Source organism: Perca flavescens, chromosome 17 (genome assembly GCF_004354835.1).
Source record: "Perca flavescens isolate YP-PL-M2 chromosome 17, PFLA_1.0, whole genome shotgun sequence".
NCBI lineage: Eukaryota > Metazoa > Chordata > Actinopteri > Perciformes > Percidae > Perca > Perca flavescens.
Genome location: NC_041347.1, coordinates 11,912,884 through 12,057,062, shown reverse-complemented (window position 1 = coordinate 12,057,062; position 144,179 = coordinate 11,912,884). Strand labels below are relative to the sequence as shown.

At 42.3% G+C, this 144,179-nt stretch overlaps 3 protein-coding genes across 6 annotated transcripts; 2 read left to right on the top strand and 1 right to left on the bottom strand.

Moving 5' to 3' along the window:
- Window positions 1–37,029: 37,029 nt before the first annotated feature.
- On the bottom strand, window positions 37,030–136,549 carry LOC114572406 (signal-induced proliferation-associated 1-like protein 2). Of its 4 annotated transcripts, XM_028604019.1 has the most exons (22): window positions 136,512–136,549; window positions 131,099–131,324; window positions 92,751–94,536; window positions 88,751–88,884; window positions 87,337–87,525; window positions 82,549–82,723; window positions 82,222–82,325; window positions 80,633–80,790; window positions 79,390–79,966; window positions 69,454–69,728; window positions 62,824–63,078; window positions 58,322–58,468; window positions 56,779–56,882; window positions 56,598–56,686; window positions 55,259–55,632; window positions 52,592–52,870; window positions 48,959–49,097; window positions 45,335–45,554; window positions 43,786–43,917; window positions 41,316–41,433; window positions 39,695–39,773; window positions 37,030–39,254 (listed from the first exon to the last, which is right to left on the bottom strand). In XM_028604019.1, the coding sequence occupies exons 3-22, from the start codon at window positions 94,264–94,266 to the stop codon at window positions 39,108–39,110; spliced, it is 5,211 nt and encodes a 1,736-aa protein (XP_028459820.1). In that variant the 5' UTR covers window positions 94,267–94,536; window positions 131,099–131,324; window positions 136,512–136,549; the 3' UTR covers window positions 37,030–39,107. The 4 variants fall into 4 exon arrangements, with proteins under 4 accessions (XP_028459820.1, XP_028459822.1, XP_028459821.1 ...); XM_028604021.1 differs by lacking the exons at window positions 52,592–52,870; window positions 136,512–136,549 and having other exon boundaries at window positions 131,099–131,411; XM_028604020.1 differs by lacking the exons at window positions 43,786–43,917; window positions 136,512–136,549 and having other exon boundaries at window positions 37,031–39,254; window positions 131,099–131,411.
- map10 (microtubule associated protein 10) lies at window positions 131,832–134,687 on the top strand. Its single transcript, XM_028604023.1, has one exon. The coding sequence runs from the start codon at window positions 132,027–132,029 to the stop codon at window positions 134,559–134,561; it is 2,535 nt and encodes an 844-aa protein (XP_028459824.1). The 5' UTR covers window positions 131,832–132,026; the 3' UTR covers window positions 134,562–134,687.
- ntpcr (nucleoside-triphosphatase, cancer-related) lies at window positions 136,189–139,968 on the top strand. The gene is made up of 5 exons (XM_028604024.1): window positions 136,189–136,324; window positions 137,159–137,321; window positions 137,422–137,524; window positions 138,067–138,276; window positions 138,851–139,968. The coding sequence occupies exons 1-5, from the start codon at window positions 136,291–136,293 to the stop codon at window positions 138,926–138,928; spliced, it is 588 nt and encodes a 195-aa protein (XP_028459825.1). The 5' UTR covers window positions 136,189–136,290; the 3' UTR covers window positions 138,929–139,968.
- Window positions 139,969–144,179: the final 4,211 nt, after the last annotated feature.

Here is a 144,179-nt window from a genome sequence, read left to right as displayed (position 1 = left end):
CAAAGGCATCATGGGAGATTCCCTTGTCGGTAGCACGGAGTTAGCGGCAGAAATGACCAAAAACGTGATGAATTATGGACATCATGTGGATAAATCTTGGATGTAACAGTTTGGATTTAATGCTCAACAACCCCGAAAAAAGGCACAAGTTCCAGACTGGATAGAAAATCACCTGTAAAGGCTAGAAAGACAGCAAAGACACCAAAGACACCCCCGTGACGGCTAATTCATTAGCTTTTAGCTGCAGCAATCAGTAAGTCTCTACGTTTAACTGTTATTAAATTATCTAAATATGAATCAGAGGTGCAGTTTGGGATCATGGACGATCCATTTGGGTCGGACTTGCGTTTATTTTTGTCAGTGTTTTAACCGCTTGGGGTAAGTTAGCCTACTACTAATGTTTAGCGTCATCTCAGCCTCGAAAGCAAACAAACATACTGTGCTGTTCTTTCTCTACTACTGCAGCATCTATTCAACAAATTAATAACTTTATAATGATATGACAAAATGTACTGTATACATACCTTTTTGCTGTTGATGCTTTAAACGCACACCTGATGTCAGCCTTCTCCGCACAGCATGTGCTCTCCGTGCAGCGCACAGTAACACGTGTCGAAAATAAACAACACGAGGAATCAGTGATAGTTTTTATTTTGCCTCTAGAGGCCGCTATTGTAATGCATGATGCCAGCAGAGCCTTCTCAGCTCTCGTGTACTGTGTAATGAATGACAGCGCGCGCTTCTCAGCCGCTCCAGCAACGGACGCATCCAGGAAAAACTATCGGTATGGATTTTTGCCGATAACGATAGTTCCACAATTTGGAGCAGTAGGATTGCTGGAACCATTCACCTGCATTTTCTGGGCTGCTGCCGCTGGGGCCGTCAGACAGCGTTACAGCACACGCGGAGATGAGAAGGGTATGGACTTATCTAACTCTTGGGGTTACGGTTTTGCATTATAAGAAAGGGCAGCCAGTCAAGTCACTTTGAATAGATTATGTAAACGTAGAATATGGACAGCGTTAATGTTTGGCGTCTAGACTAAGACGTCGTCGTTACCCTCAAGGAAACATCATGCTCAGAACAGCAGGGAGTAGGGAGCAACGACACTAACTTCCCCCCCTAAGGGAAAGGTAGACTCAGAGCCTACAGGTGGGTGCCAGGGTGGAGCTGTGGCTTTTTAAATGCTATTTAAACAGCGTGGCGGTGGCAGTCATGACAGCATAGATTTCCGGTGAGTGGTATGGTAGAAGGCGTACAGCAAGAGAGTGAGCAGAGCACTGACGGCATAAGTACGCCACCATAGTGAAAAGGGTGCTATGGCTATATTGCAGTGAGAGGAGTATGCCATGTGAGTGTAGAGCTGAGTCGAGTTGGGCTGCCTGAACTGTCTCGCAGTTTAAAGGTCCCATGACATGGTGCTCTTTGGATGCTTTTATATAGACCTCAGTGGTCCCCTAATACTGTATCTGAAGTCTCTTTCCCATAATTCAGCCTTGGTGCAGAATTACAGCCACTAGAGCCAGTCCCACAATGAACTTTCCTTAGTATGTGCCATTTCTGTGTCTGTAGCTATTGAGGAGGAGAGAGGGGGAGCAAGGTGGAGGTTGGGGGTGTGGGCTTGACCAACTGCCACTTTGCTCGTTTGAAAGCCATGATGTCTCTTTCTCATGGGCGGGCCAAATTCTCTGGGCGGGCAAAGCAGAGAAAGGGGAGGTAACCTTGCTCCTTGCTTCCAGATTGGCCCATCTGAGCTTTCATTTTCTCAAAGGCAGAGCAGGATACCCAGGGCTCGGTTTACACCTATCACCATTTCAAGCCACTGGGGGACCATAGACAGGCTGGGGGAACTCATATTAATGTTAAAAAAGCTCATAAAGTGAATTTGTCATGCCATGGGACCTTTTAAAGAGAATGATTTTGTAGGATGATGTAGGAGACATCTTGTGTTGAGTAGTTCAACTTTTCAAAAGAACAATATTTGCATATTCATAAGATTCTAGATTTATTAATGAGTGGATGTAAAAAGAAATTACAAGGTATAAAAATGTTTATGTTAAAACCACATCAGATACACATTATTATTCCAAACAGAGTATTTTTATGTCTTCAAACATGTCTGCAGGGGATTATTAAAATATTCTCTAGAAAAATGGATAAACGATTAAAGCACTCCAGCTGACGTTGACTTGAGCTGGTGAGGTAACCTCCTTTAGAGATAGAGAGTGAGAGTGTGTGTGTGTGTGTGTGTGTGTGTGTGTGTGTGTGTGTGTGTGTGTGTGTGTGTGTGTGTGTGCACGCGCTCATATCAGGGAAAACTATTATCAAAAAGCCCTTTGAGAAACATATGGTGCTCCAATTTTGCTACAGATACCTCCTGCTCTTGTTCCGTATGGTGATTTGCCTCAGGGTTTAACAGTGGCAAAACTATTGTCCTGTGAAATCGCTGAAGGCGTCTGATTTAGAGGTGATTAGAGGTGCCCAAGGAAAGGGGGATTGCATGGTGTTCTACCCTGTGGACATACCGGTTTCATAGGGGGGGGAAGCCTCGGGGGAGGATTAGGAGCCACATTTCATTCAGTTTGAGATAAAAGCAACTGTGACCAAGACAGGAAATGTTGTCGCCCTAAAGCATCCTGAGGACCAAAATCTAAAACACAAAAGGCTGTTTTTAATGATTTATTGTATTAAATTAAAAAGCCACTGATCACTGACATATTATTCTTAATGTTACTGTAGCTCCCGGTTGGACAGTCTCTGGGGCACAGAAGGTTCATGAGCTCATAGAATGATATACAATGGACCACTTCACTAAAGGCCAAACCATAAAGAAGCACTCGTGTGTGGATGATGACAGAAAAGAGAGAAGAGGAGGGGAGCTGAAAGCATCCCTTTGCGACACACTTGTAGCCCTGGAGTCCTCCTGCTGCTGAATTTTCAAATGAGACAGCACTTTGACAAAATTGTACAATTAGACAGACCGACCTACATACACAAACCATTATTATCCAAGGAAACGCACTTTTCGGAATAAGGGCGGGTTTTAATCAATCTTGTAAAGCATATGAGCTCTGGTCCCTGATACACTGATTGCATCTAAGAGCTATGAATGACAGAAGTGAATGACAGTGGAAAAACATTTTGTCGACATGTCCATGTGAGCCCCACATGCGATACTGATTCTGAGCCCTGAGGCCCATACAAATTTGACCATCAGCTCCATACAGTGCGTCTGTTCCGTCTATAAGGACTAGTATGTGTGGTGCAACCCATCTTAAGTTAGTGGTGCGTAAATCTCCATTTAGGAATCACTTACAGTATGTTATAACAAGGTCAAATTTGAAATGATGAGTAACTGGTGCAACCGTCTCTATTACTACTGGTCTATTACTGTACTGCATGTGGACTAATAATTGAGCCAAGGTGGTGCAGGTAGGGCCTTTTGGGACAAATATGGCCCACAAGTGCATCATTAATTCCCCCTAATCCCACCTCATGACAATTTTGCAACAAATTGGGCACCATTTGTTGCCAACATGTCAGGGGGTGGTGGTTGTCCGTTGTCAGCGCATTACCAACCAATTCAGGGTCATACATGGACATACAATATTGTCTGAGACAGCAATGCTCAGAAAACTCGGCCGATTACTGATGAAAAGGCACTTCTAGCTGATCATGTTTTTTGTTCTTTGCGATTCGGTACATAGTTTCTGCATAGCAACCTGATTCATTAGAGCTCCGATAGCTGTGGCTCATACACCACCACTGACAGCAAGCATTATCAGAGAGAAAGTGATTGGATTTAGATCAGTTTTGACACACAGACAGCAGTCTGGTAATCTCCATGTGTCGGCTGCATCAAAAGGAGACTGTCCAAGGTTATTCTCACAGAGTTCCACTTGACATGGGCTAAAGGCTGCGGTTTACCAGAGGTGCTCGCCGCAATGACATAACATGTTATGAACGTGAGATAAAAAAAGGATTTGTCAAACTGAAGTGTCACTGTTGTCCCCCAAGGATTAATGTCACACAAGGTCTCGCACAGTTAACAAAACCTATTATACCACATTCGCCACAGACACACAAACAACTCTAACAGATGTCTTGATGTATGAAACTAGACAGGTCAGACACATTTGGCTGATAATCGGCCGTCGGAAAGTCTGGCGAGGTCAGTGACTCGAGTCTGTTCGGTGTGTTCCGTGCCGTCGTCCATCTGAGGGGCCGTCGGCCTTCATTTTGGCCGATTTGACATGTATAAATCGGCGGGGCGGGCACTGCCGGCGGTCGGACTCAAATGACCCATCTGATTGGTAGAATGCTAACCCGGAAACGGGGAGCGGAATGAGCATGACTAGAGTCTCTCAAAATCTGACGAAAATCTTTAAAACTGACCTTTGTCGATCTAAAATGAAGACAGATTCAGCAAATGCAAGGCCTATTTCTCGCTCATAAGGTTTTCAGAAACACGTTTCGGTGAACTATTTTAGTACAATATGAGATCGTATTCTGAACAAGCCGCCATGACAGTCTGGCCTTAAATTTCCGGAGAAACCAGACCCACGTGACGCGTTCGTCCAATCAGCTGCCGGTTTTCATTTTTGATCGACAATACAGATTAGCGCCGCCTGCTGTTATGGAGACCTATTGCGTCTCGTCGCTTTGGTGTGTTCCGAGGCACTTTTTTGACCAACTCGGGGAGAATGATCAGTCCAACTGCCTTTTCTGCCGAGGGTCGGCCGTCTGGTCGGTGTGTCTCGACCTTTAATGTGGTGAATATGAAAAGTATTACGAAAAGATCAATAGAGCTCTTCCCAGTAAAATTAGATTTTTTTTTGCTGTGGATCAATGATGAAAGACAAAACCCAGAGTAGAGATTAATCAATAAAGCCATTTTACAAACCTTTGTACAGTGATACTTTCGATAATCTAAAACAATAAAATGTCTCAAATAGAAGTAATGGACTACATGATTTCATTGCGGCAGCACAAATCATAATAAAGAATTGCATTCAAAGGGAACTGAAGAAACTGGAGCTCATGACATACTCTTTATATGAAGTTAATGAATTAACTTAAGTTCGGGAGCAGGGCCACGCCTCAACCACACCTCTAATCACTGACCAGCCTTTATATTCCCAGCCAACCCACTCAGTGAGGTTTTTCTCCGCATTCATTACCCACCCACCATCTCCCTTCCATACCTCAACCTTCCCCTTACCTGATTTCCTTCATCCCTGCTTCCCTCATCCTTCATCCCTTCCTACTCAACCCGGGCATACCTCTGTCATTTCTCATTCTAGGTACCGTCTGGGGGGGGGTCTAAAATCTGCTCGGGTGAAAGTGCCTGAGACGGAACCCCCACACTGAGTCTCACTCCACCCGGTCTCCAGTTCATCCTCCCGGACCAACCTACCAGACGACATCTCTTCTTCAATCTCACCAACCATCCAAATCCACTTCTATGATCTCAACATTCTATAACCAAGCATTCATTAAAACTTTAGACATACTGTATTTTTGTGGCGTGGTCCTTGCTAGTGAATCTGTAATCTAAAAAAAAAAAAAAAAATCGGACAGCTGTTGCTGATTCAGAACGCTGCTGCTCAAGTCCTCACTAAGACCAAGAAAGTGGATCACATCAATCCAGTTCTGAAGTCTCTTTACTGGCTTCCAGTTCAACTGCTCTTTAATGTTTAATTTCTTACACAGCCCTATAACTTTTATTCTCGTATTTTATCTATTTTTTTAATCGTTTTTATGTAAAGCACTTTGAATTGCCCGGTTGCTGAAATGTGCAATACAAATAAAGCTGCCATACCTTGCCTATATTTAAACTGAACTGTTACGCTTTTTCTTTTGAAATATAAGCCTTGCGTTGAGTCTACACTGCAGTTAAATGATAACTAATGTCCATGCTACAAAAAAAAAAAAAGAATCAAGACCTATAAATACATACAATAAAAGACAAACATTACACACATTTTTAAACAGTAGTGACCATCCTAGAGATGGTTATTTAGTTGCTACACAAATGGCTTTGTCTCGTCAAGGTCTTCTGATAGAGCCTGGGTACACTGAACCAGCAGAACAAACCATGAGTTAGTTGGGAGCACTGGGTTCACTGTCCAAAGAGTAGAGCAGACAGTGCTGGGGCATCACACCAGAAGGGGTCACTCTGCCACCATCACTGTGCTGTCAATGCCCTCTTTGTGTGGCCCATTATGACAACCGACACTGAATAAGCTTAAAGTCACACTGATTCACATAAATAAAGAATAGATTTGGCGTGACTTTGACATTGTTTTCGTTTTAGTCTTCTCGACATGGTTTCTACCAAACTGTTAAGCCGCAGTATTTGAATGAGTTTTGATTAAAATGACAGCTGAAGATTTAAAAATTCTAAACATCTGTCCAGATGCTTAACCAAGATATACAGTACAGATCTCTGCTAGCACAGGTGTCAGCGGCAAAACTGGAACACCATGTGTTTTTTTCAAGGATTTGTGATAATAGTTTTCCATATCTGCTCTTCCTCTGATCGCTCTGACTTACACAGACACACACACACACACACAAAAGCACTCACTCACTGATATTCCAATCATTTTTCTTCCGATTGCACTGCACTTGGCTGCACCTGCTCCGTCGTCCTCTCTCCTTTTTCCTACCTGGGGGAAGGTGAGAGAGACAATGCTCGAGCAGAGAAGAGTGCTCTGATTTGTATTAATTTGTGGCCGATCTCTGGGGAGAGAGCAAGAGAGAGAGAGAGAACAACCGTGTGCCTCCTCACCCCAATCCTCCACCCCCCTACCCCCACAACTCCACCATCACAACCACTGCATCTATACAGAAACAGGAACCATCCAATCAATCCAACTCTCCCCAAAGGCTTGTCCAATCAGCCCAAGACCTGACACAGAAATTAATCACTTCACCATCTCTGACAATTGATGGCAACAAGCCGTGCCTGGCCCTTCCAAAGGAAGTGCATGTGGAGAGGCTCATGCATGAGTGCAACACGTCCTCTTCACCCCTCAACCACACACTTCCCCACTGTACACACACATCATCTACACAGATGTGGACCTTTTTAATTGAATTGCTAATTACAGTTTATTACGACCTGGGTTATATTTTCATTGCTTTGACCATCGTTCCTCTTCTTTGATAACTTGAGTCACGATTGAGTCAACAGCACTACAGTCTACAGTCATGCTTGACAGGGTAAAAAATAAAAAAAAAAGAGTAATCAAACCAACAGTTTACCAGAGGCCCGTTTCAGAAAGCAAGTTTAGTGAAAACACTGAGTTTAACACTGAGATAAGGAAAACTCTGGGTTTTCGGTTTCAGATAGGGAGGTTAAAGTACTCATATTATGCTTTTTGGCTTTTCCCTTTCCTTTATTGTGTTATATATCTTTTTTGTGCACGTTATGGGTTTACAAAGTGAAAAAGCCCAAAGTCCACCCCAAAGGGACTTACCATCTCCAACAGAAAACACTGTTCACCAACTGCTCCAAACAGCTCTGTTGTAGTCCAGCCTTTACTTCTGTGACGAACCTGCGTCACTTTGTAACACACGTTATAATGCTCGCCTAGCTGCTAGCGTGGCACGCCCTCATACTCTGCAACTGATTAGCTAGCAGTACTTACTGCGCATGTGTGACTCCCAACAAAGATGGAACAGAAGTGAGATGCCTCACTCTGTAGGTAAAACAGAGAGCTCAACACACAGGGTGAAAAGATGAGCTGCAGCAGTGTGCAGTACAACAAATATATGGTGTTTTCTGAAAATTAAACCACATAACGATTCTGGTACAACCTCTAAATACAATTATGAACCTGAAAATGAGCATAATATGAGCACTTTAAATCAAACCTGAGAAAGAGGGGTAACTCCAGCCCGTTTCAGAAAGAGACCTCAGAGTCGGTTACTATGGTAACTGAGCCTGTGAACCTAACCTGGTCGGGAGCAGGTTTTCAATAAACCTCGAGTTTCTCTCAGTCTCCTCCCTCTGACACAGCACTCTTTCATTTTCTCATTCATTCATTCAGTCTGTATCAGGCGCATTTTAGCGCAGTGTCGTCATCTGCATGGTTTAATAACTGTGTTAGGCAGACTATAAAGGTTTTTTCTAAAACATGGCATGTCCTTTTGTCGACGATCCCGTTGATGAAGAAGCTGTATTACTTCGCAGGGAGTTAAACATATGTCAGGAGATGATATTGAGGCCCCAGCTAGATTCATTTTCAATTCCAGATAACTTCCTATTTGAGCGGTATAGTTTTTCTTCCCAGTCTATTAGTTATGTACACAACCTTATCCGTCCTCATATCACTAACGTCACCCATCGTGGACATGCTCTTACATCCCAGCACATTATTTGTTTTTGCAAACAGCAGTTTTCTTTACAACAATGGTGATGCGGAGCATATTAGTAAAGCCACTGTATGCACAGCTGTCAGAAAAGTGTGCCTCGCTCTGAAACATTTTTTAAATGTTTTTGTAGTGTTCCCTGGACACAAACCGGTGAAAGCCATTAAAAAAGGAGTCCCACAGGATTGCAGGTGAATGATGTAAAACTCTTTGAAATAAATTATTATAAATTATAATTCTGTTAAAGATGGTGCTGCAGCCTCAGAATGGAATTAGTAGGCCTAGGACGTTTTCACTTGCAGGATTGCACCTAAATGAGATTAGAGGTTTAATACTATTCCAACAGTTTTCACCAGTAATAATATACTTGTGATTAAATATGACATAAATACACTATATTGGAACTTACCCATTGACTCAAGCAGCATTTTTCTCCCAAAGCCAATTCTTGCTCTTTTACAGCAGCGGCCGTGTTGCTTTTTTTTAACGAAATATATGTTTAACCTCGCTGTATGTGCGCATGCGTATTTCCAGTTCCAGAGGGGTAAAGTAGGCCAACAGATTTTTTTGTGGTTCTTGCCATGGTGAATCGTAGTATCACGGCTTCATTCATGCTGCTTTTTTATGGTGGTGGTCAGTGCTGGGCGGTATACCGGTTAATACCGTATACCGGCATTCATTTCCCGTATGACATGAATTTTTCACATACCGTAATACCGCTACAGGCCGAAATAATCTGCAAGTGAATTAAGAACGGGAGCCCTGTTAACTGCGTAACCTCTCACTCACGGTAATAACTTTATAACACAATTAATAACCCACAACTAACTCTTTAACAGGATAAAACACCATAGCACACAACAATTTGTGACTTAAAAAATTTCTAACACCAATAATTTTACATTTACAAATTTACACCGCCGGACGGCATGTTGGGTAACATTATAGCTGCTAGCTAGCCAGGTAGCATAACAGTCTGTTAAGCTGGGAGAGGCTCCGGTCGCTACTGCACATTCAAGAACAGAAAAGAAAGTTAGAGGATGAAGCAGGGACGTCGTTAGGCCTATTTTAGGGGGGCTGAAGCTACCCCAAAATGTTCCTAAGCCCCCCTAAATAATAAGAACAACAATAACAATTCGATTCATCCTCATTCATATTTAGACGCAACAAATGATATATATAGCCTATATAGCTAAAAGAAAATAGCCAAAAAGTCGCAAGTTAGACAGAACTACAGAGAGTCGTTGTGCTACCAAGATGATGCAGCGCACCGTCTTGTTGCATTGGTGTGAACTGGCAGCTTTCAGAGCGTTGCGAGTAACTGGAGAATTCATCTCGTCTCGTCACTACTCTTTGGTCTGAACTCGCCATGCACCCTCCCCCCCACACATACACACACTGATACACACATTAATGGTGAAAGGAAGATTGATTACACCTAGTGTGATACAGAGTGAAATTTTAAGTTGTTTTTAATGACCTGCTTACCTTTTGCTACGTTTTCTTGAGGTAAAGGAAAGGGGATATTTTGGTTTGCTATGGAAAACTATAGTCTAGCTAGAGTGAACGAGCGAAATACAAGAAATGGCTAACTTAGCAAGCTAATAACTCTTTGTTCATTGCCAATAATATAGCCTATTTCTGTAGTAGGCATATTCTAAAACTAGATCAATTCCCATAGAATGCTGTTGTCACTGAAAACTAAATGTCATAGTTTATTTTATTTATTTATTTAAGGACAATGCACATTTAATGAACATGTACAGCAGTACACGTAAAAGTGCCAGATTGTAGCCCAAAGGCTAATTTCCATCTGTAGTCCCATTTGGCAGATATAAATTACAATAACAGGACATAAGATAAACACTATTAACATTTGCTATATAAAACAGGACGAAAGAGAAAAAAAATAGGGTCCCTGTTAATGCTATTGTACCGGTGTATCCTTCAATTCACTGAGCAGATGAGATGGATATTGGAAGATATTTCAGCAGAGAGAAAGAGAAGCAGGAGATTGGCAGGGCAGATGATTCTGAGGGAGCCGGTATGATTGAGGTCAGTAGTGGTTTATAGGTTTAAAGATTGTTTTGTTTTCTTCTAACAATAAGCATTTGATGGCAGGTCTAGGTACTATGCATAGCCTAAACTAAATTATTTCATTATATTTATTATATAAACTAGCTATATTCTAACCAATTTAATTTTATGCATTCATTGGATGTAATAAATTAAATAAATATGTAGAGGTTGCATAAATGTAGGCTAGGCTAAAGATGAGCACATGCAGACAGATACACATGTGAAAATAAAATGAAAGCAATCCTACATACAGTACATACAGTATATACAGTAATCATTACTCCAAATATTTTATTCCTTCCGCCATCAGGTTATTGTATTTAGACAGTAGCCACTTTAAATAGGATCCGTATTAATTTCTTACATGATAAAGTATGCAGTGATGCCTATTTGTTTCTTTCTTTTTCTTTTTTCTTGTACTGCTATTTGTCATATTTGTTTAACTTACCAACTTATTAGCTGTCTGGTCTGTTTTTGGACATTTTGGATGTTGATTCACGTGACCAATCTGCATTTCGAAGTCATGAAATTAGCATCAGGGTTTTGTTTTATCTTAAAGGATAAGACAGAAGGAACAGAGTAGAAATGGAAAAAGAGGATATGTCTGTCACTTTTTACTTGTTAACATATTGGTTTCTTTACTGGTTGTTGACATAAGTGTAGCTCTAATACAGTAACGAAAGATGTGACGCAAGTTACAAATACCCTGGGGGATAAGCCCCCCCCGTCTTTCAATCCTAGTGACGTCACTGGGATGAAGAAAGACCAGAGATACACCAGAGCTACGTGTGCTCAAGAGAGGAGCCGTCTGTTGTTCCAAAGTTTTTTTGTTTCTAAAAAAATCAGACATAATTTAGCCATTGTTGTTGTTCAATCGCCCACTTACCTGTGGTCAAGGTAGTGTTTATAACTATCTTACAACTATTTTGTTTTGAAAGGGAAACAATGTTAAAGTTGTATGTATGTGTCGATTTAAGTTTATTTTACTACTTTGCAGTTTGCGCAGTAAAAATTGTTTAGATTCTGTAACTGCATTCTCCTTCATATGAAGGTATTTTATAACGTTGTGGAGCCAAGCAAACCCTATCAAAGCGTTTTAGTAAACATGATGACATTGAAAAGTTTCTTTTTATATTCTGACAGCACTGAATACTGACAGTAGAATATGCCATTATAAACCTATATAAAAAGGCCCAGTCAAGCAAAAGAAAGAAAATACCGTGATTTACCGTGAAACTAGAGGTGTTGAAATTAATCAAATAATCGATGCATCGAATCGTGGACATGGACGATGCTGCATCGATAATCGGCCGGCTCATAATCGATTATTTCTGTTTACAATTTAATGTAGGCCTAACAACATTTCTGTTTACATATTCTGGTATGTTTTGCAAATTCAAGAAGTGCCCTGTGCTCAGTGCTGTAGTTTTATGTACCCAATTTATTTAGTATTAGAGCACTGCAGAATGTTTGGTTTTTGAAGCTTGAAAAGCTATGAATTAAATATCCTACATGGCTTCAATAGAAAAATGTATTTAACGCATTGTGATGCATCGTGATGCATCGAGATATCGAATCAAACTGAATTGCTGACATGATAATCGTAATCGAATCGAAAGATCAGTGAAGATTCACACCTCTACGTGAAACTGCCAGAATCTTAAAAAATACAGCGATACAAATTTGTGTTCATACCGCCCAGCACTAGTGGTGGTGGACAGGCTTAACTCTGAGTCAACCTACTCTGAGTTGATTGAACCAACTCAAATCAGCTGTTCTGGAACCAAAAACTCAAAGTTTCCCATCTCAGGGTAAATCAACTCAGAGATCAGGGTTAGACTCAGAGTTTGTTAAACCTCCTTTCTGAAACGGACCCCAGATTATCTAAATCAAATTATTTGAAGATTAAATCATAAGCAAGAACACCCCAAGTGTCAGTAAAAGTTCCTCATTGCACAGAAAAATTGTGTGTGCACAACTACAGCAAGTACAGTAGATAAAGGTTAACGTAAACGGTATACAACGGACATATTGGCCATTAATTAGGGAATGCCTAAATAGCATTTAAGACAAAGTACAGCTGAGGCTGATGGGAAGCAGATTGATAAGAGATAAACAGTCAGATTTTCTTTTAGACCACTAAAGTGGAGTTGCCATTTTACCTCCATAAATGCAGATCTTCAAAGAGACTTTGATCACAGTGTGGTCTTTCCAACCAGGAGACAGGATAAAGGGTAGTGTTACTAACCCAACACACACACCACACACACACACACACACACACACACACACACACACACACACACACACACACACACACACACACACACACACACACACACACACACACACACACACACACACACACACACACACACACACACAATGACCATTCCATACATTATTGCAATGCCATGTGTTGCCCTGCTAAGGAGCAAAAGGTAATTGTGCTTGGGAACAGCTTAAAGGGTAATTGCGCGTGGTGTGCAGGGTGTTCGCAGACAGCCCAGCAGGCACCAGAGGGGGTTTAAGGGGTTTGGAGAGGGGCTGACTGATCAGAGCTTTGAGGCCGCTTCAAATCTCCTCTTCATCACCGAACCACCCCGCTGGCATTTGACAGTGTGTGAATCTGGACGTTGACCTGCTCCAAATCTTCCTGATGCTCTTTGGTGCTCTTTGGTGCTCTTTGGTGCCTTCTGCGACATCTCTCCACTCATTAATCTAACAGTCGTCTATCTCCCGTAACGGCGCTATCAGCTCAGCGCTGCCACAGAGGAGGTGTGAGGCTGTTTGCTCTTAACATAACTTGGTTAGTAAGGGCAGCGGGCTCAATGACATTAGCTTTGGACTCAGATGAAAGCTTGATGAGACGCTGCAGCTAAATCTGTCCCTGTGAGGGATTAGGCTTCTGACAGGAGGACTCAGTTACACCTTCTCAGCATCTACGTGGAGATGGATCCGGGTGAAGGTGTCCTTATCCATAATCCAGTGGCATGCTGTTGCTGGTGTTTTTCAACCTACATGCATAAGTCTACGACCTGCATTCATTTTAGTCTGACTGTGAAATGCATTTGCTCCTACTGACTGACAAGTCTGATCATACCTGCCGTCTTTGTGTGGGTGGACAGCAGTTATTTTTAGCCTGTCTGTCTGCTATATGTCCTCTTCAACCTTTTGAGAAAATCTCTTGGCTTTAGGAAATGTGCATTTCCAAACCTCTTTACAGAAAGATCAAGTGAGGATCCTTTTGAGGGAAGCTATTTATCAATTGTTTGTCTCTTGAAAAAATGGAGATAAATTACAAGTAAGAAAACCTAACCTAGTCACTGCTAACATAGAAAAATAACCACACACACCATTTTATAATGTCATACAAAACATATTAATGACAGAATTACAATGACAGATGGCTTTAAAAACAAAAAGGGAGGGGTTGGCTTTCGTTGATGCCCAAGTGCTGAAACAATTAGGATGTACAATCTATTGTGTTGGTTCTGTCTGTTGGTAGAACATATACTGCGTTGTAAACGGCACTATTTTATCTGCCAGCTCTGTGAAGAATCAGTTCATTGATATCTAACAAAAGAAGGGCATTTTGAATGTCATAGAAAAAAAAAAAGACTAATTATAGACAACAAACATTTTACATTTGGTGTTTCAACCACTTGGTGACCAGTGGGGGAAAGAGGACAATACAGAGGACAAAGTAAGAAACTGTTTGATTGACAAGTGATCTCTAGAAGGCACAAAGCAGAAAAATTGTCAATATTCAACTGCCAATGTCAAGTAGCTAGAAAATTGTTCTGAAGCCATTTAACACTTATCAAGAGCAACCAATTTACTACAAACTAACACAATGATGATAAATATTAATGTTACGTTACATTATATTTGTTTTGCAGACACTTTGGTCCACAGCAATTTTCAATAAGTGCATTTTGATAGGAACAAGAGCTAGATGTCATCAAAATTTGGAAGTGCATTGCTCTCAAACGGATAACTAAAAGCCTGCTAAGAGTGCCTCAGTACAAGTGCTTTTATTATTATAGAATATGCAGTCCAGACTAAAGCCTAAAAAGGTTTAAAAATAGTTTTGTTGAAATGCACCATCTTGTTTATTAGGCCTGTAGCGATGCGTCGACGTAAAAATTACGTCGACGTCAAATGTTTGCGCCGCCGCTTCGGCACAGCTCGCCACACACACGTGGGAGACCAAAACATTGCAGAATGGAGAACGAAACCGCAACCTCCTCACATAATTCCCAACAATGCCCTGCAAAAAGCCCAAATAAAATAAAAAGTCCTAAAAAACAGCTCGCCCTAAATCATCGAAGGTATGGGAATACTTCAAATTTAGTCCCAAACGTAAAAGGTGTCGTTATTTGCGCTCTTTGCCAAATGGAGTTGGCATACCACACCCGCACAACAGCAATGTGGGAGCATCTGAAACGGAGGCACCCCATTTTCACTCGTGAAGGAGACAATAACGTAATAACGTTGGCTAAATTAATTTCATGTTTGCGTAGTGTGTTGTGTTGCTTGAGCTCTGCGCACTTCGGTGGTGCTAGCTAACTATCTTAGCTCTCCGTGAAGTTTGTTTGTGCTAGGCTGGTGCTAGGTTAGTAGCTAACGTTAACTAGCTACTGGCGCCTAGACAGCTGTGTTAAGCTAACGTTAGTTATCATCATGAGTTATCATCTAATGTTGGCTTGAATCGTAGCTAGCTTACGGCTGCAGAACACAGCTATCTATAGTAGCTAACGTTAGCTACTAACCTAGCACGAACAAACTGCACAGAGAGCTAAGATGCGTTGGTTAGCCTTGCACCACCAAAGTGCACAGCTGCTAGATCTAGCTAACGGTAGCAAACAGATTGCAGTAGCTTTGTACAGGAGAGATTTATGTTGGGACTGTAAAATTGAAAACATGAATTTTATATTATATTTTATATAACACTCTCAGGAATGTCTATACTGCACGGTATTTTTTTGCACTACAACTTAGTAATCTTTTAGAGTTATGAGAGAGTTATGTTTGTACTGTAAAAGAGTAAACAGGCTGGCCTTTCATTTTGTATAACAGTAAAATAATTGTATTTATTTAATTTTGTGTAAAGCAGAAGATTTTTTGCTGTGCAAAACTGTTTAATAAAGTATATTAAGAGTTTTTTTGGTATTTATTTGATAAATTATGATTTTTATTAATCGAGCAACAGAAAAATAAACATTTGATTAATCGTCCAATTAGTCGTTAGATTAGTCTAAAATAATCGCCCGATTAATTGTTTAATAAATAATCGTTTACCCCCAGCCCTATTGTTTATGATAAAGAGGTTACATTTTTTTAGATCAATTGTCTCTTAAGAATGTGTCAAGGGCTTACGGTTCCTATGAGTTTTCAAGGAAATGTGTAAAATTCTTTTCAGCTGCTTTTTCGCAAGCGAAGGGGAGTGTGGAGCCTAGTAGAACTGAAATATCCTCTCCCTTGATAACTCAAACTTTCTCAACTGCCTCAGAAAAAGTCTTCAGTGAAATGAAAATGGAAATTAAACCTGCTCCACATCCATGCCCACAACAACCACTGGTAAAAATAAATATCACAGATTCATGTCCCCCAGGTATTGATCCTGATAGCACTATACAAGTGGATGAATCTGAAAATGTTTTCTGCAGGATAACATGTAGCACTAGTATTATTCCAGTAACATGTAGTACTAGTACTATTCCAGTAACATGTAGTACTAGTACTATTCCAATTATAATCAACAACAGACCATACAAAGTGGTGAAGCCCCTAAGTAATAAGAAGTTGACTGCAAACATAGTAAATTTAGCATCCAGTTCACGCCAGCCACAGCCTGTCCCAAAAGAAAATGAGACGGTGTCTGTTCCTCGACTAAGATCAGTTAAATCAAAGGTAACCAAGAGAGGGGCAATACTTAACAACCAAATTGGAATTAAAACTACCACTGCAATGATAGAAAAGGATAGGAAAATTAGATGTGGATTACTAAATATCAGATCTCTGTCTTCTAAAACAGTACTAATAAATGAATTGATATCTGATAATCAAATTGATCTATTCTGTCTTACTGAAACCTGGCTGGGCCACGAAGAATATATTAGTCTAAATGAAGCGACTCCTCCCAGTCATATTAATACTCAAATTCCTAGAGGCTCAGGCCGAGGAGGGGGAGTTGCAGCCATATTTGATTCAAGCCTGTTAATTAATCCTAAACCTAAACTAAATTATAACTCTTTTGAAAGCCTTGTTCTTAATCTTCAACATCCAACACGGAAATCAGTACAGCCAATTATATTTGTTGTTGTCTACCGAGCTCCAGGTCCGTATTCTGAATTTTTATCTGAATTCTCAGAGTTTTTATCATGTGTAGTCCTTAAATCAGACAAAGTACTTATTATAGGTGATTTTAATATTCATGTGGACGTTGACAGCAATAGCCTTACTACTGCTTTCAACTCACTACTAGATTCTATTGGCTTCAGTCAGAGTGTGCATGAGGCCACGCACTGTTTTAACCACACCCTCGACCTCGTGCTGGCATATGGTATCAAAATTGAAGATGTATAAGTATTCCCGCAAAATCCTTTATTATCAGACCACTTCTTAATTACTTTCGAATTCTTAATACCCGATTATACGAAATTAGATAAAAGCTACTATACTAGATGCCTATCTGACAGTGCTATAGCTACATTTAAGGAAGACATTCCAACAGCACTAAACTCATTACCTTGTTTTAATACAACAGAGGACCTTTATGTAAACTTTAGTCCCTCTCAAATCGACAATTGTGTAGATGGTATTACGGCCTGCCTACGGACTACTTTAGACTCTGTTGCTCCACTCAAAAAGAAGAAGATGAAGCAAAGGAAACTAGCACCTTGGTATAACTCCCAAACTCGTAAATTAAAGCAAAACTTGCGAAAACTTGAAAGCAAATGGCGCTCCACCAAAATGAAAGAGTCTCGTTTGGACTGGCAAGACAGTCTGAAAACCTATAGGACCGCCCTCAGACATGCCAGATCAGACTATTACTCATCATTAATAGAAGAAAACAAGAACAACCCAAGGTTTCTTTTCACTATAGCCAGGCTGACAGATAGTCACAGCTCTACTGAGCCATCTATTCCTCTAGCTCTGAGTAATGATGACTTCATGAGCTTCTTTAATGATAAAATTATAACAATTAGAGATAAAATTCATCACCTTTTGACCTCAACTTCTAATGGTTCACCTTTCAACGCAGGACTGCTAGGAAGAACGACTAGACCTGACATATACTTAGACTGTTTTTATCCTATAGACCTTCAACAACTAATGGTAAAGGTATCTTCAGCAAAGCCATCTACCTGTGTCTTAGACCCCATCCCAACGAGGCTACACAAAGAAGCATTACCCGTGGTTAACACCTCTCTACTAGATATGATCAATATGTCTCTATTAACAGGTCCTGTACCGCAGTCATTTAAAGTAGCTGTGATAAAACCTCTTCTGAAAAAACCCACCCTCGATCCTGAGATCTTAGCAAACTATAGACCTATATCTAACCTTCCCTTTCTCTCTAAGATCCTTGAGAAAGTAGTTGCTAATCAGTTATGTGATTTTCTCCATAGCAACAGCTTATTTGAAGACTTTCAATCAGGATTTAGAAAGAATCATAGCACAGAGACGGCACTGGTGAAAATTACTAACGACGTTCTAACTGCTGTAGACAAAGGACTTGTCTCCATACTTGTTTTATTAGATCTTAGTGCTGCTTTTGACACTATTGACCATACAATCCTGTTACAGAGATTAGAACACTTAGTTGGAATTAAAGGAATTGCACTAAGCTGGTTTAAGTCTTATTTCTCTGATTGATCTCAATTTGTTAACGTTAATGATAAATCCTCTAAGTACGCGAAAGTTAAACATGGCGTTCCACAAGGCTCAGTGCTTGGCCCAATTTTATTCTCCTTATATATGCTTCCTCTTGGTAATATCATTAGGAAACACTCAATTAACTATCACTGCTATGCGGACAACACCCAATTATACTTATCAATCAAACCAGACGAAACAAGTCAGTTAGCTAAACTTCAAGCATGTATTAAAGATATAAAATCCTGGATGACCTATAATTTTCTGATGTTAAACTGTAACAAAACTGAAGTTATTGTGCTGGGCCCTAAACAGCTCCGAACTTCATTATCTAAAGATATAGCTACTCTGGATGGTGTTGTCCTGGCCTCCAGCACTACTGTCAGAAATCTAGGAGTTATTTTTGATCAGGATATATCCTTTAACGCCCATCTAAAACAATCATCGAGAACAGCCTTTTTTCATCTTCGTAACATTGCCAAAATTAGGAATATCCTGTCTCAAAACGATGCTGAAAAACTAGTCCATGCATTCGTTACTTCCAGGCTGGACTATTGTAATTCTCTACTGTCAGGTTGCTCAAATAAGTCCCTTAAGACTTTCCAGCTGATCCAGAATGCTGCAGCACATGTTCTGACGAGAACTAAGAAAAGAGATCATATTTCTCCTGTTTTAGCTACTGTGCATTGGCTTCCTGTGAAATTCAGGATTGACTTTAAAGTCCTTCTCCTGACCTACAAAGCCCTAAATGGTCAAGCACCATCCTATCTAGAACAGCTCTTAGTACCTTATTGTCCCACTAGAGCACTGCGCTCCCAGAATGCAGAGTTACTTGTGGTTCCTAGAGTCTCCAAAAGTAGAATGGGAGCAAGAGCCTTCAGCTACCAGGCTCCTTTCCTGTGGAACCAGCTCCCAGTCTGGGTTAGGGGGGCAGACACCATCACCTCATTTAAGAATAAACTGAAAACTCTCCTCTTTGATAAAGCTTATAGTTAAGAAGTGAGGAGTTGCAGCGTCCGCCTAACCCGGCCTACCGAGGTTTCTTCCTAAAAGGGAGTTTTTCCTTGCCACTGTCACAATAGCCACTGCTAATGCTTGCTCTTGAAGGAATTACTGTAATTGTTGGGGCTTTGTAAATTATAGAGTGTGGTCAAGACCTACTCTATCTGTAAAGTGTCTCGAGATAACTGTTATGATTTGATACTAAAAATAAAATTGAATTGAATTAAAATGTCCTAACATTTGGCTCTAATCACAGCAGTGAGCATAGTTTGGCCAGTTGAAAACCTCAAACAGTCCTTTCCACTGTCGCCCAAAACCCTGTCACCTGCGAATGCTCAATATTTCATGTGATTGATTACACTTGTTATGTGTCGTGTACAGTACTGGAACACATTTGTCAGGTGCTAATTGTTTGGTGGGACCTTAGAACCAAACCCAGACCTCAGACACGGCATGGTGGATTACTGCTGACCCAACAGGCCACAGTCGCCACATTCCCTCCATCCCTCTGTCTTTCTGAACACAGCACAGTCTACTCTCTTACTCATCCAGCCAAGGGACACATCAGTCCAACACATCAGTCCAGAAACAATGGGACACATGGGCAAAAGAGAGATACGCATTTTCAGTATAAAAACTGTGGGACCTTTAATGCTTTCTCAGCCATTGTCCTTCAGATGAGATTTTTCACAATACTCTTCCTCCACATGGTGATTACATTTTAGACAGTTGCACATTCAATAAAGAAACTGAAATGTACCTATGTGTAGATATAGTCTACATAGCAGCAGCTGTGTGAAGTTACCTAGAAAACCAGAAAAGACAAAAAGCTGATAGGTAATCCGATAATTAGGGGCTGCCAAAAACACACATCCCGTTACGTAACCACTGGGTCAGTGCACATTTAACTTCAGGGCTTGTTTGGGAAGGGTCAACGGGTCACAAACAAGCCCTGAAGGTAAATGTGCTTTTTGGTGTCATTGCCCACAAAAAGCATCCGCACACTTATGTTGAGCATCTCAGTCTTCTGGTGGGAAAAGGCACTGTTTGAAATATACACAGGGCGACAAGAGTGTTAGGACTGTTGATACAGTTCATCAGTCTGTAAAGTGTGTAGATGTGTAGGTGAGCTGTCCAGCAACCTTTAATGTTGGAGCAGATGACAGCTGGCCTGGTGTGTAACAACTGTGTAAAAACACAGATGTAGCCACACAACTGCTACAAGTGCTGATGGTGTTTTTTGCCCCCAACTGCTCCTTCCAGGTAGTGCTGCGACCGCTGCTTTCAAGGCACCTAACCCTAACCTTAACCCTAACCCTAACCAGTGCCTCCCAACGGTGCCTTCCAGGCAGCGCTGCCTGGAAGGCTCCGTTGGGGGGCAAAAAACACCGATAAACGTGCTGCAGCAGCTGGATGTCATTTTTTAAAGCACTTCAGGATCCATTAAGACACATTTAAGACACTTATTAGAATTAGAATGAATAACTAATATAGTCAAGACAATTTTATTTAGCAATGCCAAAATCAGAAAGACTTTTGCTATCTGTACAGCATGCAACACTAGGGTTGGGTACCGAAATCTGTACTTTTTTGGGTACCGACCGAATTACGTTGGTAGCCTACTACAGAGGACCGATCACGTTAAATCCAACGGTGCCAAATTTCGTTATCTCAGAGCGCATAACGCAAGCTTCTCTGTCCTCTCTGCATATTGACAGAGAACGGGGCTCCGAGTCTCCGACACACACACACACACACACACACACACAATACTAAAATGCCACAACATAACTCACATGCCTGAGTTTAACCACCACTGCCAACTATTAGTTTTTGCGGAACATAGGCTACTTTAGCAAATCAGCGTTAAAAAAATAACTGTGGCAGCTACGCCACTGGACTCACCGGGCTGCAGGCGACGCGTCTCGGGGTGGAATCTCCTGAGGCTGCGTTGTTCTTCTCGGCATTGATTTCTCGAAGGCCAGCTGCTCCAGCAGCGCTTTACGTGCATGAGGCATGGACCGACGGTGGTCAGTAAAAACATTCCTTAATAGTGAGAGAGAATGTTTTCTTACTTCCAAGACCATCACGGCTGAAGTTGTGGTCAACTGACACAGTGACAGTCATACCGCCCGGTCCGCGAAACGATGACAGCGGCGGTGCTACCAACACCATCATAATTTGATTTCATCCCGTCCTCTACCCTCAACTTGTCTTTCTTCTGATTCCAACCTGGCCGTATCTTCATTTTAGTCGGTTAAATTTCATTTTACATTAAGCCACTTTCTTATATCCACGATTATCACCAGCCATATACATTAGGCTACTATTTGCTAATGCTAACTCCCAACATGCCTTGTGCGCTGTGCGTTACGCTTAACCCTTGACCTCGCGGGTCATATCTATTCTCGCATTCATGTGCGAGATTTGATGGTTGACTGTCTTCCTCCTAAATTAGCCTGCTAATTCCTCTATTAAACGATGCCCCATAACAGGTTTTATCTGTATAATATGAAATGTTATGTTATGTTATATATTCTTTTATTAGAACTTTTTGTCAGATGCATTGCACCCCAATTTACCCCCCACCCCAGTGAAATGCTGCTCTGGTCTAGAACAAACCAGCTATGTGGAAAACAGTGTGCATGAATAAAAAAGTACCTTATGACCTTTGTTTCCTTCTCCCGGGAGAATAAACTCCAAGTTGTCAGCACGCACACATACATCCACCTCCACATACAGCTCCAGAGATGTCCATTTGTTCATGGTTAGTGACCCCATTGTGCTGATTCACCTGGTCCCTATTGGACTAAATATGATGTGACATTAAGATGAGTGCACTATATGCCTACCGGTGGGTCTCTTACGCCATTTATGTCAACGAAGTGAAAACACAACAGACAAAACCAGAGACAAAAGGTTCCAAAAACAGAAAATTTGTGGTTGAATCATTGATTGTGACCATTTTAATCATTCTTATACCTGTATTTTATGACCTCCTTAATGAATTAATGAAACACATGCAGGGATGAAATTCTTTAATGAGTAGTAGTAGTAAAACGTTTTTTTCATCAGGGGCCATTGGCAAAATGTCTGCCATCTAGGAATGCACCATCAATGACGGAGCAAGAATGCTACCTTGAGTGCATTTTTACAATTCTCCAAACAAATCTTTCCGTTCTCTCCAGTATTCTTTTCCCGCTATTTTGTCTTTCTTTGCAGGTTCAAGAACACACAACACCTGGGGGTCATTGTGTTTGTGCAGACATCAGCTAATTTCTGCTTCGCCACGGGCGGAGTGAGACGCCAGGGGAGAGAAAGACAAAGAGAGAAAGAAGTAGCCAGACAGACAGAGAGAGAGAGCAAAGTCATCCACCTAAAACTGTAAACTGGCTCAGAGTATGAATGCTTCCTTCTATCCTGTGTCCTTGAGTGGATGTCCCGCTCCCTCCCTCCTCTGCTGTCTCTGTCAGGTTCTTTGTAGATTTCAGGCTGTAGAGGAAAAGTGCCTGTGATGCCACATCATAACATGACACTGGTGAACATTAACTTCTCTTTCCAACTGTCTTCACAAGTTACCGTCTCTCTTCCAGCCTAATTCAGCTGGAAGCATCTAAAGTCATTTTAAAATAGTTAGCAATGGGTGGACCCTTTTATTGGCCTCCTGCTTGCTACATCTGAACTCATTAGATCACGTTAACTACAGTATGATGTAAACTCATGTCTTCACACACATGCGAGGGAGAATCCCAGAAGTATCTCTCAGTGGATCTTTAAAATGAAAACCCTGCCAAATTTTATTGTTATGTAAAGGAATAAGTTTGGGAAATACATGTATTCGCTTTCTTACTGAGAGTTAGATGAGAAGATCGATAACACTGTTGAAGAGAGGTATAAATCTTCTCATCTAACTCTAGGCAAGAAAACGAATATTTTCCAAAATGTTGAACTATTCCTTTTAGCAAATTTAGTTTAGTTTAGTTTATGACATCCCCTTTTCGTATAAAATTACCTCTGAGCTCTGATGTCTTTCATCATAGCAATACCCACCTAAAGAATATTTACTTTCCCTCTAACTTTAATCTGCTTTATCTTATCATAGTGAACTGTAGTGATAAGTACAATAAAGCAATGACCACACTGCTCTCAGATTCCTCCACTTGATCTGAGAGGTTTGATGGAGAGAGAGAGAGAGAGAGAGAGAGAGAGAGAGAGAGAGAGAGAGCTTCCCAGTTGAAATCAGATCAGTTACACAGTAACACAGGCTAATTCTCTTACCTTCACCATGCTTAAAATGTAACAAAGCCCCCATGAGAAACTTTCTAGCAAATAGATAGCAAGATATAATGTTAATCAGTCAACCAAAATTAAATCAGGATTATCCGGGCAAAGCTGTATAGCTTACAGAGTGATATTTTACCAAAGTATTTGGAAAAATGCCCAAATATGAGCCATTACGTCTACACCCACTGCTCAGAAGTGAAGTTAAGCCCGCAGAAGAATTTGCTAATAGGTCTGTGTGGAAGGGCTCAGACTCAGTGAAAACCAGCTGGCAAAGACCAAGAAGTCAAGACAACTCATGTAACCATGACCACATTTAATCAGCAGCAGGCTCTTACACAAAGACAATAAGCAGTTCATTAGAGTGAATGCTGAGCCGGTGGTTTGCAAAGGAAAACAGTCACACACCCAGGCAACAGAAAGGCAACAACAAGAGACTTCTGTTTGTTGGTACAGTGCTCTTGGTTTTACATTTAAGACAGACAGACAGACAGACAGATAGATAGATAGATAGATAGATAGATAGATAGATAAATTCCTACCAATAATAACAACAACAAAATATATGTTGAAAATTGTAATTTTTAAGCTTGAATTCTAAATGGTTGCACCAAAGTGTTTGATCCTCATTGCTGTCAACCTTTCACCTTCCCATCGCTACTTTGGAAAAAATGAAAAAAGCCTGAGGAGCTCTGGAGGCGGTGCTGCAGCTTGTAGGAATTTATGCTATGTATGTGTGTGCCAGGCTGTATTGATTTGTGTGGTGTTGTTGGCCAGACATGCATTTCCCTGAATGGACAGAAGACAAAGAAATCAGACAGAACGGCCACTCATACTGTACAGCCTGGCTACCGGGCATGTTTTCACGCCTCCGTCGCCGTGGAAACCCAGCATCGGCTGAGCCTCCAGGGTGACAACAAACCCCATGTCGGTAGAGGGAGTTTGTTTGCACCCTGGCAGCAGGTAGAAAAGAAGAAAAAAAAAAGACCTTTTCTTTCTGACTAAAAACTCCCATTGCAGTAATTCTGCAGCTGACAGCTCTTTCTCTCACATGGAGGCAGTGTGAAAGTCCAACTAAAACAAGCACGAACAGCCTGGATCAGAAGATTATTTGCTTCTCTGTGTGTTTGCTTTCAATGAGAGATGCCATTCACACCTTTCAATTGCTATTCATTTCTGCTATCGCTCACATCTCCTCTACACAATGTGCTGCCTTTGTGTGCTGAATTAGACCTATTGTGTGTGCGAACCTTCAGCCGCCCGTATCGTGATCTTTCATCGCTTTGCTTTTATGCACACAGAGAAATTCATTTCAGCTCTTTTATTACAGCACAAGCCCACATTACCATTACCTGCCTTTTTTATACAGCCAAATAGAATAAATGAGCATTTGGTAGCACCATAAATGTAACCACAATGCTGACACGTGGACAAATGTGAGCTTTAGATTAGAAACACTCCTGTTTTGCAGCTAGCAAACATCACTGATGTTTTAGCTCCCAGACAAATAACTTACATTATAACAATATTGAATGTATCTCTTTCCACCTGTGCTGGATGCCAACATTAAGCCTAAACCACATTTTTCATTGTGAATTTGTATTTTGGTGGTGAAGCCACTTGGGAGCTTGTTTCTGTGAGTTGCCCGTGCAGGGCAGACGCCCAGGTCTGCTGCAGCGCCAGATGGTGGTTCATAAGATCCTGTGTGTTGTATGTTTGGTGTGACGCGTAGGAGGAGCAGGGCGGATGTTTGTTCCCATCAACAGCCAGACTTTAAGTCTGGCTTCATCCCTTAATAATTCTTCCATGCCTCAGAGTGCCTGAGTGCCTGGCAAGCAAAGTGATACTAGAGTGTGATGGGAAGATACGTCGCCTTTTGTTTTGTTCTTGCGTTAAGTAGCGCTCTTGCTTATTTAAAGAGGAATAATGATTATTTTAGCACTTCTGATGTTTAAAGGGGCACTATACAGTTTTGGCAATTTGCTCGCAGGTTTCTCTAATAGAGCTCCCCCTACAGCTTCGGAAAAGATATTTGGCAACACTGTTGTAAAAACTCGTTGGCGATTCTCCCCCCTTCCCATCATCTCCCTCTGGTCATGTGCATTTGTTTTCATAGAACGCACAGAACCATGTCCACTGAGGTAGACAGCTAGTAAGCCCGTAACAGACAGCGATCATAATAAAAACCTTTACAGACAATAGCAAACATCCTGAGGTCACAATAACAAGGAATACAAAGATTAAACAGAGTTTATCCCAAAGATACTTACAAGTGCAACAGCAAGAACGCCAGATCAGCATCGCATCGGATTCGCAGGCTTCTGTTTGTCTCAGTTCTCGCCATTCTGAAAACGCAGTTCCGATGTTTACTCATGTCTGACTCCTCGCTCGGTCAGTCTGCCGTTTCCTCTTTCTCTGTTCCTCCGACAATGCTTTCCTAGCTTTCTGCTTCTTTTTTGCCGGCTCAGCCATGACTATAGTGTGAAAAACTCCATCGCTATCTTGTTCTTATAGCTAGCCGGTTCCTGAATAGGCGTATGTGTGCAGTGCCATGAAGCAATTCGTTACATCGCGAGACCTGATATCACACAAAACTTCCTGACGCTGAGGCCGGCCGGAAGTTGCAAGGTTTTTTTTTTCGCTGCCAGGCACTAGGGGGAAGCGAGACGACCACCATTCAAACCGAAAAAAAGTCATATAACCATTCCAATTAAGCTAAAGAAAAACTGCGTGTATAGTTCCCCTTTAAATTGCTACAGTATATGCAAGGGGTGGGGGAAAACAGCAAAACACCTCATATAATGAGCACCACCACAGGCTACAGCTTTAAAAATAACTTGTGCAATCTCACCTTACCACAATTAAAAACTGAGCAGTTAAAGCTACAGTAGTATTTGAATGTAGATCTTCTGTATTGTGCTGGTAATTGTTCTGGTGTTTATGTTATTGAGCAAAGCTGCAAGCCGCAGAGCTGAATAAATGACCTAATCTCTCACGGTTATATACCATATCATCAACCTGTCATGTTCAAATCATGGTGCATTTTGCTTTTGTTGACTTGACCGCGGTCGATTCCTCCATTTGCCTTTCATCAACACCCCAAAACACTGACTGTTTATTCATCCATCAGTGGATTAGTGTCGAGCAATAACAACAGATAGTTTTATACATTCATACCTTACCCAGTACCCAGTACAACCACAGTCTGATCTGCTGGCCACTGAGCAGCTCCACTGGAGCGTTTGGGGTTAAGGGCCTTGCTCAAGGGCACCTCAGTGGTGGTAATGAGGGAGGGACAAGCGCTGGCAACCTCCCGGTCACAGGCTCGCTTCTTTGACCTCTATGCCACCACTGACCAACAACCAGCAGCAACACTGGAGTAGTTTGGTGGACAGTGGAGAACATTTGAGGTTTTAAAGAAACAACGAGTGATGGTTTTAACTACAAACAAATACTGCACTCTGGTCTATTGAGGCTATATGTGATGTTTAACATCGCTGAAATATTTTCCTCAATCAAACTCCAACTTCTTCTTGGAATTACACCACAAAACTAATTGGACCCAGAAATGCAAAGTAAAGAATATCAGCAACTGCAAAGACGAAGAGAAAGAACGTGATCCTCATACAGATATATCAGATGCAAAGGAAAAGAGGGTTTAATAGATTTAACGCAGGTGAAATAAGATACCTTATTAAACAGCTTGACATATGTATCTTATAATATTAACCTCGCAATTTTGAACAACTTTAAAGTCTTTAAAGAAGATATTAAATATTAAAAGAGTGGATATGGAAAGCATGACTGCAAATCCTCCCAAAGTGAAAATGTTTACAGAAATCTTGGAATAAATTGAGGTGACAGAATGTTCCTGGAAGTTAAATCTTAGCATAACCAGAACTATCTTTATAGGGCCATGGAGCACACTAACTATAAATATATATAGAAACTGGCATAAAATAACAATAATTATAGCCACTACATCAGAAAATGTTTCTCATTTATTCTCTGAACGGGGTAAAACTACCGATAAGGTGCACGTCTGGGCTATTTGCTCATTGCCTGTGTTTGCTGTGGCTTTACAATACACCAGATGAGACTGACAAGAGGACGGTTGATGGCAAACAGTATGATGAGTTGTGCGTGCACACACACATGCACGCATGCATGCACACACACACACACACACACACAGACATTTCTGGCTGTCAGCCCAGGTGAATCAACTCAAACATTCAGCAAAACATACCAAACATGAAAACTCAGAAGTAATCTAAACTTTTAGGAAACATATGCAACAACAGTTTGGCCTAGATTAGGATGAACATAAACTAGAGTAGTATTAGTCAATTTTGGCTTGTTGCCACCTGGCCTGTTCTATTTCAGCATGTGGCCCGCCGTGACATTAACAACATGCATTGTGGGTGGTGGGATAGAAACCTGACCTCGCTCCTCGCAGATGTTGTGGTTTGAGCTCCTTCAGCTGCTCGCAGACACACAGGCTGCCACAAGACTTGCACTTGCAGTTAATGTCTCCTCTCACCAGCCCATTTACATTGTCACATGGAGTGCAGAAAGAGGTTGATGATTAGAGACTGCATGAGAAAAGGGCACAATTACAGTAACCGCGTGCTGGGGTAAAGCAGGTGCCACTGAAAATCTGAGTGTGTGTCTGTTCTTGGCTGGAAACCGCATACCATTCAGCTGCAGACTATCCAGGCTGGATAGCTTTTCACAGAGGACTGGAAGGGAGGCAGATTGGTACCTGGCTTTGATAAAAAGGAGCAAATTAGGAGAAATAGAGGAACAAAAAGGTTTGTCTCCATCCTCAACCCTTCTCTATGCCATTCTCCTCTAAACCTTGCATCATGTCATCTCAGAGGCTTTAAATCTTTGTATAAAAGGTTTGTCCTACAATCACAATACACCAAAGACTGTTTGATTTTATAGTCTACTTTAAAAGTTTGTTTCTGCACCTACTGAAAAAATAACCCATTGGTCACCAGCCAATCCAGCTGGAAAGTTGGTTATATAGTCTGGATAGCACCAGGGATACACAAATACAACAGAAACACTCTCCAAATGTTCTCCCAAGTTTACACATTCCATGTAAAAATATGGCCTGCAGTGAGGCAGTCTTCTAAGAGCCTGCAGCCACGAGATAAATGCTAACTGCAGCATGCTAACATCATCACAGCAACAATGTTATCATGCAGCGTTTTTTTGCATGGTATAATGTTTACCATGTTCACCAAAATTGTTTGGCATGTTAGCATGCTAGCATTTACTAATTAGCACTAAACACAGCTGAGGCTGATGGGAATGCTATTAGTTTTGGTCAGAAACCAAAGTATTTTAAATGACCATAAAGGTAATCAGAAAAGCGGAGTAATCATTTGTAGTTTTTAACAACATACAAAACATACAATTTGCAACATGAACATAGTGTATGTTTAGTTTTTGTCTTATAACTTTTATTTTCTATGGTTTATGATGTTATGTGTATTTATTATTGCATTGCCACATTTTCAAGAGAGTTGTAAGGACCTCAGGAAGAATAGCTCCTGCAATGCAGAAGCTAATGAGAATCCTAAATAAGCAAACAAACAAAATTTCTATGAAGCAAATTGATCTGCAGGGAGGAAGACAATTTAGTGAAAACAAAGAGAAGCATACTACAGTACAGCACAGCGAGAAGCTGGGTGGAGGCAGTGGGTGGCATGTTAAATGGAGGAATAGTAACATTGATGGAGAGGCGAGAATCTCTTGTACCTCTGGAACCCGGCAGACAGAAAGCTGACTTGCTCGTCTTTGACGTATAGATCTCCAGAGCATTGCACTTTTGTTATTGCACACATAAATTACACAGGCAGCATGGTGAGCACTTGTCAAAGTGTTATGTCGCTCCTGGGAACAAAGACAAATAAGTAAGTATAAGTAAATAACGCACAACAGCACGTCTGAGGATTGGAGCAGTGTGAGTTTATTTTCATGTGATTAAAAGTCGTCCATCTTGAGATCGCTATTTATGCGAATGCATTTAACCTCATTGTGTTGTACATTATTGATTGCACAGGCAATCGATACAAAATAATGGTTGGAAGTCAGGGGTCAACCTTAACATGATATCCACAGATGTGTATGTTGAGCTGAAGAATTCTTCACTCATGTCTCAATCTTTTTGCGCATGCTATAGGCTGTACAGTACATTAAATCAAAAATGAAATACATTTTTGTCTCATTATTTCATTCATAATTTGTATGTCGTAAATAGATTGGTTATTAAGGTATTTAAAGCTGCTTTACACATTATTAATTGGGTAAATGTACAAATGAGAGCAGTTAAGCAGAAGATACCAAAGTGATCAAGATTAAGATTGTGATCGTGCGCTGTTTAAGCGAATGGGAGTCATATGAAAAAGTCTATGACCACATCATGTTATTTTAATGGCAACTTCAGTTGAGTAATCTAAGTCAAACGGAGCCGTCATAACAATGAGGTGTAATGGTGGAGCTTGGTTCCCACATCATAAACACTGAGCTGTCACTGGGAGAGGAAGAAGTGAACATTAATTTGTACTTATTGAACCGGTTAATGAACTATTCAGCAAAATAGCAGTAGTCAGTGTTTGCTTCATTGCTCCTGGTGAACATAAAGTCCTGCTATCAAGCAGACTAATTAAAATCACAAATCAAAATCTTCTGGTTTTTACGTTTTATTAGGGCTCATAGATTAGCGTTCATTACTTTTGTTGATAAACTGAATAAAGACATAAATGTCACCATCTGGCAGGAGAAGCAGGAGACACTAATCCCTGATTCACATCTCTGTGTGAGAGAGAGTGTGAGACAGAAATCTCTCAGGTGTGGCCCATAAAATAAGGTCTGATATAAATACTGATGCATGAACATTTCAGATGCTGTAAACACTGGTACAAAGTTCATTTTTAGCTATGCTAGCACCTTGGCTCTGGGGGATAGCAATTTTGCTTGGTCAATCCGAAAAGTTTTCAACAATCATTAGATGGATTAACGTTAAAGTTTGTACAGGCATTCCATTGGTCTTGGGAGGATGAAACCTAATGACTTTGGTGATCCCCTGACTTTTCCTTTAGTACTACCAGGTCAAAGTTTTCCATTTTCCAGTATATTAACATCTAGATGAATTGGCATAAATTGTGGTACAGACATTCATGGTCCCTTCAGGATGAATTATAATAACTTCCTCTGACATTTCATTTAGCACCATCATCAGGTCAAACTTTAAATTTGTAACTTTGTTTCAAGATTATTTTCCATATGATAGTCCCATCAGCCTCAACTGTAGGATACTTTGTGTTAAAGTGTTAATTAGCAAATATAAAAATGCTAACATGCTAAAGTAAGATAGTGAACATGGTAAACATTGTGTCCACCCCACTTATATCAATAAGGGTGCACAAAATATTAGGAACACCTGTCAGTTTAACACAATACAATTCGACAACACCGCCACCTGCCTTCTGATTCTTCTTTGAAAAGGTTATGAATGCAATGACCAAATTATAATGTATATTGTACAGTATCTGACCATACTATGTATTTGACTGTACTATTTTACTTTTTATGCTCCACATATCTGGAACAAACTCCCAGAAAACTGCAGGTCCGCTGCAACTCTGTTCTTTTAAATCCAGGCTGAAGACATATCTTTTTAATGTTGCCTTTCTTTAAATAACCTATTTTTAACTGCTCTTTCTTTAAAATTCTTATACTGCACTGTACATTTTATTCTTGTCTTTTAATGATCTTAAATTGTTGTTAATTGTTTTAATGCTTTGAAATTGTTTTTAATTGTTTTCTAACTGTTTTCTAACTGTTTTTAATGTTTCATGTTTCATGTAAAGCACTTTGAATTGCCTTGTTGCTGAAATGTGCCATACAAATAAAGCTGCCTTGCCTTACTATTTTAACTGTACGTTTTATGTCATGTATTATATGTATTATGTCAAATGTCCTTTATTTTGTGGACCCTAGGAAGATTAGCGGTTGCCAAGGCGTCAGCTAATGGGGATCTAGTTAATAAACAAAAAACTACAGCCTCATAAAGGATTTTACAGCTGAATGAACACTTCTCAATAACTTTCATAAAGATAGGCTTTTGGCAGCACTGTTGCATTAGATTGCATTAGTTTTAGCAAGGTGTACTTAATGAATTGGCAGATGAGTGTATACTAGAATTTTAGCATTGCCATTGTGAGCATAACTGTACTCAGCAGTCTTATGTCTAAGTACAGCCTCACAGAGCTGCTATAGCATGGCTGCAGACGCTTACATTTTGTTAGGTCATACACAATTACCAGTCGAATGACGAACGCCGTGCAACCAGTAACCAGTAACATAGCTCAAGCACAGCGTGGTGTAGAAATAGCCCCGAAGGCTAGCGTTATAAGCTAATCACCGGTTTGCGCTAGCTTGTTTCAAGCTACAGACACATTCGATTAGCATGAAAACAGATCCCAGAGAACGGTCGACTCGGTACACATATATTATTAACCCCTAGGTTCATTTTGTGCCGGAATTGTCCTTTAATGTGGAAAAGAGTTTTCCATATTTACTGTAAGGAAGTGACCTCCTGATTTGACCTGATGATTTTATTACATTTTCACATCTGTTCCACAGTTCAAAAAAGGGAACATCTGCTCTTTTGGATATATAACAACTCTGACAATAAGATGGAAAAACTGGGTGTGCATTGAGGTATGGGACAGCCAGGAAGACTGAATAGCATCGACTGAATTGTCTTGTGACCCGGACCCAAAACTGTGCTCACGTTTCAAAAGCTTGTGCATATTTTTCTGAAGGGAGTGAGCTTCAGTAAAATACAAATTACTCCAAACGATGAAAATGAGATGCCCCAAATGGCAGAAAAGCAGGTATTTAACAATACATGCCTTCAGATAACGATAGGTCTGCTCTTCCGACTTGCACATGGAGACACCGTTCACTGTATTTTACAGTTTGACGCCAGGTTGAAGGTAATTCCTGAGCTCACTGTGCCAACGAGACAGGCTCAAACACATTTTACGTTTGACCTTCTGTATCTCCTCTCTCACACAGAGGATCGATTGCCTCTCCAGTTAAGCTTTTATGGCTGATGATGGGTCATTGGGGGTTGTTTTGTTATTCGGTACTATACGCCCCCACTTTCACACCTACCATCCAGCCTCCAGACATCAATATTCCCATGACTTTTTGAAACAACCCCTCTACTCAGCCACACAGGCCAGGCCAGACCAATGCAACTTTGCATAATCAATATCTTTAATTAAAAAGGGGGGAATTCAGCGTAGTGATCTGGCTCTGAACGCCTCCTAACCACCACCCACTCACCCAAAGTGTCTTGAATGCCTCCTCACAGCCGTGGCTGTTTGCACTTGAAGCAGCCCATCGATAGCGGAGCTGGGTGTCGCTCCGAAGCTGGAAAGGACAAGAGACAAGGACATCTTGGCAAATGAAGATAATTCAGCAGCCCCGTCTTATCTATTTGCTCCTGTCTTCTTTATCTAATATGGCAACGAAACAACACACAGAGAATGCAAGACAGCTTTCCTTTTATTCCCACACCTACAACAACACAAGAGGCTGGCTTGTCTCCGCTGCATGTGTAAGATTTAAAGCTTTCCAGCCAGCAATGACCTTTCTGGAAAATGTTTTTTTTTTTTTTTTTTTTTTTTTTTTTGTCTTACCCTTTCTGATTTCTATTGAGGCCAGGCAGGCAGGCAGGCAGGCAAGTGGCTTATAAAATGTCACCCTTGACTAGATTCAGCAAAGAGGGTGGTCACCTGTGACTTGACTGACAGATAGTGACAGCCCATGGGGACCCGTGAGGCAGATGGGTGGGAGAGAGGGAGAGAGAGAGAGAGAGAGAGAGAGAGAGAGAGAGAGATGACTGTCTGCTGGTTTTAAGGATCTTCCCTTTTCTCCTTTTTCTTTTCTTTTGTGTTGTGTGCGAGATGCAGCTCCCCAGTGAACGAGAGGGAATTTCAAAGTGCCTGCAGAGGAAAGATGAGCTGCACAGATAAGCAGACCAGGTGAGAGAGAGCTAATCCTGCCGTTACGCCTCGCAGGCACACAACACAATTGAGATTTTGCAACCGTCTGATAAAACCAAAGGCAAGCCTGTTGAATTTTCCTCAATGCTTAATACCTGAGTAGTCTTTAATGATTCATACATCCAACTTTCTCGTATATATTATGGTCAATCAATATATCGAACCAAGGATTACACACAACAGCCATTCTGAATAATGCATGCATCTGGTATTTATGAATAATTCCCAGCAATCCTAGCAGAGTAGATTAATCCAACAGAAACACAAATCTAATCCATTGTCTCAGGGATGATAGCTGATACTGATATTTAATATTTTGCAAGCAGTAACTACAGGCTGGCCCTACACACTCAGTCGATAGAGTCCCCCCCTCCCTCTGTGCTGTGCCAGCTGTGCTTTGGGCACACTGAACCCTATTCTGGGTAAGGTGATCCTGACTTGGGTGGTGCTCACAGCAGGGGAGCATCTGCTGTGGGACTGTGGAAGCAGGACAACTGTGTCCCAGTCACATGCTATTATTTGTGATGAGGACCAAATCTGTGCAGGATTTGTAGATGGATGACCGTCGCTGCTGAGCCGCGAAGAAAGCCTAACGTTCGTTCCTTTAACTGCTGACACAGTCAAATATTAAGAAATCAATATGGTTTGTAAGCTCTTCCATCTGGTTAGAGTAGATTTTCAACCGATTGGATTAGGTCTAACTTTATTGCCTGTCAGCATATTTTTGCAAGGCTGATAAAATCCCAACATGTCATTGTAGTATTTGATTGGTCCCATACATCTTTTCGCTGCAGCTTGGCTTTCATTTTCACTGCTGCCGAACCGGGCCTCTGTCCACGGATCTTTCTCCAGATTTCCCCGATGCCAAAGTTATTTGGTACCTCTCTTTAGTCACTGGTCAAGTTCCTGATTGGACCCTCAAAAACACACCCTGGAATCCTCCTCTATCTGAAACAGGCAAACACTATTGCCTTGTGCCAGTGTGAGCTCCCATCTGCTGTCCTGGCAATGCACTCATACATGTAGATTAACTACCTCATCTCACTGCACACTGCTCCTGGCCAAACCCAGAGCTCATCCACACACAAATGACCATCCAGGCAATTTTTTTTTCTGGCCTGATGGAGAGGTCAGAACAGGCTGCCTGGTAATATAACCTCAAGGTTCATTCACAAAGTGGTCAGACTTGGATGAAGGTTTTGTTGTATTTGCTTCGTAATCTCACACACGCTTTGCTAACACAGAGGCGGTGCAAAAACATTCAAAACAACTGGCATCAAAGGTGAGCCAAATGGTGGGGAAAAATGAAAAGAATCCAAAAAAAGACACGGCCAAACCAGCTCTACCCACAGTTCAATGCACCTGCATGCCTATGGGCCCCGAGAGGAAATGATAGATTGGACCACACTCCAGCAGCTGGGCTGGAGGTTTATGCAGGAAGTAGCAAACAAATTTAATTGTTGTTCTCTCCGCACCCAAAAAGGCTTATGATTAATTATTCAGCGAGTCCTTTGCCGTCCCTGCGGTGAAAGGAACATCTGTCATTTATTTAAAGCACACTAACTCACAGGGAATCAAGTCACAAACACATTATGGTTTCATGTTTCTATTCGAAAGACTTAGCACACCTGCTGTTTACAAAATAGAGGATGAAAAAGTCTCATGGAAAAGGTCGTCTTCTTCCGTCTTCTTCCTCGGGAGCTCAGCAAATGTACTGTCCAAAATGAGCTCTTTGCCTTTTGTCCAACCCTGGAGAACAGATATCAGTTGGCTGATGAGGACATACACTCAGCTCCATCTACATATCCTTATCATTCCTACCCCTATATGCACAAACTTAAGAGCTCTCCTCTGAAATCTTTTTTTAGTTAGTCTTTCCAACACATCTAAGACCCCTTAGATGTGGATGTATTACATTTCTAATGCTTTCAATGGAGTCCAAATTTTTGGACCTTTCTGTCAAAATATCTCCAACTTTTACAGTTCTATGAATATTTAATTCTTTGTTTTTCTGTCCTGCTGTTGATGCACTGGCAAATATGGTTTTCAAACTTCACTTGAAAGGTAGATGAAGGAATTAGTTGAAATGTGCAGAGCAGACCATGTAAGGGTAGATTGACATATCAAGCCGCTACTACATTCCATACTTCGGAACGCTTTTTAGTGCAAGATTTCTAGCCTGACAAGCCAGACCCACATCAAGATGTTGGGTCTGGGAATTCACCATTGGCGGGGCTCAATCCGAGGGGCGGGATAAACGGTTGTCTTTCAAATTCCCTCTGCATGCAACAGGATAGAGCTACAACCAGGCAGAGCAATGACGAAGGAAGCGAAGCTAGTTGATAGATTCAACTTTTGCCGGTCGGCAAAACTCTGAACACATCTTCCTTTGTTTAAGAATGATTTCTGTGCCGTTCTTTCTTTTCGCAAAGAAAATCTTAACTCCATGACTTCCAGAAGACCGCTGTTCTCAGCAGCAGCCATAAGCCCCGCCCACCGACTCTATACACGATGTGATTGGCCTGACCAGAATTTGGTTTTTCCAGCTCGCAAGTCAACAGAGAGTGCCTAGACCCCCCTGGCTGCAAATTACATTTGCTGCCGCTAGGGTGAGTCTAGATTTCTAGGTTACAAGATTTCCTCTTTGAGTCTCCCTTGAACTGTGTTACTTGCCGAGCTGGGGTGTTGGGATAGTAATTTTGGAGGATACCCAGTTTATTTCACTAATTAAAATAAATTTGTTTTTGTACAAGGACTGTTAGTCTTTTGAGGAGATGGGATAAAGTTATAGCGGCAAATAACTCTACTAATGTACATGGGCATGTAAGTATGGTGTTAAATGAATAGTGTGACATGGAAAATGTGCATTCTTACAGAGCGATGAGAGGTTTGATACCACGTCTGCATGAAAAGTATCAAACTAAACGATAAGCTTAGTGTAGTGTAAAGACTGGAAACGGGGAAACAGTCTGGCTTCGTACAAAGGTAACAGCACCTTTAAAGCTCACCAATTATATCTCATTTGTTTAATTTGTATAAAAGAAAATACAATTACTTTGAACAGAGTCAGGCTAGCAGTTTCCCTCTAGTTCCAGTCTTTATGCTAAGCTAAGCTAAAATAAGCTCCAGGTGAGGGTTATCAATCCTTTTATTTACTGGCAAGAAAACAGAAACTTATCTTCCATATTTCCAAAAATGTTTAACTATTTCTTTAATGCAATATAACTGTAATATTTCTGCATTAAAAGGTCTAAAATTTACAATACCTATGATATATACGGGATTTTGTTTAGTTACATTATCCCAAATGTTTCCAGCACTGTTCACACCCAGAGAAATCCATTTTTATCGATGACACAGAGCGTGTCGTTTGGTTAATTTCATTAGAATGACATGAATAGACGTAGCTAAACGTAACGTGAATAAAACTTTAATACATTGACTTGTCCGTGAACAGATACATATTTGTCGACAATGCTGGTTGTTTTAAAAACGAAGACAACAACTCCCATGATCCAACGCAACTTTACGACGTCATCAAAAGTCTGCGTTTCATTTCAGAGACCCTTGGCGGCAGACAATTACATATTGTACTTTTAATTTCAACAGGAATCAACAGGAATCTATCCTTTAATTTACCATACAGGATCAGATAAGCCTTCATAACTATTTCAAGTCACTGCTTTTGGTTAAGAATGCTAGAAATAGAAACATATTAAAAACACAAAAAATCACTTATTTTTACAACTACATTTATTAAAAAAACAAAAATAGAACAAAAACAAACAAAAAAAAGCAACCAGCGTCCCACCAGGGATGAGACAGTTTACGGAGAGAGCCATTTTTTTAAAAGCATACAAACCAGCAAATTGTAATCTAGCAGCATCCAAATGTTGGAATCTCCAAAATCATCATTTATATATTTAAATATATAGTTTTTTTTGCCCTGGCAAGCTACACACTTTACAACATACACAGAGCTTTATTTCTCCTTAGTGCAGAAAAACACCCAGAAAAAAACAAATACCCTTAATAAAATAAACAACTTTAGGTTAAATAAGCTTAAATAATAGTGTTAAATACAAGACACTTCTGTGGCAGATATGTACAGAAATAAACACATTTGGCATTGTAAGTGTGGTTCACTGGCGCTTACTCTAATGCTCTAGAAACCACTGCATAAGAACACATTTTGCTGTGATGAACTCTACACACAAACACACACACACACACGCACACTCACACACACACACGCACACACACACACACACACACATCAGTGAGCCACAGACAAGGCATGTGTTTATAAAAGAGAATTAAAAGCAAAGAGAAATCCATTTACAACCAAGAGTTTTAGGCACAGTCTCTTCCTGTTTTATAAATACATGTCAAGTACAACTGCTTCTCGACAGGAACCCTTCACGTTTGTGCTAACTTCTTTTTTTTTTATTAATTAATTTATTTTTTTAACAGTTTCGTAACTACCACTTCATTATTGCTAGGACATCGTGAACAGTGAATGGAAACTACTGACAAACATGTGTGTAGGGAAAGCACCTTTAAAACATCAAAATTACTGCCATGTGACCCTACATTACAACACGGAGGAAAAGAAAAAGTGGAATTCATTGAAAGAAAATGGCCCGAAACACCAAAACCATGAAACTTTTGGGACTTTGGGAAACAGAAATCCGGAAAGAAAGGGTAAGAAAGTTGAGCTACATTCATTCCCACCCCCGCTGTATGTTTTCAAGACCGCCACATGTGGATTCCTCTTGGTGCAAGCAGACAGTAAGTACCACTTCATTATGTCCAGTACATTCCTCCCCTCTTTACTTTCCTGTGTCCGTGAAGGCCGGCACAGAAACAGCTGTGTGACAGTGTGCGCAGTACGATACAGTACAGCTGACTATACAGTACAGTAGACTGACGTGACATACGTAGGTAGATTATATGTTGACTACAGTAAATGAGCTTTACATTCCACTACTGTAAGAAGATCCCAGGGACTAGGGCGGGGCCCTGGGGTTGCCTTTCTCAATTCCTCTCCAGCACAGGAGATGAGGAGCTTTCCCAAGAGTCTTTTTTGCCAGGATAAAGAAACTGGTAATGTCAGAAACAGCCCTGCACTTCAGACGGAGGAGGATCCCAAAAATAAGGTCCAGATCAGGATTTCAAGTCTCTCCACACAGGGCTGCACGACAGTCTCCTAAGAATGGGGCTTTTTAAAGAGTCTTGATTACTCTGGGGGCTGGTAATGGTTTGTTCTATAGTTTGTTTGCCTGTGGATCATCTGGGAGTCTTAAGTACGAGTTGAGTGGGTGCCCAGGAGGAGCGAAGGCCATCTCCCACTGCCTTTCCGCGGGTCTCTCTCTCTCGCTCTCTCTCTCAGGGTTTCTTGTCAATGCTGTGAAAGAACCACTCTGTGAACTTCCTGAGCTGAGCCGCCGCAGTCTGGCTCTCCTCCTGCAGTCGCATGTTGTCCTGTCTCAGGTGCTGCACCTCCTCCTGCAACATCGCCTTATCCTCTTTCTCCTGAACACACAAACGCACATACACACACAATCAACACCGGGACATGAGGCAAAATTAAATGGATACAAAAGAGGTTGATAAAAGCCCCGCTATTACACGAACATCCGTCCGTCGTCGGCGCTGGGTAAATTGGGAGGCATTAACATGGCAAAGCAGCCTTTTCTCTGTTCCGATTAAAGTGCACTTCCTCTCTCCATTTTAAGAACATTAGTTGAGGTGGGGAAATGTTGGGCTGGGACACAATGAGGGAAGGAAGCAGGATATTGAATTAAGTGGACGAGCTTGTATTACACAGGGCACCCATTACTCAATGTCTATTCTCCTGAGCGGCGTGACACACACAAACGCACACACACACGCTGTTTGCTGACGTGCCAAAAGGAGAGCAAAAAAGGTGACGAAATCACAAATCGGGAAATTCGTTTGATATGTGAACTCACCTTTCTGAGGTCATGCTGCAGCTGCCTGAGGATCACCTCCAACTGGTTGACTTTGCCAGTTAGTGTGGAGGGGGGGCCGCTATAGGAGGGGGGGACACAAGATGGGATGTTAAGACTCAAGAAATCCTCATTTATCACATAATATAAAACACAATGACTGCTTCCACTATGATACTGAAGTTAATAATGGACAGCTATCTAAGCCCCGCCCCCTTTAGTTACTGTTGCTATGCGTGTCATGCTTTCTATTCTCACATTGGCTGAAAAGATGACTGTTGCCAGCTGATTTCTATCAGCTTTAGCTAGCTAGCTTTAGCTAATGCTAATATCTAGCCTTTGGACTTTTGTACAGTGTGATACAATAAAAATGTTACTTGTTCTAACAATCCTTGAATAGTTTAAATGCAGTGTTTCCTCTATGTTGATTTGACCGTGGTGGCCACCCACGGCAACATTTCTGCCCCCCACAGTATCAGAAATAGGGCTGCATTGTTAGAGTGCATGTTGGAGAATAGCGCGGACAAACAAGGATAACTAGCCAGTTGAGATGGTGTGTGTACGTCCTTGAGAACTGTAAGTCGTATAACTTATGTTGTCAGTTCATTAAAGCCTGGTTGCAAATTTAAATTAAGACCTGCCCCCACTGCTAAAAAAAAAAAAAAATCCTAAAGGAAACACTGAGATGCTTACTCTTGGAACATATTTGGACAAGCAACTCAGTGGTTACATTTGTGCTTTAATGTATTTTTAAAACAGGATGCTTCACTTTTAGTAGAGTAAAGAAGTTGAGGATGAGAAATAAGCGGAGGAGTAGTATGGCATGGCAGACGCGCGGGAAGTCACAAGAAATGAAGTGATTAATGCTCTAAATTTTCAATAAATCATTTTAATTCTTTTGGTGTTATTGGAATAAATAACACTTCAAAAGAATCTTTTTTTAGAAAAAATCTCAACAGAAATCTCACACTAAACTGAAAAAGGCTGTTGCTGCAATTTTGTTAATTTTAACACTTAAAAAAACACTTATTAGATGAGGAGCCTACGATCAAAATAATGAAGTTACTCTGTGTCTATGTCTGACCTGGACTTGCACATGCTCACGTTAAAAAGCACTACGGTCACGCGCAAAGTGTCCCAGTTTTAGCTCCGGGAAATCTGGTCACCCTAGGCAAGCGTAACACTATCTAATGCTGATTTGGGTGAACCTTATTACCTGTCACCCCACATAATAATATACAGAAGATAGCTAACGGCTTGCCTCTTGCCGTTGTAAATAACGATCACTAACTGTTGACGGCAGTAAAGTAGCCGGGCGTGCAGTTCATGCTAGCACATTCCTTACACTTCGTGCTTGAGCTTTTCATTCTGGAGAGGTTATAAAAAAAGACACCACCCTCCAGACTCTTGAGATACTGAGTACTGCTCTTATCAGAGGTACACGCACACCACTTCAAGTGGAAAAATCCAAAGCGCAACAGTTCTGCTGTGCTTAGTTATGCTTGCTAAGCTAGGATTGGACAATCACCGTTCAGGGGCGGGTTTTTAGCAAACAGTCAATTATTTACTTGCTACTGGAACGTTGGTGCTTGTGTGTTTATTTGTGTTTGTTGGTAAAGCCTACTCTGCTTCCAGTGCTGCTCCCTCTGCCTCCACCACCCGTCTGGTCAGCTCTCTTGAGATCTGTAGAGCCTCCGCCCGCTGCATGTCCGTCATGGTGCAGAAAGACGCCACGCGCTGGTCTGGAGACAGAACAGGTGACGTAACAGGTCATAATCTGCCCTTGATATCAAAAACAGGAAATGTTTCCAGCAACTCATTTCATGGTAACTAAACATGCAACTAAAATAGAGCAGAACAACACACTTGCATGCATGCATTCTTAACAGGACGGGGCGATTCATTCATGCTTTGTATGAATGAATGAATGGTTCTGGTTTAAGCCACCAAAGGCAGTCCTCCCATTCTGAGGGATCTATAGCCAGACAAGAAGAAACAAGGTGGTGAGCAGAGCATTTCTAGACGATCACAGATAAAGTAAGTCCCCTGGGTGTTGCTCTGGCACCCTCGCCCCTCTAAGCTTACTCTGACAGCTGTTTGGCTCATCATGGGCTGGATCCCAAAGAGCTGTAAGGCACCAGTCATGCTTGTTTTACCATATCAGGCCCTTAAGCTTACTCAAAGCCCCACGGAAAACCCAAACTTGGCATGTTATGCCTGGGGACTGCTCAGTTTTTAAGCGTAATGCACTTTTCTATAGAAATCACTCTCTCTCTCAAGCCCTTGGTCTGAGACTAAAGATAGGAGGATCTGCATATTCATAAAAAAGATTAAGGAAACCCTTCCATTAATTTTGAAAGCTAATCCACTCCAAGACAAAAGCTGATTGAGCCTGGAGTGGCAGATGCATATGAATGAACATTTTCCTCATATGCGATGGCTGCATCAGAAAGATTAAAGAATTCTAGGAAAGCAGTGACGGGCGCAGAAAAACAGCTTGTCATTTTTGCGTGACCTGCCGTCCAGATTTACTGGACAAACGGCTGAAAATCAAACAAAACCAGATTACACTGAAGAGAACACATTCTTTTCGGCAATCTATGGGAGTTAAACATATTGTGCTGTACGTATTTGTGAGGGAATATAAAAAAAATAAATAAAAAAAAATCCATTAGTTGACAAAAAGAGTGTTGCACCAAAAGCCTTTTGTTGTCATTTATAATTCCATTTGCTTCAGCTTTGAAAAGTTAGGAGGGCACAGTGTTTTTGTGGATGCTGCAAGCCAATCCAAACTGAATATGAGCAGTCTCTTAGGATTCACATGATCAAGGACTGAGTGCTATAAATGCTTTTACCTCTTTCTGCCCTGGCTCTAAACGGAGCTGGTTAAACATATATGGCACAATGGCAGCCTGGAGCCACTTTCTGCTCGGCAACAAGCTTCCAGTTTACACGCTTTTCCGGGCCAGCCAGGCTGTCGTGACAACTGCCTTCTTGCTGCCAGTCAGACTCTGCATCATCTCCAATGATTCCACTATCGTTAAAGGATAAGCTGCGGGCAATGCAGCAGGAAATGCATCAAAGAACCTCCACAGATGATTCATTAATTATGACAAAATGAATGGTTACATGCTACGTTGCCCGCTCGCTGGTCTCAGGGTCGGATAGAGTTCAAGTGGAAAAGGCATGTTAGTGTTTCCGTGATAGATGGGAAATACACTGGCATGATAGCGGTCGCAAACGTACTTAAAGCAGGAAAGAAAAATGAACAGAAGTGATGATGTGGACCATGAAGTGGCTGAGATGTGTCAATGCTAATTCACTGAGAATAGAGTGTGACTGAGTGTAAAGACAGATTTCAGTTTTGACAGGAACATATCACTTATGTTGTTTGGAAAGTCAACACACTGTAAGCCCTCTTAAGTTTATCTGAGCACTCGATTCCTAAAATTAATTGTTCCAGAGTCCACAAAAAAAAAACCACAAATACTGTAAAACAGCCATTCAGACGGTTGGAACAATGAAAATGTCCATTTTCAAGGAGATAATCTGTTGCCTTGAGCTAGATGTCTGTCATTGTCATTTATAGAAGAAAAAAAAACCAACATCTTCCAGAACATTCAGATTTAAAAAGGCCAAGAGAGGAGCTGAAATTACCCCATACTATCAACCCAAGACCTTAATAGTAAACGGCATCGTTTACTCTCCCCGAGTGGCCACTTGCTGGCTTTAGGGTGTGAAAATTGGCACCATGTCTGCGCTGAAAAATGATAGCTCTTCCTTTCCCCAAGTTACATTGCTTGATGGAAATCACAATGGGGCTCAGAGCAGAGGCGCAAAAAGGATTCCCACAAGTCACCTCCTACAGCACCTTAAGAGACACTAAAAGAAACACAAAGCGCACACAAACCTGCGCACACAAACCTGCGCACACAAACCTGCACATGCAAGTGAGCAAGCACTTGCAGACACACGCAGACACACGCAGACACACGCAGACACACGCACATGCACACGCACATGCACACGCACACGCACGCCAGGAGGAGGGGCAGGTTACACAAGGTGCCAGCAGCTTCAGCTAGGCTGGTTACCTTCAAAGGCTCGTGCTGCGTCAACCAGGTGAGACCAGTCCAGGCCTGTGGCAGCGTCTGGGAGGGGCATGAGGCCCGGGTCGCTGAACTTGGACCTGTCCGCCAAGGAACCGTCAGAGAACCAAAACTCATCTGCAGAGACAGGCAGGCACTCTGATCAGTGTCTAGGCCTGGCCTGAGTTTAGGGCTAATCCCTGAGTCGCCCATCAGTTTGCATCAGAGCACACAAGAGGGGTTGGGAGGGGAATGGAGCAGCATAGAGGGGGGAGGCAAGGGGTTTACTCAAACTAGTCGTTGCTGCTAAAAGGGATGGTCTTTACCTTACTCCAGCCCTGCACATCGAAACCACTTAGCTTAAGTCTATGTTGAGTAAAGTACTATCCTACACCTGAGTCCACTTCTAATCTGGATGCACCGAAATAACAAATCCTCCAAAACGTCGCAAACAATTTAACTTTCAAAAGAAAGGTTTGTATTTATGTGACAGCACGATAGGCTCACATTCAATCACCGTCTCTGCATAGCACACGCAAGGCGCTGACTGAGGGGCAATAAATGACTTGTCTAAGTGAATGTTTCAATCAATATCTCCTTTCACTCCCCTCTGTCTCTCCCACCCTCCCTCCCCGTCAGCCCTGAAAGACGGGCAATGCAATAAACAAGCTACCCATTCTGCAGAGAGGCATTTAGAAAAGCATGAGTGGAAAAGCAGAGAAGAGATGGAGAGAGTTTGAGGTGATGCGGACACTCTTATCAATTTGCCCAGCGTCTCGGTGCTTGAGTGAGTCACTGTTTACCAAATTGGGCTGTTTCAGTAAGGGAAAGAGAGAGCCAGTGTTCCGAACTACTCTTCAGAACAATAAGGAATCCATCAGCTTGACAGCCAGAAGAGGCCAAAGAGAGAAACATCTTTCCAAAAGCCATTTTCTATCTAACGACGGCAGCCATGCGACAGGGGGGGGATAGAGAGGGGAGGCAGGCAGGGACTTATGAGTGAATGAAACGTAATGTATGACAGACATTGTGAGACTCCTGATGGAAAAAAATAAGCATGTTCATGTCAGAAATCTCAAAGACCTGCAGCGGCGCAGGCAGGACACATCACACCTCTGATCACTAATACATATTCAGTAGATGCTGGGATAACAGTAGAGATGGGAATACTAGCCAGCAGTGACAGGTGTCTGCTTAATGCAGACGAAGCGACAGGCCCCTTGCAAGCTGCACGCCGCCTCGCCCAGTTCCAATTAGTTGGCTATATTGATGAGTGTTTCTGGAGTATGTACCAGTTGTTCTAATGATATTGGTAGGACACAAGTGGCCCTTCAAACAAGTATCAACATCTTGGCTTATCTCTGGTGCCAGAGAAGAGGAATGATACTCCGAGAGCAACATGCAGAGAAGTTCTAAATGTCTCTAAGAGGTATTTTAATAAGAGCAGTGCAGAGTTGTTTGTTTTAAAGCGGCTTCTTGGTGAAATCAGGTATTGTACACATTTCTAGGCATTTCTTTTGCAGTTGGCAAAGAGAGTCTCACTGTCTTTACTTACTCCGTAGGTTGGATGCTCCCTGGTTGTGAATCATGCGAGGAGGCAGTGTGCTGTGGTAAGGTGGGGTGGTGCTGAATAGGATGTCATTGGGCATCGTTTGGTCCAGCATGGAGCTGTGCGAGCTGGCGTAGGATGAACCCTTGCGGTTACTACACACACTCTCGTCCGATAGCGTCCGGTAAAGGGTGCGTCTGGGTGACAAACTGCCCACTGCTGACACCTGAGAGAGGGAGAAGGAGAACAAATTGTCAACAAATAGGTCACAACAATGCAAAACAATGGAGCTGAATGACCTCCAAACCCCCAGTGATGTATGCATCCTTCCCGGTGCTTTGCCTTTCCTCGGCACAGCAGGTTTACATGAGCGGGCAGCTGGGTGGGTAAGGAGGGAACATGAGGGAGCATTGTCAGGAATCAATTACAGTCTTTGCTCTCAGGAAAATGCAGATGGATTGAGCACAGCTGGAAAGTGTCTAGCAGAGTAGGAACAACAGGGGACAGGGCTTGTGGAGGTGGTGACAGGGGTCACGGCGCTGAGACAGCCAATAGGCACTGAGCTTAATGTGAGAAACTACAGAAGGCAGAGATAGCACAGAGTGATAAGTGCCACAATGCAAAGTGAAAAAGAAAAATAGAGCGGAAGTAAGCTAATGCTATTAGCTAAAGTTACTGTGTTGACATGGCATCAGTAAGTTGCACACGAAAGCACGGCAGGATAACGGCACCTTCTACATCTTCCCATAATGCAGTCGGACACTTCTGAGCCTGTCGGTGGCAAAAACAAGCCACTTAGATGGAAATTGATGGTGCGCATTTCCCCCATTGGGTTACATTGCAGCCTGGTTAGTGGCTGCCGGACTCGACTCACTCAATACTGGATTACTTTCAGAAGATTTTTGTTCACTTAAAAACACAAATGCATGAGATAATAGGGTTGGAAAACACCAACATTCCCCTTTAAACTAAACTCCTTGATGAACTATTATCCAGAGATGGTCAATACAGATAAATAAAGCACAGTGGAATTTGTGAAAAAACGTAGAACCCATGTTCTATTGTTTGCTTGTTTGCAAACCAAAGACCAAATGAACACAGCTCACTGAAGCAATGGCTATAATGTACTTATGTACAGTGTTTGCTGCTTTGTGTTTACTCTCCAGAATAGGACTCCTATTAACAAAAGGTCACACTGTTCAAGAGGCAACACAGGGTCAGGATGAACAATCACAAAAGCTGTGACTTTGAAAAGCAGCATCATCCTGAGGGGACAAATTACACAGAATACCACTGCAGGGATAATCAAGTTTCATGACTGTGGTCAGAATTTTGACAGAGGATCTCCTGTTTAAACACACAAAACCACAAAGGCCAACTCAATCCACCATTGTCCCTTTTAGGTTACATAAATATTGCAGGAGTGAAATCAAAAGTAGCCACAAATGGTATGCGGAGCAGTTGGCCAGATGGGTAAATGTCTGCCTTTGGCTTCCCAGCTGAAGCCAACACCAGACTAGGATCCCCACAAGCCAACACCCAGCCATCTCCATTTCAAAGACGGATCCCCCACATATCCCACCTTGACAATTTCACAAACATCTAGTACGTCTTTAAAGCGGATATATGCACCGGAATTCAAAGCAGCATACATACATACTGCCTCCAAAGAACATCTTAGAGGCTTTGACTTAACAAGGTTGTCTCTTATTGCAAGTTTTCACACCCAACTTCACAAGATTAGACCCCATAAGGTTCTCGCTCAACAAAACAACTTTAAACAGGATTTTCTGCACTTTCATATAAAGCAGAAATAGCACAGATTTAGAGCTCCAATAAATGGAGTCACGACAAATGAAACCATTTGCAGTAGGGCTTTATGTTTTTTTAGAAGCCATCTATTTGTTAGATCTACAGCATCAAACCGGGCTCTCTAAACACATCTTGGCATTGGTTAACTGAAACCGCTGTGCACATTATACAGAAAATATTGTGTTAATCAAACCCTCAAGATTGACTATTTCAGTGTGTCTAAATTTACCGCATCTGGCAACAGCCCTCACCCAGATTTGGGCTGTAACGGGAATTATTTTGCACAACAGCAATGCTCTTATCAGTGGAGGCAGCAATGACACATCCACCCAGATTCTTCCTGATTTCCCTGACTTTTTTTCCCCCTCACCGCTCGCATCAAACAAAAAACGGCACTGAAACCCTTTGACGTGCCACTTGGGAGGATGTGTTGGACAACCACCTATTCAGATGCCTTTTTCTTTCCCACAGGAGGTTTAAAAGAGGAACGTTGTGGGAGAACAACTTGCGAACGGCCTTTCCTTTACGTCAGCCACACAATAGCCTGCCTGTCTGTGGAAGGGCGTCTCAGCGGACACCGCGGCTGGCAAGAAAAATCTCTCTGCATCTGCTCACCAACACAAACACTGGCATCGGGTGACTACCGGAAGTGACACACAAACCTTTAGGTGGTTAAACAAGTCAGACAGTATTACGTTTAAAATAAATCAACAAGGTTTCCAACATTGTCATGACTGTATTTTGATTCCTTTACGGGCCAGCAGATGATATTGAAAACATGCAGTCCCAGAGAAGCTGCTCCCAGAGAAGAACAGTTTGTTTTTATTGGGATCAGATGTGTATATGGTTGGAGTGTTTGGCTCTGTGCCCTACTTCATGTATCCCTCTCCCAGACTGCCTTTCCACACATTGTATTAGAACACTGAATCAGACCAGAGAGTGAGATTACAACAAGGATTGCACTGCTCATTGAATCAAACAAACAGCAGTGTGTACCTTTGTACTGGTTATGGTTTTCTTTCTCTGTGGGAAACCAAATAGAATCCAATTAAGGGAAATTACAGTGCCGGCCTGATGCACCTGCTTTTATTTTAGGCACCGACGCTGCCTGGTTCTCTTGTAAGCATTACATTCTATATACTGTAAGTCCAGTGCACAACAGCAAGACAAACTGATCAGTGCAATAAGCTGTTCTGTGTGAGGGACAAGACCTGCCTGTGCCAAATGACATGCCTGCTTTCTGTGGGGATGAAGTGCACTTATATTAGGACTGAGCGGCATCCAAAAATAACCCATTTGTATGTCTCCAGGGTCTCTTCCTGGTAGATAATGGATGGGGGATGGGAGACTGAAGATGCAATTAATAGAGTCTGCAGGACAGAGGAACATCGATGCACTCTCTGCAACTCCCTGCCTTTAATCCATGACATCCCAACCGCAAACCCAGGCCCTGTTATAAATTAAATTATCCAAACACTCAGTTCCAGTCAATGGGGACTGAAAGGGTCTTGTGTCAGGAGAGACAAGGCCCCATCAGCTGTGGTGCTCAGCAGCAGGACCAGCTGATGGGCAGCAGATGTTTATCTTGTTCTACTTGGTTCCCAGCTAGAGGTGGTCGGCTCTGGTTCTGGCCTTGCAGGTACTACGTCTCTTAGTCAGCATGATAAAATAGCCTTTGTGTTTGGAGTTGATCCTAACAATGTCATGTCATCATGCTATTATTACCATTACTTCACAGTTTCAACAGGTTTGATTTGTTGACACCCCAATTATTGTGTAATTTAGAGGCAATTAGTCAATCAGCCGCGATGACCTCACCTTACGACTCCGGTCTTCTCCTGGAGGGCTGTTGGGCAGCATCATTTTAAGGTATTCTTCTTTCGAAAGTCTCCGCAGTGATTTTTCATCGCGCTCAGAGGCCTGGAGCTGGCAGGCGGCCTCCTGTGCGTACAGCTGCCTGTAGACCATACAGAGGAAACAGAAGAACAGAGCTCATCAGAAGGGTCATAAAAGCCATATTGTGCAAGGGAGGCTTTGGGCCATCACAGCTGGGGTCCAGCTATTTGGAAAAGAATGTCAGTATTACACAAAGGGTTCAGGTGGATTGGTCTTAGCATGCCAACATCAGGTGCCTCCATGCTAATCAGGTTGGGGTAACATGGTTAGAGAGGGGAGTCAGGAAGGGAATTTATTACCAATCCCACCCTTTCCCATCTCACTCTGCCAAACCCATGATTAAAGAAGAATGCAGCAAAGCACTGTAAGAGGTAGAAAGGAAGGGGGGGGGAAGGTTTTGGATAGAAAAAACATCCACAGACAAGTGCAAACCACGGACTCTACAGGAGTGTTCAGACAAATAACCGAGGACATGAGAGCTGTTAGACAGATTTGGGAAAGGACCTACAAGAGGTGACAGGTTTTGTTTTGGTGGCTGTGTTTGTCAGTGGGGTGCTTGTCATTTTAATGATTTTTAGGGTGCTGAGTGTTTAAAGGGGGAGGGGGGGGATACAGCATAGGGAGGGTGTGACTGACCTGGCTGGTTAAGTTATATGGCTGTGAGACCTCTGCTTTAAGTGAGCAGCCTGTGAGCATGACACACTGAGTGCTGTTGGCAGGATGTTAGATGGCCGTGAGGGGATATGCTACACGGCGAGACGATGGGCAGCCTGGCTGCGATGGTTACCTAGAGACACCATTACTGAGAGTTGCCCTGTTTTAAGCTTTTGGCACCATGGCAACCAAGCCCTAAATACATAGACTGGTATTGCAAATGCCCATGTGTGATTGCCAGATGCATTCTGACTGATTCACAAGATCTCTGGTTACTCTATTCTGAAGGCGGCATCCAGGAAAAAGAAGTGCAATTAATTGAGCTCAGTATACTGGTGGTTTGGTGCTAAAACTGTAGGGAACAACCCCCTTCTTTTCCCCCTCTGTATTCTACTTAGCTCCAATTTGTTCTTACATGATTGATCCATGATTACGGGAAGATTGGAACGATGCTAAAGCCCCGACCTTTGCAATTAAGGATTATTCTACTGTGCGGGAGAGTCTGTTAAATGCCTACAATGTGTAATAAATGTTTCCTTGCACAGCAGGTCCTCAGTATGGGCGTGAAAAAAAGGAAATTGTTACCTACTGTTATAAATACAAAGTTGTAATGCCTAAAATTTGAAGAAGAAAAAGACAAAAAACACTGTCATGCTGCCAATAGCTGTTACCAGCCTCCACGCCAACAGAAAGCCTAAAAATCAAAAGGGGCGCACGCAACCACAACATCCCTGGTTTGGGTGCAGAGTGGGTTTCTTGTTGCATGTCACCCCCCCCTCTACCACTGTAGCGACTGAGAAAAACAGGAGGAAGTATTGTGGACAGTACACAGCAGTAGGATTCTGGAGGAGATACAGCAGAAATGTCACAGCCACTGATGCACAGCTGGTTGTCCTCCACTCTCAGCATGTGCCACATGGCAAGACTAGCACTTTAGACCTGCCATGAGACACGAGTGGGGCGGTGGTCTGGGACAAAGGGTGGGGGCTGGGGAGGTGTGTGTGGGGGAGCAGGCTGGGCCACAGGGGGTTGACTTCTGACTAACTGTGTACCTTGAACGCTCAGACAGCATTGAGAGAAGGAACGCTAACAAGCTCTCCGCTCCTCTGGAACAAGAAGCAGAAGCAAGAGAGAAACAGCCCGGGGTTAGGAGCATTGATACACATCCTGCATTACATACAGCGTTAGAGCAAATGAGAAAACTTTTTTAGGAAGGGGGGGGAACTTCATTAGGTTAGAACAATATCTGTGAGTAATATTAGGCCATTCGTCATGAGGTGCTGTTATGTAAGATGAAATAAAACTGTAGGATTATATAAACAAACAATGGGGACAGTAATTGAATTACAGAGCTTTTTCATAAGACGGCAGGAGACGACTTCACTGCATGCAATCAATCACATAGTCCTTAAGTGGCAAATTTCACAGCCTAAATGAAATTACTTGGGAACGAGAGCAGGGGGTTTCTTCCAGGGCAAATCTCACATTCTGTCCTCCAAAATATGCCCACAACACACAACACACACACACACACATAGCTGTGTTTCAATTTCACCATCAATGGCTTTCTGTTCTCTACAGCAAACCATTTAATCATCAGACAGATACAGTCAGTCATCACTGCTCATATAAAGTCTGAGGGGAGTATACATGCTCAACCTGGCTGAGCGGCTGCATACATTCCTCTTCCTTTGCGATATTTCTAGAGACTATTCTGTGGCGGGCGTGTCCTTGGGCTGCATGTGTGACAGCAGACTGTTGTTGTGTGTGGATCGTTGCTTGGCTCCCAGCAGAGATGCTGATCTGGTAGAAGCTCAGCCTGGCAGTCCACGGAGACGCAGCTTCACGGGAACAATCAATAACCACAAGTGACATGTGCCAAGTGTATTATGTCCGCGGCTTCATTGAGCTTATTTATTTTGTGGCTGTCGGCTTCAATCAAGGACAGTTTATGCACACTGGATGGACTCATAGGGAGGGGGGTATTTGTATTGGAATGGCTCTGGCTCTAGTGCAACAGTAAACAGCTCTCTACAGTGAGAGAAACAGTGCTGACGAGGCCAGTTAGTGTGATTAAAAAGGGTGTCATCTAGCTTTGCATGATAGCCGGTGTTGAACTCAAAAGGAACACGCCGACTTATTGGAAATTTCAGTCGATACATACCCTTCTCATCTCCGTGCGTGCTGTAACGCTGTCTGACGGCTCCAGCATTAGCTTAGCCCAGGACAGACCCTGCAGGTAACTGGTTCCAACTAGCCTACTGCTCCAAATTGTGACAAGAGTGACAAAATAACACCAACATGTTCCTATTTACATGTTGTGATTTGTAGAGTCACAGCATGTACAAAAAAACAACGTAACATGAGACACAGCCATCTTCTAGCAGTAAACAAACCGGGAACTATATTCTCAGACAGGCTTGCTGCGTGCATATCACTCTGCCCAAATACTATATTCTTCCGCCTGAGAATATAGTTCCCGGTTTGTTTACAGTTATGTTGTGTGTACAGTTATGTTGTTTTTTGTACACGCTGTGACTATATATATATATATATAAAAATCACAACATGTAAATAGGAACATGTTGGCGTTATTTTGTCACTTATTCGGAGCAGTAGGATTGCTGGAACCATTCACCTGCATGATCTGTGCTGGCCTGATGCCGCCGGAGCCGTCAGACAGCATTACAGCACGCATGGAGATGAGAAGGATATGTATCGACTTGTCTAACTCTGGGGGTTACGGTGAATAAGCTAAATTCCCAACAAGTTTGCATGTTCCTTTAATGTGAACTTGCACCAAACTGTACTAATTTTGTTTTGTTTTTTTTGGTATGTGAGCGCATTTGGTGATGCTCTTAAATCGCTCTTGCGTTCTCTCTCTCTCTCACACACACTCACCCACACTCTGAAATGTTGGGAGGTCCCTCAGTGCTGTGGGCATCATCATCATCATCAGTCGTCTTCATTCCCACTGGAAGTTTGCTATCGGACTGTGGGCGTGTAAGTCCACAAGCCTCTGAGCTGGGCTCCGGCCCCAGCTCTGGCCCCGGCTCTGGCCCCGGCTCTGGCCCTGGCCCTGAGCTGCTGGTCTGGGGGATGGTGTACACCTTGGAGGAGTCAGCGGATATACAGTATCTGGCACCACGGGCCAGGGGACTGCCAGAGTGGTGTGAGCCACTGACCAAACAGCAAAAAAAATAAAGAATAATGTAACTCAAAAGTGACCAAAATGAATGAATTTAAAATCAGAGAAAACAAACATAAAAGCATAAACAAACAACAATGAAAAAATGAGAAAGGCAACTAGCTCAGATGTTAAGAAACAACCAGGATGATTTTCATCTTAAACAGAGTACTGAAAGCTCTGCTGCTGGCTCAGACAGGAAGACGTCATCTCTTCCACATGGAGTAGAGTCAAGCTGGTTCACCTCTGACCTACATTGGAAGATGACTCCCATCCCGTTCATCATGTGCATATTCCTGCTGAACTTTGTCCTTTCAATATTCAGTCAAATATCAACTGACAAACCGGATTAAAAGGGCCAGTGCATTCAAATCAGAAAGAACCATGTTGGCCGAGTCCTGCAGCAGCGCAGGGTTCGAATCCAACCTGCTGCCCTTTGCTGCGTGTCATCCCCCATCTCTCTTTCCCCCTTTCATGTCTATCCACTGTCACTTCATAATGAAGGGAAAAGCCACAAAAGTGATTCTTTAAAAAATAAGTTATTGCCCCACTGACAAGCCAGTTTTATTTGTAGAGGTTTTGAGATATTTACCTCGGTGACTTCAGCGGATTTCTGATTCTCAAAATTTAAAAAAAAAAATGACTGCAAAGTACCTGCATGGTTAGATATCACTAGGTAAGTGGGATGTTTTTTTCTTATTTTGTGATTTGGGTGAACCCTTGAACTTATGATCCAATGGCCAAAGGAATACTTTATTTGTAGAGGAAAAAAGGAAATATTCCAAACTTTATTTTAGCTAGAGTTACTAAAACAGTTATTATCTGTTGGTTTCTGGCTTATTTCATATACAGTACATCACAATAGATCCCAGAATCCATTTGATTCAAACATGGCTATGCACCAATTCTTTGTTTATGATTATTGTTTCAGCTTTGTTATACTACATCCTCATTCAAGTAACGGCAGATTTATTGAGGATGAATGAATCACATTTGACAGTGGTGAGAAAATGAGCCATGCCCATGCATCACACAAAGCACTTAGCTCCTTTTTAAATTGCATTGCTTGCATTGCATCCTTTGCAATGTTAAGAAGTCCCCCAGAATAGCACATCTACTGTAGTTTCCCATTTTTCCTCATCATTTAAATGAGGCTGGACAGTTTGTGTTTTATGTCACCTGCCTGGTTAGGATTCCTCTGTTAGCCGCTCAACTGGACTCAGATCTAGATAAAATGGAAAAAAGGTCTAACGTCTTGTTCTTTGTTGGAAAACTTTCAGCAAACACAAAACATTCCTCTAAAATACCTCTGAGACATTACAGTTTGCCTAAGCTGGAGGCGCTACACACTCCGTTTCCATATTCATGACCATCTGGGCCACACCCTGCAAAATGTGCTCCTGCTGCTTCACTGTTTGTTCAAATGACACACGGGTGTCAAAGACCATTACATAAAAGGTGGGAAGCATCAAGTTGTCAAGGTGATGGCATGGGCTCTTTACTCATTTCTGAATGGTGTCCTGGAGTGGACAGCTCTGATGCCTCCCAAACAGGTCAATGATCTCAACAGATTGTGCTAACATAATCCTGTATGGCATAAACAAAAAGATACCCATTCTATTTCACAGAGACAGACTGTGAGTGGCTGCAGGGCCAACCCTCTCTGACACCCCTCCTCTTTCCCAGATGGGCCCCAGTCTGGTGAGGAGGACTTGGATGACGGAGTGATGAAACCCCCTGTGTTGCTCTGGCCTGACAGCAGCCCCACCCACCGACTTCAGCACAGCTGGATGAGTCAGGCTGAGGGTCAGGAGTGAGGGAGCACGGTTGGGTGAAAAGGTCAGCTAACAGCCAGCAACCATCCTTTTGTGCATGTGTTGTTGTCTGTGTGTGGGTTCAATAGAACAGATAATGGGCTAAATAGATTGCCGGCGGTTGTATATGTGAATGTACATCCACATGTTTGAACGCATTGGATTGTTCTCCAAGTCATGTACCATGAAAAGGGTGTCATTTTTCTCAGAGGGCAATAAATGACCCAACACGCTAGAATTAAGCCACAACATAATGAAGTAATTGCCCATAGAGAAGAAAGAACATCACATTCTAACGTTAGCAGGAGCATACAGTGTGGTGACAAAAGGAAAAAAACAACATAAAGTATCCTAGTAAAGTGTTGGGCCTTCAGAACAGCATCAATGCTCCGTGGCTTAGAATCAACAACTCACCAATCTCTGTCTTGACCGACCCAAAGCACACTTTTAGCTGACAAACTAAATAAAAAAATACAAGCAGCTAAAACAATTGGAAACTGCACATCTAGAACGGTCTTTTAGGGGTAACACGATAAATAAAGCACACATCCTGTCTCTGCACTGTACCTTGAATGGGATGAGATTTCGCTCAGGTCCCCGATGCTTCCTTCCGTCACATGACTAGACATAATGGCAGAGGCGTAGCCCTGTGGCAGGTACAGTTTCCCATGATCCTCTTCTGACGCCCCATCCTCATGGTGCTCCGACACCCAGTGGTGTCCCTGCTCCCCCACCCTGCCCTGCAGCAACATCCGGGCACCAGGGGCCACGCAGGGATTAGTGTCGATGCCGCTGTCTGTTGACGCCCCTTTGATGTAAGTGAGGCCCAGCATCTCCGGGTCCATCAAGTCTCCAGAGCCGAAGTGCTTATCGTCACTGTTGCTGGAGGCATTGCTTGAGAGAGTGTTGCTACTCGAGTGGCTAGAGTTTTTATCGCCCGTCTGGTAGAAAAAAAAAAAGAGAGAGAGAGGATTAAAGGAGACAGAAATACGGTAAATCAGAAGAGGTCAAACAGCAGCTGCAAATAATTCTTACGGTTGCTTTAACATGCTTGGCGCACCAGAGGGGGATGGGTTTACCCATCAGGCTACATCAAATGTTCATGTGTCCCTGACTGAGGCGACTGCTTGTTTTCTTGAGGCCCGTGTTAATGTCGGGCTAGTTGACAGTAACATGAAGGAAATCAAACACAATATGCTGAATGTCTCATACTTTGTTTGTGACCTCTTATATTCTTGCGTGAGAGAGCCACATAATATAGTCCCTAAATCACTTTAAAAGGGGAGTATATTACTCTCAACAACTATTTTACTCAGCTCTGATCAGAAAGCCAAAGTTGTACATCATCAAGCTAAAAAGAAAATCTAAAAAGGTCAGGTCAACAGTAATAGTACAGTAATGCTTAATTACAGAATATAAACTAATACTTCTAAGCATCCAGAATCAAAGGAGAAAGAAAAGATGGAGGGAGATAGAGTGAATCGGCCAAAAAAAAAAGATAAGGAATATAGAGAAAGGAGAAAATGAGAGGCTTAAGCACTTAATATATTCAACCTTCTAGGAAAATGTGTCCTAGAAAAGTGTGAGACAGGTGATGAGATGAGACTTCCGTTAGCATACTGATGAAGGGAAAGTGATAAGTGCAAAGAGTGGCCAGAGGGGACGACATAATGTTGAATAACCCAATTGAGCTGCTTGTTGCTGCAAAGCAAATAAACAAGGGCAATCTGACCTCACCCCGATCCAAACACTAATACGGGGCAAACCAGGTCTGACAGTGCAGATTTGGACAGATTTCTACTACAAAAACAGCACACATATTGCAGAGGGTTCATTAAACACTTTCATTAAATGGTCATGTGGGCAGCCTCTGCCAAACTGAAATCAAAGTAGGTCAGACATTTACCCTGGACAGCTTGTTGGGCGAGTCTTTGCCTCCTTCTCTTTGCTTCAGAGGGTTCAGGATCTTGGTGGAGGGGATGTGCCATTTGGCCTCTGTGGGGCCGAGAAGAAAAAAAGCTAAGTGTGGAGACGTACAAGGTGTGAATAGACAGCATATATCACTGTTAAAAGTACATCGGACTCACCTGCAGATCTTGTCCTCTCCAGGGTGGGCTCCCGTTCCCTGTGGATCTCTCCGTCACCCCCCTGGATGTCACCTGCCCGCTCATGGAGGATAGGGGAGGGACACCTGGAGAAAGAAAGAGGGAAATTGGCTGTAAATTATTTTCTGTCTACAGAGTGAACTCTGTATTTTAGTCAGAGAAAGGCTTCAATAGTTTACCACCAATGTACAGCAATTAGCCCGAGATCATTTAAGGTCGAATCACTTATCGCTTATAATAGAATAAAGGAGCTGCCAGACATTGCTGACAAGAGACCTCCTTTTATTCGACTGGGCATGCCAATGTCTTGGCTCTTGACAAAGGGGAAAGAGCAGCACATTTTTCAAAGCAGGTCTTAATTAAACCTTAAAGAGCCAATGAAGGTTACAACAGATGAACAGAAGCTACAGTGTCTCGTGATCTTTAGCACAGACTCTAACTGGAGATGAAACCAGCTAGTCAACATGTCTGCCACTCTGCATCCTGACAGCTCTGACAGGACAAAGTGATCCCTGAGAGTTCAGTGCACTTTGAGGCCTCTGACAGAAAGGCAGCAGTGTGCAGCTAAGCCTCTTGTCATGGTCTGTAACCACTTACAGACAGACATCGGTCTCTGATGGATTCTACTCATGTACAAGACTCAACCTGACAGACGTCACGTCTGTACAGTCTGAAGCCCTGCATACTATATGATCAAAAGCAGGACAAAGAACTGAATATTGAAAAGAGATCTAATATTGGACTGTAAAGGGGGAAAAAAAACACATGAACAGGAAAACTTTGATGACAGAAAGAAATTGTCACTTTTTTTCTCTTCTTCCATGTTGACAGAAGCTAAAAATGTCCATGTCGGCTTAAGCCTCTTCCTCCTGCTCTCGTTTTTGATTGTTAGTTTTTTTTTTTTTATCAACAGATGTCTTTTCGATGGCTTTCTCCAAAATTACAGTGTAGTTTGCTAAAGTGGCACTTCAGTTGAAGAACTGAAGGACAAGAAAGAATTCTTTATAATAACCTTCTATCATATCTTAAGTGCTCATCCTTTTTAAGTCTTCTGAACAGGAGGAGGAAAAGGTTACTGTAAAAAAATACTTTTTATGGCTATAAAGCTGAATTGCCTATTTTACAAAGTGACCATTTATGTTTGAGATTTGGGATGGTTGAATGGAGACTATAATAATGCATGTTAAAAGTAAATTAAATCTAGTACATGAAACTAATCATCCTCCATCATCTTCCCTAACTTTAAGCTCTGGATGTGGTATTACACTGTGACAGGCATCATTTTATTGTTTTGTTAGACCAATACCTGCTAAAAAAGAAAAAAAAAGAGGGATGACTGGCCAAAAGTGCATTGACGTTTTGGTCATTTCATGTGGAAAAATTGCTGTCATTTTACAAAATTGGAAGTTCTCAGAAATAGTGCTGGGACTGATTGTAGCTGCACTCATTACTGCAAAACCGCATATTCCTGGAGGGACTACTACTAGGCTATTTTAACAGAAGTAACACTGCTGTGGTCCCGTACCCATCGTATCCAGGCTGCTGGGACCATGTGCAACTGCCACAAGGTCCTGGATCACTGGAGGAGGACTGGTTACTGGGGGAGCTGCGGTAGTGCTGGTCTCCCTTGTTACACGAGGTGACCTGGGGGTTCTCCATATCCTGCATCGTCCTGCAGAAACAGATGGACAAAAGATACACAAGTTTAAAAACCCATAGATGGTCAAAACGTGGGCTGTGCATCACATTATTATGTATAAATCGATTTTGGACTGCAACTACTTACTTAATTGTTTATAAAATGTCAGAAAATAGTGAGAAAAGAAAACATCAAAATTCCCCAGAGCCCAGGGTGACATCTTGAAACAGTCCAAAACCAGAGGATATTCAATTTACAATGATATAAAACAAAGAAAAGCAGTGAATTCTTTTTAAATGAGGGAATATGTAAATTACTTAAAAGATGAGTTAATTGTTAAAACTGTTGACGTGCCAATATTGTGTCAATGTTGGCCAGGTCATGTTTGTAAATGAGAAGTTGTTCTCAAACAGTTTACCTGGATAAATAAAGGTTTAAAAAATAAAATAAAAAATAAAGTACTTGCTATATTACACATTTTAGCACTACTATTGTGTACAGATTATTATTTGAAACAATTCTATACTCAATGTCTGAATTAGACTCTAGAAGCTGACATTTCATAAGTGGAAAAACGTCTTTTCTTTTTCTTTGCTGTCCAGTGTTAATGACTTTATTATTGGGTTGGGTGTCACTCCAGTGAATCACACCGTAAATAATCTCTAAGGACGCGTGAGAGCTGTCAGTGAGGGAGAAGGCGTCTTGTTCTCCAAAGAGAAACAGAAACAGAAACAGAGATTAGTTATGGCAATACGCCTCGGTGAGGAATCCAGATGGTGCAGCCCGGTGTGTATGTAGAGTAAAAAAAGACAGAGGTAGCCTCTGAATGTAAGAGGATGCTTGAGATTTCTGCTTTGAAACACAAACTCGACTCTGCTCTTAAACTATCTTTTCACACATGACCTGTTAAAAGGAGGTTTAGTCATTTACTTGTCTCAGCTCAACCTATCCAAAGTGGTTTTTGTACTGTCTCGCAATAAGCCCTGACTTAATATCTTTCGCCTGGTCAGGAAAATCTTGCGGACTATGGTCTAGAGTAAAAAAATAAACATTGCACTCGAGTTATGTCTGCTGCCTTCCTTTTAACCAACACACCAAAGTAGGTTAAATAACCGGAAGAAAATAAGACTGCAATAACATAGGCAGGATGGCTATCACATTAAGTCTCCAGCCAGGTCTTGCTGCAAACTCTTTCATCTCTGTGTCCTTCTTCTTCTTTTTTAAGATTATTTTTTGGGCATTTTTGGGCCTTCATTGACAGGACAGCTGAAGAAATGAAAGGGGACGGGGGGGGAACAACATGCAGCAAAGGGCCGCAGGTCGGAGTCGAACCCGGGCCCGCTGCGTCGAGGAGCAAACCTCCACTGGAGCTATCCAGGCGCCCTGTGTCCTTCTTCTGTGTCCTTCTTATGTATTTGTTTGTATAATGAGTTTAGGATTGGTCTAAGTGAAGTGGATGTCCCAGATGACAAGATGTGTGTGGTTTCTCCCTTTTTTTTAAATTTACAAGAATAAAAGGAGCATTTAAAGATCAGAGAATAATACAAATATAAAACTTTAAAAGGAAATAAAAATCCATTAGAACCTCATAATTCAAAAATCACAATGAACAAAACGTACATTTAGAAGGTGACAAATTCTTTCCCTTTCCGCTTTGTCATCGGGTTTCCTTTGTCTAGACCTCCATGGGAAACTGACTAAACTGTCAGTAACTCAGTCGCGGCTCACATCATTGAACACTTTGGCCCGAACGCTACATTTCCTCCCTGGCTGAAGTGTTAGTCTCCTCAGCCGGGTCTAGCCATTTTAATGTGAAACAGCAGCAGCTGCTTTTTGTTCTCCTTGTCTTCCTCTCTTGACATAATGTAAAGTTCTGGGAGGGGGAATATTGAACTTTTTTTCTCTTTCTGCACAGCAATAACATTCGAGGCTACAGAGATTAGGGATCGGTCCCAGTTGGCTGCGTCGTAGGTGTCATATTTTACAGTGCCAAGTCTGGATTCAGATACATGTGTGGATGGGACGTTGATTTATCTAAGCTATCAAGATTCATTTTTAGAGTTTATCCCGGTCAGATAAACTCCAGTGCCCTTTCATCGACAACACCTGTCATGTTACAAACATGTTCATTTCAATTTAAAACGGGATGTTATTTAACACCAATAATAATGTAAAAGTTGATATTATTTTTACGATAATGTTTTGATACAATTGAATCTGAGTCTTTAAACTGTATCCATTATTTATCTATATATTTATAACCATATCACTTTGAGCTAACTATTTATATCTTTTCAAAATTACTTATAAATAGCTAACGTTTTATGGTTCGGACTTCTCTGCTTGCTTGCTAAACAATCACAACACATAGTAGTCAGTATGTGTTTAAATATATATATATATATATATATATATATATATATATATATATATATATATATATATATATATATATATATATATATATATATCTATCTCTCTCTCTCATTGTTGAGCTACTCTACAGTTTTTACACGTATCCTCTGGCAACTGCAGACTGCTGGTTGCTGAAAACCCCCAAATTATCAATTATTCTATATGTTGATTTATTTTTCTGGAATATGCGACTGCATTATATTCCCGTCCTGTCTTCCTCCCTCCTTCCTCCTCCCTCCCTTCCTCCCTCTTCACTCTATGACTCCTTCATCTGCCTTCTCTACTCCCACTCCCTCTTGGGTGCTACATATCGTGGTCCTGGGAAGAGCACTCTCTTTGTTTCTACAGTAATTGGATGAGATGAGCTGAGCTGTGTCAGTGTCCCCATCACCTCCTCCTCAGCAGGGTGCAGGAAGAGGGAGGGAGCGGGGTACGGAGAGAGAGAAAGTAGCGAGGGAGAATGGAGTGCTCCCGCTACTAGGGACTCTGATTAGGCAGAGAAGACGGCCATTATCCCAGTATAGTCAGAACAGGCAACCCCAGAAGGGGGGGGTCGGTGTGACACGCTGGAAAGGTTATCATGACTGTAGGGGTTTCATTAGAATGAACAAATCACTGATTTACATGGCTCAATGGAGATGGCCAAAAGAGACAACGTCTAGGACAGGAACAAAGTCAGAGTGTTGCCTTGTCATCTAAATGGAGATGAAAGCGAAGCCGTGAATTCATTGGACTAAAATGCTCCGTTTATATGAATGCAAATAACGGAACACAACAGCCCCTCAAAGTGATACTGCCGCTCTTCTCGAAATGAGTTCAAAGATTTCATCTCAAAGGATTGGATCTTTTGAGCGGCATGATGTTTGATCGCAATCTTTGCTCTGCCTACCTTTCTGAAAAACCTTGAATAGAAAGCTTAACTTCCAAAAGTGTATTAAAAGCATCGTTTTGTTTCATTGTTTAATCATTTTTTGCATTCACTTACTTTTTTGCACCACTGTCAATAATGCGGCTGTGACTTGATCTTTTACTTTATTATTTTAATTGTTAGTTTGTATCTGCGTAAGGCTTACTGCTGCTTTAATTTTAGTCTTATTGTGCATATTGTAAGGTGGTAAAGGTGTCAAAACCTTTTTTGGACATCACATTCATAATAATTGAACACATACTAACCCAAATGTAGTGTGGTCTTTTACAGGCGGATAAAGGAAATGTTGTTTACAGGGATACTTAGCCTATTTTAAACCAGCTCTGTCTCATCATTGTGTGTGCAGTATGTTTAGATGAAGGGTGTGTGGCTTGTCTCCGTGGAGCTAGTGTATGGAAGAGCGGATTTCGGCAGACCTCTGTGCCGCGTGTCGCATCGTCTGCGGGGAGCTTCATGCACTAGCGCCACGGACAGAAACCAAACACTGTTCATCTAAACACACTGCCATGACACACAGCTGGATTTAAATCAGCAACATATCTCTTTAAGCTCTTGCAGTGTTTCTTTATTATGTGAGGATTACTGCGCCCGACAGAGCAGTAACCGAACCGGACCCCGACAGGCATTAAGATATTTATGTCCAAGCCCGACTCGAGCCTGACCCAGTTAAAATAAAAATTTTTTTCTCATAAACGTTTGTTTGTGTGGAAAGCACGCTTTTATTAAGCAACTGTAGGAAGGCATTTGGAAATGTCAGCAGATGAGCACATCAGCGCACACGGGGCAACAAGCGTTAACACAGGCGCGCAGTTGGCTACCTACATAATAAGCAGTTTTAAATTTAAAATGTTCAATGCCTTATCGCGCTGATGTGACCGAGCCCGACCCGAACATAATTTCTAAATATCTGTCCAAACCCGGCCCGGCCTGTTGGGTACCGTCGGGCTCGGGTCGGGTATCCATCCTCTAGTGTGGATTAATAGGAGGCAATGGACAAAACTTATGTCATTATGTAAATTCTTAGTCTTTTGAAGTCTAGCGTTACCTGGACCCATCTGGTAACTTCCTATCGAAGGAGGTGCTTCGTGGGATAGCTGCCTGGTGCTGCTGGAGGATCTGCTGACACTGCAGGCGATCAGGGCCCTGCGTGGGTGAGCCCCGGGATAGCGGTGGTGCAGCAGCTGTGGGCACCCGATGCCAGGTGGTGTTTCTCCTGAAGGGTGTCTTGTACTCGCAGGGTGTACCCTCGCTGTCGACTTTGTACTCCACCATGGGTATGCGATAAAGCTCGGAACAGCCCCTGAGAGGGAAGGAGGATGTGGAAGGAAACAGAGAAGAAGGTCAAGGTCAGCAATGATGACGCAGGGATGAAAAGGAGACATTAACATCCCAGTTGCATTGCAGGTTGCATTCCTTCCAATTAGTCACTACTAGTGACTTCTTTGACATTCACATCACAACGTCATTTTTCCATTAATAATATCAAATATTGATCATTGCAGCTTTAATCTGATGACAATCTTACAACTGCCTGAGAAGCTCCAGTAATTACAATGGAGAACACAGTTGATTAATCATGGAACAAAGAATTAATTTAATGTAATAAATCACATTATTTCACTATATTACTTCAGCATTGTGCATATAGCTACAATTACAATTCATTCTTGAGGACGTAATGAATCATAAAAATAAGAGTTTAATAGCTCAATTTACATTCAATATAAGTCATTAAATCCACATTACTATGTTATGTAAAAACTTTATACTTTACACTACATGTTTTATCATGTTTGCCCATGAAAATGAGAATTTCATAAAATTATTTTAATGCAACATTTTCAGTTGTTACCATACTTTACTGTACAAGACAACTGACCCTGGTGTCCTCTGTAAAAACTTCATCCATTACCATGACTACACCAAAAAAGAAATAATTAGCCAGAGGCAGACATCTAAACATAGTGTGTCCATGTGCAGGCATGTGTGTGCCAACAAACAACACACCGATACATCAGGCACATAGAAAACAGTGGAAAACACTTTGCCTATTTTAATAGAGCCGAAAATCTCAGCTTGCCACTTAATCAGATTTAGGTCTCCCCTGAGCAGCACTACACAGGAGGCTTTTCCCTCCCTCACTCTCCATCCCATTACTGCTAACAACACTGAGGATCTCTGGGATGGACAAGGCCTGTGATGCCATTTCATGCAACATTAATCGTTGGTGCTGGGCAGAGGCTTGGTGTGTATGTTTGGAAGGACGAGGGGTTTACAGGATGGTGGGTCCGGGTTAAACAGCCTGGATGCTCTGCTAGCTCTCCAAAAGCATCTCAAGCATGAACCTGATGATTACACTGCCCTCCCCCTCTAATGTCCATTTTCCAGAATCCACTGGGGGATGGAAAGCTGTGTATACTTTGCTGTGGTCATACATGTACACACAGTGGAGCTTGAGGAGGGTGCGCTGGCTGATTGCAAAGTCTGCGGTGGAGGGGGCAATAACCCCTCTCATCAAACTGGGCCATGGGTGGCTAGGCTGTTTACATCTGCCTCCCACTGGAGCAGTGGGTCTTCTAAAGACCTAACTAGAAGAGCATCCCTCGCTTCCTTCTCGTCTACCATGTTTCTCACATCTGGTCAATGTCACCGGCTAGCTGGCCTCATTCACGATGAAAGACTGTCCATGGTGTGATGCTCCACATCCTCCATACTTTACATTATTTATTTACTATATATATATATATATATATATATCAAACCAGTGATGCATATATATATATATATATATATATATATATATATATATATATATATATATATATATATATATATATATATATATATATATATATATATATATAGCATGCATCACTGGTTTGATATATGGAACAGTGAGAGTAATGAGTGGCATTACAGCGTCAGAAGATCAGAGATGTCCATAAACGAACAAGGAATTTATCTTGTTGGGCGAAGTACTGTATGTGTATGAGGAGAATGGTGATATAACCGATTTAATCATTATCCCATGTAAAACCTGAGGTCTGTCAATAATGTTTTGTGTTATGTCAGAAAAACATACTAACTAGTGTTAAATCTTGACTGTTGTTAAATTTTAAAACATTTGTTTTTTTAACAGGGCTGCAAACGCATTCATTACTTTGATTCACTGCGTGCGTGTGCGTGTGTGTGTGTGTGTGTGTGTGTTCCAGCCAGGTTGCCACACATCATTACTCTCTGAATAGGCTAAACCTAGCTAACAGCTTGTCAACAAGAAAGGTCTCAGCCATTGTCCCTTGCTCTGCTTTTTGCACCAGAATGAGCAAGCACTGACGAGGTGAATTTCTCTTATGACGCTAATAGTCTCCCTCAGAGCCCCTGCAAGCTTAGCTGCAAATGGAAATAATCATATTGGTCTGATGTATGTAGAATGTGCTTCTTGTTGGTAATTTATAGGGAGAAATCGGACTCCCTGTGTATAAATCATGATGAAAGAGCACGAAGCAGGAAACGGATGTTTGGTCAATAGTTAAACCTGAGCTGTAGGCTGGTGGTGGAGGAGACACATCCAGCCGGCGATAAGGGGCGAAGGAAACCAGGAACTAATATACTACTGCCTGCTTCCTCTTGATTCCCACCTAGAACTGCTGCTGCAGGGGTTATACTGTACATTATACCACAATAGCCTACATGAGCTTGTAGGAGAAGATCTACAACTTAAAACCAACATCCAGTCCGCTAAAAATACAGCTACTGTATGTCTGACTTGTTGGAGGAAATCATTTGACAACACAATTGCCACAACTTGACGTGACATTACTAAAATAACATCATTGCTCATTGAAAATAAAATAAATAAAAGTCTGTGGCCAGTTGGAGGTTAACAATACGCTCCTTCAGTCACTGGCTCTTAACAAATTACAATAGACCAGTATGATAACAGGACCTTAGACCTCAGAGAGCGGTCACTCTAATGACATGGCCAGCGACTGAGCAACGAGCTAATCCATTCCCACAGTCAAGAGTCCACGTCACAGCAAAAAGCCACAGAGGTTGTGCCCTCCACAGGACCTTTGCAGAACAGTGTCAGGACTCAGGAGGTTCATTAAATAAGGTGCACGGAAAAATGTATAGGACTGCAAAAAAAGAGAGGGAAAAGGCCCTTTTCAATGATTTCTTTGCAAAGTGATCTAAAGGAAAGAACGCCTCCTGTGAAGAATGTGAGGGGATTAAGCCGAGCAATTTGTAATGCAGGTTCTCTGAGTTTTGGTTTAGCAGTGGTCACTTTCACAGGGTGTCAGCATGGGAAGTGAGAAAGCCGGCTTAACTTCAGTCCAGATGGAAATCCTTGATGACAAGTCCGATGACACTTCAAAGGAAAGGTCACAAGTGGCCATCTGAATGTCACAGGCAATACTTATTATCAGCAGGGGGCTTATGCAGGTTGAATCCACTTCAAATCGGGTTACCTGCCGTTTTTAAAACATAAATCTTTGCAATGAAAACCTAAAAATGTAAAATATGTTCTAATAAAATACATAAAGGCTAAAACTATGAAAATAGTAATTTCTTTTGGTTCGGTTAGTGTTTGTGTGTCTTGTAGTAATCATCCCTTTTAGTCCACATTGTACTGATCCTTGTTTACTCTTCCATCTCTGATGACCATATACCAAAACATACAATCACTGCCATGTTCTGTACATTGCATTTCTGTTTCAAAGAGCTAATCTTTCTCATCTTTTTCTCATTAGTTTGATCCAAGGCTAACATGTTGAACTTGTTTGAAGCTTTTCAAAGTGATGATGGAAAGCCTCTGGTACTGCACTGTGCCAAACCCACATCCTTCCTCCAGTGTAAATAAATACAGTCCTATAGGTACGACTAATATTAGAGCCATAATCCATAGGCTTCAAGCAAAGCCGGGTAAACCTGTTTAGGCCATAAACAGCTTTAGGAGATTTGCCGCAAAACAGTCCTACAAAGTTGCCTTAATGTTCATTTTTTTTTAATAAAATATAATGTTAGCAACCAGATGATACCATCAATCCTCATTGAATCTGGAGGAATCACAAAATAAAGAAGACTAAATGACATTCTGACAGTTTTAAAACAGTACAGAGAAAACACAGATCTTCGAGGCCCAACATGGGCTTATGAAAACATTTTTCCTTGTCATGGTAGCAGTGTGGAGCCAGGGTATATTGTCTGGAGGTCATGAGACTCTTGTCCATTGTTGTTAGACTAACCCCCATATCTCTGGCCACAGGGGACTAACTGACTGGGCCCCCTGCTGAATTCCTTTCCTTTGAGATAATGGTTGAGAAACTGGAGTACTTATTGTTGACTGCAACACTTTAGCAACTCAAAGACGCAGCAGCGAAAAGAGTTGAGAGCCCTCGAGATTCTTCACTTGACCTCTCACCTCTTGATGTCTTGGGAGAAAATTCACAGGACCCGAGACGGAGCCTTTTGGGTCTCATGGGACGATGATGAGAAACTGGGTTTCAGTTAGAGAAGGAAATCTCCCAGTAGAGCTCAACAGCTCTGACCAGTTTAGTCTCCTACTGTCAGATGCATCTGCTAGCAACGCCATATATTAGTCAAGCCCACTGAATTATGCTCATACCACCCAATATGGACTGCAGCATGATATAAACGCCAGAGGTGGGTAGTAACGAGTTACATTTACTAAGTTACATTTACTTGAGTAAGTTTTTGAAAAAAATTCTAGGAATAGTTTTAAATCACTATACTTTTTACTTTTACTTGAGTCATATTATTCTGAAGTAACAGTACTTTTACTTGAGTACAATTTTTGGCTGCTCTACCCACCTCTGTATAACGCATACTTTTGGGCACAATGCTATAAAGCATGTGTAGTTTTTTAAAACCATATTTTATTGGCTGTCTAAAAGCTTTCCTTACAGAATCCTCTATCCTGTGTGTAACCCACATCTCCACAGACACGCGTTTGTCGACACAGAATCAGTTTTGGAAGATGTTTGTTTTGTCTGCTTTTGGCTTCCCTGAACTGCGATTACGATTGTATCATCATGTATCATCACAGCTCATGGTAAGAGGATTAGATGTCTTTTCTGCCGGAGAGGCTGCTGTGTTGGATTCACGGACGAGGCATGTTCGCCCACCATCTGGGGGCTGCAAATATGTTACTACTCTGTTGCCAGACCAGAACAAACCAGAACACGTACCTACTATGTAGTCTTTGACATAATGACACACATAATCGCATTTATTTATTTGTCGCCTGGTTTGACGAGGGGGTGGAGAATTCCAGACTGGACGTGCTGCGATGGTGGCTCAGTTCACAACGATTAAACACACAGATCACTTTGGTCTTGTCAATGGAACCATTTGGCAACTTTTTAAAAGTAAACTTTCCATTCACAATCTTATTGGCATCCATTTTGGCGTCTCGCGCTCGCCATCCACTCAAAACGTAACGTTAGCCTACTACTCTTCGGCCGGCTCGCAAACCCAAACAAGTGTGTGCAGCGTGCCTGTTGTTTCCAGGCTAGCTGGATCCGGTGTGGTGTTGTAGTTTTTCTAACATTACTAGCTGTTGCAACCGCATGCGAAAAAAAGTTTGCTAGGCCAAAAAGAACGGTAATCTCGCGCTAAAAAAAATTGACGCCGTTAAATTGGGTTTGCGTTAACGCCGTTAATAACGCATTTAACTGACAGCACTACTTTTTTAATTAACAAAATTACTCAACCCGATTAATAAATTATCAAAATAGTTGGTGACTAATTTAATATTTGACAGCTAATCGATGAATTGATTAATCTTTGCAGCTCTAGTCCACAGGTTTTTAATTTTAATGATTAGCAAACAATATTAGCATTACCTCGAACATCATAAACAGAAAATGGTATTAAGTGGAGGTATTCTCTCTGCACTCTGTCACATCATTTTGCTGTGGTTATCTGTGACAAAGTGGAAAAAACATTCGTTGGTACACGAATCTGTCAGCCTGAAGCACAACCAAAACAAAGATGTTGAAAATGTGAGTGAGAAAGAGACAAAACAAAACAAGCAGAACGAGCATTTTACACAGACCATGTGTCCCTAAAAAGCCAAACACTCCCACCCTAATTGCTGAATAGAAGATAAGGTGAGGTTAGGGAAGAAGAAAAAAAAAAAAAAAAAAAAGCAATCTGCAAATGTGAGCTGTCAGACAATGGCAGCGACAGTTGAGCCATTAATCAAAATGCTCCTCTCATTATCATTAGGGAGAAACGCTGACTGTCCGTGTCTGCGTGACTCTACAGCCCTGCTGGAGCTTTCTCTTGAAACATAGCCACATCAATACAAAGACAGTCCCCTCTCCAGAGAAATCAGCGGAGAGCAACATCAACCCTTGTGCAACAAAAACAGTATGTAAGCATTTCTTTATGCTAATCATCTCAAACATGAGAGAAAATGTCAAGTTAATTTACCGCAGCTGCATGGAAAAATGAGAAAAAGAAACTACTCTTCTGTTATGCCTCATACATTTTTTAGGAGCACCTGCTTCTCCATTTCACTAACCACAGGGGCCAAAATGTAAAGACATTAGGAAGTCTGCATGTGTTTTGTAAGCATCCTTTGTCTGTAGTGTTGTTAGAAAGTGTTAGTTTTCAAGTAAAACATAAGAAAACAAAGGTGTGGAGTTACCTTCGGGGAGCGCCGTCTTCATGGGGCTGGATTATAACCACTTTGACGCTGACGGATGTGCGCAGCAGGTCAATCATTTGCTCGTGGGTGAGAGTAGCGACAGCCACCTTGCAGATCTCCACCAGTCGGCTGCCCTGCCTCAACCCTGCCTTCCAGGCGAAGCCAAAGGGCTCCACGTCGGCCACGATGCCCTCAAAGTTGACGTGGAAACCGAGCTGGCCGAGGCTGTTCCGGCGCAAAGTCATCTCTGATGTCTCGCAACCTCTTGTGGTGATCTGCAACCAGAATCAAAATCGATGTACTCATCATCTACAATAAAAGTATATTGATTTTGTCTTTTTTGCACTGATCCAAAAACATGAAAGGCACCAGAAACACTTTAGTAGAAAATGAAGTGTTTCGTGAAATGGATGCAATCGCTAGGAGAAAACAAAACAATCATGAGATGGACAGAGAAAGACTGGAAGTTGAGTGATTTCAATATCCGTGTATAGGAGCTTTCTAAGCTAATACAGTATATTCCAACAACAATTTCCATCTCTTCTAGTAGATGTGTGTGCGTGTGTAGGGGGGTTTTATTACACAAGAAACACACATATGCACACACAGGAAAAATACTATTAGAGTAGAGCAACATCCTGTCCTTAGGCCAAAGTGCACAAGCATGTTTGTTTGGAAAATTCAAAGAACCTCTCAAAATGGAAGTTAATAAGAGGGTACATGACGAGCTAACTGGCTTAGAGGTGCATAGAGGCAGCTAAAACACACATTTACTGCACACACAAATACACACCAGTTTCTATGTACACCGACTACAGTGGCACTGTGGGTGTTGTGTGGGAAATTAGGATCAACACTTCCCCTGAAACACAGACCTGTCCATATAACTAAGTCCATTAACCAGAGCTTATTTCTATAAAAGGACAACATTTACTCATCAACACATACAGTGGGGGAAATAAGTATTTGACCCCTTGCTGATTTTGCAGGTTTGCCCACTTACAAAGAATGCAAAAATCTACAATTTTAATCATATGTACATTCTAACAGTGAAAGACAGAATCCCAAAGAAAATTCCAGAAAATCACATCATATGAATTTATTAAAATTGATAACCATCTGATGAGGAAAAACAAGTATTTGACCCCCTGGACAAACAGCAAGTATTCTGGCTCCTACAAGCCAGTTAGTCTTTCTTTAAGACACAGCCCCAATCCGAACCAATTATATACATCAAATACACCTGCCTCACCTCGTTACCTGTATAAAAGACACCTGTGAACACCCAAACAACCAGCATCCAACATCACTACCATGGGCAAGACCAAAGAGCTTTCTACGGACATCAGGGACAAGATTGTTATCTGCACAAGGCTGGGATGGGCTACAAGAGAATCGGAAAGCAACTTGGAGAGAAAAGATCAACTGTCGGTGCAGTTATCAGGAAATGGAAGAAGCACCACACCATCGCCAACCTCCCTCGGTCTGGGCCTCCACACAAGATCTTGCCTCGTGGGGTGTCCCTGATCATGCGAACGGTGAGGAATCATCCCAAAACCACAAGGGGGGAACTGATGAATCAACTGAAGGCAGCTGGGACCACAGTTATAAAAGAAACGGTTGGTAACACACTACGCCGTCATGGATTGAAATCCTGCAGCGCACGCAAGGTCCCCCTGCTCAAGAAGAAACATGTACAGGCCCGCATGAAGTTCGCCATTCACCACCTGGACGACTCAGAAGAGGCCTGGAAGAAGGTGATGTGGTCAGATGAGACCAAAATAGAACTTTTTGGCCTCAACTCAACTCGTCGTGTTTGGAGGGCAAAGAACACCGAGTACAACCCAAAGAACACCATCCCCACCGTCAAGCATGGTGGTGGCAACATCATGCTTTGGGGTGTGCTTTTCAGCCAAGGGGACGGGACAACTCCATCGTATTGAGGGGAGGATGGACGGGGCCATGTATCGTGGAATTCTGGACCGACATCTCCTTCCCTCAGTGAGAGAGCTGAAGATGGGTCGAGGATGGGTGTTTCAGCACGACAACGACCCTAAGCACACCGCCAAAGCAACAAAAGAGTGGCTGAAGAAGAAGCACATCAAGGTTCTGGAGTGGCCTAGCCAGTCTCCAGACCTGAATCGATTGAAAATCTTTGGAGGGAGCTTAAAATTCGAGTTGCCAGGCGACAACCTCGAACCTGAATGATTTGGAGGCTGTCTGCAGGGAGGAGTGGGCCAACATCCCTGCCGAAATGTGCACAAACCTTGTCACCAACTATAAAAACCGTTTGACATCTGTGCTGGCCAATAATGGCTTTTCTACAAAATATTAACATGGTGTTTGTCCAGGGGGTCAAATACTTGTTTTTCCTCATCAGATGGTTATCAATTTTAATAAATTCATATGATGTGATTTTCTGGAATTTTCTTTGGGATTCTGTCTTTCACTGTTAGAATGTACATATGATTAAAATTGTAGATTTTTGCATTCTTTGTAAGTGGGCAAACCTGCAAAATCAGCAAGGGGTCAAATACTTATTTCCCCCACTGTAATCTGCATCCACTGGCAGCTGATGAACACAACATGATCTCTTCACCCTTTTTTTCTCACAATTCTGCAGACTGCAGCCAGGGACTGGAGACTTCCTCAATGGATACTTGGCGGACAGTTGCTGCTTGTCAAATTGCACGCTTGGAGGAAACTTAAACTTGGTTCTTGTCCAATCATGTACTTACATGCAAATGAAGTTTGTCACTTTGCTCAGCAGCGGCTTGGTCTAAGCCTCGGCTTTATGCAATTTAGGTTCAACTGAAGTTCAGGCAACCCTCTTGGTTCAGCAGCAATATTTCAGTAAAACACACCAACACTAGACTGAACAGAGATGAAAACTTGCAACTGCAGCCTATCTATATTCACCTCGATGACATGAAGTGACTGAGCTTATATATGCAGTGTGGGTAAACAGTGGGATTGGGCAAGTTTTCTTGTGACATACTGGCTTTAATCACCCATCAGATTAGTCATGGTTCAGCTGTGGTTGACTGCCTCCATTTGCCTCCGAGTGGCAGCTGGCTTCAGGGACACATTAACTCCGACTATAGCCTGTCAACACTTCACCAGATTCTCACACTGGCAGAAATCCTACCCCGCTGTGTGAGAGGGGACCTAAGACAACCATGATGGATCTCATATAGTGAGACACAACCCTAAAACTATTTACTTAGAAAAGGAAAAATTCTGTTGGTGAAATTAGTGAAAGTCACAGTCTCCGTTTTGCAATAAATACATGTTTATAGATTCAGTTTACAAAGAGAGACAAAACTGTTGTAGCAGTTTGGTGAGATGAGCCACAATCTAAACAATCACTCAGCATTCAAGTAATGTTAGAAAATGGCCTGTGCATGAAGAAGACATTGGTCAGGGTATTAGGGACCTGTCCTTTGTCAGAAATTCATTAGGCCTAAATAATAGCTTTCTAAATGCCTTCATCAACACTCTTTATTCAGTCCATCCAGAAAATGAATGGGCCCAGGTTCTCCTTCAAATGGCCCACATCTATAATGGCTGAATGTAGCAGGGCACTCATTATCTCAAAGGAGGGATTTGTGGCCTGTAAAGGTATTTGCGCGTGCGTGCGTGCATTTGTGTGTTACATTAAACTACAACACTATCCCAAAGAAGCAAACTTTATCAGCATCAAATCTGTTGTCAAGTAGCGTTGACATTGGTCCTCAAGTGAGAGGTCAGTGACAGTCAGAAGTAGCTTTGACACTGATGACACCGTCTGTAGTGGCATGTTTCACAGACATGACAAAACACTGTCATCCCACTGAGCTTCAAAGTACTGAAGCGCAGATTGGTAATAAAGTGACAGCCATCTCCTCCTGGGCTGAATATTTGTGAATCAATTTCTAAATCTAGGACGGTGGCTTCTAGTGTGATACGGCACCACTTTGCTTAATGGGCAAGAGTAGCCAGAGCAAGACATTCATGTCAGCAGTTACTAATAGAGCCTCAAAATGGTGCTGATTAGTACTGATTAATAAATTAGTTGATTGACAAAAAATGTATCAACAACAAACATGGCAATCCATTCATAATTTTAGTGGTTGATTAAGCAGAAATGCTAAATAGGAGTACATTGAATGTTTTGGGATTTTGCCCATGATGTAAAGATGGGCAACAACATTTTGGACATTTTATAGCATAAACAATCAAAACAATTAAACAATAATGAAAAAATAATTTTTGCAGTCTCTAAACTGATAGATTATACTGTAAAGCCCTTGTGGTATAGTACTCGTAGAACCCGTATGTAACCCGTATGGACATGTACCTAAAGACAAGATGCGTTTTGCTTTTCAACCGCAGGCAGTACTCTTAAAAGGACAATTCCAGCGCAAAATGAACCTAGGGGTTAATAATAATGTGTACCGAGTCAACCGTTCTCTGGGATTTGTTTTCATGCTAATCGGATTTGACCAGTTTTAGTGCATACCGCTAATTACCTTATAACGCTAGTCGTCGGGGCACGGGTAAAGTAAAAAGAAACTGCTATTTCTATACCACTAACAAGATAGCACAAACGATAGTTTATAAAGACAGTACCGTTCATATATACCTGCAGGTGCCATCTTAGGAAAACAGTCATGACCAGTCGAACGACAACATAGCTCAAGCACGGCATTCGTCTGGTCATGTCTGTTTTCCCAAGATGGCGCCTGCCTGTATATGTGAACGGTACGGCCTTTCTAAACTATCTTTTTAATAAACTGTTTGTACACTTACAAAGTTCTTAATGCTTTGGTTTACACATAGGGACCCTCATTATGCTACCGTGGAAGTGTGGTGCTATTTTGAGCCTTGTTAGTGGTATAGAAATAGCGATGTCTTTTTACTTTACCCATGCCCCGATGACTAGCGTTATAAGCTAATTGCCGGTTTGCGCTAAAACTGGTCACGTTCGATTAGCATGAAAAGAAATCCCAGAGAATGGTCAACTCGGTACACGTGTTATTGAGCCCTAGGTTCATTTTGCGCCAGATTTATCCTTTAAATGTATGCAGGGTTGTCGTTAACCACAGAGCAGCGGGTTGTTTTTTTTTCCTCCTGCATTAATCAGACGTGTAAAAGAAAGCCTTAGACAGCCAGGCACTGAGAAACAAACAAAAATAATAACTTTTCATTCCTCACTGCTACATCCAGCTTACAATACACAGGAACATCTGCACCACTCAACGGACTGCAGTCAGTGTGCTAGGTACCTCAACAGAGGTGTAACGAAAAAACGGGACGAAATGGAGCTGTTCTATTGGTATGGAAACGTAAAAATACCCGTTCCAATGTGTAATGATCTGAACTGAAGTGGACTGCTTGGTTTAAACAATTTTTGTCATTATCCAATAATGTCAGAAATATTTTGTTTTAAATTGTTTTATCAGACCAACAGTCTTAAACCCAAAGATTTCCAATTGGTTGCTTATCAAAACAGCTGTTGCTATTACAAAAGAACTACTGACCCGAATTGTCGTGAAATTTGGTAGAATGGTGTAGCGTGGGCAAAGGAAGAACCCTTTGCATTTTGGAGCGGATCTGAATCACAAGGTGGATGCAGAAATATATATACTTCACTTTCGTTGAAATTGCAAGATAGGGCATTTGTGCAGCATTCATGTGGGGTTGTAATAATTGAAAAAATGAGTTCCTTCAGGGAAAATTCCCACTGCATTAACATTGTGAGATAGGGCATGCCTTGGCAGAGGTTTAGTCGGTTTTTTTAGTCTGTTTTTCTTTTAATCTCTCTATTTTTTCCTCATTTTATTTTGCTACTTTGCCTCTTCTATCACTCAAATCATAGCAGATACTGTGACTTTTATATCCTAGCCCTGCTGATGCATACAGTACATAAAGAAACACACACAATGAGGAAGACTGTCTGTACTTTGTTAAGGGAAACAAAATAAATAAGGCATGCAAGCCAAGATGACTTGTCTCATAAAAGCTGAACACGCGGCCACCCAGCTCAGCAACACCCTGGAGCGCAGGACGGTATCACAAAGCTTTTAGTTGTGCTCTTCCACTGGTCTCCTCTGTGTGTTACAGTGGGCATTCTGTTCATTCTGGTTCGCATTACATCACAGGTCCGGCAGCCTGTAAATCCTTCCAATGAAACATGATTCAAGTCCAACCTCTGGGACATTACCGACACCTTTGGGACAACGTATGCACGGTCAGCTTATACCCAAATGTGCCTACTGGTGCTGCTTCACTGTCTGTGTGAGTAACACAAATAGCCACCCACTTATTAATACTTATTCTGAGCTTTTCCTGTGAAATATCCCTCAAAAATCCCATGGGTAAGTAGACAGTAAATGTGAGAGGATATTAGCATAGTGAATGAGGAAGCGTTGTCCTTTGACTAATCACAAATGCTAATATATCCTGCTCTGTCCTTTCTTACAATGAGTTGAGTAGACGCTGAATGACATCCGTGTCCTTTTAAGATTAATTATGGTAAATACTTCTTTGGGATTCTTTTTGAGGTGGTTGGGATATGCAAAAATCTCTGTGCTCATGTGCACATTTACTTTTGCTTGGTTTAAAAGTTCACTGCAAAAGGTGATAATAAAAAGTGTAATTATCTCAGCCTATCGTTATCCTCAGGAAATGTTCTTATGTCTTTCGCAGGAAGTGGATTGGTACTCCCATGTTGTTCGCTTAACCAATGGCATGCTGGCTGGAGTCTATTGGACATTTTGAGACTGTTGATGCCAAAGGGATTTGTGGAGGAGAGTATGCAGGCAGACAGGCAGAAATAAGGTCATGCACAGCTCAGGTTTGGATTTTGGGATTCAACCTCAATATTTTTTTTTAAAGGAAACAAAAGGTTGCCCGATTAGAGGTTCAGTAAACAAACCATGGAAATTAGAATACGATAAGCAAGCCTACGTAGCAACACAAGGAGCGGAAACAAGGCATCGGATGCCAGTGTCCAGGCTGAGGAACCAGGTGTTTTGACCTATATTAAGACATGCAGACCCCCCCCCCAAAAAAAAGAAACATCACACAATGTAACCACAGAGCCACAGAGTTGTACAGGTGGCCAAGTCAGAACTACAAAATGGGGATGAGAGAAATTGGACTAAGTGGATAGCTCTCAATAGGAGTGAAGTAGTGAGGCCAAGTGTCCTCTATTCTTAGCCTGTCAGACCTAAATAAAATGCCTGTTTTTCCTCTCCTCCCCTTAAAAACTGGGTTGGTGTCCTGTTTAAGCTACCTCCTCCTGTACCTGTGCCCAGACATCCACAAAATCACATAATCGCTAATCTGCCACTCCCATTAAATAAACCGTCTGTCGCAAGGAGTGGCTGTGGCTTTTTTGTGAAAAAAAGCTGTTTCATAATGGTTGATCCTGATCAAGCGCAGGACAACATCTGTACTTGTGTGACCTAAACGTTTAACTGTACACCTCTGCAGATTCTGTGTGATGAGCCAAAGAAAGCTATCAACATGAGGTCTATAATCCTCTCTGGACTCCAAAGATCTAACTTTACAGTTTCACATTCAAGGGACACTCATCTCTCAGCCAAAAAGGACCAGGCAGACAGGTTAGAGGAAAGTCAGAAAAAAACAAATACATTTTGAGTTAATTCTGTCAGGAATGCTGAAGAAAAAGGGCAATGAAAGAAACACTAAAGGGAAAAATATAATATATAAATAAAATACCAGAAGCTCAGTGTAGAGTTGCAACACATGAGACTTGACAGGATAGATATAGGTTAAGCAAGCAACAGTTCTGCTGACATAATGATGGAAATAGAATAACAAGGCTTTGTGGTAAGTAGTAAAGCTGCAATGGTGAGAGCGATATTTGCAGAATGCATTGTTTCACCACAGAGCTACCACAACTATCCCAAAGTAAAATGCCTCACTGCACAATTTAAAGTAAATGCAGCCAATTTCCTTCACATGCCATGCAGCTTATGTGTGAAACATGGTCATAATAGATTTACTGGGCAATTCTGATGACAGACTGCTACCCAGTGTTTCATGGAAGTTACTTATAAGCAGAGATGTATAGTAACGAAGTAGAACTACTGTACTTAAGTACTAAAAGGCTGTATCTGTACTCTGTTATTTTTTTCTCCTACTTCCACTTTTACTTCAGTCCATTTTTTATGTGCTGCATCGTTACTCGTTACTGTTGTGAATTCCTCACGCTACGGAGACTGTGTAGGTTACAGTGTGTGTAGTTACGGCTATGTTAGTAACGTACGCTACTTACGCAAGTTACAGAAGAAATCCCCGAGATTGCCTCGTGTTTCTTTTCATTACTGCAGTTGCCTGTTCAGAAGTCAGAGACTATGTTAGTTTGTACTCTTGATATTTAGTTATTGTTGCTGCAGACTAAGCTATTCCTGAGTTGTTTCAGCCTGCATTGAGTACTGAATGTTAACCGTTTTACCCTGTGATGTGAAGTTGTTATTATCTGTATTTTGCTAGCTTGCTACCTTTCCACTGTACAACACACACGTTACTAGCTAGTGTGTGATATACCTTTTTGGGGCTTTAATCGTTACTGTGCTGGAGAGGATGTTCTTTTTACTTGCAGTGTGATAATTGTACATTTTATTTCAATATCTGTTAATAAGTGATTAATAACCCACTGTTATATTGGATAATAGTAGTTATAACAGCTGTGACATTAATGTACCTTTTTTGGGTTTATTTCAGAAACTTCCTTCATATATCCAGCAATGTACAGCTTGTGACTGCCTGTAATGCACCATCTTACTACCAAGTAAAAAGTTGAACTCCACCTGGTGACTCGTGCTCTCTGATAGGAGCCCTGGAGCAGCTAATACACATTATCCAGCATTCACACGGTTAAAATCCCAACAGTTACAATTATCAAAATGTTACAAATCATTCCTTGTACTGCTGCTACAGCCAAAGGAATTGTGAGTGTCCTTTAGGCTAAACATTTGAAATAATATAAATAATATGATATTCAAACTTTTGACTGCTTTCTTTAATAACTACATAACACAATCCTTTTAAAATAAAACTACTTGCAATACTTAAGTACAAAAAATGGAACCACACACTTAAGTGTGGTGCTTAAAGAGCACTTCAACTTGTACTCAAGTCACTTTTTTGATAGAGAATATACTGGTGAACTAATTTTCAAAACAAGAAATGGCATTATCATTAGGTATTGGGACTAAAATTACTCCAAGGAGGTTCATAAAAGATACAAAAAAGCTATTTAATCAGCGGTCAACAAAGCTGCAATAGCACTTGTTTGGATGTTAGCCATATTAGAGGTAAGACAACAATTGTGCTTCCCCAGCAATGTAGAGCAAAGAGAAGACCGGCGGAAACGTTCTCTCTTCATTTCCAAAAGAGTGACCAAAGATGAATGCAGCACGCATAGGGAGACGCATACAGCCTAGATTCTTTGTTTGCTTTCCTGGCGCACAAATCTGCCCCGTGGCTGAACAGGAAACGGTGTCATGAATATTTGGCTAGTGTTGATGCTCTTTATTTATTTTTTTTTTAAATCTGTCAGTGCATGTTTTCGTGTTACTGCCAACCTGGGCTACACCTTGGCCGATCTATTAAAACCATTTCTGACACACCCCTGGGTTGACGACTTGATCGTTTTACTATAATATGCTAATTATATCAAAAATTGGATGCCAAACTAAGGCAAAACCCTCAATTAGCCACAGAGAGCTCCTACAGAGAATAAATGACTCCCTCTGTGAGGAAATGCAGTGTTTTAAAACCTCTTTGTGTGGTGTGGTATGATTTGAGAAAACTGAATACATAAAGTATGCTCAGATCATCTCCCCTATGGTCTAATCCGGAAGAGATTAAAACCTCTAAAATGACAGAGATTATTACAGTTGAGCCTTTAAAGGATCTTACCTCTAGTCTTTGCACCATCTCCCTGATGTCTTCTCCGCAGTTGTCGTGGGCAGACAGCATGATACACTCCCCTCGCTCATAGAAGATCTTAATGCTCATAATCCCTGAGGTCCATCCAATGACGTCACGACAAGAGCAGTTGAAGACCACATTTTTGGATTCCTCCTCGATGAGGACAATAAACTCATTGGATATGCCGAGCAAGCAGTCCACGTCCATCGATTGGCCAAAGTCCCGTGCACGGACGCTCCAGGTGATGGCGCCAACACTGAACAGATGTGCGTCCTTCCTGGGTTTCACCTTCTCCTTCTTCTTGGCTCCGAGGGTGATGAAGCTGAATTTGACAGCGGAGTCAATAGTGGCTGTGCTAACAAAGTTCTCAGCCAGGTCCTTCAGGTACTCCTGCCGCGTGCGAGTCGCCATGGCTCGGAACTTCTCTGACTTGTGCGCGGCGTTTTCTCCGTTGATGACCTTGGCGAGCAGGAAGTCCCTGAATACTGCAGACTTTGGGAAAGTTACAGACTTGGGAATAGGGGGGCCGAACGGAGGCACGTCTTTAGATCTGGACACGGCCACGCTGGAAAACAGGAAGCAATCAATAAATCAAAAGCAGTGGTGACTTTTGAGAGAATGTAAAAAGGTGAACAGGTATTGAAATGTGCATATAATGAGCAGCCATTTGAAGAGTGTTGAAATTATATGGCTTTCAGGGAAATTATTTCTGGTGGAAAGACTGAGAGGAGCTCAGACTAATCTTGCTCTGCTCAACAAACGCTATGTTATTAACAAGAGTCGTCTTGACTTCAGAAACACTCGTAGAGAGTCGTAAGTCATAATTTCAAGGTGTCTCTGAAGATAATAACCGTATCATCACTGAACAGATCAAAAGAGCCTTGTGATTCCCGCACATTACGATAAAGTCATGACAGAAACCACAGAAAGCACTCCGCTATTATTATTATTCTTTCAAATTAAGTGCTCTTAAAAGTTCATGTAGAACCATTTGGCATGAAGACATTTATGCAAAGCAGATCAAAAGATAAATACATTCCTCTAAATTGTCTTGAGGATATTAGTTTGCTTCTTATCTCATGGCAAGCCACTCTAATGTTTGGTGGTTTGACTCAAAGCCACCAAATTCAAATGTTACAATTTTACCCTCTCCTCCTCTCCTTTTTCAGCAGCCTGAGTAAAATAGCTCTAAGAGAGCCTTGCAGGCGTGGTGCATGCTTGTTTTATTTACCTGTAGCAGACGTTATCAGTGCAGGGGTTGTGGACCTTGACGATGACAAACACATGTTGGAAATGAGAGCGGATGTGTTTGGGAGTGAAAGGAAGGGCCCCGGGCTCCTGGAATACTATGGTGACGATATCATTGCCAATGTGCCTCTTCCTTAATAACTATAAAAGGAAGGAGAAATTGAGTCAAATACAGAACCAGGGAGAAAAGGCATCACATACAGGGTGAATATAGTACAATAGTTCACTTGTGGAGGGTGATTATGTCGGGTTTGAAAGCATTTGAGTGGACAAGTCAAGGAAATTAAAGTCCCCATAATATTTAAATGTAAAGTGATAAGTTAAATGTAATGTCTCTGGCATTAGTAGCACCACAAGGACAACAACAAACCATTAACAGAGCTCTAAACACAGATTTACTTGTTGATACAGCTTCATATTTTTGATTCTGAAATATTGTGTTCCAAAACAAGATAAAGGGCTTTTTTGGAAGAGGGAGATATAATTCTTTTTTTAACCTTCATTTATTCAGGGGAGTTTCACTGAAGCCTCTCTTTTGCAGGTCCTGATCACATTCACACAGCTACACACATTCACACCTGGAAGCTGCCCAATACAACCAGTCTGACCTGCTTGCCACTGAGCAGCTCCACCGGAGCAGTTGTGGTTTAGGGCCTTGCTCAAGGGCACCTCAGTGGTGGTAATGAGGGAGGGGCAAACGCTGCTCTTTCACTTTCCCCGCCCAGATTTATCCTGTCGGTTCGGGGATTGAAGAGACGATCTCAAGAAGCTCGCTTCTCTAACCTTTAGGCCTTATTGGGTGAAGGAGACATATTACCCCAAACCCAATTTAGACTGCTTGTATTGCTGAATTGTGCAGATAGTTAACCTCATTCTCTGGGTGGCAGCGAGGGTCAGCAAGCCGGATTAGAGGGTTCCGAGGTAAATTGGAAAGGATGAAGAAATGAATGTGGCAAGCTCTGCTTGGGCCTCCTGGAAGATTACCACCAGGGATTAAATTTAACTATTGGACTCCATGAAATACAATTACAATCCCCCCCCCAAATCCTGCCAATCAGACATTTTAGATGCACTTGATAGATTAGGTCTCTGCAGTGTTTCACTATAGATCCTGCCCCTGACTCACTAACCGCCTCCCTCAGTGTCTACGTTGTTAATATCTCTGTAGGTTGTATCCACAGGTTTTTTATTATGGGCTCAACCTCCGTAATGGCGGCTTAGTTGGGCCATCGCTCGCCACTCCAACACTGTATGCACTTAATTCCACTTGTTAGCGCAGATAGACTCAGAGGCCCATCTAATACCACGTCGGGTCCAGCCCCTGGGGATGCATTGATTAAAGTCCTACTATGAGGTACTGTTACCATGGCAATGCTCATGCTTTCAACTGATAAGTCATTCCTGGGCAAAATGAGCCTCTGGGGAAGATTGGCAGGAGCCCGGATTGAAGAAATCCTAAAAGAAAGCTACTCTGGGACTTATTACCACCATTAGACACCGGCTCACCACACAGTAAAGCAAACATGGTGGTCTGCTGAAAGGGATAGAGTGTGGAGTGTGGAGTTTACTCACCTGCTGTCTGTTGTTGGGTGTGTGGGGGAGCATGGTGGACACGTGAAACATCAGCTCATAGTCCTTATAGGTGGTATAGAGAGAGTGTGTGCCTGTGGAGTCCGCTGTAACACAGGACAGGGCAGTCAAGGTCTCCGGCCTCGTTACAAAAGGCCATTGTGTTAGATAAGCTGATGATGTAATTGAATAGAAATCAAGATTAAATTTAAGTAGAAAAAACATTACAGCCCAAAAAAAATGAAAAAGCAGAGCACCTGCACTCAGCAGGATGGAAAGTGTGGGCTTTCACTCTATGAATTTAGTTTGATTTTTTTATTTTAAACTTACTCTTGTTATCCAGCTGAGCTCTATACTTGGTGAAGCCTTTGAGGCGCACCCTCTGGCCAAGCAGATCCAAGAACTCTTCCAGTGCCGGTCCGGCACTCTCGTTGTTGTACATCTCTTCCTCTGTGCTCTGGCCCGCCTTGCAGTAAAGCACTCCCACCTTGTGCTGGAAGCTTAGCTGGAATGAGGAACATACACAGACACTCAGCGGGTAAGTATCATTTCCTGTCACTGATACGTATCACACCCACCACACTCCTACATACTGTACATTATGCACTCAAAGCATGCGAGTGCCCACTTTCCATCATGTCACAGCTAATGTGAAGGCCTTCATAACCCTGCTAGGAGAGAGCTGAAATCCTCTTTTGTGAAGCCCGGCTATGAACTTTCAGGAGCTCTGAGCAGAGCATAAATCAAGCAGATCAAATAGCTGCTACTTTAGAGTAGCTGTGGAGCAACAAGGGAGTGAATTACAGACACAGCAGGTTACCTTTGGTTTATGGCAAAAAAACTATGTAAGCTGCCAGCAATAGCATTTTAATCATTTTTTAAAAGATTTCCTGAAGCAACACTTATGTTTGGTAAAGTACCTAAATTCTAGACAAAAAAAAAAAAAAAAAAAAAAAAGACATTGAATGGCAACAACATTGATCTCCCTAACACCCCACTAACTATACTCTTGATTAATTGTTCAACAAAGAGCGCCTCAATAAGGATTAATGTCTTATTCACAGAGGAGTATTTATAGACATACACAAGCCAGACAAATCTCACAGGTGTTCACTGCAAGCATTAATATTATCCAGAAATGACAAGTCTGATATGAACTTGTCTCATGAAGAGACAGGAAGAAATAAAACATCCAGAGTGATTCTTCTTGCACGGTGAGAGTGCGAGCCCTCTCCACCACCATGAATCTTTCATGGCTTACAGCTCCCTGATGTTGGCCAAGAAAGGGAGTCAAAGGGGAAAAAAATAGCTGAAAAACAGCCCCCCTGCGTTTGGCACCTGTTACCCAACAATACACAGCGGAGGACAGCAGGATCTTGACCCAGGGTAAATGTGTCAATACGGCAAAACGAAAAGGTTTCTCCGAATGTGAAAGCCGACAAAATAATCTATATACTGAAACAAATTGGAATTGTCTTTTTCCTCCGTTACAGGTTATCAGTTCCCGGTGTGCTCCTGACACCGTTGTCACGATGGCTTCCTCTCTCGAGCAGTCTGCTCTGCACTAAAGCTCGGAAAGCTATTATACCATCAAGCCCAGTAGAAATGGCCTGATGTGCAATGATGTGGTCTTCTATTTTTCATCCTGCCTTATATGGGTTCACTTAACCTCCTGCTCTGCTTAACAGACTGGCAGACGGCAAGGACAATCGCATTGCCCTTTGGTGCAAATTTGTCTCTGCCTGAAAAGTGCCAACACATCAGGACACATATATGAGTAATGCTCCTGAGGTAAAGCTCATTGTGTAACCGCCTATGATGTGTTTTTGGTGGCATCAACTTCTAAAGAGGTAGAGCAGCCATAAAAAAAAAAAAAAAAAAAAAGCTTTATCCCATTTAACGGATCTGCGATTAGCTAAAATATTCCACTTGCTAAAAATCTGAGCATAAGCTGCTCAACAGCATTTATTTTCTCTCTCTTTACATATATTTTTCCCCAATGTTCCTCTCCCTCTATCTGTCCAGAGCTGGAGGACACTGAAAACAGTTCTCCCTTCTCCTTCTCTTTAACAAAAACCCTGTTTAAATGCAATGACAGAAAGATACTTAATGAGTGGAGAGAGAAATGAGGACAACGTTCCCTTGGAGATCTCTGAAATGCACCTAAGGGATACAGCGGTGCCCTAACACAACATCACTGTGACATCTGTCTGCACTGCAGTGTCCTGATGCAGCAAAAAAAAATAAAAAATTCAAGCAATATGGCTCCAAAAAACCTGGCTACAATCATAATGCACCATTACACAAACATCGCTGTTGTAATTCTGTCGTTTCTAAAAAGGGGAACATGGAATGTAGATGTGGGGGAAAATGAAGTGGAGAACATTCGGGTCACTGCATAATTTCAAGTTAATCCTCAAGCTTTAATATCATTGACAGGGGATTGATTTACATAAGGGAGAGGTGATTTCTTTCAGCACTGCAACAACAGCCTCAGTAGGTGGTAGATTACTCTATTGAACTTGTGGAACGAATCTCACTTAAGCCTGAATTATACTGCAGACTTGAGCTGTTGCTGTGGGCATCAGAAGTGATTTATGGTCGTGCAAAAGCTTTACCTGTTGACTCGTGTACGTTAACTTGATAGGCAGTGTTGGAAATTGGGCAGGGTCTTTGTTCATGTTACGATACAGAGAACTGAAGTGAGAATGGTTTTCTGGTTTAGGAAGGAGGTAATTTGTTCTGCATAATTAAGAGGGAAAGATTAGTAACCTTTCTCCGACCTCTTCGATGTTGTCTTTACTATCACCAAACACCATTATGTGCAGCAACATGCAGACACCCGCAGGTTAGCTTTTATCTTTTCATATCCCCGCTTTTATTATCAGGAATTATAAATTAAACCTTAAAATTACATTTTTAATTCTTAAACCGATGCAGCTGATGTACGGTTTCTATTAAACAAGAATTGTGCCATTTCCCACACTTTAATCTTGAGATGGAAACCACAGATACACATTTTACATCAATGGCTTTCTCAGAAAAAAAAATTTAGCATTTGTGATTTATATCACCTAAAATCACATCTCAAAAATCTGCCTAATGCTTTTCCCAGTCCATCTGCACACAGTCCGCTCACTGTGATCTACAATGTGATCTGAAATACACATGCTGTGTTCTCTTCTTACATCCAGGGCCATTACAGCGCAGTCTCCAACACTGCTTTCAGGGATGTTCTTTCTGCAGAACTGATCATGAGGTTATTGTCAAGGCTGTCTGGCTCCAGGATACTCTCATTCACCGACATGCTTTCTGTTCACAGCCAAATGAAGCATTTTCACACTCACATGCACACACTCTACTAACATCTCCTCAGCAGTGTGCATACACACACACACACACACACACACACACACAGAAAAAGAAATCCTCAGATAAAGCTTTCTACAAGCAGCAGAAGAAAATTATGCACTCAGACAAACAAAAACAAGCCTGGCAGACCACTCTATTTCTCAGTTCTGAGTTGCAGTTCTTCCTGTCCAATATTAGCTTCCTCACATAAACACATTTGATGGGCAGATTACGGGGTGCTTGACATTTTAAACATTTGCGCTGGAAGCATAATATTAATGATTAAAACAGGAGTGTACAAAAATACTGATGTCCAAATATAAAACTGGCCTCCACTGGGCGTTTAGTTTGAGGTCTGTGAGGAGTGCCAGTTGGAAGAGATTTGAGCCGCACTTAGCCTGGGCTCTACTTCTCTGTAAGTAGTTTCTTACATTACTTAATTGCTTTTTTTCCGTGAGTGTCAGTTTCGGACTTATATCATAGTATCTGTATCTGCAGACAGTTTCTCATACCAAAGGTATTGGGAGTATGGCTGGTGAACAAACTCCCGTATCAACTCCTTAAGATCTGGCAGGAAGCACTTCCTAGAGCACTTACTTACAAAGTTACTTTGCCATAATTGGATACACAAAGTCTGTCATCATCTTAAGTGCATTTAACTTGCTTTGGAGAGGAGGCTGCTCTTGTAACAAAACCTTAATATACAAGAGGGACATGGCTGACACATTGTATTATAAAGAGCCTTACCCCTGTCAATAATAATAATAATAATAATAAGCCAATTTTTTAATAGTAAGACAATCAATGCAGCACTAGCTAATCACCCCACACTTCTTTCCATCTTGCGGTTTCATTAGATGAGAAATTAAAGACCTTAAGATCAAACAACGAATCCATCTCTGACACCTGTGACTATAAAGAGCCCATTTCAGTAATTGTCATTTTATTCAAACAGAGATAATGCAAGATGACATCCTCCGCCGTGCAGGCAGAATACCAAATCACCTGCTCTCAGATGAAGTAAGTTGTCAAAAGTGAGATACTTTAGCTTGTGTCTGAGTGTCATATCAGCAGAAAATGTATGTCAAAGTACTCAATGCTGGCTACAGAGAGTGTGGGATTCATATTGATTCTATTTAAGTGGGATATTGGCTGTCTTATTCCTTCACACAGGAGCCTGTGTCCATCTATATTAAGCGGCCCACATATGGGATAAAAGTTCCTGCTATTTGAAGCTAATCCCTCCAGTTTCCTTCTATAGCTGACGCAAATGTCAGAAACAGAAACGGATACATCTGAAATAAAAGATCTACTTTATATCATAATATCAATACAGACCATCATTTTCTAATTCCAAGACATTATTCACACTATAATGAGGCAGTGATTCTAAATTAAACAACTGGGAAATCTGTGTGGAGAATAGTGAATGGGATTTGGCTTTACCTTTCTTAAAAGCAATAGTTCAACATTTTGGGAAATCTGCTCATTTTACTAATAAACACCCATATATCTAGTTTATCCGTACAAGAACCAAAGATTGGTTTTATGGGGCTTTTGTGACTTTCAATGAATTCCTAGATGCTCCGCTGGTTGTCTGGGAATCCCACAGCGACGACAAGACACAAGAAAAGTGATACTAAGTCAAACCAAATTGTCATTTTTACACTGCGGCTTTTGTACAAGCAGCAAATAGACGTATTTCCCAAGCACCAAACATCCCTGACCAAGGCACTCAAAACACTGAGGACATCTCGATGTACTCACCCCCTGCTCGTCCAGCTTGAGTAGCTGCTCCGGGACCTTGGGGGAGTTGATGGCCAGCCTCAGACACTGGATATTAATCTCAGGGATGACGTATTCCAGCACTTCTTTCAGCGGCAGGCCGCGGGCCGTGCCGTGTCTTGCAGTGGATGGTATGGCATCCTCCAGGATGGCTCCACGGAGTGTGGTCAGCTGGCAGAAAAGACAGAGGATGAGGTTTCATGTCATGTCAGGATCTCTGTGATATATTTTATTTCAAAATCTTGGAAAGGAAAACCAGGCTTATATGCTAGCTGCGGTGTGAGCCAATCATAATATCCTTTAATGTTATGCCATAGTATTTAGGGCAATGGCTCCATTGCGCTTTCATTGAAAAGCATTAGGAACTCACATTCTGAATAATGACGATAGGCCAACTGAGCGCTAGTTGTTAAGTGGTGTTTTACAAGTAAGATCATTAATGTGCCAGTAAATGTTGACCCAAACAGCTTCAAAACACCCACTCTGTAACCCTGTGTTGTTGTTTTGAACATCACAGACACAATTACACCCATAAATCCCATTTCCATCTGCACAGCCTGTGGAAATAAATGTCAGAAGTCAATGGAGGTCCAACAGAGAGGCTTTCGGAAAAGCAGATTACTTAACAGACTTAGAGAGGAAGGGCAAGTGAGAGTGGGCCACGGAGGCAGAGATAGCTGGAGCTAAATGATAGCAGTGCATGCAAATAGACACTCCAGTGGTTGGGGAGTTCAAACATTGTCTGCGTGCTACTTGCAGGGCCACCATGACCCAGATACATTGTTTTATCGTGGGAGTGGTGCTTTACACCAAGAATGGCAATAGATATCAGTGACATTTCCCTGCCTGACACATCTGTGGCACCTGAATTATTCAGTGAATGAGACCACCCAGCATCAATCAAGGAGAGGTTTCTGTACCACCAGGGACAGCGGGAGTTTGCATCTCAGTTTGGATTAAGCATGTGTGTACATGTGGGCGCACGTGGGTTTGTGAGGTTGTGGGAGAGCGAGACGCTGACTCAGATAGACTGCACCAGTGTTTGCATGACTGGCCAACTGAGTCGCAACTGGCACAGAATCATTGGACCCATTAGGGTGCTAGGAGCAGATTTAGGAAGGGAGAGCTGCGAGAAGCCTCCTCTTGTTTGCAGGGGCACTGAAGCATTCCTGCACTCCTGTACTGCCTGACTGAGCCCTGAGCTGAGTGGCCTTAACGTGTCTTGCTGAATGAAATGTATGAGAAATATCCTTTAAAAGCATGTTCGGGCTTGCAATCAATTCTTTAATAGAGTGGTAAAAGTCAGGCATCTCCTACCATGCACCCCTAATAGTGCTATGCTGATTTAAGATAACAAGCAATGCAGAAATAGTGCACATCAGTGTATTATAGTTACCTGACTGGTTCTGAAGGTGACTCGGTAGTTGTGCTGCATTCCCTCTTTCTCCTTCCCATCGTCCAGCCTCTCCCTGCGGACACTGACAGCCACCGGTCCCAGATTGTCATCGACCCCAAAGTAGTTTTGATGCTCTGGAGGTTGAGCAAAAATTAAACACACATTAATTATCACATTAAGGGCTCTGAGTGGACGTCAACTTTACTGAATAAAAAATAAATAAAACTTTAGTTCAATGAAATCTTGTAAAGTTGTGAAAATGTGTTATTACTGCACTTTTGTTTTTTTAGAATGAGAATCTATAACCATGTTCACATCTTTATCAAATCACTGCTTGCTTTTGCATCATCAGATTATCAATTTATATTATTGAGTGCATATATATATACATACATATATACACACACACACACACACACACACATATATATTCATGTAAAATAACTATGTGGATTATTGGCCGTGGGCGAGCTGTGACACCGATTACAGAAAGCAGCAGGGGTTCAGTAGAGATTTGAAATCGATTCACTTTGGATTAGAGCCCTGTGTGTAGTGGTAGCACAGGGAATTAAAAAGCAAACAAACTAAATAAAAATAGAGCCCTGGACAGTCTGACCCACTCTGACCCTGATACTCTTCACAGCATTGGGCTTCTCAAAGTATTATTACAGACATAGGCACATTTTTCGTTCAACGTGATTCAGTATTAAAGATGAATTTGGGACTAGAGATTAAAAAATAATAATGTTTTAGATTATTCATTCCAAAGTGATGAATTTATGATCCCACCACACGCACCCACCTGTATAAGCTGACACTCAGAACCACCAGAGAACAAAAGGAATTTTTGGTCTGGTGGACTCATCCACAGGACTACGACTCGCCCCACTACAGGTCCTCGTGCTACTGTTGTCCTTTTACAAACCGTGCTAAAAAGGGATACATCACTTAAGGTCATCGATAATTGACTGTGCAGGGAGGACGAATGTATGGTAAGAGACAGACAAGGCAAAGTTTCCTGGCTACATGGTATGTGCCCTAAACCAATGGGCCACCAGGCTGTCCCCTCTGGTCAGGCTTAGAGTATTTGTGTCCTTTAGTGGAACATAAGCTGAACGATTTTTGACATTTATGGGGATTGACAACCACATTTATGGATTTATTTATACGAGTTGTTGGTCAAAAACCAAAAAAAGAGGTTTATACCATGTAGAAATCAGGATTTTTGTGTCTGTGGATGTTTGTTGGTCTGTAGATCCATCAGGTGAAAATTCAATCCAGAAGAGTTTATGTCAATGTTTACAATGAGAGGATAGTTACACACACCAGATTGGCCTTAAATGAAAGAGATCTTCTCTTTTGTCACCCTCAGGTCAATATGTTCATTTGTGCAGCAAATATACAATAATCTAATAGACAGATGAAATCCATGATGTAAACCATGAAACTATATGCTTCTCAATTTAGCATGTTAGCTGGTAAGGCTTCAAGAATAGCAAAAATGCCAATTTATTTCTCATTCTTTCCAGCCGTTTTGCATCGTGGGATCCAACGGAAAAATTGAATGAACACTAGGGAGGTCAATAGCAGGTCTTTAGATTTTTGTCTATAAGAACCTGTACTAATTTCTGTGTTGACATAAAAAGTATTTATTTGAAAGTCATAAGTGCCTAAATACAAACATTAAAAAAACACTATACATAATGAGAATATCGTAAAGATATAGTTGCAGTGGTATTGTTGTAAAACGTATTGTTAGGCTAGTATTAGTCTAATAAAGGTTGGTGTGTGTGTGTGTGTGTGTGTGTGTGTGTGTGTGTGTGTGTGTGTGTGTGTGTGTGTGTGTGTGTGTGTCATGGACAGAGGCATAGCTTAGCACACAAAAAGCATTGTCTTGAGCAAACTCCCCCTAATCCAGGCTAAAGCCGGGGAGAAAGACCTGGATTCAGCAGACAAAAGAAAAACCTCAGCAGGAACTTAAAGCACTGACCTTCACAAAGAGATTTCTGCAGAGGTTTTGACATTGCATCCATACTGTGTGGAGGCTGCCTTGTGAATATGCTGATTCTTGTCACTGTGACATTAACGTTGGGGCAAAACGTGTTATCAACATGAATAATAAATTAACTGTATGGAGTCAATGCAGGGTTAAACGCCTAAGGAATGCATGGCTTGCCAGGGACAGGGGGCTGAGGGGGAATGCTCTGTGAGGCATAAGGTAAAATTATGGTAGGAGGCCTAGTGGCCTCTTTGTGTACGAGTCACTAAGACATCAGAAACTGACAGGGAGACAGTGTTAACTGTAGAGGAAAGCTTTTTGTCAACACTTTTCTATAACTTGTCACTGTTACTCATCACTTGGTGCTGACAGTTCTCCAAAGGTTGCATCATTGATGGCTTTGATTGTCATATCAAATGATGCCCCTTTTCCATCTTCCTGTCACTCCACACTGCAGAAATGCCTTCAAAATCTTACACTCTTATACTAAGTCTTACACTGTATGTCCTTACTTTTTACATATATGGCTCTTAAACTTCATTTCAGGTCACATATCTCAATATGTGGCACAGTTTACATGAGAGACTCTCAATAGCTGGGCTGTGACCTGGTACCAGTACTCTATTGTATATCTGAACATCTATTGCCTACCCACATCTATGTAACATAACCTGTGTGTGTAAAAAGTCCTTACCAGTGGGTGTGGAGGAAACATTGTGTCCATTAAGGAAGACTTGGGAGAAACACTCCTGTTGCTAAGGGAAAAGGACTTTAGGCAATCAATGGGATCAATGTTCAGCCCAGGTTGTAAAAAGCTTGGCCTAAAGTGGTGACACGTGGCCATGTGTGTGTGCCTGTGTGTGTGCCTGTGTGCCTGTGTGTGTGTGTGTGTGTGTGTGTGTGTGTGTGTGTGTGTGTGTGTGTGTGAGTGAGAGAGAGAGAGAGAGAGTTTATGGTGAGGCAGAGGTGACGACAGACTTGTCTCTCTGATAAAACACCTCATGAAAAGAGGAGACAGGCTGCATCCACATACAGTGAAAAAGGCATCTTCTGTAAAAGCTATAACATCAAAATGAAACGGACAGCAACATGGGGCATTTTAAATATACATTGGCCTGCTACAGAAAGAGGTTAAAAACATGATACAACTACACCAGAGATGCATTCATTGTGCATGGACACTACTTGAGGCCACATTTCACGGTAAATGATTATCAAAGTAAGCTCAATGGTACAGTCAAACATAGCGTAGGCCTAAGTAGAGCAGAGAGGTAAGACATTGAGCCTCAATTGGAGTTTACACGCTGAAGAATATTTTTTTAAATACAGAGTATCTTTTTGAAGAAGGTCAGGCATCTCTCGGTGTGAAAGGTGAAGCAGCTGTTTTCTGGGGAGGCTCAAGAATGGGTAATTTGATCTGCTGAGAGCAGCAAACAGACAGTGGGAAAAACAGATATGTATAATGCGGTGATGGGTCGGGATCTGCGTGGTATTTCCAGCGGCAGTCACATAGATGTTTTAATGAGGGGACCTGGGACCTTGGCATAGTTTTACTGACCCTAAAGTTTCATAAGAGGGGTCCTCACACCCCTGCGGCCCCCACAGGGAACAGCTGCAAGACACCCTCTCGCTCACCTCTCTCTTCTCACATGACTAATCACAGCTTCTCTGCGAGGTTCAGGGCAATATCACAGAGAGGACATGACCGCTCCTCTCCCGAGGAAGTGAAACACACACCCTCGTACCAAACACAAGCCTGCTATTGTTCTAGCCCTTATTTCATCTGTTCCTACAAAAATAACTGGGCCGTCAAGATATCTGACCCATTGAGCCAAAGCTGTTTCATTTGGGAACTTGCTCTCACGCGGCATTCTGCGTCGTATCAAGGAAATGGATTTGGCCTGGAAAGTTTAATAATCCTCAACATTGAGTCATTTAAATCCTTCTGTAGCATTACTGTTCTAATGTCTGTAAACCCAAAATTCACACATCATTCCTTACCTCTCCCATAGAAGTACTTGTGGTAGTAGTATGCTCCGAGGTCTATGTGCTCAATGATGTAGCGCTTGACCTTCTCCCTGTGGATAGGCTGGTTTTCCCGAGGCACCTCCAGGACAGAGACTCCCGCGTTGGTGCAGTGGGAACTTAAAGACGACTCAAAAGAGCAGCTCTCTGACAAACCACTGTAGTTGGCACTGTTGGCTCTGGAGAGGGAGATCCTCCTCTCGCCCTCCCCACCGATCTCATTGCGAAAGTGTGAACAGCTCAGCACTAAGCTGTTGCTCTTCCCGTCCCCCTCGTCAGCATCCAGGTTCTCCTTTGGGTTCAAGTCCTCCCTGCTGCCTAGTGGAGACTCAAACATGGGTGCATTTCCACTGCTACATCCTGCTGCTCCGCCATCTATCCCTGCTCCGGGTCCAGCCACAGCTCCACCTCCAGGCAACCCGACAGCTCCAGGCCCTAGTCCAGCTGAGGCAGCTGAAGCCCCAGTAGTGGTGTTCTTCCTCTGGCTCAGGTTAGCTCTGCTTGCCACCGCCTCGCTTATGTTGAAAAGAACGCTCTGGACATCATAGTGCGCAAAGCATTTTTGGAAGCTGAGTGGTCGCCGGTCATCCTCTATTGAGAGCCGCAAGGCGTCACTCTCGCTCTTTATGGTCCGCAGTTTCCTGAACAGAGACGTTTCAGATGATTCAGATTTAAGACGCCTCATGAAGGACCTCTCTGGCTCCCGGCTGTAGAGGAGAGCGTTGTCTATGTAGTCGTAGCCTGGAATGTGGATTATCTCACCCCTGGCGATCTGGGCTGCCGTCTGCAGGCTGGGGGAGAGGGAGGCGTCGCACCTTAACAACTCGGGGAAACCCAAAGGTGGTATGCTACGGTGGTCCAGGGTGTCCACTCGGTAGCCCCTAAGCATGGTAAAGAAGCCGTCTCCACTCAGGCCCTGACGGTCAATGGAGGATGTGCTGCCGTATTCACGGTGCAGCGAGGCCCCAGTGTTTGGATTGACAGCATTCTGGTCCATTATGTCCTCAGAGTCAATGTCACTAATGGTGACGTCGCTGTTACTGCGTTGACGGATAGGATGTAGACCCTTCAGTGGCGAGTGGCTGAGGAGGTCACTCAGTGTGTATTTGTCAGAGTAGTCTACCTCCAGGCAGACCGATTCGCCTTGCTCCAGTATTTCCACAGTATGTTCCTGCTGGCCGTTCTGAAATACTGGTATCACGCTCTGATAGTTCGGTGAAGGCCTTCCATCCCATCCATCTTTCCTAGGTGGCCATTCTGTCACCCTGGCCCTGACACCCATTTTAGGCATGGCTGGAGTACCATTTGTTTTGCCTGCGCCTTCAGGTTTCCCCTGCATGTTGGATGCTGGTGGTCCCATGTTTCCATTCAGGGCTTTGAGTTTCCTGTTGAATAGCTCCTCCGACTGCATGGCTCTGGAGTATTCTTCTGGGCCTCCCACAATTCCCACGAGGTTTGATTTGTTATCTGTCACAGGGCTCAAAATACTCATACCCTGCTGGCAGACTCCTAGAAGAGCAGACTTTCAGAACCCTTCTTCATTACATCATGTGATTTGCTCACTGGTGAGCGGAGGAGGAGCCTCTTTCCTGAGTCAGCGAAGCAGCCGTCGTCATAACTCACAAAAGGCGGCTGGCACGATGCTCGACACACAGCATTTGGATGTCAAGGACAAGTGTCTGAGGGGCACTGAGGCACAGCGGAGTGGAGTCTTTTCTCACAGCGTGCCGCCAATGCAGAACGACAGCTGGAAGGGTTGGATCTACGGCACAGAAACAAAAACAGAAAAGAAAATATTAGCACATGGTGAGAGGTTTAGAACACTGTAACTGAGACATTTTCATTGAAAACATAGGGAAAAGCAGTTTGTATTCCTCAAAAACAAAACACGGCACATTCAGTTCAGCTATAAAAATGATCATACTGCTGACTTAAATAGTCTGTACCCTGGTATCTTGTAATAAACTCCCACTAAGGGGTATGTAGGGCTGTATTAGTTTTGGAACTATGTATAGCATATCATCGAATACGGCTAATTAGTGAATTTGAGAGGAGCTGGTGCCATTATGGGTTTATAACAAGATAGATCTAGATCTTTGTTGGTGCTTCCAGCCAATGCCTAACAGATGGCAGTGAGGCAAATTACAGCAACAAGAGGCAGATGTTCAGCTAAACGTTCACATGTACCAATATATGATCCAACTGCTCGCAGAATCATTGAGCCTGCAAATTATACAGGAGAGATAGTTTTGCATATTCAACGCCAATGCCACTTCGCCTTTTTATTAGATGTAGTTGGTCAGGAGGAAAATTAACAAGGAACCGATGAGGTACATTGGCTATGACAAATTAAAAACCTGAAATGTAATATAATAGGCACAAATTAACAGAAATATGGCGTTGTGGTCCACTTCCATACAGTAAAGAAAGTTTACTCTTTCCCTTTCAGTTTTGTTCAACTGAGGAAATAATAAACATAAAAGGCTGATGTCAGCAGTTTTATTCATTAACCTGAACATCTGAGGACAAAGCGAAGGAGAGCGAAAACATTGGTCGGCTTGTCCTTGAAAAAAAGCTTTGTTCCCTCTTGGGTATTTCAGATGTCAGGTACATTGCTGCAAACTCACATGGTTTCCATTTTTATCCGTTAGTAATGTTTCTGTGCATCAGCCGCATTTGGAATTGTGTTAAATAGAAGCCAGGTTGGCCATATAACCTTGTTTCACTGCGGAAAACGATTTGACATGGACAACATAATAAAGATGCAAACAAACAGAAGACTGTACTGTATACCGATGCTGAAAGCAAAACCCCAAGAGGAAGAGAGCAACTCCTCTCTAAATAAGATACGTTGTAGGGTCCAGTGGGGGTAAGTGACCGAGGTGTTACACTGGATTCATCATCTCTTCAAACACTAACTTCTGCATGGAAGATCACACCACACCATGCCGCAAAAAGGGACTACATGTCTTTCTACAATGACCTAAATGCTTTTTTCTTGTTCTTTGGGGCTGCTGGTGCAGCCTCATTCCTTCTACTACTGCAATCATGTGAAAACCCCATGAGTTATCAAGTAAACCCTCCACATCACAGAACAGGGCACCAAATTGCTATTTTTTCTTTTCTTCATTGAAGCCCTGTTACAGCTATTCTCTTTGTGAGGTTTCACTGTGAACATGATAGGTGAAGTTGGGTCCGGCTTCCCAATCTTTGCTTCAGCTCTGTCTACTGGCCTTTAATATGATATCTTCTGTTCCCAGACAACTGTTTACATTTCTCATTTACTGTTAAGGAGGAGGGTGTACTATTCTGGGATGAATATGTGGGTCACATCAAGATTAGCTACAGGCCAGACTAGACCGAATACACTGGGGGAAACTCGGAAACACTGTAATAAGAAAGTATGCGCTTCAGCCTGGGCCAAATACAGGTTAATGCATGCATGGCCCAAATGTGTAGGAATAAATTGATAATGATACCTTCTCAGTTATGTCTACTGCCAAACTATCCACAATCCTCTTTCTCTCTCTCTCTCATTACAGACTGGTCTTGTTAGGGCCGGGACACATCAGGCCGATTATCGGCCGTGGGACAGTCTGGCGAGGGCAGTGACTCAAATCGGTTCGGTGTGTCCCGTGCCGTCGTCCGTCTGGGGGGCTGTCTGCGTTCATTTTGGCCGACCTGACATGTTCGGTCGGCGGCAGGGCCGTCGGGACTCTCCCGGAAATGACGAGCGGAATGAGGGGACTAGAGTCTCAAAATCTGACGAAAATCTTTTAAACTGACCTTTGTTGATCTGAAATGAAGATAAAGATTCAGCAACTGCATGGCCTATTTCTCGCTTAAAATGTTTCCAGAAACACGTTTCAGTGAACTATTTTAGTACAATATGAGATCGTATTCTGAACGGCCGCCATGACAGTCCAGGCCTGAATTTCCGGAGAAAACAAACCCATGTGACGCGTTTGTCCAATCAGCTGCCGGTTTTCATTTCTTGGGCAACATTACAGATTAGCGCCGCCTGCTGTTATAGCCATGTATTACGTCTCGTCTCCTGTCGTCTTTTTGGTCTGTTCTGTGGCAGTTTTTTGGACCTCGGGGACGCAACTGATCATATCGACGGGGTTTTCTGTCAACGGTCGGCCGTCGGCTATATGTGTCTACACCATTAGGAGCACAGCAACACAGAAACCGTAGTGCCACTGTATTTAACACAGGCTTAGAGAGGACAGCAAGATATTGTGTCATGTGAATGCATAATGTAGCAATGAGTACTGTTCTGGGAAATACGTTTGTCCGTTATAGTTGGCGAATGATGAATAATGGAATTTCTGCCGGGTTGGTGTGCAATGAACAATGCCAAAGCTTATTTTCAATCCAGACATCCGTTCGTGAAAAAGCTAAACTGGTAGATTTGGGTATGAAGTTGTTTTTGGTTTTATTATTTCTACATAAAGCAATGAATTCTAACTTACAAATTGAATCCTCCCATTAAAAATGTGCTATACCTAATTTTTTTTTTTAACATTAATATGCGTTCCCCTAACCTGCCTATGGTCCCCCAGTGGCTAGAAATGGTGATAGGTGTAAACCGAGCCCTGGGTATCCTGCTCTGCCTTTAAGAAAATGAAAGCTCAGATGGGCCGATCTGGAATCTTTCTCCTTATGAGGTCATAAGGAGCAAGGTTACCTCCCCTTTCTCTGCTTTGCCCGCCCAGAGAATTTGGCCCACCCACGAGAGAGAGACATCATGGCTTTCAAACGAGCAAAGTGGCAGTTGGTCAAGGCCACACCCCCACCCTCCACATTGCTGCCCCCCCTCCTCTCTCCTCCTCAATAGCTTCAGACACAGAGATGGCACATAATAAGGAAAGCTCATTGTGGGACTGGCTCTAGTAGCTGTAATTCTGCCCAAAGGCTGAATTTCGGGAAACAACTTCAGATACAGTATTAGGGGACCACTAATACACACCTTTAAAAAAATTAAGTTTAAATGTTTAGATCTGGTATTGTGTATTTGTTTCTGAAATATTTGTGAATCTTAATTCTCGACTTGATGAAGAGAGGAAAAGTAACCTCTGCCGAATCCACTGCTTCAAAAACACTAAATATCCATCACCCTAGGACACTATGCTAGATATCCTGTTGCCAAAACAAACAAAGCATCTTGGAAAAATGACTCTAAACTTAAAATCTTGTTGCTGGACATTTAGTTTAGATTTCTATATATACACTAAAATCTATCTTGGGTCTCTTACCCAGCATGACAGGTAGCAAAGGCAACTTAATGGAATGTCTGCTGACCAACTCCCAAATGTCACACGTTGACTGAACACAGTCCTTTCAGACTCGCAATTACAGTTAGTGACAACCAAATGTGCCACCTGTGCAAACAGCTTTATCAATGGTGACACTCTTAACAGAGGCTTTAACGGATGACTGAGAAACAAGAAAAACAAAAGAAACGGACTACTATTACTATAATCTCAAAGCATGACAACAAAACCGAAGGGTGAATGACTTCACAGTCGTCTGTGTCGAGCAGCTAAAAAAAAAAAAAAAAAGATAGAGGGGTGTAATGTTGTCAACACAAACAATCAAAGCCCAACCTTTAGGAGAAAACAGGATTATGTCACCACGTTAAATAAAAATGGCCATCCAGATATAAACCCAGCAATAAAAATAAAACAAAAAACACACATTATCAGTGTTATATAGCCTTCTAGTTTCACCTCCAATCTCTTTCCCACTGGTAGTGAATTCATAGCAACAAAAAAAAACACACGCAGGAGACAAGTCTGTTTATGCTCGCCTCTCCCGGTTTGTGCTGCTACATAGGGTCAGGAAAGGGTTAGCTGGCCTTTATTTCACATTGAGGACAGGACAGGATAAACCAGTGAACATGGTGGTCCGATTTTCCCCTTCCTGCCTTCTATTAGCTACTCTCCCTGCGACAGTGATTAATGAACACAGTTGTAGCATGTCTCATTCCACATCCATCCCCCTGCGCCCCCAACAAATAGAGAGTGCCACAGGCTACGTGGTCAGCAGAATCTATCTTCTGTGTGACCTGAAGGAGGCTGTTTTCTGTCCTTGCCTTTGTGTGCAAGGGAGGCAGCAGATGGAGGGTGGGCAGTCTGCTTTGCTAACAGCCCTTTATTACTGGAGTAATGCATCACCATTATGGGTGTTTAAGACACAAGGCCTGGTGAACAGGGGGAAGGGATGGCAAAGGAGAGATGGGAGAGCGAGAGGCCTAATTACAGTAATGAACTCATTTTCTGTCTCTGATGGTGGATAGTCTGTCTTTCATCTTGGTTCATCTAGAGAGGAGTGGCCCAGCGGTTCTGTCAGGTCTTAAAATAATCCTCTGACATTGTGGCCTGATTAAAGGCCCGACAGATATTAATATGCTGTCAGAAAAGTGAACACGTTCTGTCCACCATCCTAAGATTAATAGTCCACTACGATATTTTATCCGAGCACGACACCCGGCATGATGTCAGCCAACTCTGACAGACTCACTAGACTGAGTGACTTGTCATTAGTCACTTCTACGGCTCCTACACAACACTGTCGCTGTGCTCACGGAGAGGAAGTTCCTCCAGACAAAGCTGTAAACCCGTGCACAGACATCGTCATGGGCCCTATTGAAATTCTAATGTTTCTCGTTCTTCATCTTATTCAAATAGTTTTTGAGCGCTGTTTGAGGTTCATGGGCTACTCAAAAAACACACAGAAATTGGTACGCAAATCAGACTTGGTGAAAATTGCAAATTGGCTCGATAGCACCTCCTATCAGTTTTCAAAGTTAAAGTCCCCTCCTCCTTTCACATAGAGGCATGGATTTTGTCAGACATATGTATCATATCAAGACTTACAAAAAAGCTTCTTGGAACCATACCCTAAACCCAACAGGCAGTCAGACATTTAGAATTGAAAATTCATGTTTTGGACAATTTTGGCCTTTTTCAGCGGATATACTTTAATGAACTCTTCCTACCGATTTAACCTGACTGACTTAAAAATTGGTGCAAGGGCCCGTTTATCGCTGCTTGCAGCTTTAATTGTCTTGTGTCTTCTTGCTGGGTTTTGGTTGCAGCTCTCATACAGTTCTCTAAATATCCACATTTTTGGGATTGATCAAACTGGGTAGCATGGCACATTGAGGAATATTTCACTCCTTAAGAGACTTGAGATAAGTGTGAATATTTTTCTTCAAAAATTTGATTATGTAAATTAAGCCACAATGCAAGGATGTTCTACAAAATGGCACTGCATATATTAACACTTAAGCTCTATTCGATGCCAGTTGCAAACACATTTTGTGCGCAACATTATTAAGAGTTCTCCACTCAGAGCTGACAGCACTCAAAGGGATACGCCACCCTTTGTTGAAATAGGGTTATCACGGTCTCCCCTAGCTGTAGATAGGTGGGCCAACGCATTTTTTGTGCATGCATTATTTTAGTCTGGTGCAACACTAAAACTAAGCTAACTAGCGCCGCCACTAGTTAGCTTAGCGTAGTGTATGGAATCCTATGTTGCCGGTTAGCATGCTGTGAGTAAAAGTGAGCCAACAAAAGACAAAAAAACAACCTCATTACTTGCAGTGAGACAAAAAATGCGTTGGACCTCCTATCTACAGCCAGGGTAGATCGTGATAAGCCCTATTTCAACGAACGGTGGCGTATTCCTTTAAGGAAATTGGGCACATACTGTATGCTCAAAAAGCAGGGCTGTGCCATAAGCCCTTTAAAAAATATTCTTTAGAGGAATGCCAAATTCTGATTTGTTGGCAACACAGCCCATTTCAGGTAGCCATGATTCTCTGAACCAAACTTGTCACTTGTCCTAGAGCTAAGGTTACCTTTCAAAATATCCTCTGCAGCATAAACTAGTTGGTGTTGCAAAGGTTTAGTAAATCTGCAAAAGGTCACCTGGTAGTCACAATTATGCAAGCAAAATATCAAGATTTGCATATGTTGGGCCATCAAAGACACCATTCAGCTGTAGGTTTCTGCCAGTACACCTATTGTGCATCATTACAGAATATCATAATAACACAGCATTCTTATTCACTACACTGGCAAAGCTAAAGCAAGAGCTAGTTGTAGGTAAACGAAAGCACATGGCTCTCAAATCCGGCAATTCTATTCAAGCCATGATTCTCACTTCTTTGAATTTTCACATTCCTTTAAAATATCCTCCAAAGTGTCCAGCCTATTGCACCTCAGGTCATACATGTTTATTTAGCCCCTACCACGATGCTGGGCCACACTGGGCCCTGGGGGGGGAACACAGACCTGTGATTATAGCCAATTATCTTTAATAAAGCCTGGTGTAATTGAGCCATATTAATGCTCCTCTGTTCTCGGCAAGCAGGAAGTAGTAGCTGGCCTCGTCCCCAAGACGCCCCAACCTCCAGAGCAGAGGCCAAAGTGCGATGCAGCCGTCCTCTCCTCCCACAGCCAAATTAAGGTGCAACGTAGGTTAGAGGCCAAGATGATTACACCAATTTTCCATTGCATGGACTTCGTCATATAGTGAGTCAGGCAGCAATACTATGTGAAGCAAATTTACAAGTGCTTCTCAGTGCATTCACAACCCTATTTATTTTAAGGTTAGTTTAAGTTCCTTCTTACCTGCCTTCTACGGTTTTGTGTTGACAGGCTGCAGCCAGTCAATTTTTTTGGGATGTGTCACACTGTTCATCATTAACAAAGTGGAAGGAAAAGAAATCCAAGCGTAAAGCAAACAAACCCGAAGGCATACTGCTTATGCTTCACTGCCCACCATTTGATTCCTCAATAAACTCACAAAACAATGAATCACATTCCATGTCACATCACACTCAAATACAATCAAATATGCGCTGCACATGGTTTTGGTGTTTCGTCCTCGGAGGAGTTGATTTAAAACAACGTGGGAGCTTGTTTTTCAATCCACTATTGAGAGCCTGTGGTGGGATGTGGAGGGGAGTATGCGATGGTTTTGGGCAGGATAGATATTAAATTCATCACACTTTCAGTGAGGGAAGGAGGGACATGGAGGGGAGGACATCAACCAGACACAGGCCTTCCCAATCTGATGAACACACCCGTGTTTCTGCTCCACTGGAGCGATTCTTTTCCTTAACTGGGTTAAAGCCAACGAGGATGTGAAGTTAAGAAGAGAATTGAAAGTGGTGGAGCGGGAAGAAAAGAAAGAAAGAATGGGAGTTTTGCCAAACCTTGCTCAAAGAGATTTGTGCAATTACACCACAGAACCAATTAATTGGGCAATGTTATCCTTGAGAGTTCATTACTGGGGCCTGGGAAACCAGGCATACCATCTTCCCCAAGAACCTCCATAACCAGAAAGGACACTTGTTGAGACTGTGTGTGTGCACCACTGCTAACACCGGCTGAGGCTATGAAGGTATGGGCCAAAGAAAACCAAATGCACCATTCAACATGTTCCTCTTTCATCTGCTGTTTGCACAATTCAATCTCACAACAGGGAGGAATCGCCCACCAGCTGACACTCAAATTAGCACTGATGCTAAAGGCCTACATTTAATGGCCGAACCCACCCCTTCCTGTACAATGCGATAACTCCCTATATCTGAGCCGGTAAGAACCCAATCATCTAACTCCACCCTTTCTCATTGTGATCAGACCACAATCCGAACACCCAATAATGCCTGCAGGGACTAATGCTGAGTTTGTAATGGCCAGTGTGAATAGAGGGTCACACCCTCAGTGGGAGGTAAGGAAACCAAAGAAAATGAGTTCCAGCCAGCTGCCTTATCAAACCTGACATGTGGAAACTAACAGCAAACCATATCAAGCCTAGTTACCCTAAACAAATATTGCCATGGATGATAATTTACCAACCACATACGCTACAAATGTATTTAGGTTAAGTGGGGTTGCATAAGTAATAAGCTACATAATTAAAAATAATACTTAACTGGTGATGGGTGGCAATTTGCCTGCATCATCCATTTCAGAGGACTCCCCCTGTATCCCCCACCTTCTCATTCAAGTCACTTTTTTTCTATCATTATGAGCACCAGTATACTCAATTTGAAATCAAATTTGGCATGTTCACAAAGGCTGTGAGAAAGGGTGGGATTGGAGGTCTGGCCCTCCACGCAAAAGGGTGCAATTTGCAGAGAGCCAGAAATCTGAAAGTTTAAATGAATAGATGCATAAGCTCCAGCTGCAGCTAAAAGTTTATGTTACCGGACGGAGAAGATGATTTAGGCCACATTCACACCAAATCAGGAGTTTCAGCGATTAGCAAAGGGTTGTGCAGCGGTGTGGGAGCGTCAATTAAATGGCCCATTTGTGTCTCCATTGTGTTCCCCACTCCGTTGCGTTATGTTTAATCAGCGGTTGGTTACATGATTGGCCAACGCAGCGCAATGTCAGGTTGAGTTTTTTTTTTTTTTTTTTTTAAAGTTGATTTTTTTCCCAAAATCTCCAGTGAAAAATTCACTACCCACATTCAAAAGAATGGGAGGACTGCCGTTTTCACCGCAATGCCCGATTTGGTGTGAATGAAGCCTTAGAACCGGTCCTGATACCGCTTTACAATGACAAAAGCAGATGAGGAGCTAGTATGTTTGTTCCCTAAACTAAACAAGAATGGAATGTGTGCCAGCCGCTTTTATGATGTGCCAAAATGAGTGACCCATTTCTTTTCTTATCTATCCTGTTCAAAAGGCAGGAAATCAATTAACACTGCAAGTAAATAAACGCAATGCCATTAAATCCATTGCATAATAAGTATATTCAGATGCTACATTTTGACATATTCTGTATTTTATATCTGTGCCATGATTTAGGACCAGATAAGATAGTTGCACGTTTGGTTAAATGTTAACCCTTGTGTTGTCCTCGGGTCAAATTTGACCCGTTTTAAAAGTTTTTTATATCAGAAATATGGGTTTCTCAACAACCAAATTGCCCCGAAATAACTTGCATGTACGTTGTATGGAACCCATGCAACATATACATCCATGTTCTTCCCAGGTAAGATTAATGATTACATCCACTGAATTTTGGTCCCATGGCATGAAAATTTCACTTTATGAGGATTTTTAACATTAATGTGAGTTCCCCCAGCTTGCCTATGGTCCCCCAGTGGCTAGAAATGGTGATAGGTGTAAACCGAGCCCTGGGTATCCTGCTCTGCCTTTGAGAAAATGAAAGCTCAGATGGGCTGATCCGGAATCTTCTCCTTATGAGGTCATAAGGAGCAAGGTTACCTCCACTTTCTCTGCTTTGCCCGCGCAGAGTATTTGGCCCACCCATGAGAAAGAGAGAGACATCATGGCTTGCAAACAAGCAAAGTGGCAGTTGGTCAAGGCCACACCCCCACCCTCCACCTTGTCCCCCCTTTCTCCTCTTCAATAGCATTTAATGGTGCGTTCTTTTTGTCCACCGTCGATCTACGAGTCGTTTTTCTGAGTTACGAACCGGACGTTGCAAAAACAACGCCCCCAAGGTCGTATAGACGACTCTTCAAGTTGTCTGAACTCAGAGGACCCCGAATTCGTTTCTCGTTTTACAAGACAAAAAGAACGCACCATAAAGATACAGACACAGAAATGGCACATCCTAAGGAAAGTTTATTGTGGGACTGGCTCTAAAGGCTGAATTTCAGGAAAGAGACTTCAGATACAGTATTAGGGGATCACTGAGGCCTATATAAAAAGCAGCATGTCTTGGGACCTTTAATTTTATAGCATTTGAAATCATTTTTTTTAAAGACAACACAAGGGTGAAACTAGGGTAAAGACAACACAAGGGTTAAACTAGGGTAAATTACCAGAACTTCTTGTCTAATCTAGGCAACATGAAAGGTGACTAGTAGAGCCGAGGACCAATTGTTTTCTACTAGTTTTCAGAGTAAAAAACAACAACAGTCTTAAAAGAGCCTTGTGTTTTCATGAAACATTCACAGGATGGGTTTATTTCAAAGTTGCCTTGAAATGACTCATCTTGGTGTCAAATTTGATCCATTCACCGGATTTGGAAATAATATAAACCAGTGTTTCTCAAACTTTTTACACCACCCCTTCAGAAAATATCAGGCTCTCTAAGTACTACCATTATGGCCAACGTTAAGAGTAGCAACTAATTCAGCTACGGACAGTTCACGCAGGAGGCAGGTTTATTTCTAAAAGCATTATGTATTGCCGACAGCCACGCTGTAGGCCTACTTCCTCCGTCCCACTCCAACTGAATCCAAATTTGAGATAACTCGGGTCATATCTCCTTACTGTTTTGCATCGCTTGTTGCCAACAGGTGCTGTGGAGACTTCACCGCCGCTGCTTAAGTAGCAACTAGCACTATGCTGCTCGTCCACTACAGTTTCAACAGGGCTGCTCGAAATATTCTCCTCATCATGCACACTTCTCTTCCTAATAGTTCCTGTTTGGAGTTACCATTGCAGTGTTGTTGAACCATTAATTTTACCTCTCCTCACGATCTTGCCATCACAGCTTGTAACTAATTATGTATGTATTATGTATGCGCACTCCCGTTCATTAAACGTAACTACGTAGCAAGAGGATATCGAAACAAACATATTACAGTTAAACACTTATTTTAAATTACTTTTAACTGATTATAGTTGAAGTATTAGTATTGAAAATGTTGTAGTATTTCTATAGTATTGTTTTTAAACCATTTATTTCATTTTTTTTAAATATATCAGAGATTACATACGGGTACCACTAGAGGGAGCTTCCGTACCACCAGTGGTACTTGTACCACAGTTTGAGAACCAGTGATATAAACAATAGCTTAACAAGGAACATGCGCCACAAAGCCGAAACCTAAAACGTGGAACTAATCGCGACATTATCAAACCACTTGGAGAGGCGTGGAACGCGGCCACGTTATAACCGGAGGCTTAATAATAATAATTTATACTTCATTAATCCTGCAAGGGAAATTACGTTTTCACTCTGTTAGAATACACATCACACACACACACACACACACACACAAACAAGATGTCAGAGTGAGCTGCAACTGTTGATGGACAGGCGCCCCGAGCAGTTGGGGGTTCGGTGCCTTGCTCAAGAGCCCCATGGCAGTGCCCAGGAGGTGAACTGGCACCTCTCCAGCTACCAGTCCACCACCATACTTTGGTCCGTATTGAGACTTTAACCAGCGACCCTCCGGATCTACAGACTGTCCTACAGACTGAGCTACACTGCATCAACCGAAGCCCAGTGCAGGGCTTTCCATTTGTTGCAAACCTGTCATATTGCCTGAGAGAACATGACAATTCTGTTTTTTAACTTACAAGCAGTCCCTACATGTATTACTCCTCTGCAATCTCATCTCTCTTGGACAGTCTGCGAGAATGAAAAAAAAGCTTAACCATCACCATCCTGTCACGTCCTCACCACTGACCACTCTGACATGATTCAAGCAAACACACAGAGTGAGCTGATACTAGTGATGACAATGAGCGCGAAGGCAGCAGAGGAGCCCAAGAGGACACAAAAAAATACCACCAAGGAGACGATTGTGTGCGTACATGAGTGTGCGCTTGCAAAAAAAAAAAGAGCGGGGCTGAACAGAAGGAGCTTCTGCAGGAGCAAAGAGACAATTAGAGGCTTTCTGTTTACATCTCAGCGCACACTGGCCCGAGTTGACCCAACAGCAGAAGAACAATCAGTAGAAGAGATTAAAAAAAAAAAAAAAAAAAAAAAAAAAAAAAGGAGGTCAGACAGCACAGAGTAAACATGTACCCGCATCGTCTCATCGTTCCCCTGGCGCCGGGCCTCACAATGCACTGTGGGATATGCCCAAATTCACTAATGCTCTGTCAGTGCCCCAGGTGCACAGATACATTGCCTCTATCTAACAAGCACTGCAGTGTATCCAGGACTCTATCCTCTGGGATGAGCACTACTTCAAAAAACGACCCTTCATACTCTGTCTGCATTTTGATCTATATAAAAACTCAAGCAAAAAAACAAAAAACTATTTCACTTCTGGAATGAAAAAGACTAGACTAGACAGGAATCTCTGCAGAAAAGGAAGTTACTTAATACCAGAATAAGACTTCAATACTTCCATAACAGCGTAGGAAGATTGAACAGCTTTCCACAGATATATAAGACAGATGGACTAAAAGAGGCCACAGAGATGCAGTTATGCTCTGAGCTGCTGTCTGATATCTGCTTATGTGCTTACATAGCCAACCCGAGGTCACTGCCCTCCAAACTGCCATCCCGCCACACCTAGTCTGTCAACAGTTGTGCTCTTACGTGTAAAATTAAACAAAAGATAGCCGTTTGCGGACTTTGTGGTTGTGGACTGGTGGTTATTTTGAGCCGTTTTGTCTCATCATGGAGGCAGCTTACATAGGGTGACCAGATTTCCTGGAGCTAAAACCGGGACACTTTGCACGTGACCGACGCTTTTTAACGTGAACATGTGCCAGCCCAGGTCAGACATATCCACAGACAGTAACTTCATTATTTTGATCGTAGGCTCCTCATCTAATAATAGTGTTTTTTCCTGTAAAATTAACAAAAATGCAGCAACAGCCTTTTTCAGTTTAGTGTGAGATTTATGTTGAGATTTTTTCTAAAAAAAGATTCTTTGAAGTGTTATTTATTCCAATAACACCAAAATAATTAAAATTATTTATTGAAAATTTTGAGCATAACCACTTCATTTCCTGCATTCTGGTGAATTTTTATGCATACATTTCTACCTTTTTCTGAATCAGTGTATACTGCAACCTGCAAATATCTGTAGCCTAGGCATTATTTAGGCTACTCCTCCTTCCCGTTTGGCGTCTTTTGGTGAGGAAGTAACCTCCTTAAATGTGCATATGACAATTTTTCACCTCAATGATACATTAATTCATTTTAATTTATAATAGACCCCTGGACTGTAATATTTCAGATGTGTTTGAGCAAGATTTCTGCTCATGTCCAAAACTTTGTACACCTTCAAAATACAGTATGTGTTCTTTGTGATTTGGAGGAGACGATGAGTCGTGACATTGAGAAAAATAAAGTTAGGTTAGTAGAGAAGAATAAAGAATAAAGTCACTATATTTCAGAAACTAATCTATACCTGCACCATATAGTCTGCTGTGCATTACGTGATTGCTCTGCTGATACAGCAGATCTCAGACCTCCTGACTGACACAGAGTCCCGTTTGGGTCTCTGAATGAGACAAATAGTTTAGCTAGAGAAGTAACTGAACGCTGCTCTACATCCGAGGTGGAAAACGGAAACTACATAAATAAACGGGGCACAAACGCAACACATCTACCGCAGCATGCCCACAGCTTCCATAAACCTGAAGCTGCGCTGCATTTTACAGAGGGAGTGGACACAAGCAGGTCTGCTTAAGAGCTCCGTGTGTCTGAGTCTGAACCATAGACTGGAAACATCACGTCACAGGAACTTCAAACTAAATCATTAGCATTGCGCTCCTAAACTTTGTGTTGATGGCATCAATGTAGGCTATTACACTGATTTGGCTAGGATTCCTCCCAAAACTTCACCCGGCTTTCCTCATGGAGAGACGGTTGCTATAGCCTGGTTGACACCACACCCTTCTCAACTGTAACTGAGAGTGGGTCTGGGAAAGCTTCATTGACAATTCATTTCCAGAGGGGCGTCACCAACGGACGCCACTCAAATGCCTTTGGGCACATTGGATAGTCCTTCAACCAATCAGAGCAACGATCCGGGTGACGCTTTTCACATCCACTAAAAAAAAAAAAATGCGATTTTGGTTTTTGGTGTCGTCCCTCCAAACCCTACTGTCTCCTTGCAGGTGTTGCAAATTGCAAACTTGTTATCTTCTGCACACGCGCTGAAGAATTTCCAAACAGCTGACATGTTGCAGGTTCATTCACGACGTTCCCGACATGTGGGAGAATAGCGCGGACACGCGCTTCACACCGCGAGCGGGTACGCGCCACACACGGCGGAAAAGTTTAGAGAAAGGAAAAAGAGATTGTGCTGTGTGCGTGCGTCTTTGAGAATTGTAACTCGTATAACTTATATAATGGACCAATAGACCCCGTTGCTCTGGACGGAGACCAGTGAAGGCTATTAGAAGCACTTTTCCGGTGATGGCCAGCTTTACTGCGCAGCCTCCAACTGAGAGAATGTGACGTGAGCAACGTGTCTAAGTCAACGTGCCGAGAGAAATCTCAAATCATTCCCAATCTTACAGATACGGAGAGTGTAGGTGTACGTAAGGAGATAACATGGGCACAGGCTAATTATTGCTAACTAACATGCTAGTTAACATTAGTAATTAAACCTAAAACAGCTCATGTAAGTCGAAACTGCCTGCAAGCTTCTCCTGTACTATACAGTAATTCCTCTACTATGCGACAGTAAGTCACTTGGTTATGAGCCAATCGTTAGCTTATTTTTACAAAAACGTCTGCTACGGAGCCATAACGTGAGGTACAAGGTAATGAAGCCTTTTATACATTGTCGTGTTTCTTTGGAACTTAACAACGGACAAATAGAGTCTTCAAACATTTCTGATGTAAAGTTATTCGCAGTCAAGTGACGTAAAAAAAAAAATGGCGGTCAGCGGAATGCTAACAGGAGGTGATGGCCAGTTAGCAACAAAATGGCGCCATAGATGGCTCGAGTTCTGAAGCGAAGCTTACCCCCTTGGTTTGAATGGGCTCTTCGCCAGACTGACTTGCAGAGCAAATCTCAAATTTGCCGGAAGTTTGTCAGGGTTTACCCAGGCTACGGTTGCTAGGTGATATCAACAAATACAGCATGGTCGGACCCCGCACGTAGCTGCCCGTTCTATTCGCCTCGGAAAAATAAACTGGACAAAGTTACATTCGGGGCTACACTCAAAACATTCGTGGCTGAAGGCAAAATCGGCTGACGCCGCTCCTGGTGTAAACCGGGACATTTTAGCGTCCCGACAGGCTTTTGTCGGGACTCGGGACAAACATTTGAAAATCGGGACTGTCCCGGTCAAATCGGGACTGTCCCGGTCAAATCGGGACGTCTGGTCACCCTAAGCTTACATGAACATGAGTGTGTTTTCCTACGATCGATCTAGAAAATAAAGTTTTGTTATTTCTCTGCATTTATAGTTTCCTTTTCCGCACTTTTGGTTCAACCTTCATCAACTTCAACGCAATGGATATTTTCAAAGAAATTAAACCATGAATCAATCAATCGATACTTGATTGCCCCCCCAAGTTCAAGGTCCCAGTAGCTTAAAGACCCCCCCCCCCACACACACACACACACACACACACTAAACAGGATGATTAAAATAAATAAAATTTAAAATCCACATGTTCCAGGGCACCCTAACCCCTACTGCTTTGTGCTAGCAGTAGCTCCATCTGGAAAGTCTAAAGTGCAGGGGTCACCTGTGATCGGACTCCAGTTCACTTGGCTTAGTTATTATAGTATTTACACAACAGAAACTGCAAATTATTTAACTTCCAGGCCACAGTAAAATATATCTACCATATGATTAGTTACAGACAAAGAAAAGGGGCCTTCCAGTAAAGAGTGGTTTGAGACACCATGATTGTGTATAGAAAAGACAGGAAACTAGAAGAAGGGAGAGTCATTGTAAATCCAATTATGTGTACACAACATGAAAGCACATATCTTTCACTTCTGTTGATCTGGAAATTAATTGTATTGTGAAGTACAGCAGCATGTTTTGAATCTATGCATGGGAAGGGTTCAAACTGAACAGTTTTGCCTCCAACAATCAGCGACTGTTTTGGCATGTTTTATACTCCGTAAATATCCGCTACAGATGTTCTTTAAGTGCTTTAAGAGAGATGACTCTTATCAGTTGGTTGAAACACAGCAGAGGCTTCATTCATCAAGTCATTTGTAAGAGTATTTCTAATCCAAACATAAAAAATATACCTTGAGCATCTGTTCTGCTGTAAATTCCAATGTCAGATAATACTTTAAGAGGACAGCTGTTGATAAAAAAAATAAATAATTAAATTACCACCACAGCCCTGGAATGACGACCTTTGCATGCCAAGATTAACATAATTACTAACAGCGATCCATCAAGTGGGAGCTTAACCACAGCGCTGATGGTAGCTTCGAATAATCACACTGACAAGGTTGAGAGTGGAGCTATGCGGCAAAGTTACATTTTGAAAAGAAACGAGACCCTGTTCTTGAGTTGGATTGAGTTTTATATAAAAAAGCACAGTAGTGGTAGTGCTGGCTGTATGGCCTCCACCTGGCTCCACTGAAAATGGGAGTCTCCTACCCTGATTCCCTGCCAGCTGGCTTTCTGCCTAGCGCCTGCCAGGCAGCACACTGCCATTGTCCTTTAGTTGTTTCAGGGTGATCTGAGAATTAAAATAGACAGGACAACAGATTTTCCCTGTTTATACACATGAGAATGGAGAACAAGCACTGCAGCAAACATACAGAGAGAGAGAGAGAGAGAGAAAGAAAGAGAGAGAGAGAGAGAGAGAGAGAGAGAAAGAAAGAAAAAAAAGATTTAAGTGAGGTTGTAAACTTGGCAGAGGATTGCGTAGAGAGTCCCTGCTCCAATACAAAATTAATGAATACCAACTAATGGAATTCTGTGTTATTAAAAAGGTGGCTAACACGAAGCACTTAGTTCTATAAGGTCACATTATGTAGCAACCAGTTTTAGTATGACACCCAAGGCACACATGCATAGTTTTAGATGTCACTCCCACAACCTATTCAGGTCTCACAGACTGAAGCTCCTGTATGTTCCCAACAGAAGGAGACCGTGTTTGTTCTTGGCTGCTCCGGTGGAGCCCCGCGAACAGAGAGCACTGTGCTGTGGCCCTTCTCCAAAAGGGACCATCTGGCCCCCGAACTTGGCCTAGCCACACCGGCCTGCACTGCTATGGTGAGACAGAAAGGGACGTGTGGGGTTGATGTGGCCCAGCAGGCCTCCAGAGTAAACCACCACCTATTTCCATCAGCACACATTCCCCCCCTCTGCTGCTTCCCAGCAGCCTGCTGCTTACCCTGCAACCTCCATACCAATGACAGCCTGTCAGCAGAGTGCACTCTCTCAAGGAAAGGGGGAGAAAGAAAACAAGGAGAGGAGGAGAGAAATGGTGAGAAGAGCACTCTCATCTCGCAAAAGGAAAGCCGTTAAAAAAAAAAAAAAAAAAAAAAAAAAAAAAAGAGTTGTGAGGTGTTCAGATCGAAAGCTCTGAGAACATCGATGCTTCCGCTTCTCTGCTGAGGTTAGTCAGAGTCCAGATTGTCACATTATCACTGAGAGACAGTGCTGCAGAGGAGGGGGAGTAGGTTAGCTGTGTGACAACGTTAAGATTTAGAACCAACACACTAACGCACAAACACATTCACACACACATCATTCAGGCAGCAGCATTTATAAACAGTGACCGGCAGAGCAACCTCGGAGCGTGTCAATGCCATGGAGCATCTCTCCTTCCTTTTACTCACTTCAGTGGTACTCATTTTCTTTTCAAAGTTTGTTTTTCACACTTGGTCTGGTGTTGCTGGCAGACATCTGGGGTAAGAGAGACAATTTGGACTCCTGGGCAGCAGCTGGAGGCTCCACAGCTGACACAGAATAAGGTTTAGTCAACCGGAGGACGCTATGAGTTAGGGAGGCCAGGAGTGAGCACAGATACAGCACAGATACGCAGATGAATCACTGGTTTATTTACTCCGCAAGAACTGTCTGTGCTGCGTCTGCCAGAGACACACTCACAAATTCCTCCTATGATGAGCCTTACAGACTAGACCACTCAAGCATACCATTGTCTAGAACAAGACTACATTCAATGCTTATTATGTACATAAATGCAAGTTAAAGTGAGGTCAATATGCATGCTTTAGTTTTTACATTTTTTTCCTAAGAGGCCATTGCATGAAAACCAACATTAGGCACCAACAGTTGCCATGCTTACCTGATTAAGAGAGTCCATTTTCTTCAGAGCCATTATTCCTAAGGGTAGAGGACTCAAAGCACTGTGGGCCACTGTGGTAACGAGCCCACTGTGAAGATGCTATCCAAGTGCATTAAATCCATCAGCCACTTGTTGAGAGAAATCTGCCACACTTCACAGCAAAAGCCTCTAAAATAAACAACAGCAACCCTTCCTTCTGCTCCTTTATCCAATAACTAGTTGGGGGAGGAAATGGAGAAAGATGGAAGAAAAAGAAGGAAAGAGTAAAAGAAAGTCTGGCAGCCATCGGGGACTCAATTTAGTGAAATGCATACAGCTGCCCCTTAATGCACACAACCCTCTCCCTCCCCCTGTTACAAAGCCACCAACTGAATGAATGACACTGCAACATTAGCATATGTAAAGGAAAGTAGGTGGCTGTGCTGGGTGTGTGTGGGGGGGGCTGTTGGTGTTTGGGGGGAGGGGTGGACCGTGACATTCAGCTTCTCTGGCTGTGAGGAAGGAGAAGAAAAAAAAAAAAAAAAAAAAAAAGGGGAGGTGGGAAAGCCATTGTTCCCAGGAAAAGATGGCCAGGTCAAGGCCTGTGACCTTCCAAGTTTCTTGTGATGGCTGACATTTGGAGCGACGGGAGATGGAGGAATCCACTTATCTGTTCCCTGTCCTACGAAGAACAGCTTGGTAAAGGTCTGTCTGACAGAGTCAGTAACCATGACCAACTTAAACACACGTAGATAAGGGGAGAAAGACATAACCAGAGAGGGTAATTGCCCTTCTTTCAAAACTGATAATCCCTCTAGCCACATGCCATATGCTGAGCCGCCATATCTTTACCTTCAGCAGACACCGCAGCAGGAGGGATGTAAGGAGTGGAGAGGGTCCTAAAAGCCGGAACACACCAACCAGACGGCCGACCCTCGGCAGAAAAGCCAGTCGAGGTGATCAGTCGCGCCCCCGAGGTCCAAAAAAAAAAAACTGCCTCGGAACACACCGAGGCGACACAGACTTGAGAAACGTAATACGTCTCCATAGCGGCAGGCGGCGCTACTCTGTATTGTTGCCCAAGAAATGAAAACCGGCAGCTGATTGGACGAACGCGTCACATGGGTTTGTTTTCTCCAGAAATTCAAAGCCAAATTGTCATGGCGGCTCGTTCAGAATACGATCTCATATTGTACTAAAATAGTTCACTGAAACATGTTTCTGAAAACATTTTAAGCGAGAAATAGTCCATGCTGTTGCTGAATCTGTCTTCATTTCAGACCCCCCCCACCCACCCCAGACTGATGACGGCACAGGACACACTGAACAGATTTGAGTCACTGACCTCGCCAGACTGTCAAACGGACGATTTCCGGCCCTGTGTGTCCCGGGCTTAAGAGCAAGGAAGAAAAACGTATGAAAAAGGAGGTTCATCTCTGCAGAGCGCTACTCTCTGGTGCTTCACTGCAAACAGCTGTCAGTTTAAGGGCCTGAACACACCAAGCCAAACAACTAGCACTAACAAAGACTGACGGCAGAACATCCAAGTGCAGCTTTTATAAAAAGATGTGAGACAACACTGACAGCAAGCCTACTGCTTACAGTCATGTACGTTCTGCACCTGCATGGCGGGAAATAATAAATAAGTTGTCTATCTAAAAGTTACAACTGGCAATGTAAAGGCTTGCTGTGCCTGTGGTCAAAATTTACAAGCACGGTTTACATTTTTTAGCAGGCATTTATTTATTCAAACATTTAGTAAATACTTTTGTTTATCCAACTACATATACAGACTTCTGAGCAGTGGTTTCCTCTTATGCAAGCGCAGATCAGCTGGCCGTAAGCTGTAGTCTTTGTGGTGTTCAACCAGTTCAACAAGAAATCAGGCAACGTCATTTAGTGTTTGATCAGCTGCCGTTTGTTGACGCTAGTTGTTTGAGGTCAGCTTTGTGTGTCATGGCCCTGACATGGAGTTAGTGCAGCAGACTGGTGACTGTAAGGGCTTATGGTCGAGTCTGTGAACCAGGGGGGGAAATGTGGGTGTGGAGACTAATAAAACAGTTCTCAACAACCACTCAGGCAACTCTGATACCAACATTAAAATATACACTTGTGCTTTGCAATAACTAGGTAGGAATGTGTGCGAGTAGGTTTATGTGTCAAGTTCCTTCCTAACACGCATAAATGCTAAATAAAGAACAAGTTTGTGAGGTAAATGAGTTTTGATGATATATTTCTCCTCTTGTATAGTGCAACATAATTGAGTTTCAGGGAGCTTAATTGGACAAACACTAAAACGGTGTGATTCTAACAACTTTCTGATGACTGCTTTGCTCGGTCGGTTTTCTGGTTGGAGGTAGGAGCATGTTAATAGCAGGAAATGACAGACTTTAATCAAGCTGAATGAATGGCAGCAAGTACAGGTCTTTGTGCCACATTCTGCTTTGATCTAGCCTCTGCAGGCAGCTTCTCAGCTTTGATTTGAGTTGAGGGGAAGGAAAGGGTTTTATTTGAAGAGTGGGAAGCCCCAGGAGGTAACACTTAAGAGTTCTTGTCACTGCATCCCAGCAAACAGACAAACTATTCATCAGCCTACACACATGTGCAGCAGGGCCTGTGGAGAAACACACAATCCCACAAACACAGCTCGTTTGCACATGGACGTCCGGGTCTGATGGGTAATTTACATACCAAGGCCAGTCATTACACAAATGGATACACATGCAGAACAACCTACATTCACAAACACTAAAAAAAAACATCTTTCACAGCTCATATTTTAAATGCTGTGCGGAGTTTGGATGAAAGATACCGATTGTCATTTAACTCAATATGTTAAAATTGGCTAAAACATAACAAAAAACAATGTACTTTTAGTGGCACACAATTTTTTTTTCTTTAAGACATTTAAGGTGTTTCAAAATTGTTTTATTCAAATAGGAATTCAGAGAAAATTTGAATATTTAGCCAAGGACAAATATTTTGTTGATTTAAAATATTTTGTTATTGTATAAGAGAAGGATTCGCTTTATACTTGAGTTGGGTAGTGTTCGCTGTGTACTTCCCATACTACTTGCTTAGAGGAATAGTTATGCATTTTGGAAAATACCCTCATTTGCTTTCTTGCTGCAAGTTAGATAAGAAAATTGATGGTCTGTATTTCTTGGCCGTGCTGGCTCTAGGAAGTTCCTGCACCCAGTCAAAAAACAGTGTATAACACAACATGCACATAACACCCTGGAACGCCACAACATGTCATTTTTACACTTCTGACTTTGTATGGAGTTAAACAACAGAGAAGTGTTAATTAGTGTTAAACATGTTAATTAGTGAGCTTTAGAGGTCCTGCTAGACAGATTTTTTTAAATCTTCAGACAGAGTCATTCTAGCTGTTTCCCCCCCGTTTCCAGTTCTTATGCTAAGCTAATATAACCCAGTGCAGCTTAATATCCCTAGAACAGACACTTAAGGGCTATCAGTCTTTCCTTCTAACGCTCAACAATGTAAATATGTGCATTTCCCAAAAGGTCTAACTATTCCTTTGTGAATTGGGAAGAACTTTCAACTGGAGATGCTTGGGACATAACTTTGGTGCCATTTGTTTTTTTATTATATTGGGTAAGATGACCAATGGGACAAACTGTCAAAAACCCAATGTAGTCCCTTATAAAGTCTGATCATTCTGATCCCAGACAGTACAAGTACACTCGACATTGTCTAGGAGATTCAAGCATGGTGTTGAATCACACACTCTTATAATATCTCTGTAGTGGAGCCTATTCTTTCTGAAAAACAACCCTGAGGGTGACTATTGTCATTCTATGGTCAACCTGAAGACAGCCAAACTCAGCATGGTAGTATGGGAGTCATTGAGGCTTGCTTCATAATTACAGTACTAAACAAGTCAAAATCGCATAATGTGATAAGGAACCAGGGCTTCTGCCTGGTTGCTTCCACCAGGGGACATTTAATAATCTACCAAGAACAAAAGGCACCTGTATCCGCTTAGATTGACCTCGCTTTCATGAGGGTGTGATGATAGCCAGGCATGTGATACATCTGCTGTCCAGTATTTTTAGTCCTACTGATAACGAATGCTATGTAGGAAAGGCAAGTTTCTCCTTAGTTATGCAGAGTCGGAGAGGAGCTGTTTAGGGAAATGGCCTGTTCCTCCTGCAGAGGGGAAGGGAGGAAAAGCAGCTGGCAGGCAACAGGCAGACACAGCATCTCCGAATGTCACTCCTCCCCTAGCCGCCCCCCACCTCTTCGCTCTCTCCGGCTTCAATCTTCCTCTCAGTTTGTTTTGTATCTGTTGTCTGAATTCATCAGAGAGCAGGAGGCTGAGCTGCCTCCACTATTCCTCCCCCCCCATGCCACTCCATATCTCCGACAGAGGAAGAGAGTGAACTGGAAGGGGGCAGAGCCATAGAGATATCACTCTGGAAGGGGGTAGTGGGCACACGAGGTGAGGGGGTGGAGAGTAAACCGTGGCTTCGCATCCCACTATGTTGTTGCTAGGCAACTTTTTCTGCATATGACAGACTTGAGTGACGGCAGACCGCCCTTTCGGAAACAAAGACAGAAAGTTGAGGGAGGGAAAGGAGAGGACCAGAGAGCAGCACAGAGATGCGGGGTGATCTGGTAAATACAGGGACAGACACATTGCTGTTGAGTTTAAAGCATTACAAGGCAACATAATAAAAACATTTGGATACCATAACTTATGAAAATGTGACAGGATCATCTCATAACAGTTAGAACCCATCATGTATAAAGATAAATCTTAGGGATAATTAACAAATAAGAAAGCAGAAAAACATGAAAGCTTCTAATTTTTGTGGTTTTCGTTCACCTAATTACTGAATAATTTTATTTATTTGGGCCTCTACAAATTATTCAAATAAAACAAGGAAACTACTCACTGGTCAATAACCATAGCCAGATGCAACTAGTGATGGTAAATATTGCATTGTTTCAAGTGATCGCAAGCCAAACAGGTTGGGAACCAGAGTTTTAAACTACAGTGCTTTGGAAAACATTGGTCATTGGTCCAAACAACTTTTAGGGCTGCTCCCTCTTAGTCGATTAGTCGACTAATCGGTCGTTTTGGTCTTAGTCAACTTAGATTTCTTTAGTCGATTTGTCATGTTTTATGCTTTTTTCATGCTGAATGACTTATTTCCAAGAAACGTACGAGCACATCTCTGGTAAACACAAGAATTAAAGTGGTGGTTTTGCATGACTCTTTGCAGAGAAACTCAGATTTACAGATCTGTCGATTAAATCAACTGATAGATTAGTCGATACAATTGAAGGAGTGTTGGTAGACTAAGAATTTCTTTAAAATCGAGCACAGCCCTTACAACTTTATCACAGTTAGTACCAGATAAAGCAAACTTCATTTCTGTTGCTGTAATCACACTGCAGAGCAGACTAATGGATTCATTTTTTTAACACTATAACACTGCCACTGGCACATTGAGGATGTCTTCAGTAGTTACCTGCTTATCCAAGTCTTGTTTATATTTTGCAGTTTTGCACATGCTCTTTCATTTCCTATGAACATATGATTAGGATCTGTTAGAAACTCCTGAGGCAGTGTACCAGCATTACCACCACAACCTACAGACTATACTTTGGCAAAAGTTGGCAGACACCAATAGTTCCAGCTCAGCACATTTTGTGTGCAGCATAGGTGACGTGCTTCATCCATAGGGCACATAATGAGGGTTTTTTGACGATTGCAGGGGCTAAAATTAGCACGTGAATAATAATTACTGGCGAGAGAGCTGCTTTTCATCAAGTTTGGCAGAAGAGAGGGTGCTGGATGCCAGATCAGGGTAGGCAGGCAGTCAGGAAGCAAAAGAAAGTTGACACTGAAACCATATTGTTAACAGCAGTATGGGCAAAGTTGCCGGTGCTTTTAGATGACCACAAAGGACGCCAGATGCTTGCACCACGACTGGCTGGAGAAAAGGAAAGCTACACTACTAACAAATAAGCAGTCTATCAACGGTTGCATTCGTAAACGTATCGACCCGTTTACATACTGTAGGTGTGGTTCGTGAGAGTCAAAAAGAAGGGGAAAAAAGAACAGGATCTAGATACCAAAAATAATAACAAGAAAGAGCTTATTTTCCCCAAAGTAAAGTTTGTGGCCATCTGGAGCAAATGTTCCAGTGCAGAAACTTCCTTCAGTAATTAATGAAGTTCTCCAAAGGGAACAGTCTGATTAAGTGAAAAACTCTTCTTATTCTCCACAGGCCATGATACCAGAGCTCAGAGAGAAATGGCTTCGATAGAATTCCTGAGAATTAGGCGGCCCTGGTTTGTCATGCAGCTGGCATCTCTTTTATGGAGTCACTTTCAAAGCCGTTTCCCTACAAGTGGCATCAAAAACATCTGTTCCAAGAGCGGCAGCCACCCACATGAGAAATTGCCCAGTCCTGGCAGAATGGCCTGCAGATGTAGGCAACAACCAACATGCAAATGTACATGTAAAACCTCAGACAGCCACATTGTGACAGTTAAGACAACAATATGCCAACAGTTACAAGGGGAATAGAGAGGGAAAGAGACAAATAGAGGTTGGAAAGATAAGGACTCAGAAAGAATGGCTGTAATGAAAAGAAAATGACTCTGGGAATGATGAAAGGAGGGAGGATACCTGAACAACAAGAGATGGTAGGTTATAGTGGAGGAACAATGGCTAGTAATTCTGAGCTAGTGTCTCCTGGCCTTGTTGAAGGATGTACAGTGGTACTTTAAATCCCAGGCAGAAGGCCAATTTGACCCCCATCCTGTTCAAAGCAGTCCTGTTATTGGAGGGGCCTGGTAACGTCTGATGAAGTAGCAGTAGCACAGCTATATTAAGGCTGCTGTGTCCAGGGCGAATGAGAGGCCTTAAAATGTGCACTCTGCTAGTGCTCAGAGCAGTGTAAAACACAGTGCATCATTAAGGGATATGTGCTTAAGTACTGTCCATGGCCCTGTAAAGCGACTGGGGGGGGTGAATGGATAGAGGGAGGCAATGGGAAATGGTCAGAGTTATTTCCATTCCCTCAGCCCGTTTATGGAAACATTATTGGAGCACGGTTCAGTTCTCACGGAGGAGGAAAAGATTCAGGAAGCGAGTAAGAGTGAGAGAAAGGAGAAAGTGAAGGAGGGAGTAAAAGAGAAAAAGGAGGTGGGACTGTAGAAATGCTGCTTTTAGCTGTTTTCTCTGGAAAAGACCTTGCTCTGTGTGTGTCCTTCATTGTGTGGTTCTCCCTCTGGCAAAAGCCACAAAAGCCTCCATTTATCTCTCCTGAGCATCTAGCCTTATTGAGAGAAGGCTCTGAAAGGCGGGCAGCCATCACATGTGCCAGGGTGACATGGCTTTTCCCTTGTTAACACTTTAGTGTTGCGCCCAGAGTGCACCCCACACAATCTCCACCGGAGTGAGGGATTACTCCTGCCGACAAACGGGCAAAAAGAAATAGTACATCTGTTCTATATATTTGCATTTCTTTGGTTGAATCACAATGAAACACTTGACTCGATGGTAAACGAACATTCTCACTCAGGCGTGAGAAACCCACCCCATCAATGAGGCCTTTTTCACCCTTTGGTGTCATTAACCGGGGTAACAGCACATCACAAGGAGCAGCTTGCACAAAACACAATCTGTCAGCTTGGAGGCAGCAAGGCCAGTTTAATCATGATTCGCCCTCATCAGTTTCTATTTATTCAGTGTTCATAGGAGTAGAAAGGGGACCAAGTGCAATTTTAGGACATCGCGATGTGCACTATTCAGCAATCTGCAGCTCTAATTGCAGAGCGAGAGGAATTTTCTACATCTCTAGCATTGAAGCACAACAGCTGCAGCTGGCATGGCATGCAGTGGGTGTGTTTAAGGGAGGTGTGGCGGCTGAAAGGGTGTCAAAGACTAACCTCCCACTGAGAGCCACCCAGACACGCGCACCTAAGCATAAAACACACACAAATGCGCACGGTGTTACATGCACAGACGCCCACATATTCACAATCACAATGTGTGCTTTTGTCTCCATGTAAAGATTAATGACGTTAATGACATACCGAAGCATCAGGGGAAATACTGCGCTCTAAAACTTGCTTCCCTCTTTACTGCCACTCAGCAGCACATCCTTGATCACGCTGATTTACAGAGGAGTCAGCTGTCGTCATAAAAAAAACACTCCAACACATACAGTACATACACACATCTTGTTCCTCCAGTCAACTAGTCCTTATCATCTCCTGCGAAATACTCTACATGATGAACCATTAAAAAGTGTGTTGAGGACAAAAGGGTATGTATGCTCTTCTTTTAGCCTCCACATCTTCTCTCTTCTCTCCATCTTACCATCCCCCTTCCTGAATGCAAAATAAAGGAAAAAGTGTCCAGGGAGATGAGTGCGGATGAATTAATTCCTACCACCAGGAGCCAAGTGCACTGATCCGACCTGACGTGAGGGCCCCCAGTGATCGAGTGACCCTTAACCCTTAGAGCTGATCGAGGCCAACGATCTGATGAGGTGCTATTATGAAGGGTGGAATGGAGTGTATAAAGAATGTGTGTGTGTGTGTGTGTGTGTGTGGGGGGGGGGGGAATAAAAAACAAACATCCCAACAGTCATAAGGAGTATGGCTGGACTGCAGCATTTCCTCAGGAGACCTCACTGGCATTAATGTGTATGCAATTCAGAATGACATTAACAGAGCATCTTTAAATATACTTCTACCTCACTCAAGCAGAGATCAGGCACAAAATGAAAAATGTGAGCAGGAGCTGGCCAGACTTCATCACAGAATCCCAAATAAGCACAGATTTCCTTATTCCTCACTTCCTTATCTCTAAACTGCAGCAGGCTCTGAAGAATGACATCAAGATGGCAGCACTTGGTGAAAGCTCCAGGAACTAGCAGCTGTACAACATGGACTCGTGGGTCACCAGCCTGGCAGAATCAAGAGGAAAATCTTTTATTTAAGTAGATTGCAAACGCAGCGTTATAGCCAGCAGGGTTTGGTAAGACGGACGATTCCCACATGCCGTTGCAATAAATAAGATCATCTTCAACCTGCCTGGTTTATAAGAGAGACCAATACCACTATGAAATATTAGGATTCCCAGCATTACTATCAACCCTGAGAAAGCACACACAGTAAAACAATTCCATATTAAAATCAGTAACGACAGTCTTCCAGTATGGGACTCCCTGGGGCAAAATCCTAACAAGCAGAGGTTCATGGCTAAGTGTGTTTTTTAAGCATCTATGTCAAAATCTTTGCAGACCCGTCCTATTCTAAACCATAAACAACAAAAACAAAAACCCTGAGGTGACAAAGCAATGGTGCAGCAGCAATCCATGAAGTCAACAAACCGAGCAGCTTGGACTAAATAGGGAAGTCTGGGGAAAAGTGAAGAGCCTCCTCAGGGACCCCAGACTCCGACTGCCTTTCAGTGAAAATTAAACAAAATGACAGGAAACAATTAACCTACACTCATTTCTCTCTTTAACTCTCCCCCACAAAATGTCAAATGTCACCAACTGTGGGAATGGATCTTCATGTGTGACCTGATAAGAATCTCTGTGTGTTTACATGCACCAAACTAACCTGCTTATTGCTGGCTTTCCGCAGTAACCTGATTTCTTAAGAGTCAACAGTTTGCTTAATGGGGGATTGGGAGAAAAATCGGGTTAACCCGGCAAGATTATGCTGGCCATGCAAACTGTGGAAGCAGTGTGGAGGAAAGAAAAGAACAAACTTTCAGTTAAGTAAACCTACTGAAAGTAAACTTTGACCCCTGAACTTTGGCGTTTGTGTGCTCCACCTAAACACAGATTATCTCGACACCGAAGAGAACAGTGTAATTATACAGCTGCTCCTGTGGTCAGATATGCAGCACCTGGCTGTGTATCCAGCAGTTGTGCGTTTGTGTGTTCGTTGTGTTTTGGCTCGAGCCCATGCAGCTCTGTGCTGAACTGCAAGTGGCCCTACAGTCCCGTTTACATTTCAGAGAGGTTCCGAGGGTTTTCAGTAAACATAGCCTAGGGGAAGGTTAGCAGCGAATGAACACACAGTGTTGCTGCTAGGCATTGTAAGAATTAGAGACCTCGGGTTAGGATCCTAACATCATGTCTGGGACATTGTTTGCTTGACTGCTTTATGAAATCTCCTTAGCTCTTTCTTCTTTTTAAAGAAGGCAGTAAACTCATATAAAGGCTAGCATTCATTGTCAAATGTGCTGCTGTCCCTCTAGCTCTGGATCCCACCCCCTGTGGCTAACCTCCAAACGTCCACAGCTTTCAATACACTTTAGCCGAGAGAGCGGTTGATCTCCACCACATTGACAGACAGTACGATTACAGAAGCAAGAGAAAAAAAAAAAAAAAAAAAAAAAAAAAGAAATCAGGCCACTGTCACTCCAGATCATTATCCTCAGTCAACAGCCTTTACAAATTGCATAAAAGGAAGGCTAGTCACAATGATGTTGCAAAGAAAGAGGAAAAAAAAAAAAAAATAAAGTGAAATGGAATATACTTCTCTAACTTCGAATTAGCTGTGCTTGGCTGGGCCGGTGCTCTTTAAAAACGCATCATACCGCTGCTGTAGCAGCCCAGAGAACAAGAAAAAGGCCAGGCTGACTGCCAGCCCTGCACAGTTCAGCTCCTCTCTGCTTTAGCCTTCCCTTCCACTTTGTGTAAAGGGTTTCCCATACACACCACTAACTCCAGTATCCAAGGCTTGTCTAAAATAGTCCCAGAGAAGTGACTAGAAGTGGAAGTCTTTGCTAACAGGAAGTTACATGAATAGGCCAAAGGCAACATCAAGTACAGACATTTTTGTGCTTCAGTAAGTGGATACAAGGGCTTCATATTAATGTCCCGGTTTAATGGTGTGCGTAATTTAAAAGTACAATCTCAACTGAAGTAAGAAACTAAGAAAATATTTCTGTTTCAAGGATATTGAAAAGGAAGTGTAATGTTTATTGGAACCAAATGAATAAAAAAAGACTTGGAAGAAAATGCCTCGGATTTCTTTCTAGCCAACACTTAAAAGATTTTGATGGCTTTGCCGCTGCTGTCAAATAAAATAACAAAATCTGAATAATATATTGCATCACACCACTTCAAAATACACACTGAAAATAAAACTGCAAATGGCCAAAGCTTTTTTTTTTTAATAGTTCTGGGATTCCCAGTGCAAACCACATACATTCATCCGATTTATGGATCAGCGGAAACACAGAGAATAACATTCTCCCACCCAACATGTTTCGTCAGCGCTTTTAAAAACACAATGACAGACTACAGACCATGACCAGACTTTCTAATTTGTCTCATGTCAGTGAACTGGCAACATAAAAGGAACCAACAAAAAAACAGACACTTTCTCACCATTGATAAAGGGGTTGTTTGGGAGAAAGTTCCTTCCTGTAAAAAGGCTGATACTCAGAAAACATGTACATTCCCGTTTGGACGTGCTGCACACAAAGCAGAATGGGCCGCCTCACAACAACAAAAAGCAGCCTCTGTCAAACAGCATAGATCAGTAGAATTCAACTACACTTTTTTCTTTTATTCTTAATGTCCATTAATTATTTATACTGTTAGGAAATAAAGCTTATGGAAACTGCCTTACAGTATATAGTGTGATGTCCATTTCACTAGTTTATGTAGATTTGGCATACTCAACCACACTGGAAGCACTGCAGCGCACAGGTGAGGTTAAGTGAAGGATACTGGCTCCAGCAGCAATGCCTCGATGGCTCACACACTCGCACACACACTTGCACACACACGCACGCATGCAAACACCCTAAAGCTGAGCACTTTATGGCACATCTGTCACGGCTCTGCTCCATTTGACTTGTTAATTACAATCAACCTCTATCAGAAACAAGTCGGCGTGCTTTTACGCTTTAAAACAACTCATCCGATGACCATGTGCTCCTTGGCTCACCCGGGGTCAATTAAACAGTCAAGGGCACAGATGTTTGCATAGGGGGGTTTCGTGCTGGATTGGCCTACATTTTAGGACTACAGGTTTATTTGACTGTACCTTCAAAATGGCAAATATTACATAAATAGAGATTATGAAATAAATAATCCTATGAATAATACAGAACAATCATAATTAAAGTGTGAAATGATTCCATCCATCCATCTCATCCAACAATTAGGGGCCATCCACACAGAAACGCTTTTGGGTGTAAACGCACGCGTTTTGCATCGTTTTGGCCGATCGTCCAAACGAATCCTGTAAACGCACTGCCTAAAGACGCACTTTTTTGAAGCCTTTGAAAACACCGCCCTTGCGTCTTTGTTTGGACAGCGAAGCCGCATACTTGCGTATCGATGAGGTCATCGCCACACCCCTCAACCTCTATCCGTTGACCTCTTATCCCATGACGACGTCTCATAACAACAACAACAACAACAACAGCGGACTACATGCTTGTGTTCCTGCTGGAGAAGATATTGAGCCTATTAGGGTTACTAGGGCTGTTTGGTTTCTTCTTCTACGGTCGGTTTCTATACAGCGCGCAAGCTTTATGTGCATGCTCCTCTTCTTGTCCGTTTTTGGTGAATTTCTGTAGCAGAAACAGCGCCACCCATAGGCCTGGAATATGAAGCAGCGTGTTGAGACATTTACAAATGGATAACGTACTAATTTTAGTACGTGTGGACATGGCCTTAAACTCAACTCCGTTTATTCATTATCTTATCCTTCTTTTTGGCAGGTGATTGGTTGAGGGGGGGGGGGCTGAACTTATTGGTTCATTTACATATTTCCCTGTATTTGCAGGTTTATTTTACACCTCTGTGTATCACAGACTGTAATTTTAGAGTTCCATACCTGACACATTTACCAAGGTGCGATTGTCTAAAGACAGAGAGAAAGTCTACAGAGGCGGCAATGGCATGCAGTCAGGACTCTGACTGTGTCACCCACACCCAGTCCTGTCTGCCTATTCAGACAGGCCCATTCTTTTTCGCTACAGTAGGAAGGAGGTATGCACATCGGCACTAAACCAAATCCCTTCTTATCTCCCATTGGAGGCTGGCCGCGGTCACAAAGGTCAGCAGTCCCGATTGTCTGGGCCTGTTGAGGGGAACACAGACCGAGTTAACCCCATGGGTCACGACTGGTCCTTGGACTCCGTGGCAATCGGGTTAATGACTGGCCAACACTCAGTCTCTCCATTGTAACCCAGTGACAGACATGTAGACAAAACATGTAAGGAGGGTCAGCAACTTTTGGTGGCCTTTTCCCCAACATTCCTGATATGGACACTAATGAGTCCCTAAGGGAACAGGAGGTGCAGACATAATTCATCTTGCAAAGACACATTTGTCCTATATGCTGGAGAATTGCAAATCCATAATGCATGAACATTATGTTTTTTGGAGTGAGATAGCTAAAGGATTGGCTTGGTGAAAGAAAGAGTGGTCCTACCTGCTCACATCTCTGACGAGTGGTATTTGCACTGGGTAGAAATGCCTAAATAAAACCATTGCGCATTCACACCAAGGAACAAGACTAATGGATTTAGTGCAAAGCCGTGAGGTTCCGATTTGGCTCTATTTTGAGGTTTAACTTAATGATCAACCCAAAGGTATAAATGCACTTTATTCCAGTAAGGATAACCAGAGGGGTGAGGTGAGTGCATAGCAAAATATCTAATTTTTTTAATTCTTTGGAAAATATGACAAATAGGGCTGCACAATATTTGTTTTTATTATGGTCATCGCCATATTTATTTGCGCAAAAAACATATCGAAAGACGGTGACACATTGCGAAAGACACACAAAAGATTTTTTTGTTAGTTGAAAGAGAGTATTAGTAAAAAACTGCACTTGTACTATACTATGTAACTATTGTTTTTATTAGTATACAGCAGATAGGCAGAACTGAGTACACTTCTACATTGGTATATTTAAATTGCAAGTAATATCATTATTGTGATATTAAACAGGTTATTGCATATCACATTTTCTTTATAGCAGGCAGCCCCAATGACAATGATGGTCCTTCATAAACTGAGATGACCCACATTTTGCCATTGTGTCCAAGACCAAAGAGATTATCCGAAGGATTAATGATTTTCTTTCAGATGGATGGGTCAACTGTCCTAACCCTAAATAACATCTGTAAGCCACAACAGTGAGATCATATGTAGCTCCGTCTGTCAGTCTTCTGTAGGATAGTTGGAGCTTAGTCCAGAACATCATATGAGGTTTCAAAATTTCATTGTAAGGCAGTGAGGTCCAAGCCGGTCTTAGCAAGCCTTTAGATGTTTTCATGATCAACAGAAATAATATCTAATGCGTGGATAAAGTGCAATATATATATCGTTACTTATGCACCATCTGCACTGCAACAAAAGGGCTTCAACACAGCTGTAATAAGAATATGGGGAAGCATTTATCATCCATTGCTCTGGCTGAAGTATTGAGATGTCTAATCTTTTCCATTTATGGTCTAGCTACACATAAGCCAGCAGTGATGGCAAAGGCCATCATCTGAGGGCTCAAACCTTGTTCTCCCCTCTGCCCCCCAGATAACACCACCTACTTAGTCCTTCAGACGCTCGGCTGTGTGTCACCAGAGGTTGACAGGGATCGCACCAGCAATGGCGTGATCAGCATCTGACTTCTGTAACTATACCATCTGCTTTATCTAGCAGCTTCCCCTCCAGCTATGGCACTACTTTTTCACTCAAATGGTCCTGACACGACAGCAAGCCACTGGATGAGTGGCAAGAGGGTGGGAAATTAAAGTTCAGATCAAAAACAAGATGTACAAGACACAAGGGAAGGGCTAGTGTAGCAGCTACTTTACTGAAATAATAGCATTTACCTATATCATTAACATCTACTTCTGAACAAAGTCACCATGAACTTGTTCAATGGATCCATTTCTCCTTTAAAACCACAAAAAGGTACAACGCAGAAATCCCTTTAATAAAATCTACTGTATCTACTATAAGGCTTAACCACTTCTGTGAGAATCAGATTAGCCAACAACACAGCTAGTCACAAATAAACAAACAAGCAAAGCGGCACATGAGGGCGACAATCCAGATATGTCCAGAAGAAACACGCCACAGGCTTTTAACATCTCATTTGAGCATATCACATAAAGAGTAGAAATATGGTGCTGCGAAGGGCTGTTGGCGTCTTCCTGTGGTTCCCTGGAATGCATGCTGACATATGCCAGCGCCTGAGCAAGCTGTTAAACATGCAGTCTTAAGGCTATTAAATTGATTACGCATGGGAAGTCGTTTAATGTGCAGTGCGGACAAAAATGACAAATGACCCTAAGAGAACACGGCACGCTGACCTTGCAGCAGTTAAAGTCGAAAGATCCTTTGGTGACCATGTTTCAGCCTTCCTTAGGGAATCATATGGAAGGCTTACGGTTACTTTTTTTTATCTCAACCTAACAGGAAGTATTGCTAGCACCGATGAGGCAAATAGATCGGTAGCCCTGCAGTGATCATCAATGCTAACCAATATCCCAAATCAAAACCGTAGTATTTGTCTATACTGTACACATTATGAACATTGCTCAGTAAACCACCCACATCCATCACAAACAGACTCCTAGTGGAACAGGAGATCAATTCATAAAAAACAACCTCATGACGGCATCTGTGCTTTCCCTGACAGTGATGAGTGGGCTTAAATCCTTCCATAAATCCAGACTGCAATCAAAACAAAGGCTGACAAAAAAGACGGAGAGAGAGCCTGGCTCTCACAACAGGAGCAGGCAGCATGTGATCCCCTGTCTGCTGGTTGGTTGGGTTTGAAGCAACAGGATTTGGTTGGGAGGCCCATTGTGAATCCTGGTTAGCCAGCCTGCCGGTCAGCCAGCACAGACCAGATCAGGCTTCCTGATCCTCGTCACATGCATGGGGTGTGGGATCTGTTGGAAAGGGGGGCGCCACATGGTTTGGCATGCTTCTATGGTACAATGAGAAAAATGCATCAATGTGGTCTGAACCTAAGTCCTTTAGCCGTTTTTTCCCCCCCTTCTACTGTTACAAATCCTGACCAGTCAGCACACCCGTAGCAAAGCACCGTGGGAACAATGACCAACAAGTGGAAAGACTAGGGGACAGTGTCAGGCGCACTGGGGGAAGTGGTGTAACAGCAAGACTGAAACCAGCCACTCCTGTTAAGTAATTTCCCAAACCTTAAGAAAGCCCCCAAACAGTTCTGTGTTATGGTAATGTCTTCACAGGCAAGCACAACATCCCGGCTGTAACTCTAGTGGGGCGTCTCCAAGCCCACTAGGCCAGAAGACATCCTAACCAGCTCTGCAATGACAAGAACTGGATATAGCCTGTGGGCATGACACAGGAAGCCGTTCCTCTGCCAATCTTGACAGTTGCCTTATTGTTCAGCTGAGCCCACATTGTGCTCATAACTTTATTTTGAAGGACATATATATCCGGCTCAATTACCCTTTGTCTGGTTAGCCATGCAGAAGCCGCTGTTAGAAATAGATAAGAACATTATTCTTCTTCAGGGTCCTGTCTGTGCCCTATTGATGGTAGAACGCAACAGATCTTTCCTTGGCACTGTCATTATCATGGCTGCTGAATAGGTCTGCCTCTAGGAGTGTGCTGCTGGCAGTGGGTGAGATGGGGTACCTAGGCAGGCTAATTTTTAAACTACATTAGGGAAGAGCTCATCTTTAATCTGTTTTCCCTTCTGTAATGTAACAAAAACAGAATATCCAAATCGGAAATTGGAATTTCAAAATCACTCAAAGATGCAACCACATAATGAGGAAAGACCATCCAATCCAATCTCAACTGGACATCAACAGACAACAACTAATATAAATATTTGTATGAACACAGCAGATTAACAGGGTTGTGTTTTGCTTCTGTGCACAATAATACCAAATTATTCACACGTCACTACATTTGTCTCAATGCCCATTCAGAAGAGTGGTCAAAAATTGCCTCTCTGATTTGCAGACCTGACAGCTTGAGTTAAGCCAAGTATGTTAAAGGAAAATATGTTAAATGTAATACCAGGCCATGAACATACTGGAGTCATCTTAAAACACTCCTGTGCCTAAAACTAATCTTTTCCAGACATAAAACCCTGTGAAAAATAATGGTGTCTTATTGATTTTAACGCTCCAGGACAAATAACTCTTTATGCTTGATCTGTTCAGATAGGAGATGTGAGGCCAGCAGGACAGAAATCCAGAGCACTAAAAATGAAACAATGGAAACTTGAGTTTACACTCAAGAGCACCTATTTGTTGTGTCTGCAGCTGGCCAACAGCAGAGGAATGGGTCTAGCCTATTTGTTTCCCTTTATTGGGAAGTTAGTTAGTATCGAGGCTTGACTTCCTGCAGGAAGACAGCAAAGGATACGGTGCTGGACGACAAACAACATTTGATTTGTTTACTCTCCCAGTGGAGTATACAGTACATTGTATGCTGAATAGGCCACTAGAAGCAGCAAGTCGTGAGGCACGATTGTAGGCTACATGCTGTGTACAAGCAGACTGCCAGATAATGTGTACAGAGAATCAAAACAAATCTGATGTTAGGGGAAATTGTTCTTTGTCTGAACATACTGACAAGCTCCCACTGCTGCAAGAAGTAAAGCTACCCCAAATAAGAACACAATACAACAGGAAAGCACAGCAGAGTGTGTGATTTTCGTTGACCACTACTTACATGTTGTTGTTTTTTTTATATATAATCCACTCTGGGCTAAATCACAACAATTAAATATGGCCTGTAATACTATAGCTGGGCCTCACCTAGTGAGCATGTGAAGGCTTTAATTATCCATGACCAGCCGGACAATGATGCCTTTATCGCCCCCCACCGTTTTCATGGAAGCACTCCACTAAACAAATCCATTCAAACATATTTCCGTGCAGATCCAGTCCAATTACCCCCACGCGCACGCACGCACCACCACAACCATTACCAAAAATATGACGACAACGTATAGGCCGTCATTAACAGCAAAAAAGTGTTTTTAATATGAATGCAAAATGTAATATATTTTATTTTGCATTGAATTCAGTGATACGTGAAGCTAACATGCTCCTTGGTAAATAAACAAACAAACAAACGAGTATAAGTCAACGGCACCATTTAAGACACTATAGGCTATAGACCACCGCTAAAACATCATATCCTCCAGTTCTTTTATATTTGCCCCTTACATTATACAAGCGCTTCGGTGCCTGGAAGTAACTTTATCCTTTGTGTTCACCATTACCATCGACATGCCAGTGACTTTCTCCGCCTTTCGCTACTCTCACTGCGTGCGGCGCTCCACACTTTTAGCTGTGCAGCCCTACTTAGTTTGTTGTTCGGCTCGGAGGGAGACAATGACACTGTACGGTCTTACCTCAAAATGTGAGCAGTGTCCTGTCCAGGCTGCGACGGGGATAGTTATCCTTACTGGGGTAAAACCAGTTGAAGCTGTGGTGGTCGGACTCGCATCTCTCTCTTGCGGTGTCAGCCTCCAGGCTCAGACCGAAGTGGCACAGACCGTAGCGATATCCATCCAGCACCTATCTCCGTGATGACAACACGCCAGGAAAAAGACTCCGCCCATCCGACGCCTGTGAACTCTGCAGTTCAATGGTGTCCGTACACAACACAGACGGTTATTATAGGTTTGTTGGTTGATATTTAAGGGAGACTAACAGGCTAAGTTCCACTACAGGAGACTAAAGGCGAATAATGAGCCTGTCATGTAAACTAAAGTCCGGTGGCCTTTTTGCCATTCACCACAATGCTATTTTAGTCTATAACCCCAGGAAGTCCTACAGTGGCACCATCTGGTGAACTGGAGAAAAGTTGCTCACTCAAACTGTAGACTATCTGAAAAAATCCCTTTATAAATCATATCGAAGTGTGCTTATAATGTGTGTTGTTTTTGTAGTTAACGTTACATGTAGCCATAGACTGTATAAAATAGCCTAGCCTATTCTGTCTTTTTTTCTTCTATTTTTCTTTTTATTTATTTTAGATACACGCTTCCTAAATTATTTACACAAACAATTCCCTATTTGTTAACACATAACTAAAGAACAGCACTTTTACAATTCACAATTATTGACATTTAAGACAGACATTCTAATCAGTGCTAGAGGACAAGGACCCATAGACAGCATATAAGCAATTGGACCACTTCAACTACATCCCCCAGGTATCCCATTGTATGACGCAAAATGCTCGCGACAGCTGTTTCCATGGAGCCGATAGAAGCTGGATTAGCTTGTTGAGTTTTTTGTTGTTGTTGTTGTCGTCGTCGTCACGCGGCTTTCGGGATGTCAGGACGACAAAATAGCGATCATTTGGAGACTCTGTTTTCATTCGAGCTTCTGGTGGAATCTATCCGAATCGATAAAGACAGTCAACTTTCCGACGAGCTGGCTCTAGGAGTACGACTGCTGGATTTTCCGACGCTGCTCATTTATCAGCCTCAACAGGGCAGTGGTGGCATTAAACAACAAGATCAGCATGGGAAGGATCAACAGGGAGAACAGTACGCCTTCAACAGGGGGAAGTCTTGCTTCTTCAAAATGAACCTGAACTCACTGCATGCCCATCTGTCTAACACCCCTCTCTATGCTATGGTGTTGGATGTGAAAGAAGAGATGCCCAAATTAGTTGGTACCTCACTCGTCTCACTGGCGAACGCGGTGGACAGAATCAGGCAGGATGTGACCGAACGTGGGGTTTCTGCTCCCTCGTCCCACGGCCAGAGGGGTGTTGTTGATGTATGCAACCTCACGGGGCAGAAAACTGGATCGATTTCCCTGAGTTACAAACTGCTAAGTCTGGGAGCTAGTTTACTGCCACATATGACAGAAAGGAGGGGTCTTGAAAGCACCAGTGTACACCGAGGACAACGTGTACAACAAAACGTCACAGAATCACGGCCCCTTGACTGTGGGAATGTCTATTCACCCGCACCGGACAAGCCTGGTGTTAGCGGAAACATTCCAAACAACAAATCATCGAATGAGAACACCTTGATGAATGAGGATCAACAGGACAACGGTGTTTGTGTTGCTGCGCAGGCTGACCACAAGCCAAGAAGCCAAATTATGCCTCAGGCCCACCGAGAAACGGAAAACAACGTTGAAGAAGATTCAGCTATATTTTGCCCGCCGCATCTCTTCTACAATAATTGTGCAGAGGAAAAAAGCAAAACTGAAGGCGGGGAATGCAAGTTACTGAATCTAGTCTCGGAGGCTTTTACATTCGAAGACACAGAGGAAGAGACAGGTGAAAATACAACCGAAGGTACGGGTTCTCCAGTGATGGAGCAGGGCGTTAGACGTGATGGAAATACGCCAAGGAACCAAGAAACAAGTGGGGGGACTCAAAATGTCCTCGGGGAATCCTTACGACAGTTGCCTCTACTGAACGCTCTTCTTGTTGAGTTGGCACAGTTGAATGGCCAGAACCCCCACCAGCCCTTGTCTGTTCATCCCAATCTATCTTGGATTTACAGGCCCGCTTCCACGGAGCCTTCAGCTGGGAATTTGAACACACAAAGAGAGGCGCAAACAAAATCGCTGAAGAAAACCAGACAGGGGACTAGTCCCCACTTAAAACATTTACATCCCCCCAGATACTGTTCTACACCAGTAGTTAGGCCTGCGTCTGTTAAAGTGAATGACAAACAAGAAGAGGCTTTGATTGAGCGTAAACGCTCCAGTAAAGCTCCTCGGAAGAAGCTTGTATATGGTACAACTAAAACATTCAATCTAAGGCTGAAGCTAATTTCTCCTCTTAAAGTAAAACGGCATGAATGCATGGACTTCATACAGGATGAAACACAGTCAAGGATGGGCAAAGGAAAGGCGATGTCAAGTGATGAGATCGCAAAGTCCAGCAAAAGAAAATCCGTATTAAATCAGAGATCCAGTCTAAACGAGAACGTTGAAACAATGATGCAAAGCGTCACCGTGGGCTCTGCACTACAAGAAACGATACACAAACAGAGAACCCTGCATGGGAAAATCCAGGGTGAACAAGACCGGGACTCTCAGGGAATTTCAGACAGATCTTCCCTTTCTGAAAGGGACTTGAAATGTATTCGCATCCCCAGTGTGGCTGGTGACACCGTTTCCCAAAACAAAGCCAAAAAGGAGCATCACAGCGAATCCAATCAAGGCAAATCCCACTCTGAATCCGACCGGCACAGAGAGAACACGGAATCTTCAGGAAGCAGCGGACGCAGCAGCCCCAAATCTTCATTTCCAGACTCCAGCGGGGAAGAAAACGAGGAGGCAGACTACGCCGATGACTTTAACAGCCTGGAGCCCAGCGATGCCTACTCCTGCTCCCCTGACCCCGCGAGTAGCCCCGAGCCCTCTAGCGCCAAGACCCCGCGGCCTCCCGTCTGCCCCGAGTCCCGCAGCTCTGAAGGTCTGCAGAAGAGAGCGGCCCTCCCCGTGCCCATCAAAGCCCCCAGCTCTCCACAGCGTGCTCTGAGGGGCACGCACATCATCCGACCTCGAACCCACGCCTCGGCGCTCAGCGTCTCCTCCGATGACAGTGACAGAGACGCCGGGTCGGCTTCCTTACAAACCGTACGCTCCAGGAAACAGATGGCCGAGAGTAGTAGAGTGGAAAGGAGCGCTGAGGGTGTCATGTCGTCGAGGGGTCAAAGGAGCGGGTCCACCAAGAGCAGCGGTTCTGTTCGAGGATTTTCTGCAGAATCGATATCCCGCTTTGAACCGCAAGACGTAGAGGAACTGGAGGATGAGCTTGGATCTCTGGATTTCAAAAAGGAGTACCAGCATATCTCTGAGCTAGTGGCCAACAAACTCCCTGGTTACACTATGTAAAGAAACAATAAAGAATACCACTTTATGGTAACATCGAGGCTACACTATCTCCCCTGATTAGGTGAAACAGAAGAGTATTTGTGTACATGTTCCTTTCAGTTATGATGTCTGACAACTTCTTTGAATAAAAACAAGCTTTTTGTGGAAATAATGTGATCGTTTTACATCTTTATCACTCAGTTAATACTAGGCCACTGGACATTTGCATAAATTGTTGGACCCGTCTTTCAGTGACCTATAAGAGGATGGGCAATCTCTCTGTGCACACCGTTTATGCAAATTGTTTGATTTAGTAAGCTCCTCATTTCCAGTCGAGTTGTCACAAGCTGAAAATCTTCCAGAGCACCTAAGGCAGCTCCTGATTTCAGGGTTTTGCCTTGCCTACTTTGCATTTTCCCCTTGATAATATTTGATAAGCAAAAGAGAGACGGCTATTTTGTTCATTTTAAAACCGGTGTGGTGGGTTTTTGTGCGACACAGTTGTGTTTGTGATATCTGTGGCAGTTTTGGGGGTTTCAGTGGGACAACTGCACCTTACTAATTTGCACTGGTGGTCATTAATTATCATAATTAAGTATATATATATATATATATATATATATATATATATATATATATATATATATATATATATATATATATATACACACATATACACACATACACACACACTCAAGTACTGTAATTAAGTAGAATTCTAAGGTACCTGTACTTAGAGTATCTCAATTGTATGCTACTTTACAATTATACTCCTATATTTCAGAGGGAACTACTGTACCTTTTACTGTACTACATTTATTTGACAGCTCTAAGCATTGTTATACAATATGTAACCAAAAATATGCAACATAGTTAAAATTAGACTAGTTCCTCCTCGACCAGCTATGATTTTAAACTTGCAATATGCATTAGTAATATTAATCCAATCAAATAATGTAAAACACTGCATAATTAGTACTTTATGGAGTATTTTGTACACAGTGGTATTGCTCTTTTTACTGAAGTTAAACTGTAAGTGTGGTGTTTCCATATTCCTACTGTCTGGTTTTCATCGTTGACTGTTTTTTACTGAGATATTTGAAGGTTATAAATTAGACCTTGTTTAACTAGTGTTTTACATTATCCACCGATGTTAAATTTGCTTGTTAAATAAACTAAATCCTAATTTGTTAGAATTATTAAATAATCTTAAATATATCTAGTCCTTTACTTAAGAATTTTGAGTTACTAGTTAGTACTTTTCTTGAGTATTTCCATTTGCTGGACTTATACCTCTACTCCACTACATTTCAGAGGCAAATGTTGTACTTTTCACTCCAGTACATGTATTTAATACCTTTAATTACTAGTTATATTGTAGATTCAGATGACTATTACAAAATATAATTTAAAAATACATTATGATGTATTATTCTGAACAAAGGAGACTTGACTGCTACCTGGCAGTGTATATAGTAAAAAATATGCGCCACATTAGACATTATTCTGAAAGGGGCCATTCTGCAAAATCAGTACTTTTACTTTTAGTATATTTTGATGCTAATACTTTTACTAATAGTAATACTGGGATATTGCTACTCCTACTTAAGTAAAAGATGAGTACTTCTTCCACCACTGAATGTGCTCAGGCTCAAATAAAGTTCTGAGGCGTAGTGCCTCCTACCGCGCATGCGTCAACTCGATGTGTACGGAAGAGCTGTAGCAGCATGTTGGACGGTGTAAAACTGAAATGTTCAAACACGTTTTTCTGACGGGACCTCCAGGTAACACTTAACAGCCCGCGTGTTCGCTGCTGTCGAAGCTACAGTCGCTGTAAATCCAGACCAGTCAGTCAGCTGTCTGAACCCAGTGTCCCAGACAGTAGCTACATGTTTAGCTAACTTACGTTGGTTCTGATGAAAGTTAGCTTGTTTTTTGTTATTTTTGTACGGATAATATCGCGTTACAGACCTTTTTCACAGCAGACACGTTGACATGTCGTAGTAGGAAAAGCACAGGTGTATTCAAAACCATTAATGATGGCTGCATTCCACTTAGGAGAGGCCCTGGTATTGTTCATGCTGACTCACTGAAACAGCTTACTGGGACACTTGATTGAATTGAGCCATCATTAAGGTTATCAATTTCAGCTGTGCTGTTCCTACTATGACAAGCCAAAATGTCTGTTGTGAAGAAGGTCCATAGCCTACTGGTAACTTTTAACTTTTAACTTTTTTGTGTAACAAATTTTTATTGGTTTTCAACAGAAACACAAATTATACATTTTGCTATCATGTCAGTAACAGAGATATAGATAAAATAAAAAAATAAATATATATACGTATTAACTAGGTATTTATCCTATTGCTTTAAATGTCCTTCCACACAATAACGACACGTCCATATGAACAAAATTACAATTTTAAATACTATTTTGACTGCTTTTTAGTCAATATGATGTTATGTTCATTTTGAAGACTCCTTACTGGCTATGAATAAAGGATGCTAGCATCATTAATGGATGGATTAAACGTGTCCTAACATTATAGAGTACCCCCAATTTCGAATTGTGATACAGCCTAACAGTTGTTTTACAATGTCTCTTGTTTTGCTTACAGGTGTGGGGAAAACCACTCTGGTCCAGAAAGCCTGTGAGGCTTTAGTGTCCTCCGGAGTGGGAGTTGAAGGGTTTTACACCGAGGAGGTCAGGGAGGGAGGCCGGAGAGTCGGCTTTGATGTGGTCACTGTGGCAGGAGAGAGGGGCCACCTGTCCAGAATCAGGTAGCAGGGTTGTCCTCCTATCAAGAACTACCTGCTCTCTTTTATCGTGCTGCTTTTGAGTAACTTTTACCTGATTTTTTTTTTTTTTTTTTTTTTACAGAGATGTTGCCGGTTCATCTCATGGCAGACGGGAATACACAGTTGGGCAGTATGTGGTTGACTTGCCTTCGTTTGAAAACCTGGCTCTCCCCCTCTTCAGACATGTAAGACCGCAGCACATGCTTTTAAGACTCACCGTCGATCGATAGATCACAGTAAGCAAAACACTCCCTTTTCTCCTCCACTTAACAACTCATCAAACCTTTGATTTTTCTCCGAATTGATGGAATAATTGAAAGCTTGCAAACACATAAATTCCAGAGTGACATTTTTAGTGTTCGTGGTGCCGTCTGGCTGTCACTGACCGTGATTAATCCGGCATGTAAAGTGAGCCTGGAGTGACGCCTACACATGTGCTGTAAAGGAAGGTGTCTGTGCCTTGGCGGCAGCATATTCCACTTTCATCTGACTTGAAGCGTCTCTGTAATCACTGCTGATCACCCGTTGCGTGTAACATACAAACAGTGACACAGGCATGCTATCTGAGACATTAACACGAAGAGCGTTTACCACATGTTAGATTAGCCACATGGCCTACCTATGAAACCTTTTTTTTTTTTTTTTTTTCAATAAATTTCTAAATACTGAACCGGGGTGCTTTTATTTATGCATGCTCATGCTTAATGCTAACATCCCTCATCTCCAGGTAGGACCAGCAGATGGGGGCAGCAGGAAGGTGTTCGTCATTGATGAGATTGGCAAAATGGAGCTGTTCAGCCAGTCGTTCATCAGGGCAGTGAGACAGACTTTAGATAGCTCCTCTTGCACCATCCTGGGCACCATCCCCATTCCCAAGGGTAAACCTCTAGGTCTCGTGGAAGAGGTGCGGAGCAGCAGAGATGTCAAGGTCTTCACTGTGAGTACAAACACCAGCCCACTCTCTGGGGAAGAAAAAAAAAGAAAGATATTTAGGTCAGTTTAGGAGCATTTAAGTCTCACAATAGCTATACAGTAGGACACTGTTTACACTTTATACAGTTAGGAGGGCAGTCACTCTGCCCAGTAAAGCAGAAGGGGCATTGCATTATCCCTCTCCTAAAGCAGGATTACCGCTAAATCATGCGCGACTGATTGAACAACAAAGGGTGGTCTCAAATGTCAAAATAATTTATCACGGAAGACTCGGTTATAGATATTGTCATGCAAAATACTCCCTACGATGGAGTAGTTATTATACCAAACGAGGTGATGTGTCAGTATAAGCAACATTTTGGCAAACATATGATTTTGTAATTTCACTTCTAAAACAGTAGGTCAGAGATTAGGTTGGTTATCGCAAAGTGGACCGTGTATTGTCTGAGGCTTAGGTCCTACCGGACAAGACATGTGTCACAGTTATCATTAGCACAGGCTGTATCATTTTACATTATCTGCAGACTGCCTACTTGCCATCTTTTTAATGGTTTTTGCTTATTTCTTTTCCCACGTAGGTGTCTAAGGAAAACAGAAATGCCATTCTACAAGACATTTTAGCAACACTACAAAGTTGTCTTAAACATACAAGCTAATGTGGAGATTCAGAGCCCCTAAAAGGGAAAGTGTCAGTTGTGTCAGTGTCTATACAGTACAGACAGCCAGACCTCTCCGTGAATCTACACACGCTTCTTAACAGGTTCTTGACCTAACTTGAGGGGCATACCGAGCTGCTGGAAGAGTTAGTGTGTCACATGCATGTATTTATGTACACAATTCATTTTTTTGTCTTTCTCATTCAGCCTCAAAATGGATTGCTTGCTAAATAATTGAGTGTGAGATGGAACACCGCGAGGGAATTGTTCAGTTAGTGTGTAAATATCCAGTGCTCTCCGAGTCAAAGACTGTTAGTCCTCAAAACAGCAGTTATATATTTCTTTTATTCAGCTGTGGGTTTAAAATAGACTCAAGCAAGCATTTATCATGTATTAGCTTATAATATTAATTTGTTCACTAGTACAAGTGGTGCAATTTTTTTATTTAATGTAAACGGGGCAAGCAAAGCAGTGCCCCTGTTTATTCATTTAGATATTTGCTATGGGAGCCCCCCCCCCCTTGAGTTTGTCTAGTCAACCTGAGTCAGCTCATTGAAAACCAATCAATATTTAACAGTGCAACTATGTCCAAACCTGTCATGATTTATTCATCCACTAGCATGAAGAAAAGAATAGAAAAATAGGTAGGTTTCTTTTTCTTTCTTACATTTAAAAGGTGGAAACTATTCATTTGTTCAGTGTTAGGGCAATTATGATACATACTTTCCCTCTTGTTATTATTAAACCATTTGCATAGAATAATATTATACTGAATACTCTATATACTAAACAAGATAACATGGAGCCACTGTCTTGTCCTTGTCTGAGCACGGTGTGTGATGCTGAGGAAAGAAGAGGCGCTCCCTGACTAGATAAGGGAGACATCATCGACTCTGACAAGATAACAACTGTCTCGTGATTGTATTTCACACATAAATAAGCTACTGTAGAGAGCTGTACGTTAGGTCATTGTCTATACTATTCTGTAGTGCGGAGACAGCCTCATTGTTGGGTTCTCAAGTAAAATGAACTTTAATATATCTTCAGTGGTCTCTGTCTATTATTTGATAATGAAATTATTCTAACATTCAGCAGTTACAAATGTTTTCATACTGATGATAAGCTTTAATGTTGTTTTCATACTCCGCAGCACAAATAAATATGATTTCACTTTTGTTTCAGGGGTTTTTATGCTTAATCTTGGGAGATAATGGCATTTTTATCCAAATGCAGTTGGATTACAGTAAAGGATGAAAAGGCTTACTGAATATAGGATTTCTGAAATGTCAGAGTGTATTTATGAAGGATTTATTCTAATAGCAAAGCTCAAACGAGGCCTCCGACGAGTTTTACAGCTATAGAACGAGACACGCTAACTTGAAGAGAAGTGAAGCTCACTGCAACGGCCGATACACAATCTGGCAAACTTTTCCTGACATAGTGGCTATAATCTTAATTTAAATTTCTAAATGTAGGTTTATTAGGTATATGTGAAGTAGACTAAAGTAGCTCAAGAACATTCAAGGTTTGTGGATAGTTCAGATCAGACACACTCGCTGCAAGTGGAATTTCACCGACTCTGCGTGACCTTAAAAGTCTGGCAGTTGTATCAAGGTTTTTAATAGAAACCCTCTGGCAAAGATATTTCTTTCAATACTAAAGCATCTTTAGGTCATTTCAAAGAGAAAATACATGGAAGGCTTTTTTGGCTTGTTTTAAAAAATAAATAAAAATACTGCTTGTGTAAGTGATGTGACCTGTCAGGCTGGCTGCAGAGCGAGCTGCCAGCTGTGATCTGCGTCAGACATGCTGCTGTGCCAGCATCTGTTCTGTGGCCACCGCTGACGTACCTCTGGATCTACCGGCACTGACAGTCGCTGAATTGGCTTCAAAGTCAACATGGCAACGGTCATGTTTTTTTTAACTAAAATGGAAATATGCCGTTGCATTGTTATTGTAGGCACAGGCTTACTTAACGCTCAATTAGAGTGGATGGTATGGTTCATAGTGGGGGAAAGCCAAGCAGCAGTGCTGCTGAAGGAGCGGGCTCTCCTGATTGGTAGGTGATCCTCGGCACCCTGCAGCAGGGGGAGCAGATGGGTTATGTAACAGTGAGTGACAAAGACTTTGCCAATTTTACCAATGAAAGGGTGGGTGTGGATGCATTTGATGTGATTAGCAACCATATTGTGATATTATTGGCATATCATTTACAGCAGTGATTCCCAGCCAGGGGTACGTTGAAAGAGTGTGGAGAAGCTCAACCAGATTTAAAAAAATAGAAATAAAACATTTGGTTTCTTTTATTTTAATGTTCTTTTATTTGAATAAAAACCAGCAGTTGAAATAGCTAAAAGTGTAGATAGTCAGAATATTGTTGATTAAAGGGGTACTTGAGTTCATCTGACAGGGCTGTGTGGGGTTACGTCTGGCAGAACACGTTTGAGAACCACTGATTTACAGTGTCTTAATGTGTATAAAATGTTCCGTATCATAATACCAATTTGGGATACAGAACTAAATAATTGAAATCCATAAAGATAATTATTTTTCATTTTTTTTGCACAGAAGAGAAACACTTTCCATTATCAAAAAAAACCCTCTGTATTGCATTACTATATTTTATTACAGACATATGGTCATCATGCTTAGTATTTTATATTGTTAACCCCATGCATGTGTCAATACATAACCATTGTGCAACTGTAACAATTGGATACACTGTCAGGGGACTTGAATGTATTTATGCGCCGTTAAGCCATATAGAATAATATAAGAAGTGATTTAATATCCATATCGCGGAGATGCATTCACACCATATCTGTGGGACAGATGTCTATGTGGCCCCCTGTACTCTTTATCCCTCCACACATAGAGGACACAGAAATGCAAGGAGCTTACCGACAATCCAAGACAAAAGGTAGCTTGCTGCTGGGAGGGAGGGGTAGTGGGGTGGATGGTGGGGAGCTGGGGCTTGGATGAGGACATGTCTCTCCAGTTATTGCACTTTGTGGTACCAGCCCAGGAGGCATTATGACAGCTGTAGGGGAGGGGGTACATATTATGATATATTGTCTGAAAAGCCCTTGGCCAAAATGCCAAAAACAGCTGATGAAAATCTGACATATTGTTCAAAGACCATGTGGGAGATGCACAAAAGCATGCTTCAGCTTTCCCAAAGCCGGACTTCAAATTCACCGTTTATTTCCCAAGATGATCGTGTGATTTATTGAAAGATGTGGAGCTAAAGCTTCTTAGCATCTGTGATGTCAGATTTTCTCAGTGCCAAAGCTTGCACATTGTAAGCACTTAGCTATGCTTCCTCAAATCCAGGTAATTTTATCAGCATGTACTGGGCATGTGAGTTCTCACAGTTTCTGCAACAAGGCTTTACATGGCCCACAGGCATTTCAAATATATTCTCAGAAAGCTGTAATTGAGCTTTAATTCACGTCATTGTGCTGATGGGCATAACTAAGGTCCGCTGGTCTTGACAGGTGGGCAGTTAATGTCAAATGGGATCCGAAGGCTGTGGAAATTAAGCCATTTGATCTGGGTTCCTAACCACTATTCCACCCTGCTGCCCACCACCGATGATTCCTAAACTGCTCTTCCCATTACATCACTTTCATGGGCTCCCCGGGGCTGGAGGCAGACAGTGTTGGGTTTCAAAGCTTGCATCTCGGCCCCTAGCACACCCCTCTGCAAGCCTACTTTTTGAGTCCGGGATCACAGTTCAAAGAAGCACGAGATGAAAATAACAAAGATGAATCTTTGCACCATTTCAACAAATTTCTTCCTTTGCTATTCATAAAATATGTAGCATGTATTATTTACCTATACTTATTTAGAATGAATGGGTGAACTATGATACTAAAGAGCAATCATTAACATATTCCCTGTAGAAATCTGCGATGTGTAAAGAGTCATGCATCCTTCCAGAGGACCATTTTCCAACAACAGCAGGGGAGGGGTCGTGGCCTGAGGACATCCCTCTCCTGTTACACTACCTTAATGGTTCCTTGTGATCACTCCGGATCTCTTTAAACGACTGCGGTAACCCCTGGTGAGTCACTGCTTGCTTGGCTACATAACAAAACATAGACTTTACCTCACCTTTTGGTAGGATATGTCGTGTGGGCCGTTATTAGTGGTTAGACGGGGGAAATGCGAAACAAACGAAGGGTGGAGAAGTGCGCGGGTGTTGTGTTTTGTGGTGCACACAAAACCATTGCCCAGCCATATAATCCCACACTTAAAGAGAAGAAGCCTCTATAGTGTGGTGACACACAAGCAGAGTGAGTGCATCGCTGTCTCTGCAGGGGAGGGTTGAAACCCCCACAGCTGTAAGGGAAGCAGTCAGGAGCTGTCAGCGGATGATATGGAGGTCAGAGGGCACGGAGCGGAAAAAAAAAAAAAAAGTTGGGGCGGGCGTGGTGATCAATCGATTGGCCTGGTGCTGCATCCCTCAGGGCCGCAAAGGATGTGGCTATCATTCCAAAGTTGACAGAGAGGGAAAAACACACAAGTGTCTTTATTGTGGAGGGGAAAACCCAAATGTTTGTATTCCATGCATATCAAGAAAATAGGTGCCATATGTGCAATGCAGCAACTATGTGAATTTGCTAATCATATCCTGGATGTCATTGGGGATTATTAACTTGTCTACACTAATAACATACAGATCAATGCAGTGGCACATGGACATGACTTATATGGGGATTTTGTATATTAAGAGAACAAACTTAGGGTATATTTTACAGTACCGTGAGAAGCTGAGTCACACAGCAGAGTCTCGATAATGGTTCACAGATTGCTGACCTGCCGTGATTAATGCCTCTGCTGGATGCTTTTGACAAATTTGCACCACAAACGCAGAGCTTTCTCGAGCTGTTTCCATTCCATACGCTACTGTAGCTGCTGTGTGCATGTGTGTATGCCTATATACGGGCCAAGACCACATTGTGACTTTTGGCAGTGCTACAAGAACTGAGAGGTGGTGCAGTGGTTGTGCCAAAATTAGATTCTTCTTCCTCTTCAGCTGCTTCAATTTCAACTCCCATAGACATGTAAACAACTACAATTTTAAGTCATTTCAACCTGGTTAGTGTCTGCACCTGCAACCTCTTAAGAGTAAGCATGCACACTTTCATTTAGCCCTTTCTAGTTCTTTATGTATTACAAGTCTTCCAAAATTTTCTTTTAAATGTGCACCAAGTGCCCCATTTCTTTGCCATTACCCTCTCTCCTG

What these genes read in the sequence shown, in the direction of transcription:
- LOC114572406 (XM_028604019.1), bottom strand. Translation starts at nt 94,266, where the DNA reads ATGAGTATTTTGAGCCCTGTGACAGATAACAAATCAAACCTCGTGGGA. An exon ending in CACCCAACAACAGACAGCAG is followed by an intron (nt 80,791 to 82,221) that starts GTGAGTAAACTC and finishes TTCCTTTTATAG; the next exon opens with TTATTAAGGAAGAGGCACAT. An exon ending in GGAGCAGCACTGGAAGCAGA is followed by an intron (nt 39,774 to 41,315) that starts GTAGGCTTTACC and finishes CCCCTCCTATAG; the next exon opens with CGGCCCCCCCTCCACACTAA.
- ntpcr (XM_028604024.1), top strand. Translation starts at nt 136,291, where the DNA reads ATGTTCAAACACGTTTTTCTGACGGGACCTCCAG. An exon ending in TTTTCTGACGGGACCTCCAG is followed by an intron (nt 136,325 to 137,158) that starts GTAACACTTAAC and finishes TTTTGCTTACAG; the next exon opens with GTGTGGGGAAAACCACTCTG. An exon ending in GGCCACCTGTCCAGAATCAG is followed by an intron (nt 137,322 to 137,421) that starts GTAGCAGGGTTG and finishes TTTTTTTTACAG; the next exon opens with AGATGTTGCCGGTTCATCTC.
- map10 (XM_028604023.1), top strand. Translation starts at nt 132,027, where the DNA reads ATGTCAGGACGACAAAATAGCGATCATTTGGAGACTCTGTTTTCATTC.